Here is a 112,370-nt window from a genome sequence, read left to right on the forward strand (position 1 = left end):
AAGAAATCAAGAAGAAGCGCTGGAAGTGAATAAGATATACATTGAAGAAATCACCCAACTGCATCACAAAGCAATCTCTCACTTCGAATCCTCAAGACCAAAAGAGAAAAGGAAGACCAAAGAACACATTACGCCGAGAAATGGAGACAGACATGAGAAGAAAGAACAACAATTGGATAGAACTAGAAAAGAAGTCCCAGGAAAGAGTGTGTTGGAGAATGCTGGTCGGCGGCCTATGCTCCAATGGGAGTAACTGGCTTAAGTAAGTAATTAAGTAATCACATAAGTAAACAAGTAAAAATTCCTTACCGAATATACTTTAATTAAAATGTTTATTGTCAATAAATTACACTTACTGTTTGTCTTTTGAAGAAACAAAGAAAAAAACAACAAAATTATACAAAACTTATAACGTTTAAACAATCAATCTGATTATCAACGGTTCCAAAGTAATAAACAAATAAAACTAATCGTTATTTAATTAATAGTAACAACTGTCTATATTAGAGTTTATCTAAGGTCATTTCATCAATATGTTAACAATTATCAAATAGAAACAAAAAAAAACGTAATTCACTACAGTGATTATGCAACAAATGACCTAGACATCTATGTATCGTTATCACAATTCAAATTTGATCATTGTATCAGTTGTCAATAAATAAGTCTCTGTCAACTTGTTCATTTTTAGAAGAAATCATTGGATAGGTTAACTTACAATCTAATTAAGTAGTATATATATGTATATGTCTGTTTTTATTTGTTTAAAACTACGTTATGTGAAAACTAGTTCATCTAGTCAAAAACAAATCAGTTTCAAAAGGCTAAGGGTATCTATAGGTGGTCTTCAATGTTCTACAATTTATTTATTTTTTATTCAGTGAAGTGGTTATCAGAGAGTTTATTAATTTGTATATAATTCTCATCACAGCTTAATATAAAAGTTGTATTTCTGTAAGAAGGATTTCTGATTAGTGTCAAGTTAGAATGAAAGACTTATCTAATGTTTGTTGAGTTAGTATAATATCTTATCTGATGATAAACTTTGTTTAAAATCTCTTTTCACATGAATCGAAATGTGTGATAACACAAATTCTTGGTGAGACTCTAATTTATTGATGAACCAAGAACGTTATTGATTTCTGCAGCTTTAAACTACAGTTCTGAATTACTGACTGTTCACAGTGACAATATCTGATTTCAGTTCAATTCATTTACTTAACTGGTAGCTACGATCAAAATGTAAGGATAAAAGGAATTAATGCGAGACTCCAATTTACGGACGAGCCAATCAGAGGCGTCTTAAAGATTTCAAGGTTACGGCGCCAACTTCAGTGCTTAAAGCTAACGTACGATCGGTTCACAGGAAATTTTGTAAAAAACGTCATAACTGGCTATAATTTGTAGACGAAACGATCAGGTATAAGATAATAGATCTCGAATTTTAACGTGAAAGCCTTTCATCCATTTGGCTAAATAAATTTCTGGCATTATAGCTGATGCTAGTTCTTGATGGAAACCCCATTTATAATTCCTAATTAAGGCAAACTACGACAATTATTGCGAAATGCATAATAAAAGCACCAGTAACACTGACTGCAGCCAGGTACTACAATATATACGGGTGTTTGGAGGGCGAACAGACTCCTACAAAGACTTGGTTATGTGCATCTTGTCGTTATCCACAAGAAGCATTTTGTGCACTCAACAACCGGAGTGTACATAAACAATATTGAAGCTATGTGGTCGAGGCTGAAAGGGTTTTTGAGACTTTATCATGGCTCTATAGGCCGACTATTCTGTAGCCGTATGGATGATTTCCTCTACTACATGCATTACGATTTTAGAACATCTGAACCTTTTTCTAACCTTGATAAGTTTTTGAACCACGCATATGAAGTGTATCCACTTTATTTCCTTGGTTTTGTATAACATATTTTTACTCTATACTGACTTTGCTGATTGGCTAATATTTCTCAAAGTCGCTTAAGATTCGTTCAAAGGTCGTCCATAAACTAGAGTCTCGCCAAATTCTTTTGCTACAAAATAACACCCGCTAAAAAAACATTAACTCCTCTCTGTAGATTAATAGATAATGCGTTGTTGTTTTGAGATGGAAAATTTGAATATTGTTTTATTTTCGTATGTATAGTTTGCTGAAGGTGATGTGTATATAATTGGATGTAATGAATTTTACAGTCATGTAATTTGTTTTATGGATGGATTTTCGTTTTATTTTCTTTGCTGTTATGCTTTTCACTGTGGCTTATAGATAAGGCTGATATTGAAGATTTTTAAGATCTTTTCGTTTGTTTCTGAAATAATTTAAAAATATGGTAGCATGATCTGTTTTCAGATTTTCAGTTAAACGTGAATTAAAAGAGCGATGTTAATTTGCAATAACTTATAGTGTGGCGTTGAGTCGCGGTTGACTATAATCACTACTACAGCAAGACCACGTGTCAATTAACCGATAAGACCCACCTCAGGCCAAATATCAGAAGGCAGTTGATGGCTGTAGTCGAGATGTATTTGTTGACGATCTCGTGGTATCGAAAGAATACCGAGATCGTGCCAAAAGAGTACAAGTGTGGTTACTGAGCGTAACCGAATCCGTGCAGGGTCACAAGTAACCGAAGGAAGAATGTATGTGTTTTCGTACAGTTAAAAAAACAAGTACAGTAAAACAATCCCTGGTACAATTGGTTATAATAATAATTGTTCCCATTATACCAATTGCGTTCTCTTGATAAAAGTAGGTCACTACAAACTACAGTGATTAAGTTGTACATTTCAGTTTAAAATATTGATATCCTCTGAAAACCTAAGGTCAGTAATTTAATGGATTTCTAGAGAAAATGTAAATAAGGTCTTGAATTGCATGAGAATGTTTTTTGAGTAACTTTCTGTTAATTGTCTTGACTAGCTATTGTAATGAATATCAAATGAAAAATTAATAATTCTAGGAGAAATTATTGTCAGTAAAGGGTTGTGGATATCGCTGAGCTTAGATTTATATCATGAATGGATCAATTTTAGACTACCATAGAAAACCTGGATGCACTGGACGGCCGTTTCGTCCTAGTATCGGACTTCAGTGGTTGTCTAACATTGATCCACTCATAATATAAATCTAAGAGGACTTATTGTTTAAAAATGCAATGTACTCGAAGTAAACTTCTCATCCATGAGTTATTTGGTAAGGTGGCACGTGAATAAATTCATCAGCTTTTCACTACTTTTTAGTACAAACTCGTATAAAACTATGAAACCAAAATCTCTAATGAACTGCCATTATGAGGCGATTACTGGATTTCAGTAATAATTATCCAAAAGTCTAGTGGTTGCTATTATATTTGAAATTTATGGATTTGTCATCTTTTATGGTGATGATTGCTAACTATTCAAGAGTCCTTTCTTCAAATAAAGCAGCTATTCCGTACTTACTGATTGTCAATTGTTTCAGATATAAGTTGACACTGAACATCATTTTGTTACCAAAAATGAATAACTCTATAAACACAATTTTATTACTAGCAAGTAGTGTAAATTCAAAACTTAAATGTTGTGTGTCATATTGTATCCTCATTATTTGTAATGAAGTGGGTTGTAGGTTAAATACAGATTTTTCCACTCTATATTCTGGACAGTATGAGAGAAGATCTGGGAACTTTGTCTTCGAATTCATGCCGATATAAATTCGACTGGAATTTTTAGACAAAACAATTCAGCAAAAAAAAGCAGAATATGTTGTTTTAATCAGTTTAATTAGTTTTTTCACAAAAATTAATAGAAAAATGACATTTTAAATCTCCCTTTATGATTGTTTGTTTAACTGCAATAATATATGTCTATCTGTGCACTTTCAACAGCTTGCTTCTTGTTATAAACGAAAATATTGACTTTTTAGACGTTTTAAGAATGATAGGAAAAATAAGCAAAGATGGGTAGTGACTAGTAGTGGAATCCAGGACGCACGTTTCGTCCCATCTGAGACTCGTCAGCTTGACGTACTTGCATCGCATAGTAGATGTTCACTGAGGAACTCAAAGATACAAACCAACAACACCAAGTGGATAGAAAAAATAGTTTGGTACTTTTCATGCATACTTGTCCAGCACTTTACATACACTTATCATTAATAGTAATAACCAAGTAAATCAAAAGAAAATCTTTTGTAAGTGTACAGTGTTGTCACACTAGAAGCCAATGGGTTATGAATAATAATAAATAAAAAACAACACATGGTAGTAATAAACAGGTTTGATAATAAGACCAGTATATTAGTATGCTGAGGCCATATAATCGTTTGCTAATGAAAAATTATTGTTATACGTATAACTTTGCTAGATCATACTATATTAAACTCAACTTTATTTCTGAACGAAATTTTGATATTTTTAAAGCTGGGCTGTTATTACAATAGAGTTCGAAATTCGTGTTACACTCTATTCTTCTGGATATACCTGCATTCCCGTATTGATACTCACAATGAGATTCAAACTCTATGGCTACACTTGAAAACATCAAGGTGTTATCCACTAGCTACTAAGTATGGATGGCCACTAACATATTTGTTATATCACTTCACAGGACTTCTATTCAGTGAATTTCATGTAATATTATTTAGAAAATGTTGAAGCTTTATTCAGTTTGACAGAAGAAATCCGAAGTTCTTTTCGTTCGAAAGCTTTTATCATTCTATGAATAAAATCATATTTAGACAATTTCTTCCTTAATTATATTAAATTATTTAATTAATTTCAATTTAGAAAATTCAGAACATCTTACTAACCTAATTACTGACTCTTGAACCCTGGGAAGGAAAATGGTGAGAAGTATAATAGTAAGTATACTTCGAAGATTAGTTTTTGCATAGGATACAAAGGTAGTGATAGATGATTTTGAGGTTCCAGAATCTTCTGAAAATATTTTCATATCGGTAATTATCCCACCAAAGCACGACTTAATCTTTTGTTTTCAGAATTTACTTGGAAGTTCGCAAAACATTGATTAGTTCCTGAATACCTTTTATAAAAATAATCAAGGGTTTCAACCATTCTTTCATCCTGTTACAATGAGTCAAGTAGTGATAGATTCATGTTAAAAACACTAAAAGATGTTGGGTAGACAATACAAAGCCTAAGATAAATCACACTGATGTTATTTTTCACCTGAATAATCGAAGAATCATGTATATGTGAATACTTTATATACATTTAGAATTATTGTACAAAGTACATTTAAAACGATAACTTATATTCACGGATTAAGTAATGGTGAGGTATTTGCCGTCTCCATTGCTTGCTGCAGTTAGGATTGTTGTTTTTATCTATTATCTACCACTACAATTCCGATGTTGAGGAGATTACGGAATTTGAAATTCACATCACGGACTTGCATAGGTTAGAAAACCGATGAAAATTAGGAACCAATAGACAAGCGTCATGTCCTAATCTCATTCTACTAAAAGCCAAATTTTCGCCGCGAGATCTACTAATCTTGGTTTGATCCCGGGTGTGGTCGTGAGTGCAGTTTTCTACACGAGGATAAAACATCTGTCCGGTGATTTTTGGAGGTCCACTTTCATCTAGCCGAAGTTGGTCAGTGATGTGAAACTTCAATCAGTAAAAACATTTTGGAAAAAGAAGACAGTGTAATGAATCTTAACAGTTTCTGTCGTGTTTTTAAAACACTCGAAACGAAATTGACTTTGATGGATTTGAATTGTGTAAGTTACTTTATGTAATCATACGATTGACGTTGTGTTTATCAGTCTGACTAGGCTGATTCCCAGCATAAGTGGAATGATTGACACGTATCGTTACATAAAATTACTTAAATAGCTATACACGGAATAAACTGTGTTCATATATGCATTAGACTCCACCGATCTCCGTAAGAACGTAGTTCATAAGGGAATACTTGACTAGATCATCAAAACGTTCAAATAGGAACATATATTCCAAATATGCGAATCAGTAAATCGAATATTGTTTTCTTAACCAACATAATTTTTCACTGAATGAAAAGGTTTGAACTATTTAATTAAAGGTACCGATGAGTTTCAGTTTGAAATAAAAACAAACATTTAATGGGCTAAAGGTAATATCAAATCAAAGCAAAAACGATTATCTTGTATTCTAGTAGCAAGCATCTTGAAATATTCACAAGAATCGCTAAATAATTAATGTTTTTAAACTTAATATTTATACAAGGTGTTTGTAGAGGTATATGTGACCGTTACTGTAGTAACGTTCGCGTATCTGGGCAACATCATCAATCGACAATGAGGATCTGATACAAATGTGAAGGCAATAATTTTCAAAGTAAGGGTGGTATTTCCACAGTTGAAGAACATAAGGAACTCAAAACAACGGTTAATCAATATCAAAGTCACGATCTTGAATACAAACGTCAAGATATTTCGACTGTATGGAGCTTAAACTTCAAAAAATATTACGACAACCATCAGTAAAGTACAAGTATTTATAAACAATTGTCTACGCAATATACTATATGTTCGTAAACCGGATTCAGTCAGCAATGGCCTAATGTGGGAGGGACTAGACCAACTTCCAGTTGAAGAAGAAATTAGGAAAAGAAGTTGGAGGTGGATAGAAGATACATTATGGAAATCATCAGACTATATTACGAGGCAGTCCCAAACTTACAAACCTGAAGGGAAGAGGAGAAGTGAAAGGCTAAGTTACACATTACTTCGAGAATTGGAATTCACAATTCTTGTAAGTTCAGTTCTCAGTGTGTTAAGTGTAAAATATTGAAAGTCTTTTTATATAATTTATAGTTTGATAAGGTTGATTCCTAGAAGTATAACTGACATTTAAATTATTTATTCGTTTCAAATATACAACTTTACAGGACATTTAAAACCTTTTGTAGTATAAATTCACTTGGTATTTTTTGGCTTAAATCTTCCCATTGAGGTTTAAGATTGCAATTGATCAGTTTGTTATTGACATATGTGCATACTGTGCGTATGCCTGAATATTACCTTAATTCACAAGCTTTTTTTGTAAGCAATGATGGATAGTGGCTAGCAGTGGAATCCAGGGAGTGAACATCAACTCTGAGATGCAGGTACATCCAGCTGAAGAGTCCCAAATAGGACGAAACGCGCGTCCTGGATTCCACTGCTAGCCACTATCCATCATTACTTTTGTAGTGTAGTTTTATAGCACCAACTTTTTCAAAAACTTTCCGTTAGAGAAACTAACCACTGGCTAGAAATAGAATAGTGTACTCACTTATTCATCAATTATTTGGATAGAATGTAAGAATATCTCATAATTTGCTATGTTTGAAGCGGCTACGAGTTCACCTAGTCTGCGAACGGAACAAAGACTCTATGACCAAAGACTAATAAGCTAGTTATTTTGATGCACCCCAGTCCCGCTAACTAGAGCGAGAAGTCCAAGTTCAAAACGAGGAAATATATTCCGCAAGCAGCCAGAAGCACGAGCAATGACAACAGGCACAAATCAAACGTATATGTACAGCACACAATTGTCCTTGGGAAGCGTTACAAAACAGCACACTAAATGATACAACGAACCAAAAGCGTTTAAGATTCTCCCAAGTAGGAAATACGACATGAAAGTGAAAAAAGCGCTTTTTGCGCGAAAACAAAGAAATTCAAATTTTCGAAATAAAATTACAAAAATAAGGTGTCGATCTAAGTGAGTTCTGGGGATTTAACATCATCATGGGGTGCACTTGTATTTTGACCTTCTGTCACCATTGTCGGAGTGATCACCTTCTGGATCGTAGATCGACCTGTCGATGTGCTTCTTCCTGTGTTAGGACTACGGGTAGACTAAAGGTATCTAACTCTACAACCATGCAAATGAGAAATATATCAAGTCCACTCATTACAAATATAAAACGAAGATGATATAGAAGTGAGGTAATCAATATCATAGATACCGCAATAATAGTTACAGTATAATTACTCGATTTACTGTGTCAGATGATAATTATAGTATATTATATCAGTTAGCTGACATACTATTCCATAACAATTAGCCATAATTGTAACGTTTGTACGATGAGCCCTGGGTTGAGTATTGAATACGTGACGACAGTTGTAAAATCAAGTTATCCTATCTATACAATACCGGAAAAAGATGTAGCGTCGTTTACCCATTTTAAATTTTTATTTCCATCTTATTTGTTTAATCTTACTTGAAAAAATCTCATACACATAATATTTTGAATCATTTTCCTTAACTAATCAATGGTTCAGGGATGATTCGGCTGATTGCATTGGAAATAGCATGCAAATTTTCATGATCCACACAATCTGTACTGTAATCTCAGTTCAATGATTACTACATTAACCTTCATTTCAATATTTTGGTCTTTTACTCTGAAGCTAAGTGGGACAAGATTAGATTTTCCAGGATTCAAAAGTTTCCACAAGATGACATGTAAACCCTGCTAACAGGTGTTAAATAACATAAATAAAAACGATGTCAAGAGCTACCTATCGATCACCTACCATCAACCAACATCTTAACCTAGCAGTGTGAGATGTCTTGTTACTTACCCTAGTGAGCCACATTACTATCTACATCAACTTTCTCTACCAAACCACCTTCATCGTCATTGCCATCATTTCTACAACCAAGATCATGAGTAGCATTCAAACAGTGTCTATTATTCGTAATGTATGGTTATTTTTTTCTAAATACCGGCGAGACTATAATTTATAGACGTAACAATCAGGTATAAGATATCAGGTTTTAGATTTTGGTGCCAAATTCACTCATCCATTTAGCTAAATAGAGTTTTGGCATTATAACTGATATCAGTTCGTGATTAAAACGTGAAATTTAATTCCGAAGTTTAGTCATCAACTGTAAATTATAATTCGAATTCCTCACACAGGTTCATATTCGTCATTTGGACATTCTTAAGGTCAGTCTAGCGTTGTTCAAAGGTCGCCCATAAATTATAGTCTCAGTTAAATACCATCACTTGATTATGTCTAATATCAGTCCCATTAACCTAGAAAAAAGAAATCAATTTCACATTTAACAACGAGTTTAATCTTACCCTATGTCATTTTCTTAAACTCGTTTTGTCCTGATTAAATATGTTTGCAATAACAGTTAGACCAGGAGAAGAAACTTGTTCATTGTCATTCTTATTCACGCCATAATAGTAATCATACATTTTGAATCAATTGCATAATGTATATTACATAACATATTGTCTATCATTATTGTCAAAGTTTCGCCTTTTAAAAGAATATTCTTACCCTATTGAGTAGAATATTTCAAATGATACCGTTTATTGATTTTTTTTGCTGTTCTAGTTGTTTTAACTTCGTCTATACACTTTTCTCAAATGTATTTTAACATTACCTTGTTTTATACTAAAGTTTGCATAGTTAAATTGATTCTCAGTTTTCTTGTTTTTTTTTGTAATGGTTAACTTGATATTTAGCTGAGAATTACTTGAAACTGTCGGAATGGTTAGAAAAATTTCGATTCTTCTAGTTACAAATAATAATAATAGTAGTAACAGATGTATTCACTGTATGAAATGGAATAAAAAAACACAGTTAAACCCCTTCTGGTATGAATTAACATATACTCACTAGTGACTGGCTTCACGAGGTATTTCTTGGAGTTCTAATGAGAACCAGTGACCAGCGGAGTTCAACCGGGTCTGTTATGAGATAGTAACTCACTGATGACAAGGGTGGATCGATTTCGATCAATTTCGTGTATTAGTTGAATTTAGACATTAACACCGTTGAATGCCGGTCAGCTCAGTGGTCTAGTGGTTAAGCGTTCGCATGCGAGACTGATAGGTTCTGGGTTTGAATCTCGCTAGAGGGGATCGTGGATACGCACTGTCACGGAAGAGTCCCACAATAGGACGAAACGGCCATCCACTGCTTTGAGGATTTCCATGGTGATCTAGCTTCAATTGATTCATGATCTCAACCATTGAAATCACTATAATATCCACAAAACAGCTTCTGATAAAAGTTATCTGAGTAGAAATAACTTGGTGTATATTTATCCTGAAATTTGCACATTAGCCTTTTATCATCAATTCATTATGCCCACTAACTGAATGATTAAAACAGAAAATCGTGATTAAACTGAAATTGAAATATGACGTAGCTGGACGCAACCAATAAGACATACACTGCTTGTAGATTTAAAATCAACTGGCCTCTTGATAACATTGCTTCACTTTCAATTGAATATACCTGAATAACTTATTTCAATACGGATCAATTTGATCATCCTTTGTCCTCATTTGTTACAACCTGGTTATTTTAATTTTTTAAACTAAATTCTCAGAATGGGGGTTGTGGAGATTGTAGTAATTTTTAATAATTGAATTCATGAGTCCGTTGAAGCTAATATGGCATTCCTGACCAGTAAGCGTTCACGATCTCTCACGTCGGACTCGGACTCAAGGCCTTCAGTTTAACACGCGAGCATTTAACCACCAGACCACTGATCCGGCATCCAATGGTGTTAATCTCTAACTTCAATCGATCCATGATCTTTTGCAACCATTCATCCATTGTCTGAGGTAGATACCCGTCTCTACCGGACACTGATTTGACTCCGCTGGTCACGGCTTGTTTTTACAGTTCTTTATAGTATTTAACCGTCGTAAACAAACCATCGATATACTATATTACTACTACTAATACCAATACTAGCACTAACACTTAATAATAAGAATAATGATGCATTGAAAACAACACACATAAGTGTTTGGTTTTTATTTAGTAATAATAATATCACTAGTCATAAAGTGGATTCATGAGTAATAAAACATTTCAGTCGAAAACAAAAATGACAGATTCTTACTGTCATCATTTTCAGTTCATTAATCATCATTACAATTCACTGATTGATGATGATTTATTTGAAAAACAAAATAGAATTCCTTGTAAAATATAGTTGGTCAAGGTGTAACAATTAGTACAAGACTACTTACAACTAGATCTTTATCAAATTTTACTCTAATTTACGATAATATTTGTATGGTATATGAAAACTCCTCCTAGAGCCCCTTTGGGCCGTTTGCCGGCCCCAAGCCCGGATAAAGTAGGAGGGTTGAGTATAGGGTTAGCGACCACATCCCGTAGAAAACTAACCCTCTAAAAAACTCTAATCAGAAAAAATAATTCAAACCATTCAAACTTTGCCCTGGGAGTCAGAAAATCTTCACATAGAAAACTTATGATGCCTCATGGTGAAGGCCGCGTTCCTTCGGAAGTCACGAGACTGATTCCCCTTCTGAGAACCAGAGCAACAGTTAATTTAGATACATGGAATGCTCGTGCAATGTGGGAGACCGGTAAAGTCTTCCATATTGTTGCAGTTACTGCATATGAAAAAAAATTTATTGAAACAATCAAGACAATTAATGGGTTAGTGATACTGAGTGGTTTATACATTAAGTCAAGGTTCCATGGAGAGAGAATCGTGTTGGAAAAAAAATGAAACAATTAAAGTTGTTATAGAAAAACACATGTACATAGGCATATATATATGTACACAGAAGCCTAATCATAAACACCAAAAACTGGAACAAAATAAGACAAAATACAAGAGAATTCTATCAAATTTCATTTATTTGCGAATCAGTTCAGTAAATTGTGTTTCGTATCGGCTACTGATTTCGATGCAGGATGTACTGATGGCTTTACATGGATTAGAGTTCAAAAGACACAGCTATTATAGTAAACACTGTGTGATAAAACCACTGTATCAACTTTAATAAACACTCTATTCAATCAGTAACCCTAAGATTCTTATTCATTATAGATAAACGCCAATAGTTAAGTATCCTCACAAAAAATTCAAGATTTTGTTTAAACACCTATGACTATTGTTTAGTTGGATAGTTTATTGAGAGATTAATCCAGTTTAGAGATAATAGCTGGTTTTCACTAATACTTACCAACTCAAAAATATGAATATATGACATCAAGAGAGACTGAACATAAGACCATTATAATGCATCGGTACCTTAAAAACTATAACAAACTGTTCGAGAAATCATCAATAATCAATACTTACTTACTTACTTATGCCTATTACTCCTCGTGGAGAAGCATAGGCCACCCACCACCACTCTCCACCCAACCCTATCGTGGGCAATCCTTTCCAGCTCCTTCCAATTGTTACTCATCCTTTTCATATCTGCTTCTGATTCCCGACGTAGTGTGTTCTTCTACCTTCCTCTTTTCTGTTTCGCTTCAGGATTCCAAGTTAGGGCTTGCCTCGTGATGCAGTTTGGTGATTTGCATAGTGCATGTCCTATCCATTTTCATCTTCTTTTCCTAATTTCCTCTTCAGCTGAAAGCTGTGGTATCCGGCCAATGGATGTAAATAAATACTTGTACTTTTTTGATGATGGTTGAGGCAGTTCTCCAAGTTTCAGCTCCATATAGTAGAACTATCTTGATGTTCGTATTGAAGATTTTGACTTTGATATTGGTTGAAAGTTGTTTTGAGTTCCATATGTTCTTCAACTGTGAGAATGCCGCCCTTACTTTGACAATTCTTGCCTTTACATCTGTATCAGATCCTCCTTGTTCATCGATGATACTTCCCAGGTTTGTGAAAGATTCTACATCTTCTAGAGTTTCTCCATAAAGTGTGATAGTATTGGTGTTCCCTGTGTTGTATTTAGGGATCTTGGTTTTCCACCTTGTGTATATTGAGGCCTGCTGCTGCAGAGGCTGGTGCTACACAAGTTGTCTTCATCTACATTTGTTCATGTGTATGGGATAAGAAATGATTAATACTATTATTAAAATATTAATAAGTAATATAATCTTACAAACAGAATAATAATGGTACAATGATGCAATTTATTCTATTCTATAAAAAACAATTTAGTTCTCTTACAAGATTTCATTGTTTTTCATACTAAAATTAACCGATAAATAATTAACTATGAATTCACTTTTATTCGAATGAAATACTGATTATTCAGTTTATATTCATTCATTATGCCATGGTTTCTTTACTTTTTATAGAATCTTTTGACAGTGGTCTTTCTCTCTCTCTCTCTCTCTCTCTATCTCTCTATCTCTTTCTCTGTTTTAATTTTGGTTTGTGTGTGAAAATGTAAAACTGGACTAATAGTTTCTTCTCTTCTCAATTCACAATTCAAGTCAATGCCAAAGAATGTAAGGTTAGTTAATGTATAATAATAATAGTAATAATAATAATAATAATAATAATAATAAATCATTGTTGAGAAGTAATGTAAATGTATTTTTTTCTTCATTCATATATGATGTAATCCATTCAATCTATTTACTTGTAAAGAATGCTGATTACTGAAGATTGTGTAGGTGTAGAATGAAATGAGTAATTGAGTAGGTGAATTATGGACTAATAGAATTTCATTGATTTATTTATTTTTTTTATTTTTTTAAATTATTTTTCATTTATTTATTTATTTTTTATTAATAACATAAACATGAAAGGAATTTAAGAAATTTTGTTAAAAAAATATTTATCAACAACAAAACCGTATACATTGAATTGAATGTTATGATGTTTGTTTGTTTGTTTGTTTTATATGTGTGTGTAACGAAAATTATTATTGCCAAACTTGTTGAATGATGAAAGAGATAGATGAATTTGCATTAATCTGGTCACTATAATCATTAATCTGGAAAATAATAAAGTTTAGAAATAAGTTTATTATGTCTGTTGTTTAATATTGAAGTGAATTGAAGTCACAGTGTGTTTTAAGTTAATAGGAATTTTACAATAGAATTTTCTATGAACTGTAATAGAAATCCTTGATGATAGGTTCAAAACTCATTTCAAATAGAAATTTTGATGTCAAGTATTTAGAGATTCTTTGCAGGAGGTGTTGAAGTTGGATTTTGTAACAGTTGGTACTTGTCAGTAAGCCTTATCCATAACGTTATGAGAAATGACAGTCTTTGTAGGATCAAAACCTACGTCACATAGCTTCGATATGATGTCAGCACGGAATTATTGAGGTATCGACTGGCATCATGTTGAATTAAGATACTTTTTATTAAGAATATTTATTTAACTACTAAGAAGTTTGGTTTCTAATATTTTTGTGTTGTATCTAAACGTTCTGTTCTTACTTCCATTATCGCTTCTCTCTTCCCACTTCTATTCATTTCGTACTTTCCCATTTCAATAATCAAAAATGAGGAAAGATATAGAGTATTGATGAGTTTTTAACTTTTACAGCTTATTTTTATACTTTGATGTCATGCTAAGGCTATCATTTAGGACTTTTGAAACTTATGAATCCATTTGAATTCTAAAGTGTCTCTATAAGTGTAACAATGAGAATGAATGATGGTGAATAATAAAATTAACAACGACAGCATATTAATACATTTTCATTAGCCACCGATTGTGTTATAATGCAACCTATTGATGTGTTTGTTGGGATATTCAGAAGAATATCCCAAAAATTATTCTGTTAAGTTTAATGCTGTCCTTGGACTTGAAATGATATCATCTTCCTATTGGTCAATATTTATTTCACGCGTCATTTTCCTGTTTGCCAAATATAGTACAAATGTTATTTTCTATTTTATGGTACGTTGTAATCTGCTTGATTGGTATATAAACAGAGTATGTTTGAAATATAATGATTCATATCGCAGAGGCTGAGACTTGTGTTCTGGACTTATCTGGCTGGGCTAGGAGGAAAGCAGGGCCAACCAGAACTCTAAGCTGCTCATACGGGTTTACGCGTCATTGTTCCAATCGTTAAGTCACTGCTCTCTAATCGGCGGTCACAAGTTACAACAGTGTTAAGTAACGATTTCGCGTAAATGAACTTTTGAATAATCAGATTATACAAGACAGGAACGATGAGGTGGATACTGAGTGAATATCCTCTGAACTTGAATTTTATCAATGTCACATATATTTTGATGTTATTATATTCAATATCAATCTAGTTCGACAAAACTCTTCATTTTGTTTAGTTACAATTGTGAATATCATTTGAAATCTGTTTATACTATCTGCTGTAATCATTTGAGTTAATGAAGAATGAAAACAAAAATTTAGATGATTGTGATAAAGAAATGCCAAATTTGATCATGTTACCTGAGTGATATACTTTAGCTTTTCTAGTTAACCAATCACAATGATAATAATAAAGGTCATTTATGTACATGACTATGATCAAGTGTAATTATCCAATCACAAATTAACATGTTTATATACATACGCACACACATATTTGGAATGATTTTTAGCACTTGTTTCAAATAATGAGAGATCAATGGTGAAAATAAAACTCATAAAATAGATATTAATCACGTTTACATTATTACTTTCAGTTTACTTTTATAATAGTAAACACTTATAAATGTGGAATATAGACTTCGCCAATAAATTTTCCATTAAATATATAGTTGAATAGGGTACAAATGATCTTTTATATCGTATAATGAATGGTAAATTGATGTTTGACAGTGAATCAGCCCCAGGTGGACCATCTGGAAGACAAGTATCACAATCATCACAATACATATCTAAATTAACTGGTCACAATTTCGATGTACACTTTGCACAAAAATTAAGAATGCAAAAACATAACAATCAATTGGCTTCGTTACAAAAAATAAATTATCCTCAACAACAGCATTCATTCGATTCACATCAGTACGATAAACGTTATCCTTTACAATTTATCCCTGGACAGTTAGAATTAAAACATAATTATTCGGATTCTGATGAACCGTCTAGTTTTTATCAACCAATACCATCAAAACAACATTATTATTCATCATATCGTCGATTTAAAACATGTGATCGTTTGCCAAAACATAAACACTTTGAAAATTCATTTCATCCAAAGCCGTTGGATTCTAATATATTCATGTCAAATACTGATCATCACCTATCTAGTACGCCAACAGTAGCTGGACTTAGTGATATACAAACAGACAATAAAACAATGTCTTTAACAACACCATCGGCACAAATGCCTACTACTTTGTCTCTCCCACTTCGAATTTCGCGTGAAACAGCATTTAAGCCGATAAATCATAAAACTTTTGATAGAAATGCATCCTCCTCCTCTTCTCAGTCTATTCATGAATGTAACAGTGAAAGTTACGTCATCGCTAATGTCAACAATGAAGTAGGTCATAGTAGTAATAACGTAAAAATAAATTCCACACCGAATTTATTAGATTATATCAACACAATTAATTCTTCTGTTAGCAGTTACAAGTATGATAATCCATTGATCTATGCACAACAACAGTTCCACTTACAACAACTTAAACAGTTTCAACAACGTGACATACCAAATCATGGTGATAATAGATTACCGACAACTGGAAAAAACTGTACCACAAGAAGTATGGAAGAACTTTTGAAGCGACAAAAAAAGGTAAATAAATAAATATTCAATGAGTGATTTATGTCAGAATCTGTATTCTGTGTTCAACTAGTTATATCGTGTTGGTGTCATATTTGATAAAGTAAGGGGAAATATTTTGTTTATTGTGAATTAATAAAGTCAATGTTTAATAGAAAATTGTATGGATAAATGAGTTTCTCAGTATCTAATACAAACACAGCTTTTCTATTGACAAAACGCACCAAAATATATGGCTTAGGAGGAAAGAATGAATAGGTACGAGTCATCTGTTTAATTGATCTTAACTAATATTTAGATTTTAAATGATCCTGCAAGCGGGATCGGAGATGAGCACTTCTGACGAGTCCCATACCGGGACAAAACGACCGTCTAGTGCTTCTAGGTTTTCCTTGGTGGTCCAGCGTTAATCGACTCATGAATTCAACTATTGATTTTAAACAGCTGATTAATCAATAATCTATCGTATACAACTAATTAATTAAAATTTCAATATTAGAAATATCACAAGCTATAACAATAAAAACTGATTTATAGCATCATATGCTCGATATACTCTTAAAAAGAATAATTATTTCATGAAAACCTGGATCCTAATTGAAATTCTAAAAGGAACATTTTGTTACATTTTGATTATTGATATTAAGAGATGTTTGTCACGAACAATATCAACGCAAAAGACACTTTCAATATAAGATATATTTATCGAGTAACGAAACTGAAAAAGAAACAATAAATCAGTATAGGGTTGTGGAAATTCATGAGTTTTATTGAGGTCTTGATCTAATCAATGTTAGAGAATAACTGAAAAGCTGAAGGCCTTGGAAGACCGTTTTGTCCTAGTGTGAGGCTCGTCAGCATCGACTGTAAACTCAGGGATCGAATCCAAGTCTCTTGATCTTTCGTGCACAAACTCTTAATCTTTAGATCAGTGAGTTTATACCCAACAGTATTAATGTTTAATTTCATTCAATCCACAATATTAGGGAACAAACAAGTACAAAACGGCCGTCCAACATTGATGAATATTTTTTATTCCTTCATTTATAAATTATTACCTCATTCTTTGGAGTAGTTAAATTTATATTATTCACTGCCAAGTTCCTTTTACTTTTACAATGAAGATCAAAATTTCATTTTGTTCTGTTCTAGACTAAATCTCTTTACTTATGAAGCTTTATCAGGATTCAACATAAGATTTCCATGTTATAGAATTGGTTAATTAACTATTCTGTAAACACTGTTTACACGTGAATAAGGCTAATAGATAAAATTCCTAATTCTTAGAATTCTTAGCAAAATAATATCTTCTTTTCCAGTGTGTATGTAGATTATTAATTCAAATACATTTATAGCATTTTAAAGAATTTAAATGAAATATCTGTTTACGATAGTAACTCACTGATGACAATGGTGGATATGTAGAGCAATTTCGTGGATTAGTTGAAGTTAGACATTAGCACCGTTGAATGCCAACCAGCTCAGTGGTCTAGAGTTCAAGCATTCGCGCGCGAGATCGATAGGTCCTGAGTTCGAATCCCGCGAGGGGGAATCGTGGATACGCACTGTCACAGAGGAGTCCCACAATAGGACGAAAAGGCCGCCCAGTTGTTTGAGGATTTCCATGGTGATCTAGCTTCAATTGATTTATGGTCTCAACCATTGAAATCACTACAATCTTCACAAAACTCCTTCGGATACTAAATGACATTTTTCAACTTTACATTCAATTCATCACGAATCATTGAATTCTGTAATTCTAGATGTTTTATTTTTGTTTCAGTGAGTCGTTCACAATTTGAAAAAAAAACAGTTTTTAACTAAAATAACAATGATTTTTTTTATTAGAATACACTTTAGTTGTCATGACGTCTTGCAAAGTATATATAAATATAAATTATCGATTGTAACTAATATAATGGTTGTTTAAACTACTTCATCTCAATCTCTCGTATGTTACAGCAATACGTTAAAATGATCATATGACTAGTCACATGATGACAGAACCAGGATTGATGACCCAAAATAGAGAACCAAATTAACACTAAATAATATTTTACTCAATACAGTTACATGCAGTCACACTTAGTGAGTCCGAAGTATAAACCAATGACAAGGAGGGAAATCACATATTTAATAGTCCGTTGCCTGTAGCTGTTTGTCTAGACTCAATGACCCATCATACTTTACTTTCACCAGCATATCAATAACTTTTATCATTGAAGTGATATTAATTAACAAACAGTTTTGATCATTGTGGTTTTCATTTGAAAAATAACTAGTTACGTCGAAATTACTTTCTCTTATTTTCTAGTGTGATTTTGTTACCATGTGAAACATAATACAAATTATTTTCAATGTTGTTAATTGAAACACATACCGCTTCTGATGATCTTCAAAATTTAAGTTATAAATATATTTCAATAATTGAGATTATGAGTCAATAGAAGCTAGACCACCATGGAAAACCTGGAAGCACATGAGGGCTGTTTCGTCCTATTGTGAGACACCTCAGCAGTGCACATCTACGACAAAACGGCCTTTCAGTGCTTCCAGGTTTTCCATGGTGGTCTAGCTTTAATTAACTCATGACTTCAACAATTGAAATTGCTACAATCTCCACAAAACCCCTTCTGTTATAAATATATATCATGATTATTTTTCGGTGTACTGTAATTGTTATCACTTAAATGAATACGTGTCTGAAGAGGACCTTCAGAAAACCATTAGTCTGGGTTTCTGGTAAGTTGACACTAATCTGTAAATCACGTCCGCGATCATAAAGGGACTGATGCTCCTTGTGATATTTGAAAACGCGTAAACCGTCTCCAAGTCATGAATGTTTACCATGGAGTTGTTTAGCTTGCTAATTTTCTTCTGCAGGACTGAGTTATTTACAAATGATTTATATCTGAGTTGAGGACCAATGTCTTGTTTGTCAATCATTTCTTCATATGTATCTATTTGATTAATTGGGTTTTGATGTTATGTTGGTTCTTTCCTTCATAGATTAACATCTAATTACTTATTTGGCTACTCTGTAAAGTTATTTTCAATTATCGCTTGTTTGAATACAGTTAGAATGATGCTCTACCCATTGTATACCTGGTGATAGGCAATTAATTTATTCCATACTAAAATCTTCATAAAAAACCAGAATTCACGATATTACGGTCGTAATTAGTGGTGGTCGTCGGTTTCCGAATAGATTTTTCGACGTTTATTTAAAAATTCTTGACCAATCCAGCGAAAAATGCTCAAGCTGAAGCGAAAACACATTCAGAACATTAGATTAGGGAAACTATGATTTATAAGCTACCGTTTAAGCTATGAAAACTTCATCGTTGTTGTTGAACATTCTAGATCTTCTAAAAAAGATGGGTTATGGCTAGTAGTGGAATTCAGATAACTCTAACGCGTTATGCACCGAGTTACTCAGTCTACATAACTACTAACATGTTCAACAGTTATGATCCTCAGATCATCAGTAGTACACGTTTGAGTTATCCGGTTATTTACGTTGGATCTTCTTTAATGTTTTTATGCGTGCATAGAAACTGATGAATACTAAATTTTTGTTGTTCCCCACATGATGTTTGTTCTTAAGGTAATATCCGTTTAATGAGTTAAATATTTTCTTGTTTTGAGATTATCGACAAATTTTCACTTCATAGGTTAATCAAGGTGTTATTGAATTAAACATTTTGTTTACATTCCTAAACTTCCTAAAACAATTCTTAAGCAATGTATGAAAGCCAAAAACTTTTAAATGAACATTTATAGAATGCACAATTCCACTTTGTTTAAACGAGGCCTGATAAGTAAAAAAGAAGAACCAACTCTTCGATTTATATATTGACCATTGAGTATTGAATATTAACATTATCCTATTTACAGTGAAGTAAATTTGTATGTTATGAAAAGACTGAATCATGATCGTTAAGATATGGTTACACAGTTTACTCGGTGTCGCGTCTCGATGAGTTTATTGGCTTATGGAATCCCAGACGAAGGCTAAACATATATGTTATCCCATATTGTCATCATTTGTTCCCTAGTCAGTGTCCGTTCATGATTTTTTTCAGAAAAACTACTTTTAAAAATTTTACAACTATGGTTTGATTTTGTATGAAAAAATATTGTAGACTTATTTACATTTAAATTGTTTGTTGGCATACTGATAATTTTTTTGGTTGAAAGATTAGTCACAACTTAATGAAACAGAGGTTTAAGGACATAAAATCAAGAAAATGGGGGAACTAGGACTTCCTACTGTGATTTTGTTTTTTAAACATATTTGAAGTAGATAAACACGATGATTTGTTATCTCTTCTACCAATTCTACTACTACTACCACTACAACTACTACTACTACTACTATCAATTATGACTTTCACCTATTCAAATACACTTGAAAGAAGAAGAACATAAAACATCATTCATCATATGTTTCTGATTGTTTCACTGTCAGTCGTTTTATTTTATCGATCTATTATCATTATTTGTTTCCCTAGGCCATTAGCACGAACTGACTTCAATCATGACTAGTTGTTACGTCTTGTCTTCATGACTTTAAATCTGTCTACTGGACTAATCATATACATAAAAAGTGATATGATTGGTTGTCAGAATGAGCAATTGGTTTTACAAACATACAGCCACTAATTTGTCAACAATTAATTACAGTTCGTAAATTTTCTGACGATTAAATCAGATGCTTCAAAAAATTCTTGGGCCTCAGCCTAACAACTATTGAAAAGATCAAATAACTGAATAGTTATTTTGCCTAAGTATGAGATTACTCAGATCTTCATATTATGGTTTGTACCCAAAACATGAAGACCATTGTTTGAGCTCACTATCCTTAAACTACTAACTAGTGAAGCAGTGAAATATTGATCACTTTTGACGAATCAATGATTCCATTATTTCACAAGTTGAAATCATGAGAAAATTGAAGCTAGATCACCATGGAAAACCTGGAAGCACTGGACTTCAGGAGACACTCCTGGAGTTCTAGTGAGAAGTCGTTACCAGTGGAGTTCAACCAGGTCTGTTGTGAGATAAGAACTCACTGAAGACAATGGTGTACGGTGGCGCAACTTCGTGGATTGGTTGAAGTTAGACATTAACACCGTTGGGTGCCGGCTCAGTGGTCTAATGGTTGAATGTTCGCGCGCGAAGCCAGTAGGTCCTGGGTTCGAGTCCCGCGGGGTGCGGGGTCGTGGGTGCGCATTGCTGAGGAGTCCCGTACTAGGACGAAACGGCCGTCCAGTGCTTCCAGGTTTTCCATGGTGGTCTAGCTTCAATTGGCTCATGATTTCAACTTGTGAAATTTCTAAAAATCTCCACAAAACCCATTCTGATTCCATTATTAATCGATTGTATAGTACAAAATAGTCTATTATAAAGGTTTGGATGTTGACTGGATGTAAAACTGTAAATAATTACACGCTAATATTGAGGTTTTTCCTTCTTACTTCCTCTATTCAGAACTAAGAATAATCTATCCATAATTTAAACAGACATAATAGATACAGTTGACTATTATAACAATCTGAAAAAAACTTGTAATTTAGTTGATATAAACAAAATATAACTAGGAAGAGGATTTGGTTATTGTGTTTTCCAGTTAAATAGAGAATATAAAACAATCGCATAACAGGAAGTAAGTAATTATGAAAATCAAACTGAAAATAATATTGATAATCGCGTTCAATCAAACGCATCTTTAATAAAGGTCACAGTAACAGTAGAATAGAGTTGAACATAGATTTTTTCAGTACAGAATGACAAAATAAATCACTTATTAATAAAATAAGATAAGAATCTTTATATAGTTATATTCGGGGTTTAAAATACTACCTACCAATTCCATTTAATCAAAAACATCAGTAAACTAGTGTTATGAATGAAAAGTACACTAATCACTCAAGCTTCCAAATGTAATTTATACCACAAATTGACATCAGCTGGAGAACTACCATCATCCAAAGGCTAAGACACCTGTTTCATTTCGTGCTTGCATTTTTTAAGAAATGCTATTGCATAAACAATCGATAGAAAATTAATCGTTTATGAACAGGATATCTTTCAGCCGATTTGTTGAGATTCTATAAGGTTCTACATTTGTCAACTTCAGCTAATTTATAATATGATAGTGTCATAGACATCCAACATCATTTATGAGTTACTGTTGGACTATCGTTATGATTAACTTCATACATTTTATGTGAATGAAATTCAATATGAGTTAAATAAATCTCTTTAAAATGTACACAACTAGTTGATAATAAAACTTATTCTTTATTCGTTTATTTCTTTTTCAAATATCTTGATCATTTGGTTTACAGAACAATAGTCATCTGGTATTGATTTGTTAGATACTGTTTTTCAATACTTAACAATGTTCACATTTCTATATATGCATGTATGTATGTAGGTATGTAAGTATTTATATCACTCAAGTCAATCATTGTGAATACATTTCTGTTGTCATTGTAACACATAACAAGTATTACTTAATATATATCCATTTGTGTGTTTGTGTGTATGTGGTAGTTGAAGAGTAAAGAGCCAGAACGAGAAAAAATTCCATTCAATTTATCAAGAACAACAAAAAATGGGATAGATAACGAAATTCCCTTTTTTTTTCCTACCACAGTCAAGTTTAATGAATAGTTTTTGGATCGGTTTAGGTCAAGATTAAGAAAGATTTTATAAAAACGCAGATAAGTTTTATAGGTATTCTTATTTAAGAGTTTTTATTTAAGAAATGTAAATTTACCGTGAAAATTGCCTTAAAACTAATGACTTTCATTGAGATATAAATATATTGTACAAAATCTTATGGGAGAAAAGGGATCAGATACCAGTGACTGGTTGAAACATATGATTCAGTCCTTTAATGGTAGCAAAAAACAGTTGATCAATATGGAGTAGATTTAAGCTTGTCTCGGAAAAATCGATAAAATTGTAGTTGTAAGTATCACAGATTCCTCGTATGTACAGACATTTAATATAAAAAGTCACCTCGTCTGGATGAATGGATTTACAAAGGTTAACAGCTGTAAAGTCTGAAACATGAGTTTTCAAGATTAAGTTTCTAAAAAAATTGTTCATAACCTTGTCTTCTACATTAACTGTCAAAAAAGCCCACCAATTATCTGCCTACTAATTATTGGTTTCAAGATACATCTAAGATCATCTAGTCAATTTTTAACATAAATATCTGTTTCTGATGGGGCCGAACTATGATTTCGTAAATTTCTTCCACAAATATACGTATATATGGTAAAGTCTTTATAGTGCCATTAGAGATTCTATTCTTTAGTCAATTAAAAAGAGATAACATAAATAAATCGATCCATTCTGACCTGATGACTACAATAACTTTATTTTAGTGGTAGTGTTTACTTTGATCCAAATCTGTGTTGTTCAGTCCGTTGGTTGATTTGTTTTCTAAACTGCTTTAAATGATTTTTGAGTGTTTATTTTTTCCCTTCATTAACGTTAGAAAAAAATAATTTATCAGTCTCTTTTGAGATGCGTACATCTTGTCGTCGGTTATCACCGTTTAATCGCAAGTTTTTAATCAAAACCGCATAATGAATAATAGTAGAAGCTAGGACTCTTTAGCTAGATATACACTTACCCGTGTTCATAGTCACACTAGGACTGGAACATCAGATTATTGCTGTCTATTCAGGTAATATTTTCAACAGAAAGATAGTCACAGTCGAAATACAGTGTGTTCCTTTTGGCTGTTACAGTACACGTGTAAGATACTCTCTAAACATTTCACTTAGAATAAGGCTATCAGTTTATATCACTTAAATATAGAATAATATTTTGTGATAATTGACTACGTAATGTGTAGAAGTGTCATTTTAGTAATCAGTACTCGAACTTGATTTTGTTCTTATACTAAACAGTTAAAAGTTTCATTAACACAAACTGTATACATGGCAGTCCTATTTCACTTCAATACACATATATATTTACTGTAAAATAGAACTATCAGAATCTTTTCTTATTCAATTATCGAAAATAAGCTTTCAATTAACTATAATTTAGATAAAATAAAAGAATATAAGTGATGCTCAACACACGCGTAAACCATTCAGAAAAATGAAAATAAAACAGCATCATTATATCACCCAGACAAAATGTATCAATTAAATAAAGGGCAAAAAAAACAAACAAACAAGCCAAGAAATAAACTATTGATACCTTCATTTCAGTCGACTTAAAACACTGAATTAAGATCATCTTATTTATTTGAGCTAAGACTGCGAAAAACAAATACATTGTCATCCATAAAATGATAAACAGAAATACGGAGAGAAAGAGTTAGATTAGATGTACATGCCAATCGATATGTGTGTCTCTGAGTGTTCAGATGGATCAAGTTTCATGTTGCTCATTTATAATAACTATTTCAGCAATAGTATATAGATCTTTCTTGTATTAAATGTTGACATTGTACGATGCCGGCTCAGTGGACTAAAGGCTAAGCGTTCGTGTGCAAGACCGAAGGTATTGAGTTCGAGTCCCACATGCGGGATTGTGGATGCGCACTGCTGAGAAGTCACATACTAGGACGGAACGGCCATCCAGTGTTTCCAAGTTTTCAATGGTGGTCTGCCTTAGATCGACTCATGAACTTAACTATTAAAAATATACTTCATTGTTTTTTTGGTTATATTGAACTTTCGAAAACTAACAAGCAAGATTTCATACTCTAAACGAAAGAATTTTTAAAATGTGTTATTTACTTTCTTCATGTGAAAAGAAATATCCATGTGTGGCATGAGTAAAGTACGACATTTAGAAGTAACTTTTTGTCATGAGTTGAACATAATTCCTGGATCATTAAAAACCACCAACTGACAGATGAGGTGAGACTATAATTTATGGATGACATTCGAGCGACGCTAGAGTAACCTTGAGAGTGTCCACCTGATAACTAGAACCACATGAGGATTATAAACCAGTGTGAGGAAATCGAATAATGATTTACAGTTGATGATTAAACTTCGGAATTAAATTTCACGTTTTAATCACGAACTGACATAAGCTATAATGCCAAAACTCTATTTAGCCAATGGATGAGTAAATTTGTTGCCAAAATCCGAGACCTGATATCTTATACCTGATTGGTTCATCCATAAATTATAACCACGCGACAAATGATTGTGTTCTCATTTGTAACTGCTAAACAGTGTACAAAAAAGATATGACATTAAACCGAAAGTCATTTGAGATAAAAATTTACTGCTGAATTATACAAAATTCCTGAATAAACAACAATCTTAATAATTTGTGACTGATTCTGAGATTCAGTTATGAAAATTCCGTTTGAAAGCCACCAATCTATTCAGTTAATTTCCAATTCATTGAATTATGTAGTACAAATGTTATCAAAATTATGTGGCGACTAGTATACGTGGAAACATTTGAACATACACAAAGATTATCTGAAGAGTGAGTAGCAATAAGACAGATAACTATTTAATTACTGATTGAATTCATGAGTCAACTGAAGCTAGACCACCACGGAAAACTTGGAAGCAACGGACGACCGTATCATCCTAGTATGGAACTCCTCAGCAGTGCTTCCAGGTTTTCTATGGCGGTGTAGCTTCGAATGACACATGAATTCAATTGTTAAATTACTACAATCTACACAAAACCCCTCTCCGATTATGACTATTTGTCATGAATTTCATACTCTCACATTATTGGAATTTCTTTCGTGAATCGATTGATTTGAATAGATATGAATCAGTGGATTATACATTACTTATCTGAAAGTATTGATTAAACTCAGGGCCAAACTTAAACGTTATGGTTACAGATTGTTAACGAGTATAAAATAGATGCAAAATATTTTTTCAGCGATCCACAATTTTTCATTCCAAATTAATATGTATTATTGAATCTTATACCTTTTAGATACTTATAATGTCATTCTTACATTAACTATACTTCTAAAGCTGATGTGAAAACTGTGTCTTAGATATCTTTTAGGCGAATGAAGTATATCGTATTTAAATAAATAAAAACCAGTACACACATGTAGGGTTCTTTCAAGTTTAACTTCAGAAATCTGATTTTTTAATTTTCAAATATCTTTCATCAAGTCCCAGATATGTTACTAAAATGTTTTGTTACAAACGCTTGTCCGATCTGTTATTTTCTATAGTGTAAAGTTGAAAAGTATTTTAATTCGACCCAATGAATAAAGTTGACTAGGCACCACACTCTCATTTGCCGTAACTATGGAATATTTATCAATAATGTGTGAGTCTACACAATGTCAAGGTTTTTAGCACTTCTTATCTATATATTTTAGAAATGCACTTTTCTCGACTTCTTGATAAACTAGATTATTTAGATATTAATAAGAAGATAACTGTTTAAATGTGTTCAATTATGCTATAATGTAGGCGAAATTGTATTCAATCGAGAGCTTTTTATCGGAAAACATGAAAAATTATAAACCGTAATCATTGGAGTCAATCCGTGTCAAGTAGAGACAGGTATCTACCTCAGAAATTGGAAGATGGTCACTCAGTTTCGCGGATTGGTCGACGTTAGACATTAACGTCGTTCGATACCCCCTCTAGTGGTCTAGAGGGTAAGCGTTCGCATGCAAGACCGAAGGTCCTGAGTTCCGATCTCACGTGCGCGATCGTGGGTACACATTATTGAGGAGTCCCATAGCAGGATAAAACGGCCTTCTAATGCTTCCAGGTTTTCAAAGGCGGTCTAACATTGAGCGATTCATGATTTCAATTAAAACTCGACAATTCCCACAACCTCATACTGATAATCATCGTTTTCTTTTATTTAAATTGGAATTCAACTTAACTAAACCAAAGCACAGTTAGAAAAAGTTTATACTTGGGATATTTATATTCTGCATCAGTAATGTATTGAATTAAGAGAAGAAGCTTAGTGATAAGGATGCCCGGCTTTTATCATCAGGTTTTAGGTTCTAACCTAACCTGACCTAATACAGTTTTGAAGAGAGAATAAAACAAAGATTGATGTAGAGTAATATGAATTTATTTTATTTCGTTAGGTTTTCATCATGTTGCTTATCCAGTTAGCATCATATATTGTCATACTTGAAAAGTGTTCTTCCAAACTGAAAACATGAATTTGTAACTGGCTAATGAGTTACATGAAAGTTTCTAGATTGATTGGTTTTAAACATCAGATGAACTCTTCCTTAATGTGATAATAATTCATAGTTTCCAATTGTTCATATTTATGACACTAGTACTTTATGCCTATAATTTAGTGAGTTAGACTAAGTCTCAAAACATTAAGCTTAAACACTAAGGCATGAAACAAAATGAATGAAAACCACATATTACGTAATGAATCAGGACAATGTATTCACTTGATAAGTTAATAGTGATAACTATCGATAATGGACTATTCAATAACGATTGCAAATCTGTTTAACGGAATCCATTGTTCAGTTCAATGTAATTGTTACATTCTTCTGATAAGTAAGGACAGTAAATATGAAAACAGTGTTTTCCAGTGCTTTTCCAAAACATTTTTATTTAACTACCCAGTATCAATAGAAAGTTATTTAATGATTCTATAGTTTTATGAATTTCATAATGATTAAAAAAATATATAATTTACTCTCTAAATGAAACGTCAATTCTTGTTTTTCTAATAATATACTCGGTATGGTTAAAATTTAAGAGCTAACTAGTCAAGAACAATGAATTCACTTCAAAGTCAAGAAGTATATATCAAACTAGAATGTTGTCAGTCGAATGTAGATGATTTAATCTACTGACAAAATGTCATTCCATGTCTAAATTTAAATTAAGGTATTGGATATTAAGTTTAGAAATAAGGATTAGTGTTAAACTGTAAATGTTAGGGTTAAGATTTAGGTTTAGGACACAGATAAACTAACAGTACAATGTAAGCCTGTTCGTAAATTTGAAGTCCTAATCCCAAATCTTGCTTCAAAATTGTAAGACTTAACCGCAATTATTACCTTAAATTTTAAACTCTAGATTTTAATCCTAAACTTGAAATCCAATTCCTAGGTGTTTATAAATCAGTCATTGATATTTACTATTTACTGATTGTATTGATGTGCGGTACACATCAAGGTCATTTAACAAAATCGTTCTAAGCCAGCATATATTGTTACGTTTTATCGTAACTGTTACTGAGTGATCTGATTTAAGTGTTTAAGAGATGATTAACTTACACTATAATCATCTATGAATTGCTCTCATATCTCATTTATTTTTTTCTTCTATTCAGCTTGTTTGTTCACCTCAAGTCATTCAACTTACTTTGCATATTTTAGAAAAAACAATATTATTTTGAATGACACTTTTTTTGTTTAAAGATGAAATTTACTTTCATTGTCCAATGTCATTTAATTCTGTTATTCACATCATAACAATGAATAACAATGAATAAAAAAATTTTAACAGATTGTAATATTTTAATAAAGGTTTCACAGAAATACAATATATGACGTTGTATAGCATGATAGATCAGTTGGTTTGTTGCCAAGTTTTATCAACAACAACAACAATAATAATAATAACAAAATGTTTACTTTTGCAGTATGGATTATTCACTAATTGTATTTGTATAATCAGATTATTCAAATTGAAGTGATGTATTTACACTCATGGAGAGAATAACTTAAACATTAATTGACAGTTATTGTATTGTTCGTTCATTCAGTCATTGTCAATTAGATGCCTGAAGTAAATAGTTCTCAAGTCATTGTGGAAGACAATTGTTTATGATCAGAAGGGGTTCTTGTGAAGATTTTAGAAAACCCCTTCTAATAATAATCATTTGATCACTAGTGACTGACTTCAAGAGATACTCCTGGAGTTCTAGTGAGAAGTCGTTACCAGTGGAGTTCAACCAGGTCTGTTGTGAGATATCAGCTCACTGACGACAATGGTGTACGGTGGAGCAACTTCGTGGATTGGCTGAAGTTAGACATTACCACCGTTGGATACCGGCTCAGTGGTCTAGTTGGTTAAGCGCCTGGCGCGAGACTTATAGGTCCTGGGTTCGAATCTCGTGGGGTGCAGGATCGTGTGTGTGCACTGCTGAGGAGTCTCATACTACGACGAAACGGCCGTTCAGTGCTTGCAGGTTTTCCGTGGTGGTCTAGCTTCAATTGACTCATGATTTCAATCAGTGAAATTGTTTATAAGTCAAACAATTGAAAACTGTAGTTTATGCTTGTTATATTTGGATTCCGCCAAGTTATAATTCAAATTGTTTTAATGGCATAACTCAGTAACAGTTTTCATGCGTTTTGTAATCACATTTGTATCTCACTGTATGCCAGATGGCGCTAAGTTGTGTAACCTACTAATCAATTTCTGTGAATTGAATGGATTATCTATTCTAAACAGGTTACCATTACAATTGTTTAAGTTATCCCACAACACTAACACTAATTTTTACTTCGCTGTTTTAAATCCTTAGCTGTAGGTAAGTAACCTAACAGGTGAGACTATAATTTATGGATGACATTCGAGCGACGCTAGACTGACCTTGAGAGTGTCCATCTAAAATAATTAGAACCATATGAGGATTATAAACCAGTATGAGGAATGAGAATTATGATATACAGTTGTTGGTTAAAGTTATGAATTAGATTTAGGATTTTTATCACAAACTGACACCAGCTAAAATGCAAAAAGGCTATTTAGACAAATGAATGAGTGAATTTGGCGCCAAAATACAAGACATGCTATTTTATGCCTAATTAGTTCATCCATAAATCACATAGTCTCGCCGCATCAACTTTACCATTATTTCTTCATATAAAATAGCTAACTTCATTACTATCCACTTAATCAGTAATTTCAATCTACAATGTTAATTATATAGTATTGAATAGTTTAATTAGGTAGTAATGGGAAATTCACTGTATAAAATATCATTTTCCAAAAAAAATCCTTTACTATTATGTAAATGAAGTAGAAATGATTTGCATCATCTTAATTTAAATAAATCAAGTCAAAGGTCAAAAATAAGCTGGTAACATTTATTATTATCATTATTTTGTTGTAATGCCGCAACAAAATGAAATGCCTGTGTTCAACATATCTAGTCTATATACTAATTATAAGATGTGTAAGAATGTACCAATACATTGAACTATTATAGATTAGAAACTATACTTCAATAAATAAGTTTATATAATGCCGCCTTTAATTTTAATCAAATCTTAACCATTATTTATTACTTAAGGTAGACAATTCAATGATTCATCAGGATAGTTACTTTTGTTCTTAATATAAAAAAAAGCCAAAGATCAAATATCACTATATGGAAATTAAATTTACAATGATTAGTTGCCTTTGTTTAAATGTTAAAATTGTTTGAGTACTTGGTAACATAGAATATTGATCCAAGTCAATAAAGTCTATAACCAACTTACTATATGCATTACATATATATATATATATATATATATATATATATATATATATATACTTTAATGGTTCTGTTTAGTACGGATTATGATTGTTATATTTTTGGTAAATTAGAAGCAAATGACACAATATTCTATTTGAGTAAATAAATGTATAAAATAGTTAAGAGAAAATGTTGTATTCATCCTGATGTTTGTTAGATCATTGTGTGTGTGTGTGCGTGTGCATGCGTGTGCAAGTGCATGCATGTTTGCATTTGCTAACATGTGAATCTAGTTTCAATATAAAAATTAAAATTCGTTGATTAAGGAAAGAAATGTTAAAGTTGATCGATTATTTTTGGCCTCATATCGATTTTTTCTATAGTTTATTTAAATTTGAATTTAAATAAATAATCATGTTTACACATGTGTGAAGGTACATACACACCTGTTTGGTTTAAACTATATAAGTTCAGTAATGTAGAAATATGACGTAAGATTATATATATATATATATATATATATATTATATAACCTAGTGTCAATACTGGAATCGCTATTTGTATAGCAACAGTAATGAGCTTTCTATATTGAATGGTAACCAATATAATGTTTAAATTCACATGGTATTGTTTGTTTGAATCTTCTCATTGATGTTTACCACTGCGATTGATCAATCTCTTATTGGAATTTGTGCATACTGTACGGATTGAATTGATATAGCCTTAAGTCACAAGTATTATGTGCAAAGATGGATAGTGGCTAGCAGTGGAATCCAGGATGCGCGTTTTGTTCTATTTGGGACTCGTTAGCTGGATGTACCTAAACCTCAGAGTTGATGTTTGTCTAGTTCTTATCATAAATTCAATTTCACTGATTACGTTGTAATATGGCCACTAGCTAGTATAATATGACTTATATTCAAGGGAAGATAGCACCCATTAAATGGAAAGAATAAAATTGATACTAGAAACTGACTTAAGTGTGAATAGTATAAGAGATAGACGTCTCCTTAGGTTTCCGGATATGCGTGGATGATTAGTGTTGGTTGTCCCAAAGATTAGGTGTATGGGCTGAAGTCAACTACCTGTAATCTTTTTACTTTAAAGTATGGTGTGTGTGATATTGGGTCATTTAGACAAATAATTACATTTGAATTTTATCGGCAGAATTCATTGTGTTTCAATGGTTTGAAAGACAGGAGTTTTCAGTGATCAATAAGTGTAGGTAAACTAGAGTGATTAAGATTACGTTGTAACAAGTTAAACGAATTTGACAACCATCCAAAAACGTCTGAAGACCTGTTTTACATTACTTTGAATATCTTAAGTAGCATACTTCTAGAACTTTTTGAGTGTAAAGCAAGAACGACTAAACCTGGGTCTGCGTATTATCCTAACGAACTGTTCAGTTTGAATCTTAAAATACACACTCAACAATTTTATTAGTATTTTGCAGTGTATTCTGTATCATTAGTTATTTATGTCTCTTCTATCCACTTACCAAACCAACTACCGACAGAACATAAATTGCCATTAAAAATTCACGAAAATCTTATTTCTAAGAAAACGACTAACGACAACATTGCAGTCTGCACTTTTGAATCCTGTTGCCTAAAATTATTTTTAATTCCTTGAGTTTGTCAGTATGTCGAAGGAAGGCCGTATTGAACCTATGCAATGCTTTTTGTCCAGTTTTCCAATGATTCTTTATCTTCAGTTTCATCTAGGCAACCACCAGGTGGTGATCTGAAGCTATATTAGCTTCTTTCTTTATTCTCGCGTCTTCAGTTGACCTTCTGAATGCAGATATGATCGACCTGGTTCTCCGTAAGGTGGTCTGGTGAGACCCATATATTTTTGTTTGTGCCTTTGTGTGGGAATATTGTTCCGCTTATAACCATTTTGTTGAATACACAAGAGTTTGCAAATGTCTCGCCTTTCTCGTTCCTTTCTCCTAGTTCATGTTGTTCCATGATATCTTCATACTTGGTGTTGTCCACTCAGACCTTGACGTTTAGGTCTGACATCAGTATGGTCAGTTCCTTTCCTTGGAACTACTCTACAACTGATTACAGCCTCTCATAAAACTGGTCTTCATCGTCTTTACTGTTATCACTGCTGGGTGCACAGCACTGAATAACGTTCATTTTAATCCCTTCTTTGTTTTGAAGCATGCTTTGACGATTCTGAGTCCATGAGATTCCCATCCTATAAGTGCCTTTTGTGTTTCTTTAGACATAATCAGTGCAGCTTCCTGTGTGTACAAAGTATTTTCTTTTTCATGATCTAAGTCCGACAGTATCTTTCTTGAATTTAATCTTTTATGTCAAGCTTGGTTCCAACGGGTTTCACCGATTCTGGGAACCACCAATTTGTATTTTCCCATTTCCGTAACTATTTGATTAGTCCTCACGGTCTTCCAAATTGTCCGGACATTCCATTGGCCTTGCAACTTGCGAAGAATATCGACTTTCACCTTGAGGCATCCTAACTCTTCTAAATGAATATCCACCAAATCCAGGGGTAGAGTTTAAGTGGTTCAAATGATTTGTTCTGGTTAGAATTTTTTGGAAAGGTTTCTTTCTACGGGATGAAATTGCTTACCTCATACCTAGTCCTTCTCTTTAAGCCATGCTTGAGACCGGTAGTAACAGTAGGAAGAGCTTCAGGATACACTAAGAAAATGGAAAATATTAGATTAGAATTAAATAACCAGATAGTAATCGAATCATTCCCGAGTAATAGATAAAAATATAGAAATTCATGATTTATAAAATACAAATATATATGCATACACATACAAATATTGAAGCAATTCAGGCAAAATGCCAAGTAATAAGACTGAAAAAAATTCGAGTGCTTTAACTATAAAACAATGAGTTGGGTAATAAAGTTTCAGTAAAATTAAAAACTATATTATAAATAACTGTCAAGATATGAGATATTCAGCAAAAGAATAATTTATTCCTCGATGTTACTCTTTCTGTATAATTATATATATCAGCTTGAATTAATGAAGGACAATATAAATCAAGCAAACTCTGTACTTCTATTGAGGAACCTAGATTCTCAGAAATCACTTGACAAACTTTTTATGTTTGTAATTTAATTATGGAAATGTGAATTTCTCATTTCCGCGGCAAAAGCACCCATTTTTACTTTCAGTTTGTGTTTCACACCTGAAAGGCTTTTAGAAGTCATTGGTTCGTTTGCCCTTTTAGTGCTCTATTTTGTGGCGCTTTCAAGGACATTTTTGTATTGTAGATACTACGCGTGTGTTGAGTGCTTGTCATTTGTTCTTTTGGCCTGCATGTAGAATTACATGTTTTCCGTGCTGACTCTCTTCTTCTTCTTCTTCTTCTTCTTCTTCTTCTAGTTGCCAGGGCTGGCACACAGAGGGATAGCTTAGCTTCGTCGTATTATTGTGTTTCCAGTAAACATTTGTTTGCCGCTACTAAAGTGATACCATAATATCTCGAACATAGCAACTTCGCAAAATATACTGGCATTTTTTGTATAAATCAGTCATATTTTGAAAGCGGTATATGTTTAAACCCGATTTACACTTTAGAGACTTTAACCATTGACAATTGAAATCCAAGAACCAAATTCGCTTATTACTGTTTACTTGGATCTTCCTATCGTTATTTGGCACTTCAATTGTCCAGTCTCTTATAGGCATATATGAATACTGTGCATATTGCCTCGATATTGCCTTAATTCACAAGCATTATAATCAAGGATGGATAGTACATAAGTATCTGAACAGCTAAGTGGACAAGGCGATGGCTTTTGAAATGAACGGTACTGGATTCGAGTTTTATATTGAACACCAACTCTGAGGTTCAGGTACATCCATCTGACGAGTATCAAATAGGATGAAACGTGCGTCAAACTGGATTCCATTACTAGCCACTATCCATCTTCGCTTTTAATCCAAGAGTTGTTTAAACAGAAAACAGTTGATTATAAACTTGTCTTAATCATGACTTAATATGTTTCTCATATACAAAAATATTCCGATTTATTCTACGTTCTTGATTATTTATTTGATTTGTTACTCATTCTAAATTTTCGATTAATTACATTAACCCCCAGTGTTTCTTCTATCTCATAAACTATTCAATTTATAAGTGTTTACTGCAAATTAAGTAGTCGATTTTCTGATCAAAACTATAAGGAAAATCACATTCTTATAATAAACAATTTGTTTATAAGCTAATAGTGTAATACACGTTTATTAGATTGTTTAACTATAAAAATGAATAAATTGAACAAGATGTTGTTTTTCTTTTCGTTGAATTCATCTTTTGTAACTTTATATGTAAATTAAACTAAGCAAGTATTTCAGTTATAGGCTAAGACTATTCATCAGTGTTTAGTGAAAACTCTTAGATATACTATAAAGTATAACATCTTGAACTGGAGTTCACATAGAAGTATTTTGACTTTCCTGTTGTTGATATTATGAAAATTAAATGCACTATTTTCATTGGTATATGGGCATATTGAGCGTACTTCGCCAATATTGACATCAGTGTCTAATGAGTTGGTATTTTTGAAGTGAAAGGTATTGAGTTAGCGTTCTAATGTAAAGAATATCACCAAAATAATACAATGATGTCCAGTAAAAAAGTCCCAAGTAAAACAAAATATGAATATCATGAATTTCACTACCAAAAATACATATTTTGACGAAAAGATGAAATTAATTTGTCAATCTGCTATTCAATAACACAACAAAAAGACAGGATTCTTTTATCACTTCATCTTTGCTTCTTCTTTTTTTCTGTTTTACATTCTTCTGTAACATAAAATATCAACATTCAATGATAGCTAGATCATCTTCAATATTGTCTTCAAAGATATGAAATAGAACGTGAAGAAGCTGGACAAGCAATACGTAGAATAGAAGAACGTATGCAAGAATTAGAAGCTAGAGCATCGGATCTATTAGAATATGTAAGTTTATAATGATTCTTTATTTAAACTATTCATCTATATTCATTCTGTTTTAAATTATTGATATCAATTGGTTTGATTACAATGGCGAAAGACTTGTGTATTTGATCAAATCCGTAGAATAGATGCGGAATGGAGATAGAAATAATGCGAAATCACTTCTGTTTTAATAATTTTGATTAAGATATTAATGAATACTGGATTAAGTCTATGTGATACACACATTTCTTCAGAGGTGATTAATTCACTCAAGCAAACCGGCAAATCTTTTTATTGTTTATTTTCAACTATGTAGCATATGATTCTTATAAACATTTAACGTTATTTAATTTTTAAGTTAATACGGCAAGTTATCTATTTCTAGCGGTTTTCCTTTGATGATACATTGAATAAGATATATTCTGAACATGATCATAGAACACACATCAATTTTCAGGATTAATCAGGACTACTACATGAAGGTAATGAAAATAACAAGAGTATATATATATATAAATCTATCACTTTGATTAAGCTTTTAGTGACTAGCTACATCGTCTTCATTAGTTTAGTTTTACGTATCTTCTACAATCCATTCTTGAAAAAACCGTTCAGTGAACATTAGAGACTTCGAATTTTTCAAAGAAGTCTCAGTGATACAAATTTATCATGATAGATTAGTCCATTTCTCTGAAAAAGTATCGTTAATCAAATTATTATTTATGCATTGATTTTTAATATTTTTCATTTAAAAATACTTTTTCCATGGCGGTCTAGCTTTAATTGACTCATGAACTTAACTATTAAATCTCAACAAAACCCCCTTCTAAAAATAAATGTTTGCTTGTAAACAATTCTCATCTTGAACTGAGAGAGACGAAATAAACAGTGGTAATTAGGTAACATCAGTCGGTCATTTCATCTTACTTTTGAAATCGCTTAGCATTATATACCAAACACCTACAAGTTCTGCAGATACCGAGTTTCATTCCATATGAAGTTACTGGAGCCCACTGATAAAAGTTTTATGTTATTACACAATGACTGCTTGGTAATATTTGATCTTCAATCGCTGACTAGCTAATGTTATCGATTCATAATGAAAAATCTCTTCATAATAGTTTGATTTTAAATTAACTAGTATTCTTAATTGATATCAGTTAAACAACCGTTGAAAACAATTGAGCAAGGAACAACTGTTTCTCTGTAGCTTGATACTTATCTCTCCAAACATTTGAAGCAAGTTGAAGAAATGAGTGGGTAATTTATGAACAAATACAATTAATGGATAGTGTTAGTGATTATTTCTAATTTTTGAATGATCTGCTATCAGAGTTATTTGAATGTCTATCAAAGCTTTCCACTAAGACAAACTGAAAATTTCCACTTTATGGTGGTAATAAGGGAAACGTATAGACAAAGTAGTGAAGATTTAGAAAAAAGACGTTAAATGCCAATAACTCAAATAATTAAAAAATAAACAAAAAAATTAGAGAAAAATGAAGATACTATTTAGAAATAATGATTTTATTTGAGTTTTCTATTAGTCAGTAATGTGTATCTATATTACCAATATTGACAATACAGAAGATAACTGATAGTAGTGAGAGAATAGCGAATAACGACACAATTTTCGTTTACTCATTTCCTTCAATCTCGATCATTTATTTAAGTACAATCATGTTTTTATTGTTCATTATGACGAACGATTTATTTTCAATATAGATTCAATGTCTTATCAATTAAACCATTCAAATATTTACAGTTTCTCAGAATATTTACACTATCTTGAATAACTGTGATTATCTTATCGTTAAAAGAGATTCTACAGGTATGAGATTCATCTGTAAGTGGTATTCACCATGTTTTAAAATGATTGGAAATGTGAATTAGATGGTCTGTAGATTTAATGCTCGTCACAAAAACTGAAAATCTTTTGTTCTTTCCTTAGTTGAGATGAATCGATAGACCCGGATAAAATAGATCCGTAATACACCATGGTTCTTAATCGAGTAATGGCTGCCCTTAAAGACTACCACCTGTTTTGAGATTCTGGATTTTACTTTCATATTTTTATTTTATTTTATTCAAACACATAAACATTGGTACAAGGAAGCATTAAATACATATGTGCCACACCATCAAATTTGTGTGACAGCTATGATACTGCCCGGGTGCCCAAACCGATCTCCTTTGAAGGCCACACCCGGAGCCTTTGACCCAAAAGTCTGATCCACAAGACAGTGGAGAATCGTAAGGAGATGCAGTCCCATGGTAGCCGGTGACCAACGATTGGTTCATACGTCATTTGTTCCCTCAGGATACTGCAGCCCATGTGAACCATTGGTTTGAAATAAGGGTTTTCCAATTCTCCTAGGTGAACTCTCTGTGTCCATAACTGGGTTAAAGCGCCGGACATTCGCTTTTCATCCTCTCAATTTCGTAGACAACACCCCGCCTCGAGGAAGTGAATAGGACTTCCCTGGCAGTGGTTGTTTGCACGTGGCCATATGAGAACATTTGGAGAAGGAGAGCTGACACTCTCTACTCTCGGCCGTACCAAGGCATTTAGAGGCAAGGTTGTGATGGAAGTGGGATTTCTTTCATGAGTTATTATTTATTCAATAACCTTAATTAAGTGTTCAGTGATCATATGTCATTACATTATCTCGTTAGTCAATTTTAAGTCCATCAGTTAGACTTACCTGTAGTGAATTCTTTTCTGAGTGAACCAAATGATGTATTAATGTAATGACTGAAAAATATCTAATACTAAGCTGACTTAGTGATTAGATCTTCGTCTATCGAGTTTTTTTGGCTACATTAAAGCATTAACTAGTAATATATACAGTTAAAAACCGAAGAATGATATTAGATTTATAATAAAACAACTGTTCCTATTAGCTTCATTGATTTAAGCAAAAGAATATTTGATGAATAAAGTGAATTTATTTATGAAATAACGTTAAAGCTCATATATCCAACGTTCTTTTTTTAAAATATTTACTAGGTAAACAAAAATCAGAGTCACTCAGGCAAACTAATATCTCTTTTCTGTAAAATCCTTGTTGATCAAGGAAAACGAATCAATTTTCAGTTGACTATCATTCAGCATCAATTCCTTTTGTTCTACCTATCATAAAGTCAATATTATCAATTTGTAATAATGTGAAACTTTGATAGAGATTCAAGTAACACTAGTAACAGATCATCTGCAAATAAACTTTTCACACATTGATTTGTCCAACTAAAAATGGTGTATTGAGATTAATCTTAAACTATAACGAAACACATGTCCTTTGGTGGAGTTTTGTTCTCTCAGCTCAAACAATAAAACATCACTAAAATCATTCACCTGAGCTACAAATCGTTTCCACCATTTCAAAACAAATATCCTTTGTCTAGCTGACATTAGTTAATAATAACAGTCATATTAGGAATGGTTATTTTTAGAATTGGTTTTAAAGAAATGATGTTCTATGTAAGTTGCATCTAATTACATGATAAATGTGTACTCAGTTTTATGAAATAACTTCTCTTACAATAGTGAAAGCACCCACATGTATATAAGCAAGTATATACATATGTATATATGAAGAAATATCTTCACACACACACACAAAATGTGTAATCAATCACAGTCCAAACTAAGTTCAATATCTCATCAAGAATGCCTGCATCTACATATGTATATGTTGTATAAATTCAGTTAAATGATCAGCATAATATTTCTATAGTAAACATTTGTTTAATATAATAAGCAGAAATGATTTAAATGAGTAACCGCTAATTTTCTCTGTTTCTCTACGTCTGTCACGAAAAACCAAATAACAAAATATTTTTATTGTTTTTTTGTTGAGTAGGTCATTTCATTAATGGATTGTAATACAATAGTTACTGTGAGAAAAAAAACTAGTTCGCATAATTAGTTCCAATTATAATTAGACAATGTAAATCTTAGCATAGATCACCGCATATAAGCATTCAATTGGTCAGTTGTCAATAAATAAAACTCTAACACCATGATACTACTGATAATTCTTATTAATAAAAATATTGTCAAGCTATCATGTCATAATTGAGTAAATGAGAACTTAGGTATGGTAAACCGATTTGTTCTTCAAAAGCAGCATAACATAATGTCTTTGTAACATATGAAAATCTAACGTTAAAGACATTATTTGCACATTCTCCTCGGACTATCCTTTACACACTCCGTCATTCTTTCAATTCTATTGTTATTCCGATCAATCTCTGTTTTCCTTTCTTTTCTCTTAATTACAGTTTTTTGCTGATAAACATTTCATTTCCATATATTTGTTATAGCTTGTAGCATGTGTGCCCTGTTAATGATAACGTATTAATACCGCCAATTAGAGGACAGTGAAGTATCGATCGGACCAATGACGCGTAAAACTCATACGAGCAGTCTAGAGTCCTTATCGGCGCTGCTTCCTGCCTAGCCTAGCCAGTTAAGTCCAGAACACCAATGTCAGCCGCTGCGATATGAATCATTTATTTCAAACATATGGGATTTATATACCAACCAGACAGACCACATCGTACCATAAAATAAGAAACAACATTTATACAAGATTTGGCCAAATGTGGCTGTCAATGTGGGAGGTAGTAATTAATAGACAGCATAATTCAAGAATGATACATCGTAGAATAATAGGTCATAGGTCAAAAGATTTAGTAATAAGAGGGACATTTATACGATAAAAATATACGCATAGTATTGGTCCATAAATGGATCCCAAAAGTTACCATTCATTACGCATATCGGGACATAACAATATTCAACAAAACATAACAGTAATATTCTAATACAAATTAAGGATGACATCTCTAAATACAATATTTCTTTCTACGCTTAAACTAATCTGTGCTTACTAGACTCTGGTGATATTGATTAGAAAGTTTAATATTCACAGTGGTATGATCTATATTCTTCCTTCCTATATTTAATTGTTCTTTTCAGTTCCCTGTCAACAATTTTCATATTTTAAAATTCTCAAATGAACTAAACTATATGACTGTTGATCTTTTTAAACGTCTAGTTTTAAGTATAAATACTTGGAATGACAGTTAGATTATGAAACTTGGAAAAATTCACTAGCAGTCAAATTGGAATATTGTTGAAAGACTAAAATTTCTCTAAATTCTTGATATTCTATAGATTAATGTTAGATTGTCTAAATTTCAATAAAATGATAATTCAAAAAAAAATTTCTTTAAACAAATACCCGTATATGTTTTATGAATATAACCAATAAATTACATCTCTGCTAAACCAGTTCACTTCATCTATAATATTTAACGTAATAGTGATTCATTTAAAAATGTTCCTGTGGTCATAGTGAGAAACTGTGATTGATGGAATTTAACCATGTTTGAAATGATACAATATTCATTGGATGTTCATCACTCTATAAGAATTTTGCTATCAGACATTGATCCACTGGTTCAAATGTCTAAGCTGAATGTTTCGGATTGTATCCCTGGCAGGGTTCATAGTGTGTACTACTAAGGAATCCAAGGCTAGGAAATATAATTTTTAATAATTTTGATAGTGCAAAACTAAAAATAGGAAGTTCAATTTTTAAAAAAAAGTGAACGAAATAGAAGAATGAAAAGCAGAAAAGAAATTGAAACGAAAATTAACACTCAGAGCTTAAATGGCGAAAGAAAACAAAGAATTAGAACAACTTTATTATTACTGGAAAAGATTTTAAATAATGTAATACATATTAAATCTGCATTAATTATAGTTATCAATTATTCCTGACCTGTAATTTCCAGTAAGACTCAGTAAGACAATTATCTACTCTAATCAACTGATTCTTAAACCTAGTCTGTAAAACACACATAAAATAGTCTAATCAATGAAAGTTCCTTGCCTTATTAATTGATTTATCATTTTCCATATGAATAATGCACCTGATCTCAATGTTACTTATTTATCTGTTAGTCATACATACAGACAAAGTTTCTTTTGCTCAAGCTTTGGAAAACTGTGTTTCATAGTTAGAAATTAACATAGAACAAATTCAGATATTTTAACAAGTTAACTACATTTAGAGTTGTCAGTTTAATTTTATCAGTATAGGGTTGTGGAGATTATTAATTTATTGATTCAGACATTGAACCGATTGATGTTAGACCACCATTGAAAACGTGGAAGCGCTGGACGGCCGTTTCGTCCTATTGTAGGACTCCTTAGCAGTGCGCATCATGGACTGGTTGAGTTTAGATATTAACACCATTAGATGCTGGCTAGCTAAGTGGTCTAGTAGGTTAAGCGTTTGCACGAGAGACTGAAGGCCCTGGGTTCGAAGCCCTTGAGGAGGATCATGGATGCACACTGCTAAAGAGTCCCATAATAGGACGAAACAGCCGTCCATTTCTTCCAGGTTCTCAATGCTGGTCTAACATCAATCGATTCAAGATCTCATTCAAGTTTAATTTTAGTCGATTTATTGATTCAACCATAGAAATACCACAAATTAGACACTAAAACTTATGGATCATATACCTTAGGATTTGTAGGGGATAACACACAATTTAATTAAAATTGATTTCATATTGTTTAAAATTTCATTTTAATCATAAATTAATTATTCAATCAAAAGAATCTTTCCAACAATTCCATTGATTTTTTGCTCACTTCCGCTAATTCCCACCCCCCGCTTCGTCTCTCTTATACACAGTCGATCTTAATTTGATTGATGCACTAGTAAAGTAAAGAATACCGTAATGTCAATATAACGACTGCTGGTAATAATAATAATAATAATAACAATAATGCTTGTACAAGTGTAATGAACGAAGTCTTGGGTAGTAAACCAATTCATTGGATTATGAGAAATCACACACTGTATTTGTAAAATATGAAAATAATATATTAAATACATCATATGCCAATCTTCCACCGTTTTATTATCCCTATTTTTATTTTTATTGTTTTCTGTTTTACTTCCTTTTCTCTTCATTTTCCTCATCTGCATTCGATTCTAGATATATACTACTTATATCTGTCCATACAAGTAGAACGCACGACATCAAGATTGTTTTTGTATTCGTTGATGTTAAAACCATCTGTAACATGCAAATTCAATAATCCGGACAAAAATATATTTTTTCTAAAATGAATTTCGACTTTAATTATACAAAATAACAATATGAAAAGGTAATTTCAATGGTTAAGATCATGAGCCAGTTGAAGCTAGACCACTATGGAAAGCATGGAAGCACTGGACGGCCGTTTCGTCCCATTGTGGGACTCCTCCGTGACAATGCGCATCTACGACCTCGCCCCTTGCGAAATTCGAACCCAGGACCTACTGGTTTCGCGCGCGAGCACTTAACCACTAGACAACTGAGCCGGTATCCAACAGCGTTAATGACTAACTTCAACTAATCCACGAAATTGAGCGACATATCCACCATTGTCTTCAGTGAGTTAATATCTCACAACAGACCTGGTTGAACTCCATTAATTAATCATGTGGGATTGTTAGGAGTGATGGTGACTTTAAACATTTTCATTTGGTTTATTGTTACCTATGACAAAATTCTGTGTTGTGTGGGTATGTTTAATTTCTAAGCTTGAAAAAATGAGTACCTACCTGAAGATTAGAGATTCAAATTCAGTCTAGTTATATAATTTACAATAGGTTTTGTTTTGCTTTAAAGATTGGTTTTGTTAAGGGACTTCGATGCAGTAAAATGAGGCACTGAAATATAATATGTGTATAATTGACTAAGAAGCATTCCTAATTTTATATGAGTTAGAACTCAATACCCATTGATTAGCCATTGCAATAGTATTCAGTCCATGTGTTTAAATTCAACAGTTCGTAGTTTTATGCGTAAATATATCGTGATTTCTGTTCATGGGAATCATACTAATCGAGTGTTTACTTCGAGTGTTTCAATTGGTTATAGCCTCCTGTTATAACTCTGCGAAATCTATCCTAAATCCGGTCATTAATAAGCACTATTTAATATTTCTTGATGCTTATCATTTCTGACATAGAATGTACGTACAATTGATGAAATGTATTTTAGATTAGTTTAAAACTGAATAAGTTGATGGCATAAACAAATGACTATTGAGCGAGACTATAATTTATGGAAGAACCAATCATGTTTACGACAAAAGTTCTTAGATTTTGGCGCAAAATTCGTTCCCACATTTGGCTAAATAGAGTCTTGGCATTATAGCTGATGACAGTTCGTGATGAAAACCCTGAATCTAATTCTTAACCCTAACTATCAACTGTAAATCATAATCCTTTATATTTAAACTGCTATATAACCCTCATTTAACCCTAGTAAGTAGGTAGACACTCTCAAGGTCACTTTAGCGTCGCTCAAATGTCGTTCATAAATTATAGTCTCACGGACTACTGAATAATGATTTCTCAAAATATCACTCAAGTTATAATGTTTAATGTTTTAAAGATATTTTCTTTACAGTTTGAACAGATGCTCAACCGATACCAGTAATATATTTTTACAGGTTACTTAAATTTGCAAACGTAGCATAAACCACATTTAAGTAGCTTGTGTCAATAACATTTCATATAACAGTAAAGAATGTTGATGTTTGTATGAAGAAAAATCATAGAATGTATTGAATAACTCAGTCATTATGTTTTAGACATGTTGTTATAAAATATTCCTCAAATGTGCTTATCTACCTACAACTTTATATACTACTACATTCAATAAAACACTAAATTATTTAAAGTACTTATTTTTATTTTGGAAAATTATTATAAGCGAATGAATTGATACGTCGATAAACAGTACAGTAGAGTGAACAATAAAAATCGACAATAAATACAACTACACTTCCTAGTATCTTATGGCTTATTGCGTTCGCGGGAATATTAGAAGATAATACCATGTATATAACTTTAGAGAATTATTATTTAGTAGATGTATAACCCCTTTCAAAATCATATCTAACCAATACAAAGTACAAAACGAGATGAAACACAATGTAATAAATAATGATGTTTAGTATAAAATGATAAAAACAAACTATCCAATAAGATTATTCATATGAAGCAGCAATATATAACAGAAGATGAGATGAATAAACTTTCATCTCACTAATTTTTATTTATTTATTTAAACACAAAAATATTGGTACAATGAGACATCAAATACATATGCACCACACAAATCACTCGATTTCTGTGAGGGCTACAATACTGTCCGGGTGCTCAAACCGAGACAGGTGGTTTTCTTAGGAGGTCACTATCCGAGCCCTTGACCTGGAGGTCTAATCCACAAGGCAGTGGAGCAACATTAGGAGATGCAGTCCCATGGTAGCCAGTGACCAACAATAGGTTTATACTCCATTTGTTCCTTAAAGATCCTGGAGCCCATGTGGACCATTAGTTTAGAATCAGAGTTTTTTCACTCCCCTAAGTTGATTCTCCATATCCACCGACCCGGTTAAAGCGCCAGACATTCGTTTTCCGTCATTCCGACTTCGTAAACAATAGTAATACCACGAGAAGGCAGTGAGTAGGAATTCCCTGGCAGTGGTTGTATACACGTGGCCATGTGAGAGCATTTGGAAGGGGAGAGCTGATTCTCCCCACTCTTTGCCGTACCAGAGCATTTAGGAGCATCTCACTAATTGAAAAACTCAAGGTGTTGAAATTGAATTAAGCCATTTTTCTTTTCATAAATGAACTTGAATTAATTAGATTTTCTTCTCGAAATATTGAAAATCTACCTGAAATCTTTTGATTATTTCAACTTTACAGAACTATATTTCAGTTAACGGAATAAAAATCAGTTAGATTCAGTTACCTAATATTCCATAAAGGTACTTATTAAATTGAGAGCATTTGATAGACAACTTATGAAGTGTTCAATTAATTTGAAGATGATTATAAATATAACTAGGAATATATCATGCCACGATTGGAATTTTAAGGTTAATAATTGGTTCAATGTTAAATGGGCTTTGATCGAAAATTGAAATCAGGTGAGGAGAAATTAATAAGAACAAATAGTTTGGCTGTTATTTTGCTTAAGTACATGAATTTTAACCGGCAACGCAATTTGTATGTTTAAATCCATTCTTCCACTTGTTTATTGTGGATTTACTAAGTGAACACCAATCAGAATCGCTTAGATAATTTCATATATCTTCTCTATAACTTCTTTATTGATATAGGAAAACGAAATATTGTTCAGTTAAATGGAGTTCAACACCATTAAACTTCTGGGTTCCTCATGTTCTTATTTCTTTATCATAATGTGAACATTTCCAATTTGTGCTAGTGGAAAACTTTGATTAAATTTAAATAACTTAACTAAGAAACTATTTGCAAATTAGAATAATCATCAACACTATACGTCAACCATCCATATTGATCAACTTTTCATACATTGGTTCATCCTACGTCAAATATTTACAGAGATTAGTACCAAACTACAGTGAAACATTCGTCTCTTGTCCCATAGTTTTTAGTGGTTGTCTAGCCAACATCAGTTTGTAATGACAGTCGCCTTGAAAGCATATTACTTTATTATATATGGTGCAAGAAGGTTTTTCATCACGAACCAATATCAGGTGTGGAATCATTGAAAATTATGGAGACCTCAATAGGTATTTCGAATTAGCAGGAAAGTATATCTGAAATCTACTAGTCACGATTTCTTATTAGAGCCTCACTAACATTGATTAATTTCAGTCATTATTGATGAAACCATAGTTTATTTGAGTGGAGTAGTTCCAAGATGTAACAAAACGAATGTCTAACATCATCTGGTTTTCAGTGGGATCATTTTACTTCGAAATACATCTCATAGTAAACTACTCTTTATAATAGATATAAATCTCAGTGTTGCTTTAATGAATGGGTCACATATACAATTTCTGACTTTAAGAATATATGATCACGATACCAAACTTACTTCAGAAAATATTAAAAGATTTTATTTCCAGCCAATTTCGAGAAATCATTACTATAAAACGTGTCTAAGGTGAAGGGTGCATAATTTGACCTTATGACATAATCCTCATTGATCAAGTTAATACTATTCTCTCACGCTTAAAAAAGGTAACAATATTAACTTATGTCATAGTTTCTTTCCAAGCCTTATTGTCTTAACCTAATATTCAGAATATTTCACTGAAGAAACTAAGTAATCTTTCATATTTTTGTGAATTCGATGCATTATTTTCCTAGCATTTCGATTTTTGAATGGTTAGGGGACTTAATCGTCAGTCAATATGGTGATTTATTGAGTTCCACTTCAACAACTCGAGTTAATTTAGTCACATTATAACACTTCAGTCATTACGTAATCTTTTCTAGTCAAAGTTAAATATACAAGCTTATATACACGTCAGATAATTTACATTAATTAAGTTTCAAACAAATTTTTTTTATTGAGATCATGAACCGATTGGTGTTAGATCACCATTGAAAACCTGAAAGCACTGGACGAACGTTTCGTTCTATTGTGGGACTCCTCAGCAGTGCGCATCCACGATCCCACTCGCGGAGTTCGAACCTAAGGTCCTCAGTCTCCACAACCCTTATATTGATAATTACCATGTGCTCATTAGTGGCTAGCTCCATGATGGTATTCTCAGAGTTTTACTTAAGAGCCGTGACCAGTGGAGCTTATCCATGTAGAGTAGAGACAGGTATCTACCTTAGTACAATGTAAGATGATCGCGCAATTTCGTAGATTTGTTGAAGTTAGACATTGACACCATCGGATGCCGGCCAGCCCAGTGATCCAGTATGTTAAGCATTCGCGCGCGAGACTGAAGACCTTGAGTTCGGATCCCGCGGACGGGATCATGGATGCGCACTGCTGAGGAGTCCCACAATAGGGCGAAACAGTCATCCAGTGCTTCCAGGTTTTCACTGGTGATTTAACATCAATCAGTTCAAGATCACAATCAATAACTTAATAATCTCCACAATCGCTATACTGATAAGCTTTTTTTTATTCTATTGTCTGCATTCAGCTTTTACGAATTATATTACAACTTCCAAATAATTTTCATTACGAACTGTCAATAATTAATTAAAAAAATTAAAAAACTAGACACACATTATTGAATAGGTAATCTGTATATAACTGCAGTTGATAACTTGACGTGATGAGGATCAATTTTAAGAGTATTATTATTAGCCATTAGAATTGGGGAAAAATTTATTATACTTATCACATAAATGTTAGTTTTTGTAACTCACCTACCGCTATGGTAGTTAAAATCATGAGTCCCAAAAACAAAGTTTATGGAGTTTACATTTTGTTCACACACACACAAAAAAAGAAATCAGCATTCAGTAGCCGAATTATCAATTAACGAATAAATGTATAGTAACCCTTGTTATTTTTTTCGAAAAGTTTCATTGCCATTCATCTAACTTCAAACTGTGTAGAATAGTGTAAATGTAAATATATATATAGAGAGAGTGAATGATATAACCTTCTTAACCGACCACATTCCATCAAATAATACACATAGACGTGTTTTAAGGGACGAAAAACAAAACAAAAAAGGGAACCATCATTTTAAAATCATTCAGACAGAAAAACTGTAAACAAAAAATACAAACATAAATCTAGGTCACTTCAATAAGTAACTTATCACAGTAACAATTATTAATTCAGGTTTCTGTCCTCTTCCTTATCATCATGTAACTATAAATATGTCTGTTAAATATGATTCATTGACGTATTGAATAAATTCGAATAACTACATAATTGTTAATGTCGTTTATTTCTATACTCTTTAACATAGGATATTTCTAAAAACTTAACTAATAATACACTAAATCCTTTACAACAACCATGGGGAAATCTTACAACTAATATTAATAAAGCTTGTAATCAAAGTGAACAATTTACAACGGATAATCTTGAATATCAATACATACGTTGGTTAAAAAGTATTGAAGATTCAGCAAACACTGTAAGTTCTAATTTATTATTATTTTTATTTCTAATTTTATGAATGTCTTATTATTCATAGTGATTTTGTTACTGACAGTGATGGTAACACTTCGAATACATTAAAATGTTTGTCCAATGAAATTATGCAATATAATGTAAGCTCACTTCAAGTCAAATGCTGTTTTAATATCATTAACAAAGTCCAGGATGCGCGTTTCGCCCTATTTGGGACTCGTCAGCTGGATGTACCTACATCTCAGAGAGTTGATGTTCACTCTGGGACTCGAACCTAGTATCATTCGTTTCAAATGCCATTGCGTTATCCACTCAGCTACTGAGTCCTGATAGCCACTTGCTTGTGCAACGGGATGAATTTGAATTCACTTGCTATTGTTTGGCAGGTACGTCCAGCTGACGAGTCCCAAATAGGGCGAAACGCGCGTCCTGGATTCCACTGCTAGCCACTATCCATCACTGCTTACAAATAGCTTTTAAATTAAGGTAATATCGAGGCATACGCACAGTATGCACGTATGCCAATAACAGACTGATCAATTACAATCTTAAACCTCAATGGGAAGATACAAGCCAAACAATACCAAGTGAATTCATTAACAAAGTATTGTGTGTTTTCACAAAACTGAAACTCAATGTGAGCTATTACGGGTAAATATAGATTCAATATTCAAAATATTAAAATCAAATTTCATATATTAGTAGCATAAAAATGAAAATATGTTGTGTAGTAAATAAATAGAATCACGTGATCACTAGTGGTAAGCTGTTACCATTGCAATTCAACAGTATTACAAAAGATGAGGCAATTACCCACTAACAGCAATGAATGATGGTCACGTAAAATCTTGAACTGACTGGATTTAAAAATGTGAATCGCCAGATTCTAACTCAGTGATTGACGTTTAAACGCTTACCACGAGATATGAAGATCTTGGATTCGATCCTAAGTGGAGTTGTGGATGCATTTTGCTGATAAGTTCAGACTAGAACAAAATACCTAACTAATGTTTCTTAGTTTTCATCATGGACTTGATGATAAAAAAGCAAGAGTTTTTAAGTGTTTTAGCCGAATTTATGATAAACGGTTTCATTTTTAATAATAAATATATTTTCGTTATATCTCGATAAGTAGGAAAATTGTATTTCTGACGTTTCGTGAGTTAATGTAAGCCACTTCTCCACAGTAAATAAATAACCGAAATTACAGAGCATTTCACTAACATCTGAGCACCATATAGTAAATAGTCAATTTGCAAAATATCAATCCATAGTCACAAATTTGACTATTCCTTTGCAAATATCAGTCCATTGTCTCAGATTTCATTCTCCATGCATTTTCATACCAATTGCGTTCTGTTTCCGTTCTTTCCTTATCGATCTTCTACTGAAATACATTCTATGCCTGACCACCGTTATATACTACTAATATGGATATAAGTAACCCACACCACAATATTTCAAACTTTGCAACAATTTTTATAGTACAAATGATGATACCGATCATCTGTCTTACGAACAATATTGTATTTGACTAAAATGTTGCATAATATTTTGATTATGCTTGAATATTGTTCATTTGTTTTGATGTTTCACATTGTAAACAACTATTCAGAGAGGATAATAAAATGAATTATAACTGAAGAAAAATTTAGGTTTGATGCTTGTAATTCTGGTACTTACAGTGTTGATATTTCGGACAATGTCGCAAAACTATGCGTCTAAATCTTAAGGTTGATAATCACAATAGTAATTACCACATAAAAATACAAACTTTCAGCATATTACCCTTAAATTCCGATAGCCAACGAGTTGATCGTTAAACGGATATTTTATATTTATGCTAACGAGATATAGTCAAATTCTCATGTAAATATCATGTACAACAAATTGAATCCCCTTACAATTGTTAGTGTTATTTATAAAGGTTAGACTTATTAATTCTAAATAAACTGAACACTAGATAGATTGTTAATAACAAGAAAGTATATTTTGGAAGTCCTAATGAGTAGAAAGTAGATTTCTGATGCTTTATGTAAGATAATTCTACGGTGAATAAAAATTTATTAAATTAACAGAAGTTCTAGTTGTATCAAAGAAAGAAAGTAGATTATTTTCAGTACGATCAACATCAAACTATTTCTGATCATGTCAATATTTTAGTCAGGGTTACTTTGATTATGTGATATAAAGCTGAATATAATTGTGTTTGTGTCAGTGAATTGAGAAAAATGAGATATATATATATATTGTGAAAAAGTAAGATTGAGAATATATTTGAATGTTTGTTAGTGGTGTGAGATGTGAAGAGAATCCATTGGGTGGATAATTGAATAAATGATCCATACTGGAAGGGTCGTAAGGCCTTGTTTTCTGTTAAGTACGTAGGATTCAGAAATGTATAAAAAGATTTCGTCACTTGTCATTCTTTGTAGTTTGAAAATCCTTTTCGAGTTATTTTAATGTTAATTATATCGATTTGATGGTTGTTAAAAATGTCATGTACTGTTGTTATTGATTTGAGTTCTACAGGATTGTTTGGAGGTCATAAAGTGTAGCCTTACAATCGTTATTTTTGACAGAACAAGTTTTATAACAAGAAAAATGAAATGCATTTTAGTATAATCTTACATAAAGTATATTTCACATTGTGAGTCTATATGTGTTTGGTTTTGGGTTCTGTGAGCTTCACTAACAGCTGATGATGTTACCTGGAAAAACACTGAAAGCTCCGATAATATTACATCCATCTTTTACAACACAACATCACCAAAAGTATCCTCTTGAGCTGTAGAGCAACTACAACCATGGTTGGAATCAAACCCTGTGACTAACTCATTTTATTTTCTCTAAACTTCAAAATAATACATACCGATGAATCCCATTGGTAAAAAGTTATCTGCATTTATATTGATGACATCATTTATTTTTTTTTTGGTACTTTAGTTAAAGCCTACTGAATTAGATGAAAATCCTACTAATATATTTACTCAAAATAATTACATGTACATAGAATCATCAACAAATGATGAAAATGACATTTCTAAACATCAGACCAAATCACAATGTTCAACAGAACACAGTTTTAATCCTATCTCCTTACCTAATGTAAACAATACATCATCATTAAAAACATCTACACAAGTAGATAATAATAATAACAGTTCATCGGTAAGTTACTTTATTCTATCAAGCTTTTAATTTTTTTTACGTTTAATTTTACACTACTAATAAATGATTTATAAGTAACTTACGATCTTATATACTTAATATGAATCACAATATCCTTTAGAATGATGGATAAAATTAAGAACTTGCTATGCTGAAGTACGGTTTAACTCTTATAACTCACTGATCATTTACCTTACTGTAAGGAAATACTAATAATTTAACACTCATTTAATAAAAGTTCAATTAACTATTCAGCTATGAAATTAAATGTCTGAAAGCTACAAAACTAGTTTTATTTTTTTCTATTTTTCACTAATCAATGAAGCCCTATATACCATTCTAAATGAACTTATGCTCATCCATAAATTTAAAGTCATATCATCTACTACTATTGTCACATAATCCATAATTAGATGCTGTAGATTGAAGATCCTTAGTGTATTTATCCATTTGAAGTGTCGTAGCCTTTTGTAATAACCCACTGTAATCTTTATATTTTAATCTAAATTATTATCATCTAAACAACTTTAAGGTTTAAAGTCTCTTACATTGTCTTAATATAACTGAAATTATTAGACACCATGTTTTTCATTGATGTTTTATTGCATTTTAGTCTTTGCATAGAATCAATCAGCTAAAATGTAAATCTGCTATATAATAATCTAGTTGAATAATGGGATAAACGAAATATCGGGAAAGTAAGACAGAGAGAACAAAAGTGAACTAAATTACAGGATATTTTGTTCATTATTCTTCATTGATCATTTCATGATTCCATCAACGTTTTGATTTTTATTTACTACACTTAATGCCTAATTTTGACTAACTTAGTGCATGTTCTTTTAAAATCATATTCAATGGTTTGAATTGTTTATTCAGTCTGAAAAAGAGTATTCTAATTTCACTGATTTGTCATTTGGTTTTTCTTTAGACAAATTTTGTTAATCAATATTGTACATATATGCATTTCAATTTAACTTTATGTTATAAATATGTATGATTGCCAACTTATACTAGACAAGAGTTGATCAATAACTACGACTGTTGTCTATATATATATATATATATATATATATATATATATATATATATATATATATATATATATATATGCATTGGTCACAATTACACTTGATTGGCACTTGCAATAATGAAAAATGGCTTAGATCCACTCTTGGAGGGAAATTTCATTTTCTATAAAGTGACTATTTAGTAGGTGTTTTTAATTGTGGTGTCAGTTACGATGTTAAGCCCATATTACTTATTCTAGATTCTGAACAGACAAATCTATTCATTCCTCTTGAGTCAGGTTTTGACCTTATTAATTAGTCACTTATCTATCCTGACTGTTTTTATATGAGCATTTGTGTGTGCACTTCTTATTCTAATCAATCACCTATCTGTAACCTATTTTTATCTGGCTATAAATATGGATTAACGCTTGATTAAATCAAGTTGGTTCACATACCTTCTCCACTGTGTGTCATTTTGCTTCGCTTTCTTCTCTTCGTCCCTCTGATTGTCTGTTCAAATCAATGTATGCAAAATATACGCATTCAAAAATTGGCTTATTTAATTCCATTATTCACTAACGCGGATTAATTCGATAATTATATACGAGGATTGGCGACATGTATATTTCAACAGCAATCACCATACGATCTAAATGGAGTCCGATTTAGGGCTACTAAACAATGCAATCCGGTTGTAAATAAGGGTAATTTTGAGGCATCCTTATTTAGGTGTTAAGATGCTAACAGAGATCAGTCAGATTCCGTCTTAAACATCAAGGAACATGAAATGTAAACAATTACAGTGAATACAAAATTAGCCACGTTACATTGAATTTTGACTCAATAGTACTCGATATCATGTTTTTCTCTAGGACTTAGTTCTGATAGAATTAAATTGATCATCATGGAATATAATCACTATTAAATAACTCAGTGGTAAAGTCACAGACTGTGACATTTGGTAAGATAATTCAAATTCTTCATGAAGTTTCACTTCTCGAATTTCAGGTACGTCCTGTTGATCAGTAACAAATAATACGATATTTGAATTTAAAATTTCTTCACATAAGTTCCCTTCAACCATCTAATAACACACTGTATTAACTTTCAACTTACAAAACAAGCATACATTTGCCTATTCTCCGATTGTCTCAATTAGTCCACGTTACATTCTATGTAGTATTGTCGTACATTTTAGGTTTAAACTTATACGACTTTAATCTGAGTATAATAATTGTTCACCGCACTGAAATGAAGTAGATTTCAGTTAAAATAAAACCGAAATCTATTGAAAACTCCAATAAGTCTCTTCCATAAAGAAGTTAGAACCTTCCAATATCCGATATTAGATTAATATGCAGAAATGAGTGTGAAAAGAAACCCAGGAGATTAGAAGAGAAATGGCAGCATCGTCATTAGCAAAAAATGATCCTATATTGGTGAGTTACTAAAATCACGAACAACAAAGGCATTTTGTTCATATGTGTTTTTACAATTACCCGTTTGAGGAGACTGAATAACTGGCTATTTGTATTAATCTTATAGTTCTTTTATTTTAAATCCATAAATCTATCTGAATGGTGCAAATATTAATGTTTAACACTGTCTTTATGCTCTATATTTATTTTAACAAAGGAGAGTAAACGAAATTTATTATTGGAACATTTAATGATTCAGAGACAGAGACTGGCTACCGCGGACGCTTCAGTTGCATTGCTTGCGAAGAGATTAATGCTGGTAAATTCCCCTAGTTTCTAAATTCTCACTGGTATTATTTACAAATACTGTTTTAGAGGTAAAATAGGTCTTTTTAATTAAATAGCCTGATTAAGTCACTTCTTGTATGTGTTGTCCTCTATGAAAAGTCAAGATGAGCAGTTTGATAGTCGGTGTGTAATAGCGATTATATTTAAAATCGATCGTTAACCAATTTTTGTTTGGCTAAACGAATTAAGTTGCAACATAACTTTCTTAATTAGTTGCATGAACCTGATAAACAGCGCTTGGTTGAAAAGTATGCTGCAAGCATATTTGAAATTGCTGAAGTAAAAGTATCTAAATTGTAGTTCAAACAAAATCCTTTGCAATTCAGTTACTAGACATCATACTCGGAGAGCGTAACTTATTATTGCTTAAAGAAAGTATGATACTAACAACGAAATTCAGTAGTTTAATACAAATCTCTTATCAGTATCGAGTTGTGGTGATTGTTGAATTATAAGTGAGATCATGAAATGATCAATGTTAGAAAACGATTGGAAACATGGAAGCACTGAACGGCCACTTCGTCCCATTGCAGGACTACTCCGCAGTGCGCACCCACAGACCCGCACGTGAGATTCCAACCCAGGACCTTCAGTCGCACACGTAAGCGTCTAACCCCTAGGTCGCTGAGCCGATATCCAACCGTGCTGTTGTCTAACTTCAACCAATCCACGATATTGAGCGATCATCTTCCATTGTCTTCGGTGGTCAACTGCTTCACACCCGATACGATTGAACTCCACTGGTCTTGGTTTATCGCTGAAACTCCGAGTATCCCCTCTCGAAGCTAGTCACTAGTGAGCACATGGTAATTATCTCTTAATTATGTTTGAATTATCTTTGTAATTCATTTAGCTCAATACAAGTCCTAAAGTTCAACAGAACAACACAGAAGAGAAAGCAATATATGAGCGAAAAGTTTCCTACCCTGGTAATCCTTTAGAGCAGAATATATCAACATTTGACCAACTGATAGACAATCAACAAGCTCTAACCTACTCAATGACTCCAAATGTTCTTCGGAACTCTAAAATGATCGGTGGCACTGTCAATTCAACAATTCATAGTGAATATTCCACTGATAGTATATTTCAGTCTCAATTACCCAATAGGTCCGTAGATGATATCCTAACCCATGGACATTCACCAAAACCCAAATTTACAGGTAAGACACACATTACAAAAATGTTTTTGAACAGAATGTTATATTTAATGATTATGAATCTATAAAGTTTTGGTAGCCAGGATTTTTATGGTTGTTTGCACACTCAGTCGATTATCATTTATCGATAATCTACTATCTTGGATACAATTCTCTTATTGTACTACTGTCTTCTTTATCCAAAGTTGTATATGATTATTATTTGAAATCATGGTGAAAACTGACCAGTGTCAATTAATACTGCCTCAGTAGAATGAAACGTATTACTGTACTTGATATTAGAACATAAAAAAAGGGAACCTAACACTAAGAGTCGAAGTCCAGCATTGCAACATACCTTTTCTTAAGTCCAATCATATAGAGGTTAATCAAGTATATTTGGAATGAAGCACACTTCTTTCGATTTGGAATCCACCAACTGGATGTACCTGTAACCCAATGTTCATAATCCTACTATAAGCGTAATAAGTTTAAATGACGACTATTAAAAGAATGATAAGTGTGTCCAGAATCCCACCGTTAGCCACAACCTGAATGTACTAAGGCATATGACAAGCGTCATAGCGAGACAATCAATTCAAGATGTATATATGGCAACAGAGACTGATCATTTGCAGTTCTGGATAAAAATATAACATTATCAGTACGTTTATGTTTTGTAAAAACATATATAATCAGGGAATAATTGTACTTCAAGAACGGTTTACACACAATGGAAATAATCATTGTTAAGTGAAGAATTCTAAATACGTTTGTGGATTTTTGACACAAATGATAATCTTATTTGACAGATTGAAATCATGATTCAGTTGAAGCTAGACCACCATTGAAAACCTGGAAGCACTGGACGGCCGTTTCATCCTGTCGTGGGACTTCTCAGCAGTGCGCATCCACGATCCCGCCGGCGAACGCTTAACATACTAGACCATTGAACTGGCCAGCATCCAACGGTGTGCTCACTAGTGACTAGCTTCGAGAGGGAATTGTCGGAGTTCTAGTGAGAAACCGTGACCAGTGGAGGTGATCCGTGTCGAGTAGAGACAGGTATCTACCTCAGTACAATGGAAGATGATAGCTCAATTTTGTGGATTGGTTGAGGTAAAACATTAACACCGTTAGATGCCAGCCAGCTCAGTAGTCTAGTAAGTTAAGCGTTCGCGCGCGAGACTGAAGACCCTCAGTTCGAATCTCGCGAGCGGGATCGTGGTTGCGCACTGTTGAGTCCCACAATAGGGCGAAACGGTCATCCAGTGCTTTCAGGTTTTCACTGGTGGTCTAGCATCAATCGGTTCAAAATCTTAATCGATAAATTAATTGCTTAATTTATAACACTATGAATGTGGCAACCAGAGAGAAGGGTTGAACTAGGATAATACAGACTTTCAGTGTTTTTTTATTATTTTGAATAGTGTCAGAACGGATTTCATTAGAGGTGAAAGGAGAGTGATAAAAAACCAATGACCATCGAATTGTTTAGTTATGAACACGGATAAACTCACACAGGGTAAAATGCAAAACCTCCAAGCCTGTCTAAGTACGATAGAACTGTGACTGATTTGAGATCCAATAATTTGTATTTCCAGTTTCAATCAATGAGGATTTTCTACAGTGTCAAATATGATATCAGCGTCAATCTCGATATGATTGGACTTACTTAGCCACAACTTTCCATCGGAACTTACAAAACGTTTTTTTTTTTAGAAACTAGTGACTTTTGAACACATAACTACGATATCAAGGTAGAGAGATTTGTAGACTATTGGTCAGTTTCATCACAGATGATAAACCTAATTTCATTGATGTTCAAAGTATCGTTTAAAAAAGATGTATTAATTCAGTTACCTTCAAACAATTTATTTGAATAAAATATTTTCTTTCACTCTTAATACATTACACTGATCTACATGATTTGTTTGATTGATTTTTATTCTTTGAAGGTTGGCAAAAATCTAGTACAATCGAACGAATAAATAGTTCAAGTGCTCAATATCTTTTAGATTCTCCACGACTTAACAATAGCAATAATAATACTACTACCAATAAATCAACTAACATTACACAAAAATTTAAGGAAATATCAACGAATAATATGAATAATAATATTAGCAAAAATGAATTGAATAATTTACATCAAGATGGTGATTTATCAGTTCCTAATGTTGAACGAAGGAGATTGCCAACACCTATTCGCGGCGATTTATCGGTATGGAATGTGAAAAAGTATTTACATAAAAATCCTCGTAAGTGATATATATATATATATATATATATATATATGAGCACAAAAAATTTGTGATACAATAACGATGTACGGAAACCATATGGTAGCAATCCAATTTCAATATTACCATTTAAACGACTAAATACAAATCATCCATTAACATTTAATCTGATCTGATATGATTACGTAACAAAGCGTGATTACATTAAATGTCTAGACTTGAGTGGTTCTTTAAATTGCCTTGAAATTTTTGTACATTAAGAATTCATCACTAAAAATGAAACAAAAAGTAAAATACATGACCTACTAATTTCCCAACGTTTATAATTAGTTTCCCAATAAAAAAACCCAGTCATTTTCGGTATAGAAACTCAACTGTACGTGTAAAGATGAACCTTTCTATAAATCATCTGTATTGTTGTAGTGAACAAAAACACCAGTCAGAGCAATCGGATATATTGGACACGAAAATACAGAGCATCTCAATAAAATCTGAGAACCATATAGTAAATAGTCAATTTGCAAAATATCAATCCATCGTCACAAATTTGACTGTTCCTTTGCAAATATCAGTCCATTGTCTCAGATTTCATTCTCCATGCATTTTCATACCAATTGCGTTCTGTTTCCGTTCTTTCCTTATCGATCTTCTACTGAAATACATTCTATGCCTGACCACCGTTATATACTACTTATATAGATATAAGTAACCCACACCGCACCAATAAATAATTTCATAAACAGTTCCACTTTATACTCACTTTCCCTGTGATAAATGCATCTGTGCATACACTCATACATCTCACTTTAAATCAAACATTCTGAAGTCCAAATTAGCTACGAAAAACCAGACTCTAAAATACATTGTACACAATTACATCACTGAGCACAGGGATACGTTGAATAATGAAACTGCTATCAAAAAATCAGTGGAATAGAAACACGTACAAAGTTCTACATGCTCTTTGAATTTTCCAATGTTTTTATTTAACTTTTTAACCTTAAAATCAAATTATTTTAAGTGTAGATAGCTTCCACTGTTTGACTCACAGGACTATGACTTTATTCGTTGTTCATTTGTGCACTCTTCATTGACTCAATAAGTCATTGGTTTAGTGAAATTGTATTCATATACAGTGATTTTGTGGTCATATTTATTTACTTGGATAATTCAGTGAAGAGACGAAGGTTATCAAAACTATGTGATATATTTGCGCAATACATTTTGAACTATCTGACCACACATGTGCTTGTTAAGAAATTATATATAGAAAAACAAAAGGTCAATTAGACAAGTGGAAGGTAAGAGGAAACATAGACAATAATCAAAAACAGAAAACCAAACAGGATAATAAGTATCACCGGGATAGGTTAAGGGTAAGAAAAGGTTGGTTTTAAACATATAAAGGAAGTTTCAGTCTTCGTATACATAAGGCTTCAATAATCTTTGGCACAAACTCTTCATCATTTCTACTCAGCACTACAAAGACTATCTTGATATCAACCCTATAATCCGTCTCAGCTAAAGGTTCCGCAATGGAGGAAGATATTTATTTGTCTTGTGATCTTATTCAACGATTGAGCTTCATTTGTTCTGGTGTCCACTTAAGTATGAGTTCAACTATCCTTAGATGCAGATCACCAATGCTCCTACCTAAGTTCATGTTTCAACATATACGTGTAAAGTGACAGACGCAAATGCGATGAGATACAATCGTTTACGTGATGTTTAGGTTTTTTGTTAAAACATAGATATTGAATTTTTGATAATAATGAGTTGGGATGTGTAAAATGTCTTACTGATAGTTCATTTAAGTCTTCGTTTTAACATAAAAATATTTGAGTCACATTTGTATATATAGGTACACTATTTGGATTTCAAACGCGTAGGTCTCATTATATTACTGTCTTTGCATCGGTTGATAAACTTCAATGAATAACCATTATTCACCAATGTTTCATTTAAGTTTTATGTCTCTTAGTGCAGATACGACTGATCTTATTGAATAACGCCTTTATTAACCTAGATTGAACAGTGACTATAAAAATTAAGATATTGCCCTATGTTTACTATCTATATGTGGGTATATGCATTGTCTGTGGAGAAACCTATAGATTTACTTTCTCTGACCCCATTGGTTTGATAGCAAGGCATAGTATTATTATTACTTCCTGTACACTTCAGTTAGAGAAACTCAACTCAATGGACTAAATGGAACACATTCTCCGGAAGACGTATAGATTTATTGAATGGAGCTCTGGTAGATTAAAGGGTATAGAATCCTGAAGAGTCACATACTTAAACAAAATAGATGTGAAGTTTATTCTGGTTGTCTAACCGAATTCACACAGTGATGGAAACTGTACTCACATATCCAAATAACTTATCAATACATTTTTAGAAATGCTAAAATGTCCCAGGGTGAACATTAACTCTGAGATGCAGGCACATCCAGCTGACGAGTCCCGAATAGGACGGAACGTGCGTCCTGAATTTCACTGCTAGCCACTATCTATCTTTGCATGTAATGTTAAAATATTGTATCAGAGTTTTCAGACAAATTAATGTTCCATAAACATCTCGATCTGGTCAGCTTATTGAACAGACGAAAATAAGTTAAACATAGATAAATAATGTAAAGCAAATTTAGTGCACAATAAGACCTTCTATTCAAGTCGACAGACAAAAATAACCTTTTAAGAATTAAAATATTAAAGATCTGAAAAGGGCAAGTTGTCTAACAAACTGACAAGTTAATGAGAAGAGAACATATCAGACAGCGCAATATACCCATTAAGAACATTCTACTTGATATGAATTTTTCAGTAAATTAATGACACAGTTGCTTTCGAGCATAGATTATCTAAGTAACAAGTCGGTTAGTCATAATTAAATTAGAACTTGGCACATATATACATTGTCCCAAGTTGTCATGCCATTTCAACACAGCAAGATGAAATCAACGAGATGTAAATCAAGTCAAAATAATACTGGGACCTTTAATAAAATTAGACTGAAATTTCGGTATTTTCAACTTTAGCGAATGTCGAATGCCAAGTATTCACAACGTTCATTATGTTTACCAAATATGTAATAAAACACAAAGAATCAAAGGCTTGATACGTAAAGTATTTAATAGTATAAAAAGTATTTATTTTCCTGGAAAACCATTAATTTTAAAATACTACATTTTTGAATAAAATAACATTTTAGAGTTTACAAAACTTGCTTCAGAAAATGGTTATATCGAATTAGCTAACGCCAGTTCTTCTCCAACCAATGATGAAGATTATACAAATCGATTGTTGTATGGAATATCAAAAACTCAGCTACCTAGCCGACGATATTTTAATACTAATTCATCGAATAATTCTATGACAGGATTTTTAACTCCTATTAACTGTTCATTTTTATCGACAACAACACAACAATCATCACCCACGACAATAACAACACAACCATTATTATATAATGAGAAACATTTGACCGAAAAGCCACTATTGAATCACAGACCAGCACCACCAACACAACAAAACCAACTAAAACCAGTACCTCCTCTTCCACCAAAACCAAATCAAATCAATATGCAAACATCTATTGAAGCAACACAAGAACATCTCAGCGCTGAAGATGAAGAAGTCTACAAATTTATGTCACGTTCGCTTGATGCTAATGAAGAAATGAATTTAGATTTTCAAGTGAGTCTCCATCTAATATGAACTAATCAGTTTGTATTCTGTAAAATATTTTGAAAAAGAGGGAACTAGACATGGTTACTATTATTAAATGTTTTAGTTTAACTACATATTTCTCAAAAATTCACATCATTATTAGTGATGAATCTTGATAAAAAATGAGATTTGTATCACTTAGCTTAAAAATTACCTTTTGTTCAAACATTGTAATTTAAAAATAAGAGATTTCGGAATCATAATTTTCTTGCAAAATTTCGATTTTAGATCATATTAGCAAGATATTATAGTCAAAGGAGTCAGACTAATAATAACACTGAAATAAAAGACTGTTGATATCTCAAGATTGAGTAGGTAGATGGACAAGGAGTTTGTTAATTTCAAAGTTACTCACGTATCAGTGTTCACTAGGAGAATACGTCGATCATGCTTCTAGTGGATTAAAGCATAAATATGATCAGACAAGTTGATCTTCATCCAACAACTAGTCTTATGCTTTTTCAGAAAATCAATAGGTATAGATTAATTGAACAAAGATAAATAAAGATAAATATAACATATTTTCCGTTCAATTGAAATAACTCATGAATAACCTCATTACAGCAGGTGAATACCCATCGAAACAGCTTACTCTTATACCTTTTAACTATGTAGAAAATTAATGTTCAGTTTTCTATAGTATTAAACCTCAAGTACATTGTTAGATTTTTATTTAATCCGGATGATATTTTTAATCCCTTGCTAATGGTTTAGTGTTTTAAAGTTTTCTAATACTTACAACTATGAATGAGATCCTAACTTCGTTCTACCTACCATGCATCATGTAACCGGATACTATTAATATCTGTTATACTAAAATTATGTCTCATTGTTAGATATACCGACCTAAACTTGGTTAGAGAGTCACAAGGGATAATCAGTAAAACATTCCCACTGAAGTAGTTAATCCATTACATCTAAAGGTTCAGATGATAATTATTTTTCGTTAATGACAAAGCTAATTCAAAATTTAGCACATTTTCGAACAAACAATACGTGAAATATGTGATTAGTTTAGAGATATTTTCACTATTCATTGATATTATCTGGAAATCTACCACAGTTTAGATGTATTTCACTCTGATATATTAATTCTTAGTTGTGCAAATTTGAAATCAAAGTCTATAGGTCTTGTAAGAAGAATATCATATGTTAATCGGTTTCTAGGATCGTGTAATTGTCTTCTCATTTGAGAACTTATGATGCTATCATCTTTAAGTGGACAGACATTTTCTCTCCATTTATGATACCACTGCATCATGAAAACAAGCTCTAAATTAAGTAATCTTTATGTACAAACCATTTTAGTGATAGTAACCAGCAGACTTTTATTTGAAATTATATTTCCTCAAAATCTAAAGAAGACCCATGATCTGTAGAGTCTAGCAAATTGGGATTGGTCACCAATACTAAACAACCAAACTTTATCATGAATTAGCCTGTACCGAATAATGTACATTGTTAGATTGATTTCATTCCCGGTAGGAAGATTGGTGTGCTAGAGACTTCATACACGATATGCATTGATGAGAGGAGTTCAAAACTAGGACAGAACAAATGTTTAATACTTTCTTTTTTCTAATATACATAGATTTTCATTGAATATCAGCTTGTTATTAAGAATTATCTCTCCTCCTCTTGACAGTCTCTTCAATTTGCTTCAATTTTGACCAGTCATTAGCTATGAATTAAAACAGATACCTAATTAGAAATATATATATATTATTTTATACACCTAAACAGCCTTTAAATCGAAATCTGACCGATTCCAAACAAAGACCTTTACCACCGCCATATTATGTGAATATAAATGACACAAATAATGAAAAATTATTAAATCAAAGAAAATTATTTCCACATAAAATATCAAGAACAATGAATAATAAAACTAGTCAATTATTAAAACAAACTATAACATTGAATCATGAATCGCATATACTAACTGGATCATTAACATCTTTAAATGATACAACTAAAGAAGTGGAAGAAGAAAGAGAAGAGGAAAGTAACAATCGATTATTGAATCCATCAACAAAAAGTAGAAAATCATTAAATTCAATTGAGAAAATGAAAAATCAACTAGAAGTAAATCAAGTAAGAAGTCTGTTTGTTTATTATAGAAAGGCGCATATATATATATATATAATGGTGTTTTTCAGGGGATACCAATTATAAACTAATTTGAAACCTTCTATACATTATATTATTATTATTAATTCAGTGAACTAACTTTAAGAATTAAATCCAGTGAGTTCTAATTGACCTCAAGGAATTGATATATGTTTGAAGTTGACGACCTGTACGTGTTTCAGAGCTTAGGTGTACATCAATACTACGTGGTTGAATTTAATCTCGTTAATTGGAATAATCAAAATGTGTAGTAGATTACTTCTAATGTGCATAAATTCTTATTTTGTGTTTAACAAATAGGTTTACTAATAAATAAGCAGAGTAGTTACAGATTCAATGACAATGAGTTTTTTGAAAACAGCTTAATTCATGAAGGTAGAGAATGGGAATGCGTATTAACTAATTACGAAAAACTCAATTTTTATTGACACTATGTGAATGTTAGTCAAACGATATGCTAATGAAACAGGTGATAACATGCTACATATAGTTAATATGTGAAAAAATAACTGATGCTTTCATACCTTCTATAAATGTACGATCTATTAGAGACGCATGAGACTAAAAAACGCTCAGTTTGTCAGAAATCGAAATGAATCAAATACCGTGGTACGAAGTGTCGGGGAGCTGGTACTGAAAAGCGCTAACTGAATTCAGAAACAGATAAACGCTCGTTTATCTATGTTATCTATATATATTTATTTCCATTTTTTAAACTTGACAATTAATCTGTGATAAGAGTTTCCCGTGTTTACGAACTCCTTCTTTGTGACCTATGGCTCCATATTTCGCACATTTGTGATAGTTAGATAGACAGAAACAAGAGAAACTTCATGCTCCACAATCCCTAAAACTGATGAGAGGCTTTAGAGAACGACCTATATTAGAATTTTGAACATAAGACATACAATTTGAGCAAGGAAATCTTTGCAAAACATGATTTGAAACATTAAGATCAATGATACGATCCGAGAACAAAATCTAGCGAGAACCAAATGAAACATGATCTGTTGTGACAGTAGACATACTACTAGGATTTGGACATTCTATAATACTATTTGAGCAAGAAATTCTCAGTGAGTCAAATGAACCATCATTTATAGAGCTAAAAAAATATGACCTGAGAGATCAAGAGTTGGACATTTTTTAGATTAATAATACATCTATATTCGTTATTAAAATCTATCAGTGTTAGATTGAGATCTTGTTTTATTGTGCTTACGATTCTAGTACGCATTGCATAATGACCAAGGTAGAGTATGAAACAAAATCATCGCCTAGCTTATTAGCAGTCTTAAAACAGCTATAACGCAAAATAACATTTGAATAGTAAAACTGTTGGTTATTTTTCGGAAAATAACATAGAAGACAAATAAAATACAAACTTTAATAGCTTCATATCCTCTATATTAGGAGCATAATTTAACCAAGACTGTAATACATTTAACTAGCTGAATATGCTGAGAGTATTTTCCATATAGATCCAGATAAAACAGAACGAACTTTGAAATAGAATGGTTGAATTAATACTCCTAGAACAAATTCAATAAAAATCATTGGTATAAGATAGCAATTGTTACAACGAGAGTAATTGGACTTAAACAATATGCAAGTTCACCTGATAAAATGTCCGAGGAAAGTCAAATTCAAATTTTTTTATAATATCTACTCGATATTTCTTCTGAGTGTACAGTAAATTGTTTCATTTTTCTTAACCAATGCACATGCATAAAATTGACCACTCGATTAAATAGAAAGCTTTACAGAAGTTATGGAGACAAGCATAGTGACAGTGTAAACGTCTGTTAAAATTGCAAACAATAAACCTTTCAACGTGAGTAATACTAAATTGTTGACATTATGGTATATCGTGTACCCAGTAATATACCCTAAATCTTTTAAATATCTTGTTGGCTTTTGAAATACATCAACTGAATCTGAAATTACTTACAAGAAAGGAATATGTACAGCTTTGAGATCCATTCTGGATCAGTCTACCTATTTTCTTTAACATTTCACATTTACAATATTTCATTGTCATTCGTTTAATTATTTTTCCTTTGGTATTTCATCACGCTCATTTGACTATGCTTCGCAATTGGTTTCATGTTAATACAATCAGCCACCCTTAATGATTTAAATATTTGAAATAAAATTTAACTCAGACATAGAGATTATTGAGAATTTGATCAAAAAAACCTAACTTATCCGCTAAAATATATTAAGTTTGCTGGTGAGACTATAATTTATGGGCGACATTTGAGCAACGCTAGACTGACCTTGAGTGTTTACCAAATGAAGGTTATAAACCTGTGTAAAGAATTAGAATTGTGATTTACAGTTGATGGTTAAGATTAGGAATTAAGCTTAGGGTTTTTATCACTAACCGACATTAGCTACAATACCAAGACGCTATTTAGCCAAATGGATGAGTGAATTTGGCGTCAAAACTACGAGACCTATTATCTTAAACCTGATTGGTTAGTCCATAAAGTATAGTCTCTCCAGTTTGCTTTTCAAATGAATCTTCTTAGTGAACTGGTCAAACTACGATGCGAAGAATTCAGAAAGATTATATTCCTACAAAATAATTTTTCAATTCTATTCTTACTATCAAAATAATAAGAACTATCGGTAATTAGCTAATGGTCATCAAGTGATATTTTGTCTCACCTTAAAAATAAACACCAGCGTTATTTCGTAAACGTTTAAAACGGATTACATATAAATGCAAACACTGAAGATATTCAAAACAGAACTGAAAAGTGTTTCTTTTTTATTTTAAAAACTAGGCGCACAAAATTAAACGATATATCAAACAAAAGTCAGACTACTCATTTAATTTAAGAGAGTACTTACAAAATCTTCATCATCCAATTAATGAGTTAGCCATAGAAACATCTGATGCAACTGTATTGCCTGAACAACACGGAGGAATATGCCTTACAAGTTTACTTGGTAATTGGCTTACATCAAGAACTACTCGAGCACAAAAAACACCAACAGTTGATGAATCATTGGATTATTTCCAGTGTAAGATTATTCTAACCAGTAGAATATGTGGTGGTTATCTATGGATTATGAAAAAGCCAAATCGTCAACGAAATAATAACAATAATAATATATGGGATTCAATAATGCGTCGAGTACATGATACATCATCTAATCAACTAACTAATACAGATAATGAAAAGCATAATAAACGAATCATAATACGTAGTTCAAACAATGCAAGATGGTGTCGTAAATGGTTGTCATGTGATATGTTAGAACAAAAGATATTCATATGTGAAAGAAAAGGATGTGGACGAATTGAATGTAAGATTTTAATGTTCTATCATTATTTAATTTAGAAATAATTTGGTTTGAAATTGATCTTACTTGTTAGTAGTAGAGTTTTAGTTTTGAAATAACTTCAGTATAATTGATTCAAACCTGTGTTATCAAGAAAAAACAACACCAAACAAATGAGCTTTCAATTTGTTAATGTAAATATTTTACATGAAAATGTAGAGATAAATCAAAGCTTTTATATATGGTGTGATCATTTAAGGTAATATGTTAAAATCATATGCTAACTAAGATCACTCAAAAGATAAGCACAAAATAGAAAGATATATGATAGAAAGCGTTTGAAGTAGAAATCAACATTTTAAATCATTTACCAATGAAATGGGAATTTTGTTTACTCCCAAATTTGATATGTATAGCTATGTAATGAGAACGACTTAATTGAACAATTTACGCTGTTAGAGGGCCAATCAGCACAGACCATTTGATCACTTTCTACTGAAACTTTAGATTGCTTAGAAATGTAAATAAATAGTGGTATTTATCCTATATACAAAATTTTCACAGTCATATTCTAAGCTTCACATTTTGATATTTCATGGCTCAATGAGATTGAAGTTCTGGAGGTTTCGACCATATTTGTTGTTGGTTCACGTATTATCAGGAGAAATCTATTTTGGTCATCACATTTAAGATTTGCTTAGCCAGATAAACTAACGACAATATCGGTGTTATTAGTTGACAATATCAGTCACAATAACAATACTGTGATGACATTAAATTTATTTTTAATAAGAGGGATAGGTTCACATGTGGTAGATTTACTTATAAATCTTTTACTTCAGATTCAAGATTGCTCAACTTTCACCAAAGTGATTGTTTTTATACGTTTACATTTCATCACAGTTTGCTAATAACATAGTGCATTACTTTCAAACTGATATAAAACGATAAGCCCGAAGTTCGAAATCATCCTCTCATCTGGTCGGTATCACTACTTGTTAAATAACAAAATTGATTATTTCAATTAGTTATTTGTATTTCCAAGATTTTATTCGATTATTTATACTATACTATTTCATTTATTATGGTATGGAAATTTTGCAAGATTTAAGATAGTTGTCACCACGAATAAATATGACCCAAACAGAAACAATAGAGCACTGGACTAATGCATCACCTTGTTTTAGACTACTGCGTGTGCACTTCTAAAGAATCTGAAACTAGAATGAAAACAACTGTCCAGTGATCCATAGATTTCTACTGGTTCTTAGTGTCAATTACTCTGACACTGTTTCTTAATGTTTTAAAACATTATTTTATGTATTTAACAATTTTTTTCACATATTTCCTCATCGATTTAGGTACGATAAACTTTACAACAATTAAAGATATACATCAAAGTAGTACAGATCAATTATTAGATTGTCAAAAGTCTTGTTCCTTATCGCCTAGAATATCTCAGAAAATTTCTTCAACATTAGTAAATACAAATACTAGTAATAATAATACTACTACCAATAATAATAATCGTCAGGTTAAAAGTTCTACTCAACAAGATAAACATACTACTATTTTGGATACTGATGAAGAACAAAAACAAAATTCATTGATAATAAGAAAATCAACTATAAATAATACTATGACAAAAAAAACAAACTGTACAGAGAAAACAGAAACATTATTTTGTTTAGAGACAACACTACATACATATTTTTTAATGGCTCCATCCTCTGAATTGACCAGATTATGGATTGATGTTTTAAAACAAGGTAAGTTCATGTGTCAACTATAACAGTTAAACTTTCAATCAGTAAATTCAATAAATCATATATTTTCTTTCTACAATAAAATAGTTATTATATCATGACTTAAATTAAAACTAAGATTTACTTAATAAGTTCACCTTCATAACATAGTTCCTAAGTTATATTATATAAAAGACTTATGAAACTTAAAATATAATAATCATTAGAAAGAAATGTGATGAAGTAATTATATGGACAAGGTGGTATATTTTATGCAAACCTACAAATAAAATAATCTATATAGAAATCTGCCGATAACATCTCCAAAATATTTGATTTCTATGTGTGTGGAAAATATCTAACAAACTTGTAATTTCAGAAGGGATTTTGTGGATATTATAGTAATTTTTAATAGTTGAGATCATGAATCGATTGATATTAATCAACATATGCTTACTAGTGGTCTCCAAGAGGGATCGCATGGAGGTCTAGCGAGAAGCAGTAACCAGTAGAGTTCAACCGGGTCTGTTGTGAGATAGTAACTCACTGAAGACAATGGTGGATGTGTCGTTCAACTTCGTGGATTAGTTGAAGTTAGACATTACCACCATTGGATGCCGGTTCAATGGTCTAATGGTTAAGCGCTCGCGCGCGAGATCGATAGGTTCTGGGTCAGAATGTCGCGAGGGGGGACCGTGGATGTGCACTGTTGAGGGGTCCCACAATAGGACGAACCGGCCGTCCAGTGCTTCGAGGTTTTCCATGGTAGTCTAGCTTCAATGGGCTCATGATCTCAACTATTAAAAAACTTGTAATTGATGAATTAACTTTAAATAAGCTTTCGTTTTTTAGAAGTAAGATTGAACTTGTTAACTGGAAAATATCAGTACTCAATGTAATAAAGCTATAAACCAATGATAAGATTGTAGGGGATATTGTTATATTTTTAGCTTGTATGATTATCGCAAAATACGATTGCCAATATAGATACGCTGACTTATACGACCAAGCTAATGACACATACACAGTACAAGCAACCTAGAGTTCCGATTGATCCTTTATCCACCTAGTCTTGCCTGTTAATTCTAAAGCGCCAGTCTCAGCCTCCGCGATACGAGTCATATATTTCAAATATACTTGGTTTATATACAAGCCAAATCATACCACATCGTACCAGATATAGAAAATAACAAGCCAAAAGTGGTTATGATAATGAGAAACTGTTACTAACAAATTGGAATAGAAGAATAGTAGATCGTATGATAATAATCAATAGGTCAAATAAAAGTCTATGATGAAAGGAATATATAATATAGTCACTTCATAGTTACGCAATAAGAATATATGCATAATATTAGTTTATAAGTAATTACTAGAGGATACCATTCATTTATTCTCGTCCGGATATAACAGATATATTGATGTTAAGAGAATTAACAGTAGGACTTTTCTTGCCTGACCTGTTTTACTTGAGTGAAAATAGATTTGGATCTAACACCCATTATCCAGGTTTTCAACGGTGGTCTAAGATTGATCAATTTATGATTTCAACGACATTATTTTGTAGTTAGCCGTATGAATCACTCATCTATAGTCTTAAAATTAAAGCAATAAATTACTGAATAATCCACTTGGTCTATCTAACATTCGGATCCCACTTTGATTTGAGTAGTCAACTACCATCATTTGAAGTGTAGCACAAAATCAAGTGAAGGAACTTGTATTCTAATTAGCGAGTGATATCAACTTACTTGAATGTTCACTTTGAGAAATACATTAAAAGCCGAAATATCAGTCATTAGCATGTGCTTTTTTTATAGTAGTACACATCAAATCAGCTCCATAGAGAATTTGAAGATGCATTCATCAAAGACTAGGATGAGTTGAAGAACCATTGTAAGCCGAAATCCTCATTTAAATTTGGAATTTATTACTACTATGAACCCACAATGAGGTGAGCATATGTTCATATGTACAAATATAGTTTATGGCCAAAATAGAGAGATGAACATCTAATGCCTTAGAAACTTCAACTTTACAATATATACTTTGAAAAAAACTGATACTGAAACAATAAATATATGGATAGAAATAAAAGCAAAAAACATTTCTAAAGATTATCCTAATTTTTAAATTTTTTTATTCTTTAAAACAAATGGAACAATCTTATTAAGAATATTCGATAATCATCAATCGATTAAATGATCAATTTTGAAGTTTCTAAACACTACGGGACTAAATAGTTGCTGTATTAGATCGATTAACAATCAATGGAATCTGATCTTTTTTTCAGATCTATAATCAGAGTAAAGAATAAAACAAATTTAAAAGTACCAAATCTTTAGTCAAACATTTCCTACTGATCACACTAATTGAGATAAATGGATAATACTGCACATAATATTGTAAATAAGTTATTCATTAGTGAATTAGCTTTACTATGCTATCTAGCTAGATCATATGTGCCGAGTGGATATTGAGCCAAGTAAACTGGTTACGGAATAAGTTATAAATGATATTAAATGTCACGACCTAACCTATAAGTATTTTTTGCTATGAGGCTTGGAATTATTGTTATACATTAATTAGGACTCTATCACCTCGAAGATGTAAATAAGAATTAAAACCTTCGTTCCAAAGAAATACTACAAATAATATCTTTTCTAACTGGAATATTACTACTGACTAATATCCAAGGTCATAATGCCCATTATCCTATTTGTCACTGGTAATCCACTTATTACGATGCTTTTTGCTGTCAATAAAATAAATTCAAAACCATATCACTCAGCATCTTCAAATACTGGTTGCAGATACAGTGCAAGCCATAACCGGGTCGTCCGCAGCTACCTAAATGTCTCACTCAAATTATCGATAATCTCATGGATTATTACAAAATCGAGGTCTACCCGACCCTAGCATCCTTCCAACCTTATCTATTCACCAAGATTTCTAATTCTGTGCTGAGATTACGCCAGACACCAATCCACCATGACTTGAGATTTCTAAGACTGATTTATTTAAACAAATAAACATTCGTACAAGGAGGCACCAAATATATATGCGCCACACTTCGTCATCCGATTTGTGTGAGAGCTGAAATACTGTCCGCGAGCCCAAACTTCCAAAATAGGTGAATCGGTCGATTTGCTCAGCTACTTCACTTCCTATGATCAATTCAGATCATTCTTGAAGCAAAACTCTGCATTCGGAGGGGAGAGTTGCCCATCAATTATGTTTAGAATATTGTTCAAGGTAATCAGACCACTTTGAATTTTGTCAGTCTTCAACAAGCAGGACAATCTGTGTATTTTAAGTTAACACGTAAATCTTTCGGTAGGACATCAATCTCCGAAAAGTCAAAGGCCAAAATAATTACCATTAAAAGAACGTCATTGAAAAAGTTTAACAAAATTGGGGAAGTTGGTGACCCCGAAGAACAGCACTTTGTTACCCGTCCTGATGACGTGTCCGCCATACGCTCTAGATTGCCCGGCAGTAGGGAACCTTCATAAGGTTCATGAACTTTTTTGATACCCCTTTTGATGGGAGATGCTCCCAAAAAAACATAAAGTCAAAAAATATAAATACAGTCAGGATTAGGTAGAAATGTGTGTCCTTCAGTACCAGAAGAACAGTGAATAATCGATTAGCACATCTACATCTGAAACTAGACTATTCGTCCCTAGTTTGCTAGTTACGAGCAATAGTTGAGTGTTGAATGATTATTGAGGCTAATAGTCTAGACACTATTATTCAAATTGATGCCTATGTGGTTATATGAAGCTCTCTACACTTTCTTATAAACTAGAACGATTAGCTACAAAGACCGGTCAGGTGAGATCTTATCTAGTATCTTATCAATCTAACTGCTAAAACTGAACCACCATCCTTAAAGATCTCCAGGTTCAATTTATCAGGGCCTGCCGCCCTACCGATCTTAAATAAGCTATAGCCTTTTTAATTTCATGAAGAGCCAGAAGACTTATGTTGATATCCCACTTATGTTGTGCTGTAACAGACAGTGACTAGAAGGTAGATATAGACTCGTTAGACTGTTCGTCAGTCTTTCGCCTATCGCATTAACTGTCTGAGCTGAGATCAGATCATGGTCTCAACTTTTACAGACATGATCTCACTAACAGTTACCCGTTATAATTACCTTTGAGCATTTTAGCTTTTTTAAGGAGATTGGAAAGCTTTCTATAACACCTTTTTCATCCAAACTAGAGTCAGTAGAAGCATATGCAGCGACTACGACACAAGCATTGTTTCTAAACCATTGCCCTCCAATGTTTAATATTCCTCATTATCGTTAATAATAATATTTCAACTCATTTGCTATTCATCTCATTAATTTCATCTAGTTGTCCCGAAATGATATGTCAACTCTGGCTGACGCACACTTACGCCGAACTCTACCTCAATGATGACTGAAAAACCTTCCTAATAACCACTAGGTTGAAAGTTTTCGTTCCGCTAAAATTGTTTCGGTTGAGGTAGACGAATAGTATCAGTATTTCCTAAACAACTAAAATTTGTCACAAACTCGAGCACATAAATACGTGTATTTGATAAATGAATCACATTAATAAAAGGTGAGTAATTGAAAAAAATCCAGAAAGAATGATACTATGGTAAGAGAAAAAACAAGTGATTTCCTCAGCTATACTTTTTTCCTTGTTTATTTATTTTTGATTTGACTACTACAGCAATGAGAATGGTTTCCAATTCTACTTTCATAAATAATGGTTGACATTATCATCATCCCCATCATCATTATAATTAGTTCAGAAGAGGAATGAGAAGTAGGATAATCGTCGAATAAGAAAAAGTTGAACTTAATCTCAAAGGATACTCAAACAATACTGTATAAACTTACGATATATTTTATAACTTTATTATTACTAAACTAGACAAAACTACCTTCACACTACAATGAATTAATCATATTTATTTGTAAAAAGTAAAACATTATTCGTATACTCCATAATATTGTTATTAGTTTATATTAAGTTTATTTTATAAATTACGTTTATGATAGAAAAAGTCTTTTCTTTGTATACAATACCAAATTGATTCTTCCGTTGTTGTTCCGTACGACAAGTGATTGTGTGTAAAATAAATTTTTTTTTCATGAAATAACATATTTTATGGAAAAATCCTTAACAAACAGACAAAAAAATGAACTGAGAGGTGACATTTGTTGAGTATGTTTTAGTTCTCAACAATTCTTTAATTCATGATAAAAATTCTAGTTATATGAATCAAAATAATGCAGATACAGATGAACAGCGTGATTACTCAATCATTTACATAATTTATTATTTATTTTAACACATAGATATTGGTACAAGGAGGCACCAAATACATATGCGCCACACAGATCTCATTTGATATGTGTGAGGGCTGTGGTACTGCCCGTGTGCCCAAACCGAAGCAGGTGACCTTCTTAGGGGGCCACACCCGGAGCCTTTGACCCAAAATTCTGATCCACAAGACAGTGGAGCATCGTAAGGAGATGCAGTCCCATGGTAACCGGTGACCAGCGATTGGTTCATATGCCATTTGTTCGTTCACGATACTCGAACCCATGTGCACCATCGGTTTGAAATCATGGTTTTGCAACTCTCCTAGGTGGACTCTCCATGTCCATAAACGGGTTAAAGCACCGGACATTCGCTTTTCGTCCTCTCAATTTCATAGACAACACCCCTGCCACGAGAAGGCAGTGAGTAGGACTTCCTTGGCAGAGACTATATATGCGTGGTCATGTGAGGGCATTTCGAGAGGGAGAGCGAACTCTCCCCACTCTCGGCTGTACCAGGGCATTTACATGAGTTTACTATAATAATATTGTTTATAATTAGAGAGGGACAACAAGATACAGTTTGGATTATTGTTGAAACATACCTCACAATCAAATCTGTATAGTGTTATTCACAGTAAAACATAATATAATAATAAATAAATGGTATGAGTTATTAATGATTTACTAATTTCAATAAAATATATACTACTAATCTGAGTTTACTTTATACAAAACAGTGAGATTATCATAATACGGCAGAGAATAATCAATTTATCAGTATAGGACTTTGTTGAGATTGTAGAATTTTTACAATTAAATTCGCAAGTTCAGGGCTTCCGTGTTTTCAATGATGGTCTATCCTAGATCGACCCATGAATTCAACTGTGAAAATAATTATTTTCGTTGAACTAAGCCTAGAGAAAAGATAGATGATGTTAATAAGTTAATGTAATTGATAGCTGTTTCTAATCAGAATGCAACAATTAATTAAAGAAAATTTAATTGTATGTTTTGTACAGCAACAATCATTATTTCTTAAATAATTAAGAGGTAAAACTGTCATTTTATAAATCTATTTACTGTTTTCTTGGACTGTCTTATTAATAAAGCAACATTATAAAGTTAATATATAAATAGCTATATGAAACCTCGGGAAATCGAACTTTAAAATTAATTAGTGCTACAACATACTGATTACATTTTGAACAGTGATTAGCACATTCCAACTTGTCAGATAGATGTACCTGCATTCCAATGTTAATGTCCACAGAGACATTGGGTTCAGAGGAAATGAAAATGATACTACGTGCATAAATCACACCAAAATACTTCAACATTAGCCAGAATAGTATACTGAGATAGATGACGACTGAGTAACATATAATTAAACTAAATCAGTCAATGAAAATTCATAGCCATCAACCGAAATTAAACACTCGATAGTTCAATTTACACTTAAACAATATTTCAAATAAATACAAATTAAGCATGATACTTTACAAACTATGCTTCATATTTATAAAGTAATGGATGTTTAATCAGATAAATTAAGTAATCAACTATAATAGTATATTTTCAAGGACCTTAGTTTAATGAAGACATTCAAAAGCAAATACAACCACTGAAACCGAAAAGTAAATATATACCAGTATATTAGCAAAGGATCCAAATATGTATATAATTCAGTTGATGACGGATGAACGTTAGGAAGATAAATCAATACGGACAAAATTAACGTTAAAAGTTTGATTTTCTACAGTTTGACTGAATTCTGTCTATGGACAAGTGTGAAATATTTCCATCTTGGTAGGTTTGAAAAGCAAAAAAACATGTCAATGTTGGAATTTAACTTAAATCTTGTGTACTGAATGATTAACAAATTACGGTCTGAGGTTGGTTGACATTTCAACTACAATACCACATAAAACGGACATTTGGAAAATACAACCATTTGTATCTAACCGTATGACATTCTACAGACATACATTGTCTATTTTTGATGCATACGAACAATGGGAAAGTATGTCTTTGTTTTAAGCATTATGCACCGTAAGGAGTCATCATAATAGATTTATAAAGCAAGACTTGTAGATTCGTATGGCGACTCAGGAAAATTATATTCTACCTTGTAAAAGTATTATACGCAGACACAACTTTTTTTTCAATCCTATCAGTAACCCGACTTTATTGATTAGTATCCTAAAATTACCAGAAAAAATGATAAGTGTGCTGGAGTCTCCTATTATGTTGTCGAAAATCAAATAATAGGTTAAGTAGGCGATTACAAAACCACTGACCATGTGGACATTTAATACTTTATCAGAGCATCTAAATGACCCCATTTAGTAAAACTTAAATGCTGGGTTTGAAACCTATTATTTCACAGTCATAAAATCATTATTCATAAGCTCCATACAAAACCTTGAACTACGTCCAACGCAACATCAATCGTATGAAGACTGATGACTCGAACACATGACCCAATGGATTTCAAGAGTACTAGTGTTGCTATGTATCTCCAAGTAGACCGATAGGATGCTGAAAATATAACTAGGTTCCTCCTTGTACATGCTGAGAAACTTCCCAGTTAGTATATGTAACATATGCTTTATAATCTCATGCAAAACTTCGTAAAAGCATACAGGTTTTGAGCATTTACATAGACTGAGCTAATGTGCAATTTGAAAACTAGGAAGTAAAATAACTTATATACGGGTACGTACGTTAGAAACTGAATAACAATAACTATGCAGGCGTGTATAACCAGTTATAAGGCATTTACCACGTGAATGATAGAGCCGTTACTTGAACGTACGAGTTAATAAATCTCGGTCGGATTTTACAAACTGGCCGCGGTGAAATATCCATTTCTCAGCTAAAGGACGAATATACAACGCAGCAGTTTGTTTTAATTATTGTCATGAAACTCGGACCTTAAACAGATATTTTTAGGTCACTAGTATTCAGTTAAAGATGCCTTCGGACCGTTACTCGTATATGTTGGCATCATCGAGTTAGAACTTCTGACGCTCGACAGAGGGCGCCAAGTAAAAATGACAAATCGGTTGGTGGGGTAAGGTTTATCGACTGAGATGGTATTACGAATGTTTATTCCCGAGCTAACTCGGTGCGTGACGACAGAAGCAGTCACACCAAGATATGGCATCAACCCACGAAGAAACTGACTGTACAAGAACCATGTAGGTAGTTGCAGACGTGGTTGTGGTCTGTTTAATCATTGTAACCAATGCTTAAACGTTGGGTAACGGCTGAAAACCATTCTCAAAAGCGCAGATCCAACGTTTGTAAATTACCTGATAATCGTTTTATTTCACCAACCCATACTTTCTTAACGAATAGTATCTTCTATGACTAATCTTTCCTATTACCACTCATACCGTTACTATGTCTGCTACCCTGGGATTTGCCTTGACAATTTCATTTCACTGTGCCTATTGGGTATCACAAATAAAACCGATAAACACATGAGCCAAATTTTACGTTGCATGTGACTGGCTGCTTGACATGAGTGTTTACACTGACACAAATGAAGAGTTGTTAACTCGAGATCATAAATAGTTTAAACACCGAATAAAAGTTGACGAAACAGTATTGTCCTTAACATAACTTTAAAGTGATGTCCTCTAAAATCGTCCAACTATAGGTTTCGAGAATAAGTAGAAATGTTCATGCAGTCGTAAGAATAGTTCGCAGCTTTATAAACTGTAGGTGTTATGCCTAAACCAAACTTACATTTATCTTGAAAATATTTATGCTAATGAATTCACACAGAAAAACAATCCTATTCGCATAAACGTAATAAAGGAAAATCATCATTATAGCTATATATATAAAAAAACAAAATAAAATTGAACAAAAAGAACAAGAACAGAGAACTCGATTAAAATGCAACAGTAGTATTATTAATAGTTGTATACTTCAATTGGAGATGATTTTCTCTTTACATAATAACACATACTCTCCAATAAACAAACAAAACAAATGGGCACATCCATTTAACAACATATAACACACATACATAAGAATACAGGGACAGACACATACAGAATATGTAAACGTTCATCTGAAGAAAACAGAACGAACAATTTCATAGAGATGAAATTAAAAAATAACTTCGTCTACATAGTTTTGATCATATTTCAATGGAGAATAAGAAATAATATAAAGTAGGAATAAAAATCAACACAAAATGATAATATTTACATGAAGTTTTGATTCACATACTTTGTTGTAACACTGCATGCATTTATGTATCTGGATATTAAAGATATATTGTAACCTGGTATATATAAGGTATCATAAGTAAAGTGAGAACAGTAAGCAGTTTATTAGCTGTTTTTCATAAAATAAATTAAACTTAATGATCAGTGATAGCAACTATAATAAGAAAATGCATTGAGCCACAGGTATACGTATATATATATATATATATATATATATATATATATATATATATATATATGCATATGTATATACTTTATTAGTTAGAATTAATTAATTACCAGAATGATCTAGAGAAAACTGATTTGACGGGACTAAGACAGAAAAACAATATTGTAACAATTAAAATCAAGAATGATGAAACCAATCAGTGTATTTGTCTTTTACAAACTGGTGAAAATCGGGAAAAATGCCTACCGGAAAAATTGGATAAGTAAACTGTTACGCATATACAGGCGGAAAAATTGTGCTATTTTGAAGGACATATACATAGAAGACAAAATATGCTACTTTTCCTAGAGGTAGGTTAGTAAACGGAATATGAAGTCAGAAAAATCAAGGCGAAAAAAAGAACAATTTTTATCGGTTGCACTTGTGTGTACATAGTGTGTGTGTAGCATACATAATGAATACTAACAATTGACATAGATTGCACTGAAACAAAATAATAGCCCAGTTTAAGAGAAGGCGAAAACAAGTCAAACTAAAAGCAAAAAGGTATCTACACAGAAAGGATAGAACTTTAATTAAAGTAAAGATGCAATATAGGACAAGGTAAATAGATTTCAGCGTATACAAGATAACAGATAAATATATATATATATATATATATATATATATATATATATATATGAATGAAATTAAGAGAATAGAATTGATGAAATTATTAACAACAAGCTGTAACTTATCATAATGATAACAACAAAGATAATAATCTGACAGAGATGGACAACAACAATAATAACAAATAATGAAATATTAGTTTAAATTCAACCTGACATAAAAAATTAAAAACCAAAGAGTTAGAAGAGGAGGAAACAATGAATTAATTGTCTAAGGTTGTTGACACATATTACATAAATATATTATATTAATAGACTATGACGAAATGGAAAGATGAAAAACCACTAAATGGAATCTCTTTCTCCGAAAAAAATAAGATTCAAATGCATAGTGAGAAGTATTGTGTTAGAAGTTACAGTATTCTAAAGTAGGTGACTGTCGATTAGTGAACAAACAAACAAATATAGGTACGTGTCAATAAATGTCTGTACAAAAATGAACAGAGTAGTTCACAAAATCGATATGACTGCACTATATTGTATCTAAGATGAAAAAAGACCCAATATAACATTATATAACATAATGAGAAAAAGTCAAATGCAAATTCATTTCACAAAAAACCGGTCGGTAATACGTAATGAAAAAAAGATTGATTCTGGTACGTTTTTCATAAAATTATTTGCTTCATCATTATCATTAATATAGACTGAAGAAAATTACTTTCAAATGGATATACACATAACATAACATAGGGAAGTCGGATTTAAATATAAAAAAGCTAAGCGACAATGGAACTAGTTGTCGGTGTAATTGTTGTTGTGTTATTTAATTGATGCGATGTTGTAAGTGTCAATGAATGAATTGGTGCAGAAGACGAAGAAGAAGAAGAAACAACTGCGGCGGCGGCAGCGGCTGCAGCCAAATACTGTTGCTGTTGTGCTTGCATATACTGTTGATGCGTTGAATGAGCTGCTGCTGCTGCTGCCGCTGCCGCATACTGAGCTGGTACTACACCAGGTATAAATTGTGCAGCTGCTTGAGGGAATAAACTGAACGCAGCAACCGATGTACCAGAATGAGCAGGTGAAATAAGACCCTGTTGTTGAAGCATGGCGGAATGTTGTTGCATAAGCTGTTGTTGTTGTTGATGAGTCTGAGTTTGTTGTTGAGTTTGTTGCTGTTGTTGTTGAAGTTGTTGATGCAACTGAATAACTTGCTGTTGGTGTTGCAGCATTTGATGTTGATGATCTTGCTGTAACTGGCCACTTGAGTGTTGAAACTGATGAGCAAACTGAGGTTGGTAGAATTGGAATTGAGATCTAGGTTGTTGCTGTTGTGTCTGTTGAGGTGGATGCTGTTGTGACTGGATTTGTTTAGATTGTGTTTGGTGATGAACAAAATGTGCCTGCTGTTGACTTTGTTGTTGTCCAGTTTCTTGTGATTGTTGGTTTTCCTGGAGTTGTTGGCGCTGTTGTTGATGAATAAAAGCTGAAACATTAGGGATTTGTTGAGAAGCTGAATAAGCTACTATCTGCGGATATTGTTGTTGAGTTTGATGAAATTGACGACCTAATGCTGCCGCAGCCATTACAGCTGCAATATTTGTATTCGCTACTGTAGTCGATGTTGGATTCACAGAGGCAGGATCAGAAATCGGAGATATTCCAGCTCGCTGTGTTAACCCAGACGTACTAACCGGAAATGAAGTTACATCTGCTCCCATTTTCTGAGAAGAGCTTTGATAGGCACCAGAAGTGTTAGCAACTGAACAGTTATTGTTGCCACTGTCCGAAACCGCATTAGATCCCAAAAATGAGATTGAAGATGATGCACTTGTGTTATTAGAATTGACTAGAAAGGGCATTACTTGCGCATGAGGATAAGATCCTGAATTAGCTGTTGTAAACCCCATAGAAGTAGTTTGGCTTGTGGGATAAAAAGAAACAGGATTAGCTGCTGTTGCAGTATGAGAAAATTGACGCGGATGAGCGGAAAATAAAGCTGGATGATACTGAGCAATTCCTGCAAGTGAAGCTAAAGTAGAATGATGTTGTGATGGTAAATGCAACTGTTGACAAGTTGGCAAAGGGAAAGAAATTGTAGACAAAGAAGAAGGGATCTGTTGAGCATCAGAAGTCTTTTCATTCATATTAGATGGAGCTGAGCTAACATTATGGTATGATGAAAAACATACATTACTCTGACTAGTTGTACAAACATTTGTGATTGAAGAGAAATCAAACACACTACATGAAGAATTATTGACACTGATAGAAGGATTGGCAACAGTTAGTGGGAGACCTAGAGTTTTTCCAATAGAGTTAACACTTAGAAATGACGCCGCTGATGCAGCAGCAACAACAGCTGCTGCCGCGGCTGCAGCCGCAGATGCTGTACTTGTAGTCTTGGATTTTTTTCCACCGGTAGCACGAGGTTTAGGTCCATACATATGAGTTTTCTCATGTAGTCTTCTTTTGTCTGAACGAGCAAAACATTTTCCGCAATGGGAGCATTCATATGGCTTAACTTTAGTATGTATACGTTCATGGATTTTAAGTTTATCGGATCTTGTAAAGCGCTTAGGACAAAAAGTACATGCATATGGGCGAACACCTGTATGAGTACGATGATGAATTTTTAATTTATCAGAACGAGTAAAACGTTGTTTACAAGTAGTACATTCAAACGGTTTAACATTTAAGTGAGAAATCTCATGAAGACGCATTTTATCAGCCCTAAGAAATGCTTTACCACATATAGAACATTTATGAGGTCGGATATCAGAATGAGTTAGTTTATGATTCTTTAATGATTTCATACCCGAATATCGTTTGAAGCATATATCACATTGATAAGGTTTTGTAATAGTTATATCTGCATGTGGTGGTGGTGGAGGATCACCCAGAGAAGGATCAATCTTTAATAAAATCTCTTCAGGAAGTGTTGGTAATGGTGAAAGTACAGTTGGTAATGGTGAAACACACGTCTCACTACTTGATGTAATTGCATTAGATGGTATAGAATTAGTTTGGCCAGTCGATGATATTGATGATAAACTACCATTCATTGGAATCACATTAAATGATGATACTGCAGAAGTGGGACATAATGTACCTACTACATCACAAGTTGGAATACTTGTGCTAAGAACAGTAGTGCTGGATATAACCTCTGTTTGAGGCTTTTTACTAGTGGTTTTAGACTTTCGTTTCTGTTTCACTGAAGTGGTAACAGTGGTAAATGATGGGAAATTTGTTATATTAAGTATAGATGTCCGAGGAGATAGTTGATTATGAACTGCCGGAGTTGTCTGCAGTGTTGGTGAACTTTGCATACCAAAACCAGTAGTATCCAAAATAGTTGGTAATGATTGTGATGTATTGGTACTGGTAGTCTGGAGACTAACACCAGAAATCGGATTCATTTGTTGTGACTGAGGAACAACAGGTTGGCGCTGTAAATGCTGATGCAACTGTTGTTGTTGCTGCTGAGATGGGTTTGAAAGTCTGGCTTGTTGTTGTAGCGAATGTTGTTGTAACTGTTGTTGTCTAAACTGTTGTTGCTGTAACTGAATTTGTTGTTGAAGTTGTAACTGATGTTGATGTTGTTGTTGCTGTTGTAATTGTATTTGGTGTTGATGTAACTGTTGATGTTGTTGTGACTGTGCATGAGTTTGTGATGGGATTGAATGTTGTAAAGTTAAAGGTGTTGTTGATTGTAAACCAAGTGAAAAATTATTACTTGTTCCACTGACCGAAGCAGAATTATCTAAATTGACACTACGAGAGGTGGCAGTTGATGAATCAGGTGACTGAAGATGTTGAAACGAATTGGCGTTTGGAAACTGGAATGGTGCCCCTGTTCCTGGTTGTACTGCTGCAGCTGCAGCGGCTGCCGCAGCAGCTGCGTTCCCAGCTGTCTGTGCAGAAAGTTGTGTCCAAGAAGCGAAATGTGGGTTTTGAACCATAACTGAAACCGAAAATAGGAAACAATAGGTTCTAGATAACGAAAAATCATAAGTAGCAAGCTCCACAAGAACACTCGGTTTGCTACCTTTCGATTATTATTCTTAAACCTTAGCCGAGAAGTATGAATAATGCACGATAACTACTGAGTTGCATCTTTCGGGTTTTTGATATCTTATTGAACGGTCTTGATAAGTATATAAATTTTAGGCATTAAAAAACAGTTTGATGATATTCAGACTGCATTTATGACAGTGAAGCAGGTTAACTATATTTTAATGAGTAATGAATGTATCAAAGAAATCTGTTTTTCTTATATAATTGCATACCTCATGAGATTTCTTTTTTGAACCATATCCATTGTTTAGTTTTTTTGTCAGCAATACCACAACTATTTCAACTGGACTAGATAATACATGGTTTATGACTGACTGACTGATATACCTCCTTTGCCCACACAATTCGAGCGCTGTTTGCAAGGGAGTCAGGATCAATATATCATAACGTTACTTACTGTAAGAATGAAATCTACATTTGTCTACTAAATTAACGCTAACCTGATAAAACTCATTCAACCATTTGGGTATCGGATATTATTTCGGAAACGCTTTCTGTTGTGTTTCCGGATGCGAATACTCACGATCTTTGTTTTAAAAAACGCATAAGGAACCATAAGCTGAATTCAGTCATCGTTTGTAACACATTTACGGTACCTTTTAATCACTAGGATACGAGCGTTTTGTTTTACGACTCTCACGTCAGTCAGAAATAAACAAGCATATTGAAACCGACCTAATTCATCAGTCAGTTAGAAAAGTAATAGGTAATTATAAGGTCAAGAATCAAAAAAAGAAGACAATCAAATTGAATGTGTAGACAATGATAGGACAACTGTCCATAACACCTAATTAAATTAAATATCAACGGGACAAGGTGTTATTCAGTCAGTCACAATATCAAACATGTATATAGGTTTAGGTTGCCATATGTCATTAGCATAGAAACCAAATTTTCAGGTCGAATCCCAGAATAGTAGAGGCAGCAGCAGTATTACTGGTAACAGAAAAGATTAGGCACTAAAAATATAAGTATACATAAATTAGTGAGACAAAACGAAAAATCTAGGAATTCAGAAACTTAGGATTTGGAGGAAAACAGAATGGATGCACCTGAGCAACTGAAAACAATTTTGAGCCATGTCATCCAAAATCTCTAACCACTGGTTATGATAATCGCAGACATTTTAACCACGTGCCCTACACCCATTAACATGACTCAGTCCAAATGTCAATGACTTTATGAACTGATGGTATGTTTTGGTTAATGATTATTATTATTTTATTTGGACACAAACATTAGTACAAGGAGCCAACAAAGAGAACTTTATTTATTTGAACACAAAAATATTGGTACAAGGGAAGCACCAGATACATATGCGCCACACAGATCTCATTTGATATGTGTGAGGGCTGTGATACTGCCCGGGTGCCCAAACCGAAGCATATGATCTTTTTAGAGGGCCACACCCGGAGCCTTTGACCCAAAATTCTGATCCACAAGACAGTGGAGCATCGTAAGGAGATGCAGTCCCATGGTAGGCGGTGTCCAACGATTGGTTCCTACGCCATTTGTTCGTTCACGATACTCGAGCCCATGTGCACCATTGGTTTGAAATCATGGTTTTGCAACTCTCCTAGGTGGACTCTCCATGTCCATAAACGGGTTAAAGCACCGGACATTCGCTTTTCGTCCTCTCAATTTCATAGACAACACCCCTGCCACGAGAAGGCAGTGAGTAGGACTTCCCTGGCAGAGGCTATATATGCGTGACTATGTGAGAGCATTTCGAGAGAAAGAGCGAACTCTCCCCACTCGGCTATACCAGGGCGTTTGGGAGTTGAGGTGTTAGAGATGATACAACTCAGTGGCTAGAGATGTTATCAGACATGGTTCAGAATAGAAGCCAGTGGAGACTTTACGGTAAATTTCTTTTACTTCATAAAAATAAACTTAATTTCTTTAACCGAAGGAATTCTTTCTGGTTGCATTTTTCCTAACTGAACTGTATGACGGCTTTCTAACATTTAGCGACGGGTGAAAATATGATCAATACATCCTCGTTAGGTGGATCAGTCGTCACAGGCCATGGAGGACAGGACAGTCTGATCGATGTTGCCGGGGCAACAGACCAGTCGAACCGCTTCTCGAAAAATTGCCCATCATCTAAAACGTCGGTAGATGTTAGTGACTGACCTCCCATCATCTTCACAGATTGTTTCGCTCACACCAGACTTCTTGCTGATAGTGATTCGGATAAGCTGAAGGAGCTTGCAGGAGGTTGATCGAAACCGAAAGCGAATTTACTCGCCATTTCCATGGTGTCATGCAATTGCAACCAATGCTCATCTACACTTTTTGGTGGAATGGTAGCTAGCCTTGGACTCAGCTCGGTTCGATATTTAGTTGCAACAGAAGTTGCAACCAATTTACTGACATCGATCTGTTTATGACGATGAACTCGTTGGCCACCTAAAAGGTAAGGCTAGCACAAGCAAGGGCATGATCAGAGTCCAAATAGGTATTTCAAAAGGAGCGGCATTCTTGTACATAGCCACGCCAGTGGTAGCTGATCGTGATGTGATCAATCTGAGTCTAGGCTTGAGATGCAGAGGGAGCACACCAGATGGCACATCGGTGATGATTGTGCCGGCCACCCAAACGACTCACATCTGTGCCTAGACACTCGATCTGAGCATTCAGGTCTTCGGCTAGTACTACAGTATCTGTCGAACGCACTTTCTGTAGAAGAACTGTTAACTGGTGGTAAAATTCATCCTTGATTGAATCCGGGCTGCAATCTGTTGGAGCATAGACGGAGATGACGAAAAGACATCGTTTCTCACACCGATTTTTTCGCACTTTGATGGAACCTTCTAATCTAACACACACACACACACACACCGATTCAATCGATCAATGCTACCTCAGCTCTAGAGCGTAGTGAGACACCAACGCCAGCAAAACCAGCCAATGCCACAGAAACCCAGGACAGATGCACGTGAAAAAAGCTTTTAGAAGCGACAGATGGAGAGCGAATTTGTAGTACTTCACTAGAGTCTTGAATACGGGTCTCGGATAGACAGCAGACGTCGATATTAAAACTTCCTAAAGACATAGCCAGCCCTATCTGTTGTCCGATCTGCATTAGTGTGCGAACGTTGAAGAAAGCCAGATTTAGTGGTGTACGTGGTTTTAGAAAGACTATTCGGTGGAAGCACTAAACTATTGACCAGTCAGTGACTTGAGATCGTTTGGATAGGACAGGGTTTCCACCATAGGCGAGCTGTTGTATAATAAAATACCCAAAACGATAATAAAGAGTACATAAGTGACGTAGTATAAAAGAAATAAAGACGAATGTTATCAAATGATTGTGACAATGACTTGTCTGGATGAGCGTTGAAGCACGAGTAATTTTTCCAGAAATATTATTGATGTGTGTGGGTTGGAATACTGTCCGGGTGCTCAAACCGAAGCAGGTGGATTTTTTAGGAGGCTACTCCCCGAGACCTTGACCCAGAGGTCTAATTCATAAGACAGTGCAGCAACGTTCGATGTAATCCCATGGTAGCTGGTGACCAAGAATACGTTCGTATGCCATTCGTTCCCTCAGGATTCTGCAGCCCATGTGCACCACTGGTTCGGAATCATGGTTCTTCAACTCTCTTAGGTGGATCATCCGTACCCGCCAAACCGATTAGAGCGCCAGACATTCGCTTTTTGTCTAAATTTCGCAAACAGCATCGCCGCGAGAAGGCAGTGAGGAGGACTTCTCTGGCAGTGGCTGTTTGGTTTGGCCGCCCCTTAGCATTCTTCCAGCCCACTCCTACACCGGACATTTGCCGTTGAATAAAAAGTAAACATCAAAAAGTGTCATAGGTGATTGGAGGAAATTCGCTTGTATGTCATTCTCCTGATTGTTCGGTCAAATCTTTGGGTATCGTACCAACCACCTAGCTCAGAGAATGCAGCTTCGCTGAATCAAAAACAACATGGGTTGGTAATATACATTAGTTCGGTCACAGTTCCTACAGCTTCTGCTAACTGAATCTGATACTACCCAGCCTTGTAAGCCGAGGTATGCGGTAGTTGAGTATGCGTAACTAATGTCCAAACTATATCGGTCGATGGTGCACAAACTCATTTACCGATTCACCGTTTTATTTAATATCCTACGCACAACATAATAAGTATTCATTTGGTGGTTCCATGATACACACGCAATATTTTGAAGAGATTTATGGTCAGATACTTGAAAGTCACGCATGACTCGATGCAGAGAGGACTAAAACGTGGCATACCGGTTCTAGTTAAAAAGAACTAAGCAGGCAATTAGCACCGTTAGTCTTTATTGAGCATATGGCTCACAAACAAGTGCATATGGCTCACAAACAAGTGCATATGGCTATGATCAATCGCTGAGCTCTTGGATTCTACAAGCACTGTGTCATTTGTTCAGAAACAGGATCATTTTAACAAACTTTAATCATTACACTTCGTTGATCAAAAGGCGCATTTAACCGTAGAACACTAGCCTGGTAAATAAGCAGTAAAAAAAGTAATGGAAATTCTCGAAATTCACGTTTTCTGAAAATAGCTCAATATGAAATCATATCGAGATTAAGTGTATGAGGACCCGCAAGTCAGATTAAGATTCTAGTATAAGTATTAAGGTGCATTGTTAGTATTAGTGTCCGAAAGATCTGGAAACAAGAATTTATGATGTACAGGTATTATGAGCAAGGAATACAACAGGGTTTTTAATCACAGCCGCAGATCAGAATTTCAGCATATCTACTTCGATCGAAACGTAAAGGCAGTATCACTAACCCCACACAAAAATTAACTCGAATTCCAGGACGTGAAAATTCACTTCAATACTACGTTTGGTGTTAAAAACCTAGATCTTACATAAAGAGGTGATGCTAAAACATTCAATACGACCTTAAAGAAAAAGTAATCGCAATGCACTTTGGCTGATAACATTCCAAATCACTCAGTAGCACTGCACACTAACTAAACTCAAACTTTAATATTACAATAAAAGTTCATTCCATTGAAAAAACTATTTGAGCAAGCGTTTGTCAGAGTCCGGATGAGTGGGACTGTATCACCATAAATCCTTTTACAGATTGGTTAGCCAGTTGAACCTCGTTACACGTAATCTTTGCGCGAACATTGAAAGATTTCTTCCCTACCTCCTTTGAAGATAAGTAAGAAACATGTTGGAAACAATTCAATTCCCTGCATACAAATATCGGTTAACACGATTAGCGGCTTATTTGACCTTAATATCTCTTATACTACGTTCTCAACTACCACGAGCGATCTTAAAATACGTGCCGTAAAAGGCAAGTAGGAATACATTAATACATTTTGATGATATTCCCTCACAATTCAAATCGACTAATGGCCTCACAAATAATTAGTCATCCCTTCAAAACTTTTTATGAACGTTGGTGAACAATCGTTTACACTTTAAACCAAGAACCTGAATCTACAATGGAGTTTGTGATCTGCAAAAGTCACCACTAAGTAATCAGTTCTTTAGACCTACTACTAGAAGTGAACACGTTTAATCGACCTATTCAGGAGAAGATCGAATACGCACAGTAACTCAGAAGAAAAGAAATAACGTAGGCCTTCGACCTTCAGTTTCCGAAATGTAAACCAGTAAAAAAAATTTGAATGCCAACAACGACTACGCAGTTAAGGCACTAACTAAGCAGTGAGTTTCATGAATTTGTTAAATCAGTGCGTTGGAAACTTTCCGAACGATCTTAATAGTGTCTTTCAATAAAATTCGGTGGCTTTAAAATGAATTTACACTGTCTCAAATAACCGAAAGAACCGAATGGCCAAAGCCAATTTTTCATAACACTAAGTTGATAAACACATACCTGGGAACCTTCCATTTTCCATTAGTGGGTGATTTCCAGCCAACGACAAGAAAACATTGTCCATAGCAAAAGAAAAAACACCATAAAGCCCAGATTGGTAGTAGCCGCTTTCGTTAGCACTACCATTTGAAACAAAGTTTACGACACATGTTTCAATTTCAGTTTTGTTGAGTCAGAAGTCATCCTATTAGTATAAATTTGAGCTATTTCACGCTTCATCACTCTTCTTCGAGATCAAAATGATCCTTTTTCCGTTTATTAACGAAGAAAGCCATATTCATGAGAAACCTGAAGGAAGATAAGTTTTCTCATGGTCCCAAGAAAGGACTGAAAAAAATTTCAAACGCTCACAGGCAAGATCGCCCAACGATTATTTGATATTTACTTTGATATAGTGCCTCTACTACAAGCAACCTGGTTATCACAGAGAGTAACTCTTAGATAGACTTTTACTGTGAAATGTGTACAAATGGAATCAGCATAAAGTTATTACGTAGGTAAACCAATGCTGTTCACAACCATCACTTTTAACTTATAAGTTCTATGAAGAAATGAGTTCCTAGTGGACCAACTGCTGATTCTATTCAACTCTCCAATACCGATATCTCAACTACATGTTAGCAAAACTTACAAGTGGTCACTTAATGAAGGTCGGAGACTGTTGCATGTCCTAGGATGAACAGAAATCAACGTTTTTCCAAAGTGCTGCTTGCGAGATCTTTGGTCTAAGACTTCTCAGTAAGTTGTAAGATGTTCAAAATGAGTCCACTCATCATCGCTGTCAAAATAAAGCTTAATTTAGGTCATTAATGTACAAAGATAGAAATGTCTGGCTTATCTACAGTAATAATTTTTCTATTTACCAAAATAACTGGATGTACTAGTGGCTTACCTTAATTTCTAGAAAATCCACTTCCAAGACGTATGTGATTAACGCAATCGTAAAAAGATATATACATTTTGAAACTGCGAATGATTTCTTCAAATAAACAGTCTTATATGTATGCAGCATTCGCTTGTGAAGTTAGTTTCTCCAGTGTACATAATGCTACTAAGTGGTTTTATATTCACCACTTCCCTGCAGCAGACTGCCATGCCTTGGGAAGGTCATATAGACTATTTGCACTGAAGTACGATGGTTGTTTTGGGCACTGTATTTTGGAAAGTTTTGATTTTTCCACTTCTGTTATTTTCCTGAAGCTTGGATAAAAATCTGGATTCTTGACTTCACCTCATGTTTATAACATGGATTAGGTCTACCGTTCAGATTTTGATTTTGAGTTCATGTACTCAGGATAAAAGGCTGATGATCTCTAATATTTCATTTCTAGGAAACTGCTGTAAGTATTTAGTTGTCCCTCGAATGAGTTAATTCAAGTTACTGACACCAACTTTCCATGTAGTAAGTTCCAAAGGTTGATGGCTTGGTGAAAACACTTGTATGCTATACGTACCTTGATCGTTCTTGGATTTTGAACTCATCTGCCATGTCCTCTGAGTTATCGTGATCTGGTAAGAAGAAAGACGATATATTAAAATCATTTATTATTATTCTATACATTAAATACATATCACCTTCCTACCTTCGGCATGAGAGACTATAGAGATATAATTTCTATAGCCCTACTGAGTATGGTAAACCTCGGAACTCTAGAATTAAACTAGTGACCATCCTCTGTACATTTTCCAGGAAATTTGATTCACCTTTTAAAAGAGCAATGCGGCCTAAACTCAGTTTTGAAGTTTAGACCCCATAAACGTATAAACTGTGCTAAATATACTCGTATCCAACCTGGTGAGAGTCTATCTTAAAGCCCATATGGTTCAGAACACCTTAAATGTAATCGCAAGTCAGTGAGACATGGTCTTAATGTCGTTGTTCATTATTAACACTGTATCATTGTAAGACAGAACCAAGGGTTTTAACACTAACAATCTAGTAGCTGTTTACATTTGTGTCAGCGACGTTAATGCAGGCACACATTTTTGCGTTTGAACTAGTCAACAAGAGCGTACAAGTCTACTCAGAGTGGGTATGAATCTGCGTTCCCCGTTACTTATTGTCAGATTTTGACGTCCTACACAAAGAGTAGCATTGGTGGCTTAGCCATACTCACAAATTACTTTACACATTGTTTAAAAAATAAAAAATCTAGGACAGATAATTGCTGTACCTCACCACACACTGGTTTCTAAAAAAGACACTTGGAATCCACTACTACATTCTTTCTACGACTTCCCCGAAAGTCTTTGATCCACTTTAGAAGAGATCCATCAGCTGGTAGAGTCGTCTTCTTCAAAATGAGTTTGTTACACGGTACATTACCACATTGTCTGTTGAATTCGATAATGACAATATTCACCTATTTTCCTCCATCAAATAACTCTGTTCGTCCCTACCTTGCTATAGAGAGGTTGATTGTGCTAGGTGATCTTTTCCTGAAACCATTCTGTTCGATGTTTATTATGTTTTTGGATTCCGCATTGGTCGTAATGGTCTTTCTGACTATATTTACTAATATTTTAAACACAATAATAATGAGGCGAAGCAGTCCATAGTTGGAATATAAGTTGTCTTGATCCTATTTTGTGAATTGGAGTGACAATTGCACCCTTGCAGTTCATAGGTTACTGACCCTAGATAAGTGGCATCTTGGATAGCACAGTCAACAGGAAAACAGTGTAACATGTAAATTATCATAGAATTTTATGGTGTAGTTTATCCATTCCTGTTAATGTTTCCACATCGAAGTTGACCAATGTCCTTAGTTCGTTGTCTTGGTTGAAGTCCATATGGAGTAGCCAATTTGGTGATTTTTGCCCTGCTCTACCACTTCTTTAAAAGGAGGGTCATGAGTGAAGAACAGTGAGAATTAATTAGCTAGAGCTACTATCATTTCAGTCACACTCCCTTCTTTAACTATACTGGATATCCATGGGTGTTTTTTTCTGTGGTTCATTTATGAAAACAGCCGTTTAAACTGGTTCAGCCCAGACTGAACTAATTGATTTTTGTAATTCTGCTGAACTGCACTGACTGCGGTTATGAACTTGTTGTGTGGCGTCGAGTCGCGGTTGACTATGATCACCACTACAGGAAGACTACGTGCCAGTTAACCGATAAGATCCCCCGTAGGTCAAATATCAGAAGGCAGTTGATGACTGTAGTCGAGATGTATTTTTTTGGCGATCTCGTGGTATCGAAACAATACCGAGATCGTGCCAAAGGAGTACAAGTGTGGTTACTGAATACCAAATACGTCCAGGGTCACAAGCAACCGAAGGAAGAATGTGTATATTTTGGTACAGTCAAACAAACAAGCACAGTAAAACAATTCCCGGTACAATTGGTTATAATAATAATTGTTTCCATTAAACTAATCGCGTTCTCTTGATAAAATGAGGTCACTACAAATTTATTCCGGATAAGCTTGCATCGTTCTACTGTATCATTTCAAATGTCCTTCGATAGTGTGACATGGTCTTGAAATCTCATTTTGTTAAAGTTCTTTTAAAGTATGGGATGACGATACCTACCCCCCTCCTCCTTTTCAAGCTAGAATCATGCGAGTATTCAAAAAACACATTGGGAGGAGAGCATATGTGAATAGTTCCATTCACATAGACGGACTAATTAATCAAATGCAGCTGTTCGCGCCTAGCTTGAATTTGGATTCAGTACTGGGAGGGGAAGCAGAGTAGCGAGTGTGAGGAAAACTGTAAAAGCAAACAACAAGAGAAAACGTGAGCTCAGAAACGCATAAAATGCACTTACACTTAAGAGTGAACGGATTCGATAACGGTTGGTAATAACACAGGCGTAATGTTAAAACGATCCGATAATCGCATTCGAAAGTTGGTGAAGTAATGTCTTAAACTCATCTGAGACGAATTCAGAACCATTAAATGTTACCAAGGTTCCTACCACTCTTAAACAGTTAAACAAACTAAGAGACTTATCGATTGTCTCATAATATGTTTGGTTCGAAATAAAATATATATTCGACGCATTCTGTAAATTTTCCCTCGAAAAATCAAATTACTTTTCCATACTCCAGATAAACCATGAATACTTTCCCACAATTTGACAGGCTTAGGCCACTGTTGTGGTTCGCTTTTCACAGGATGGACACTCGTACCATTTTTGTTCGATATCATAGACCATTGAAGGACAGCATACATAACTTTAAACCAGGGATTCGATTTTATCGATGCCAGGGTAACCACCATAAAATTCTCCGAAATACTTTTGCGTTATGTTTTCCTTTCTATAATTCTATCCCTAAACATGAAGCGTTGAGAAAATCAAAAGTGGTTCAGCCCTAGAAATGGCCTTAGTGACGTTCTCTGAGTATAGCTGTTTCTGTGAAAAAGTCACATTATTCTGCCGGAAGATGAAATCTTTAGTCATCCACCCATACAAGGACAAAATTCCTTTTTTTTATGTCATTATGACTCTCATATCATTCAAGCAGACTGCACGGGATTCTTCTAACATAGTTTTCATTATTTTCATGTCACCGTCTTATTTTCAAAAGCCGTCGGTTGCTGTGAAGTTCGAAGTCCATAGTACAGCCAATAGACTCAAAGCTGAAGATGATTCAGTGACGCACGAGAGTCCAGAAAGATTAAAGACAATAGCCAAAAATAGTTTTTGCATGGAGACGCAGAACTCCGTTCAGAAAGGCGCAAATAAGTGGTACTTAAAAAATAAATATAGGAACAGAACACCTCAATAATCCTTCTTCAGAATGGTGTAGGTATCAACTATAACAATACTTTTGGAAAAAACATCACGAAATCAAAACTGTCATTGACCAGTTACTTTTGACGATAAAGAGAATGCTCCTATCAATCGATAACTACTGATAAACCATGAGAAAACGGACAGGATTATTGTGTGTACTTGAAACGTGAAAAGTCAGCCATAAGATAAGAATTACACAAGATATACCAGAATTATACAACTGATTATCGGTCACCTAAAGCAAATGTTTTTAAGAAACGGGAACCCACTTGAACCTCATTTGTTTATGAAAAAATTTATTAATTAACATAGGAGTGACCTAAGGACATTAATTTGACGTGGCAGTAATAAGTGAGACAAACTTAAAATAAAATCTCGAACGAGAATGAATTCTGAATAAGTATATTCCGTGAACTCGCTGATCCGAACAGACAACCAGCGTAACATAGCGGAAAGAGAAGCGAAGGTTGGTGAGTCAACTCGATTTGATCGAGTGTGTTTCAATATTTGTATGCAAAAACAGACAAAAATAAGCTATAGACATGTGATGAACAGGGTAAGCGATGCACACATATACGCTCATATAAAAACAGTCCAAGCTAGCAAGCGAATAATTGACAAGGTCAAAATGTGACAAATGAAGGAGTAAAATGACATGTCCGGAAGCTAGAATAACCCATGTAGGTTTGACATAGCCTCAGACACTATAGGTTAAGATTGGCCCGGCCGTCATGCAGAGAGCATGAGTCTTTTCGTCTCGTATATATTGGTTGCTTGAGGCTGTCTACGTGTAATGGTTGGTGTTAAAACAAAACAGTACGGATGAGGAGTTTTCACACATATAAACGAATAAATACCGAAAAAGTATTACAGTTATATCAGAGTGATCTCTTGTGTATATCAGTACTGAGAACGTCTCTACATTCATAGGCCGCCAGGTAATGTGAATTTGTTTCCTGACTGATCACACTTGGCAAAATACTCCCATTAAGCTCGAAGACATCTTTATTAAATGGTAATGGATAATGGTAAATTTCTAGGAACGGTTGAGTAAGTGCCATACAAGCTAATACTGTCTTTGGACTTCTTGACTCTCACTATCAGTCCAGCACATTCAAGAAAATCCCCAAGCTAAATAACATCAATTTTCCAAATCTCGTTTAACTGTTGGGAGGGAAGCTAATGGTACTTGTATTTACGGTCAAAATGCTGATCTCTCATTACATGGATGGGTAAGAATGATTAAAAACTTCGTACAATCTCCAAAACTGTCATGAAATACCGTTGAATGTCCGTTTGGTAATGTAACCAAAAGTTTTATTTTTTCCATAGTTTTTGCAAGTCGAGTGATAGCAACCCTCGATATATATAATATTTTGTTCTCCGTCATTTCCTCGACAGTGGTTTTATAGTGTGTTTCACCATTATTGTTGGACTTTCCGCTCAAACCGCTGTAGACTGACCTCTGTGTTGGTTAGACTGTAGGCTCACAACGGTCTCACAAAATTTTCTGCTATAGATTTTAGGAACGAAGTCGTTTGAACTGCTCACCACTACATTTCCAACATGAAGATGAGGCTTTGCAGATGTCACTAGAGCAACCTGGCTTCTTGATACTTTATTGATCTCTTCTCCTAACTGTATCAATTTGCTGCAAAAAGCCGCTGATTTCAACCTTTGACGTCTTGTGGTGACATTGGTTCCTAAGTACGCGATCCGTTAAACTAAACACAAAATAAATGAAAAACGCACATTTGCCGTTGAACACCTGGATGATGTCAATAGAGGCAAATGCTGGAGCACTTAATCGAAACGGCATGGTTAATCCTTCCAGCTATAGTCATTTTATGTAACCTCTTATTTGTAACATTAGATATATTATTCCCTTAGTACATTAAAAGTACTCTGTAAGGCTTTTGAAGGGAACATTACGAACTGTCACGACAGGACGAGCCAGTATACAAATCGATGTAATTTCCAACCAATATCTTATAGGTTAGGTGGCCATGTGGTGGCAAGCCCGCGGTGGTATCGCTCCCTAACCATATTATCTTTTAAGGTGAACGTAAAATGACTGACAAAATTAACATGCAACATCTAACACAGAGAGAAGAGCAGGGATGGTGAACGCGAGACAGTTGTGCGGCATGGCTCGGCTTTGCAGCTGTGATGATTCTGTGTAACTTATCCCTACTCACAATAAATGTATTATACCATTCACACACTGAATGTGTTCATCAGAAGTGCTAAACATCATATTGAATACTGTCATGATATGACGAGTTAGAATAGATAGCGATGTGGCTTCCACATAAGATCTTATAGATTAGGTAGTTACATCAAAACAAATCTACCACTTTTAGATTAGGTCTATAACTATAATAGCGATAACAACTATACTAACACCGAACTAGATCATAATTCTACAAGTCCGCAATAATGGAACAATTCTGTTATTCTAGTAGCACTATTCTACTGAACTTATAACAACTCTACTGTATAACGTTCCGGATTTATTAACCTAAGGCATTTGTTGGTCAGTTCATGCAAGTGAATGAAAGTGTGGTATTTAATATGACCAAGAATTCTTGAGTCTATATCAACACTCTTGGTCGAACGCATACTACGGACAAACACAGGGCACTTGAACTGGTTTCCAGTTTGAGACAATAGCTTGAAGGTCTTGTATCCTGAGTTCACAATTCTTTCATATTACTCCTAACCACCCTTTGATTCTCTATCAATCTTCAAACACTGGTAGGATGTAAATAAAAGAAGTGACTGTTTTACGAGGATTCGAGACTATTTCAGTAGTTTGGTTGAAACTTAACTCACAACGATTCTCTGTAGGCGTAAAATCACTTCCGCATTCACACTGTCAGGCCAAATTTCGTAGCACTGTCCGGTCTATATAAATGGATACGTAGATCTTCGCACTTTATGAACCACGAATCAAAAGTAACACAAACTCTTGAATGGTACTGATGACTGAATCAGTGTGTGTTACTGGTAGCTTACTAGATGAGGGGATCTTGTGGGACAGATGTATCTGCATTAGGGCTCCCATGATCCGAGTTACTTCTTTTAACGCTTCATGCTGGATTAGCTATTTTACTAAGACAACCTATAACATGCTAACTTGGAATTTAACACTTTAACTGTGTGGCAGGAGTCGGATGGAAAAAAAGAAAAAACTCAGACAACAAAAGATATAATTATTAGTTTTCTCAACATTTCACTCTCAATATGCACTTTCCATTCTAATAAACAACCTTCCGTATTCCAACCTTGACTCTCTTCCTTCACTTGAACTTACTCCACATTGGTGAGTATCCCAATTCATTGTTCTTTGATACTGCATTCTCTCATCTGGAGCATCTGTTTACATTTCACTCTGGCAACAAGAGCTAGCATCAATTTAGTCCAATAATTTATCATATTTCCGTCTGTTCCACTACAAAATGTTAAGTATTGTTTTACGTTCACATCCAGGTGTCTTGCTGCCCTTCTGTCCCTCTTTTTTTCAGAATCTTGCTCTAAGGGCACAGCTATGGAAATTCTGATATCTGGAACAAACTCAACGAACGCGTTTTCCCAAGGCCAGAGTTCACACCAAGCACTCTACAAGTCTACATAATAACAAATATAAACTAAGAAAGTTATATTGTATAAATAATCAGCACGACCGAAATTCTAACACAGTTGTGCCGAGATTGGATCTAATGTGTAACGTGGACGCAATGCCCCTTTGGAAAATATTTTGAATACTACTTAGTGTAGTACTAAAGCATAAAACTAATCAATAACGCTCCAAGACATCTGAACGAATGGACTGATATTCACTTTTATAGATTACATTTATTTAACAACCCTACTTGAGATGCATACTGTGAACCAATAAATGTTGTAATTTGTAGATCATGCCTTTAGAAATGGTGTACCTGCCCTTTCAGAAATATTATATTGTATATAGACTCATCGTTGTTCAGAATAAATATTTATCAATTTTCCATGGCTGGTTAATAAACCTGTTGCCAGATTACGCGTTATTGATTTCTTGACATCATCTTGGAGCCCGAGACTGAGTACATCCTTCAAACAGATCAGTGAAGGCAATACGAGATATGGAAATAAGGACTTTACCTAAGCTTAGTCATGTACAGAAAATTAGGTTCAGAAACATACTTTTTATGTTCTATGGCCCTGACAACAATCACATAACAAAATTATCAACCAGAATACCAGAATGCGACCATGTCCCTGAGCCAAACTAGCGGCGCGTCAACCAGCACGACCGGCTTTTAATAAACTCCGACACCTTATTGATCTTTTGTATAATAGCTTCTCACCTAACCCAGCCTGGTTCAGTCCAGAACACAAATATCAGCCTCCGTTGTATGAACTGTATATTTCAGACACAATTGGTTTATATACAAGCTGACTAGACCTTGTAGCGTGGCGTCGAGTTGAGATTAACTATGAACACCGCTACAAAGAAACACGTGCCAGGTAAATCAGAAGGCAGAGATTGAACGTAACCAGATTTATTTCGTTGGCGATCTCGTGGTATTGAACGAATACCAAGATCGTGCCAAGGAATGGTACAAGTGGAAGCAGAAGACAGGAGTACGTGCGAACAGTACCAAAAACCGCAGAACAATGATGGAAGGTAATGGAAGCACAAAATAGCTATAATTAGCACAGTTAAACAAAAGCACATTAAAACAAACACTGGTACAGTTGGTTATAATAATAATTGTTTTTATTAAACCAGTCGTGTTCTCGCGGTAAACGTGAGTCACTACAGGAGCCCCCCGCTAGAAAGGGTTTACACTTTCGATAAATAGCGGTTTGAATCGTGGGACTGATCGGCTGACGAGCGATTGTAGGACGGAAGAATTGGCGAACAGGAAAGCGATCGTTGATCGAGTTGCCAGCGAAGGTCGTTTTCGGAGAACGGTACCAGGAGCGATGTGTTGTATTTGTTGCTTGAGTTGGCATGCTACACCAGAGTGGTTTGTATCCAGAATCTGAAGATTGCGTTCGTAGGGAATGCGGACCAGAAACGCTGCAGACGTAGGACGAAACCACGTTGAGCCGATGAACCAGAAGCGACCATAACGACAAAGTTCGAGACCAAGCGTAAGCCAAGCATTCGAAACCAATATATCGACTGAGTACGTTGACAAGAGCGTGGGTGGCCAATCCAGCTTTCGCCAAAGTTGACTGAAGTCGACGGAACCAAACGGAGATGGTCGAAGGCGTGGGCTCAGGAAACAAAAAGAAAATCAAAAAAGAGAAGAGTGTAGCATGCGTGTAGTATAGGAATAATCCCACACCGTATCAGTTGTTGACTGTGCGACTAATCGCGGAAACGTACGGGCAACCGTACTCGGCGACCGGAACGTGAGACGGTAGTCTCGTTCGCGTCGCGTGAGCCTGCAATCTCATCCGAAGTCAAGGGCGGCGTGGTCTGCTGATCTGGACGTGAGACTGTCGTCTCGTCCGTAGACGGTGCAGATGACGCGTGCTGTTGACTGGGACGTGAGAATGAGGTCTCAGATGTATCTAGCGTGGGACCTGAAGATGGTTTGAGGATCCCGCTAGTAGGTTTGCTAGGTCTAGCATTGAATCTCAGGTTACCAGATAGGGCACTGTCATCGAGGTGTGCTGGTTTGAGACGATCAACGCTGACGATCTCGACGCGTCCATATCGATCAACCTTGAAGGTCTTTTCGTGGCGAGCGATCACGTGAAAAGGGCCTTCATAAGGTTGTTGCCAAGGTTTGCGTACCGAATCAACTCGTATGAAAACATGTGAACAGGTAAATAACTCTCGAGGGAGAGCGACCTGTCGATGTTGTATTCGAGTTGACACCGGAGACAGCGTTCGCATAAATGCAGACAGTCGACGGACGTAGTCTGATTTAGCGAAATCATGTCTGCTCCGTGGTGTGAAGAATTCCCCGGGCAGACGTAATGTCGTGCCGTATACAAGTTCAGCGGCGGAACATTGGATATCTGCCTTTAAACTCGTTCTGATACCTAAAAGAACGAGCGGTAAGGTTTCGTACCAGTCGTTATTTTCGTGTGCTCGAAGAGCACTTTTAAGTTGACGATGAAACCTTTCCACTAAACCGTTTGAAGCTGGATGGTAGGCGGTAGTGCGTATGCGTTCCGTACCAAGCAGCCGAGTAAGTGAGGAGAATAGTGCGGACTCAAATTGTTGTCCTCGGTCAGTCGTGACAGTCGAGGGACAACCGTATAGAGCTATCCATCGTTCTACGAAGCGGTGAGCAACTGTCTCCGCCGTGATAGACGTGATGGGTATAGCTTCGAGCCATCTGGTGAAGCGGTCGATGCACATGAGTATGTGATCATACCCCTGCGGTGGTGGCAGTGGTCCTACAATGTCTAAGTGAACGTGATCGAAGCGAGCATCAGGCGTAGCGAATGTGCCGAGGGGGGCGGCTACGTGCCTGTGCACTTTTGATCGTTGACATTGTAAGCATTGCTTCGCCCACATACGAACATCTTTATTCATGGACGGCCAGACGTATCGTGCAGCGATGAGGCGTAATGTAGCTGCGATACCTGGGTGAGATAATCCATGCAGGGCATCGAATACGAGACGGCGATAAGCAGAGGGTACGATGGGTCGAGGAAGACCGGTAGACGTATCACATAGAATGGTGCCAGAAGTCGTAGCTAGAGGTACTTCCTGATACTGAAGGGACGTAGAGTGTGGTGCTTTTGTACAGCTGGGATCGTTTGCTTGGGCAGCGGCCATAGCAGGAAGATCGAGCACCGGCAGGGTAACTGCATTCATTTGGATTCGTGATAGAGCATCGGCAACACAGTTCGACTTGCCTTGGATGTGACGAAGGTCTGTCGTGAACTGGGAGATATAGTCCAAATGTCTGCACTCTCGTGGTGAGTAGCGGTCAGACTTGGTATGCAAAGCATACGTTAAGGGCTTATGGTCGGTGAATAAGATGAATCGACGTCCTTCTACTGCGTGCCGAAAATGTTTGATGGCGCAGTAGGCTGCTAGCAGCTCGCGACCAAAAGCGCTATATCTCGTCTCCGTGGTAGTAAGGATCGTGAGAAAAACTCGAGAGGTTGCCAACTACCGGAGATGTTTTGTTGCATGACTGCTCCTATAGCAACATCGGATGCATCAACCGCTATACTAAGCGTGGCTGATGGATCGGGATGGGCGAGAAGAGTGGCTTGCGCAAGAGCCATTTTGATTTCAGTGAATGCAGTACGTGCAGAATCGTTCATTCCCAATCTGCGTGGGTTGCCGCGTAGTAAGTCGGTTAGTGGTCGTAACCGTTCTGCCGCGTGTGGGATGAAACGACGGTAGAAGTTAACCAAACCGAGAAAAGCCTTCAGTTCCTTGAGTGAGGACGGCACGTTGTACTCCTTTATTGCTTGCACTTTGTCCTCACAAGGTAGAATACCCTCTTGCTTGATAACATGACCCAGAAATATTATTTCTCGTTTACCTAACTCGCATTTGTCTGGGTTAACTACTATTCCATTATCCGAAAGGCGTTTGAATAATAGCGTAAGATGTTGATAATGTTCATCTACGTTTGATGATGCGATTAGCAGGTCATCAATATAGACGTGAACAAAATCGAGGTCTCGTACAATGCTATCGATAAACCTTTGAAAAGTTTGAGCAGCATTCCGTAATCCAAATGGCATTCGTAGGAACTCAAACAAACCGAAAGTAGTCGTGATAGCAGTTTTTTCGATATCTTCAAGAGCGACTGGGATCTGATGATATACTCGTACCAGATCGATCCTAGAAAAGATAGTCGTGCCCTTGAGCGATGCCGTGATGTCGTGTATGTGGGGGATGGGGTAGCTATCAAAGCGCGTAACTACGTTTAGAGCTCGGTAGTCGCCGCATGGTCTCCAACTAACCCCATTTTTTTGCGCACTATGTGAAGAGGAGAGGCCCATGGACTGTGAGAAGGACGAATAATACCAGTAGCTAGTAAATTGTCAAACTCACGCTTAGCAAAAGCTAATCTGTCCGGTGCCAGTCGGCGAGGTCGTGCCGTGACTGGCGGTCCGCAGGTGACTGTGTGGTGTACCACACGATTGGTCACCGATGGAAGCTCCTCGAGTGGTTTAGTGAGTACGGGGAATTTCTCGAATAAAGCGTGGAATTTATCGTCACGCGAGTAAAAAGTGCCGAGGATTCGGTACGCGTTCATGTGGGCTTTACAGCCCATGAATTTGCTGTTCGACGAAGTATCGATTAGCTGCAGCCTATGTGAATCGACAAGCAATTCATAGTGCTGTAGAAAATCAATACCTAGTATGGCTGTGGGAACATCAGCAATGATGAACGTCCACAGATACCTTCGTCGGTTGCCCAGGTTGGCCGCGAGTTGTCGTGTACCGTAGGTAGGAATGACTGAGCCATTCGCAGCGCGTAGTCGAAGCACTGTGGCTTGTGACTTGCTGCTACCTCGTGGTACGACAGAAACTTGGGCCCCAGTGTCTACTAGGAACCTAGCGTTTGTGCGATAATCGTGCACGTAGAATAGGCGACCAACCTGGGGAGAAGGGCCAGCGAGTACGGCCGCTTTTACTCGCCGGCGCTGGCGTTTCCCGCCTTGTATGAGCATGGTGCTCGACAACAGCGGGCGCCAGACCCGAAGGACCTATGGAACCAGCACCAACTGTCACTCGCTTCCGTAGCCGCCTTTCGGCGTGGCTTGGAAGATGCCCTTTTTGGGCGAGTGGTGACGGGTTTGCGAGAACTTGAGCGAGCTCGGGGGACGTAGGGTTGGGGTACGTTACAACGGTCTCGAAAACTAAGACGTGTGTGAATACACCTGTCCCTGTCACCATGAGCTGAGGAATGACCGGCGTCCATGTCTACTTTAGGACGTGCCGTCGAAGCAACTACATAGGTGTCTCTATTACTAGTCCTCGCCAAAATTTTGTCTGCTATGAGGGCTACCTGGTTAAGCGGTGAGTCCTCGAGCAGTGTCGTCACAGTAGGTTGGATATGAGCTGGTAGTGACTCGAGCCATAATTCCTTAACTATCTCCGAGTCAGATGCTGTTGGTCCTGCAAGAGATTGCAGGCGCGTGAGGTGATGGCTTGGTTTAGCATCACCCAGGGGGTGACGTGCTAATAATGTCCTCAATCGTTCCTCCCTCGATGGGAGGAAATGTCGGACAATTGCCTCTTTGAGGCGATCATAAACATTAGGCACGTTAGAATTGAGGACAACCTCACGAACAGCTACTAAATGGTCCCCGGGTAATGATTCGAGAGCGTAGGCGTACTTTTGCCTTTGGCTCGTGATGCGACGAGTCTCAAACTGAGACTCTAATGCAGCAAACCAGACCTCTAGGTCGTGGGGGATGAATGATACAGGTCGAAAGTGAATGGCCTGTACGTCTGAGTCTATAACATTAATAGTATTCTTGTCGCTATCCGTCATGTCGTGTATATTATATATTAAAAATTAATATGAAAATATACGACAGACGTGGATAGATAAATAATAGACTCACCGAATTGGCTTCTTTGGAAGATTCGACCAGAGGTTGAGGCGTGTTCCAAACTTTGGGATCACCAATTGTAGCGTGGCGTCGAGTTGAGATTAACTATGAACACCGCTACAAAGAAACACGTGCCAGGTAAATCAGAAGGCAGAGATTGAACGTAACCAGATTTATTTCGTTGGCGATCTCGTGGTATTGAACGAATACCAAGATCGTGCCAAGGAATGGTACAAGTGGAAGCAGAAGACAGGAGTACGTGCGAACAGTACCAAAAACCGCAGAACAATGATGGAAGGTAATGGAAGCACAAAATAGCTATAGTTAGCACAGTTAAACAAAAGCACATTAAAACAAACACTGGTACAGTTGGTTATAATAATAATTGTTTTTATTAAACCAGTCGTGTTCTCGTGATAAACGTGAGTCACTACAACCTCGTCACTCCGTAAAATAAAAATCAACAAATATACAAGATCAAGCCTAAAGTGGCCGTGAGTATTGGATACTGCAACTCATATGCTGTGAATAAGTCAAGAATGGCAAATCGTATGATAGTAGCCAATAGAATAATGAAAGCTTATGACAAAAAGAATACGAATATATATATATATATATATATGTATATATATATATTTATATATATATATATATATATATAATCTGGTTACTTATCAATTATCCAATAAGAATATATGTAACAATAGTTCATAAATAATTCCTAGCAGTTACCATCCATTTATTCTTCGTTCAGATCTAACAATGCGAAATACAAAACAACTTAAATGATTATTTAGTAACGAGCGTGACATATATTCCTTTGATTTTACTGGTGGTTCTGAAAATCTTCTATTTGGTGCCTCTGAGATAAAACGTTTTTATTTTATTGATAGGCCTCTGAAGACTTTACCAAGGGATGACTTTGGACTCCCAGCACGACGTTTTCAATATCTATCTTCTATGAACACGTTCGAGTGATGAATCCTAACATATCGGATGAAACAACAAACGACGTGGAGTAATGGGCTAGAATCGAAAACCCCCAGTTGAATACGCTCTCTTAATCAGAGCTTACCACTAAGTGATCTGAAAATTGGATGTCAGTACTTGAAAATGTGCGCATATTGACCACTGAACAACGCCAGTATTTTCATTCGGTGAGTTTTGTCCCTGTTTTTCACATTAAATTTCATCCGAAACACGTGTTTTTAATGAATAATATTAAGTTGCGTTGACTAATTTTTCCAAGCTCTAGTTAGTGTTCAGCATGTGTTCTATGTTGTCTTTTTTTCCACTTCAACAAGCTGTAACCATTTCTGTTTTGCAAACTAACGGTGTTTATTTACATTTCTGTTGAGATATTCAGAAAAATATACCAATAATTATCCTGTTAAGTCTAATGGTGTCCTTAGACTTTAAATGGACATTTCCTATTGGTCAATGTTTATTTCACTTGTCAAATATTGTACAAATGTTGTTTTCTATTTTATGGTACGATGTGGTCTGCTTGATTGGTATATAAACAGAGTATGTTTGTAATATAACGATTCATATCTCAGATGCTGAGACTTGCGTTCTGGACTCAACTGGCTGGGCTAGACAGGGAAGCCGGGCCAATCATAGCTCTTGGCCGTTCTTACGTGTTTGAGCGTCTTTGGTCCGATCGATAAATACGCTTCGCTCAGATCTGCAGTCACAAGTCATAACAAAGTGGCGATGGAGATTTTTTTTCCACATTGATTGATCCAGAACAAAATGTCTGTATCTTTAGATGACCTTGAAACGATTCTGCGAATGCAGCAAGCACAAAATGATGCAAATCAAATGAAGCTTTTGGATGCACTGGCGCAGATGCTCTCATTACATTCATCCTCAACTTATCAATCAGATAAGTATGAATGAATCGCAAATTCTATTTCTGAAGTTCATTGTGATCCTGAACCTGGTATCATTTTCAATTCCTGGTTTCATCGTTGTGAAGACATATGCCGCGTCGAATGCTCAAATCTTGACGATGCAGCTAAAGTTCGCCTACTCTTGAGAAGACTTGGAACACGTGAATACAACAAATATGTGAATTTCATCTTACCACGAAATCCGCGAGATTTATCTTTCAAAGAGACAGTCCAAATTTTATCTGACATTTTCGGCGAACAATCCTCATTATTTAATACTCGCTATCAATGTTTACAGATGTCGAAATCTCCAGACGACGATTATCTCACATTTGCTGGGAAAGTAAATCGAGAATGCAGACGTTTCAAAATAAACGAAGTGACAGCAGACCAATTCAAATGTTTGATTTTTATCTGTGGTTTAAATAATTCAGAAGATGCAGATATCCGTACCAGAATGTTAGCACGTATTGGACGAGAACCGAACATGACACTACAAATGGTCACAACCGAGTGTCAACGGTTGCTAAATCTCAAGCATGATACCACGATGGTGCAACAGAAGATTAAGTCTTCCGATTTTGGTTTAATTAATGCTCTCAGATCCTCAAAATCGTCGAAACAAGGCACTACAAGCACAAAACAACCTTCTGCCAAACCCCCATCACCATGTTGGTTCTGCGGAGCATGGCATTTTGCGAAACTTTGTCCGTTTAAGAACCACAAATGCCGCCAATGTCATCGCATTGGTCATAAAAAAGATCATTGTTCATCAACTAAACGCAATTCTAAATATCGTAGCGGAAATTCGTAGCAACGACTACAGAGTCAAATTAAAAGCACGTTCGCAACCTTCAAAGTTGGTTTTAAAAGTAAGCGGACATACGTAAACTTATTGTGAATGAAAGACCTATACGCCTACAATTGGACACTGCTTCCGATGTTACATTGATCTCCAAAAACACATAGCGTAAGTTAGGATGCTCACGCATCCGACCCACAGAACATGTTGCTCATAATGCTTCAGAAGATATAGTGAAGCTTACAGGAGAAGTCATATGCAATGTTCAATTCATGGGAAATAAATTCACGGATGTTTGTTATCTTACAAATCGGCACGATTTAGATTTATTAGGATTAGACTGGATTGAGCATGTCGATACCTTGAATAAACTATTAAATGAGGTATGTTCTCAAAATGTTTCCCCTGAGTCTATCCAAATTCCTAATGATATTTCTAAATCAAATGCCTCCGATGTATCATGCTCCCTTGATATTCATGAATTAAATGCTTCAGATGTGACATGTTCTCCTAATCTTTCTGAATGAAATATTTCCAATGTTATTTGTTCTCATGGTGATTTCAAATCGAATACCTCCGACTTAGTATGTTCTCATAACATTCCCAAATCATATTCCTCCGATGTAACAAATTTTCACAACGATTCCAAATCGAATGCCTCAGACAAAGTATGCTCCGGTAAGACTTCAGAATCTCATGTGTTTCGTTTTAATGTTATATCCACACCAAAGTCTTCTGTTTCCTCTCAAATGTCGTCGGCATCTTGCATAAATCATCTTCGACAAGAGCATGAAGGTGCATTTCAAAACAAACCATGCTGCTTTTATCAAACTGATCACGCTTCACAAGGATCACAACGTCAAGCAGTTTCACCTACCTATTCACTCAGTTGAGTGGCAGTTATAAAAATTTTTTTCTCAAGGGCGAAGATTATGTGAACAGGGAAACAAGAAGCCTTGACAAACTACGAAAGCTATTATTCGGGACTTTATTTCATTTTATTCAAAGCTTGTAAAACACTGACATTTGTTTTTGTCCCTATTTTATTCTACAGAACATGAGCTTTCATTCGATGTATCATTCATTGCCATACCCCTTTTTGTCCCGAAGCTATTGTAATTTAAACAGAATATTTTGCACTTTATTTTCTACCCTGATTCCCAGTTTTGGACATAATTGTATTTTTCCAAATTATTGTGCGTTGTCTTCTCTCATTACCGTGCTTGCCATTCAATCAGGTGACAGAATAGTTTTCTTCTCTCTACCCACCTCGAACTCACGCGTACTAGCCTCAAGGTTAAACCGATCAGCCTATTGCGTCAAGGTCTTAATCTAGAGTAGACAGATCAAGGTCATAACAACTTCAGAGGTAGATTAAATTCGTTAAACCGAAAGGCCTTCTTCTCCTGACTTTCGTCAAGCGAAAACTGTTTTTGACAGCTCAAGGATTGGCTTACAATAACACCTGTGGGAGACTGATTCCCACCGTGTAATCATGACAGTATGTGATGTCGGACGGTTAGTAATAATCTCGTTCGGCTAAATTCAAGGTCAAGGCGTGAGGCAGTTGATCATTGTCACTCTCTGAATGTCTACTGGAAACGGTTATTATTCTATTAGATTGTTACGGACGGAAATTTGATCCTGTCTTATTGATAATGAACCACAGTGCTTTATTTTATATCAGAGAAGCGTTTGAATGCAAAGTATTGAACACACCCCTCTTAACAAAGGTTGTGAAGATAAGTTTATCCAATTCACATCTATCCTTACTCCGAAATTACTTAGAGAACTCGACGTCCTGAACTCAGGTACTATTTAAGGTTTACTCTTGTTTTAGGTTGTTATCAATGACACCCTAGACTCTCATATACCTCAAACATGCCTAGAAATGAAGGTTCATAACAAACGTAATCGACCTAAGAAAAATAGATAAATAAACGGTGGGCAATAGACTAAAACGTAAGCTGCCAAAATGACGTATGATGCACAATAAACCTTATGGGTTACAATCAACTTAATTTCTCCACAGAAACTCGCTACTGATTGTCTTCTCATAGTTATATCTAAGACTGGTAGCCAAAGACTACTTGGACACCAGCTCACATTGTGGATAAACCCAAAAATGTGTAGTTCACTATCTACGAGTACAACTCGATCTAATCACCCTTAAATTAATTTTTAAATCCTAGAACGCACTCATGACTTCACTCAAAAGTTCACAACATTTTCCTACTGTTGACTTTAAGCTCAGCTAATTATCACGTGATTTATTCGTCAATCGAAATATTATTTATTTAATCTTAGTACTATAACAAATCAATGACGTTCGACCGGTATGAACAACCTAGTGTCCTTATTAGTCCTTCTTCCTCCTAGCCCTGTTAGTTGAATCCAGAACAGCTTTCACTATGCGAATCATTTATTTCAAAATACTTGGTTTATATACCAGCCAAACAAAACGCATCACACCATAAAATAGGAAATAACATCTATACAAGATCAGGTTAAAAAGTGTCTGTGAACGTAAGTTTATCTGCTCTCACTGTCTATATGATTATTTAATTGACTTTCTTATTTATTTACTTCATGAAACAGTTGTCTTCTCGTAGCATTCAAAATTTCTATTTATTATTTTCCATATTGGAACCAATCAACCTCGTATATAGTAATGTGACAGCTATTGATTCCAGAAACCTTACTGCCTTGAGACTCACTCATTCAAACTACAAGATACGCAAACCAACAAACAACTGTCAGACTGATTTGAACTAATGAAGTCAAGTGGCTTAACCACCATTCGCTAAGCATCACTGAAGATCTGAAACCTCACCGAACTAATGGGAAGTTAGCACAGGGAAGTCAATCAGTTTGTTAAAGCTCGTAATGAAATTAGCATGCATTTAATTATATTAGAAATACATGATACTGGGACAGCCGTTTGTTTTATGATAATTCCTTTAATAGTCAAGAAATTGGCTTACTGAATTATACTCAAATACCTAGTAAATAAGTAGTTGACAATCACTTCTAGGATTGTTAAGGTGGTAAGACAAGAAAAACTGATACAGGCTATTAAGAGATATGAACAATTTATCTCAGTAGAATAAATTTCCAAACGGCTTGTGGTATTGTTCTATGAACAAGTCGACTAAGTTGGACGTCGTATTAGCTATCAATCGTCTGCTCAAGAGAAATCCATCTATTCTAAAACCATTAGTCAGAATCCGAGAAAAGCTAGCCAAGTCCCTTTTTATATTTTTGATATTCAAATTCAAAAATACATAAATTTTAGGTCTTAAGTAAATAAGTGGGATCTGCATGATATCATACTGATTAATTAACCACTTAGTTTTACAAAATAAATAACTATCAAAGGTAGAAAAATAACTAAAATGATTTTTACCGAGATGTTTATTACTAAATAAACGAAAATATTATTCCACTGGTTGGAATCATGAGTCAATTGAAGCTAGACCACCATGGAAAACCTGGAAGCACTGGACGGCCGTTTCGTCCTAGTATGGGACTCCTGAGCAATGCGCATCCACGATCCCGCCCCCCCGTGGGTGGTCTAGCTTCAATTGATTCATGATTCCAATCAGTGAAATTTCTAAAATCTCCACAAAACCCATTCTGAAAATATTATTATGCGCTTTGGTATTTTTTGAGATTTGAATCTTGTCACAACATAATCAACTTCCTAACCATTATCAGGTGTCACTTTTATAAGAAATCTACAATTAAACATCCACATGAATTTTCGACAGGATCCTAATCGAGTTGGGAACAATTATTAAAGACCGTATACATGCTGACAACACTAATTATCTTTATAAATTTTGTTACGTCTTGTTCAATCTAAATTAAGACCTTGACGTGATAGGCTGACTGGCTTAAACTTGAGGCTAGTATGTGTGAGTTTGAAGTGAGACTAACTGCTTGGGGTAGAGAGATGAAAACTATTCTACCATCTGACTAGCTGATAGGCACGCGAGTGAGAGAAGACACATCAACTGGAGCATTACACGATTTATTTCCAAACTTAGCATATACCAAGTAACCTGATTCACAACGCATTAGAAATGGAGAAATGAAGTTCTCAAATGTCTGTAATCTATCAAGTTCAGTTGGCAAACAATAATCTTAAACAAATTATGATTGGTTTTCTGAATAATCATTCTACGTAAGTGTACTGATCACTGGGGTGTACCAGTGCCAATTTGTTTAGTCCTTAGTGTTAGTCGAGTCCTACTGACCAAACTTCAATTCGGTTATTAGTTGAAGTAACTCGACCTTATGTATTGATGTTAGGTTTGCGCTAAAGACTAAACAAACATGACAATGACTAATAATCGGAAAATAGTTAGTGTAAATGACTCAGTCCTACAGGATATCTGCCACTAATCAAATAAACGTAGATGAGTATGCTTTTTAATACAATATATTCTTCAGAACAACACTAATAGCATAAAATAAAGCTTTGCAAGCAACAGTTGGGTTGCAAAACATAAATGGGATTTCAAAAATAAAAAAATTTCAATAACATTTAGAAGGAACTATAACTTAGTAAAGTGTATAAAGTGTAAAGTAACTAAATTAACAACTTATTACTTAATCACTTCAGGATCATTTGGCCAGTGCCCAAAGCTAGTCGGTTGGTGACAAGGTAGTGAAATGTTGAAAAGTATCATTATAAAACAAAATGTACACTGCCTGTATAAAGATTGTCTTTATCATCTTTAAAGATTAACTTTGGCTAAAAAGTGTGTCAAAATCATTTGAATATGATCACAATTCGGTAGACAATGGTTACTTATATAATAGTGATAGTAACAGTTTCGCTATTAAAGTCTGAGGATGAGAATAAACGTTGATTGTCTAGAAAGGCATAAACTGAATTGCCACAGTTACTATGATTATTTATTAATTATGTTTTTGTAATATGTCAATTTTACAAAAATAACTGTTTATCTTTAATGACTACTGAAAACAATTAATAGTGACATTTTCGTGTATATTTAGTCATATAGGTCAAGTTTGTGCTAGCAGATGCTCATTATAAACTAAAACTAAATAATCATACACTACAAGCAAAGAGAGATAGTGGCTAGCAGTGTAATCCAGGACTCCCGTTCCGTCCCATTTGAGACTCGTCAGCTGGATGTACCTACACCTCTGAGTTGATGTTAACTCTGCGACTCATACCCAATACCGTTTGCTTCAAACGCCATCGCATTGCCCACTTAATTTCTGAGTCCTGATAGCTACTAGCTTATGTAATCGTGTAAAGTTTAAATTCACTTGGTATTATTTTACTTGAATCCTCTCATTGATGTTTAGAACTGCAATCAATCAGTCTCTTATTGACATATGTGCATCATGTGCATACTACCTTGATATTGCCTTCATTCACAAGCATTATAGGCATTATATACACTACTCTCTGATATCAATTAAATTTTTCAGATAATATCAGTTTATGGTTAAAATCATTTCACCATTAATAAAAATTAAACAAATCCCTTCCCCCCAGATAGATAAATATCCGAGGAGTCCCATAATAGGACGAAACAACCGTTCACTACTTTCAAATTTTCAACGGTGATCTATCTATATATTGATAAATCTTGTAAATTTAAACGCTTTATTCGGTTCCTAAGCTATTCTGGTAACCCGCAATCTAGAAGTACGCAGCGACCTGGACTCGAGAGAAAGGTGCAAAGTAAGCGAAAAAACACTTTATTCCAAAGATCCATTTTTGTACAGAAAAACACGGATATTTATAGATATTCATATCTGTTAAATCAACATCATATTTTGGCCAATCCGCTAAAAGACATATTATGCTACTGACCAACGGTAGCATGCCACATTGATATTCTAGAAACCTCCATCATGTTCTGATTGGCTAGAACTCTTCGGCTCTTTTAGGGCCTTTGGAGGCTCCATTGCAGTTCTCGGAAAGCCGACTCAAGATATATCAGATGAACTTATTGCATAATTCAAATTAAAAAAGAAACCAAAACAAAAGACACCATGATAAATATGTGTATATGTGTGCCAATTATTTATTTAATATTAAGAAAAGAAAGAAAAGTTCTTAGTTAATACTGTGCA

At 34.3% G+C, this 112,370-nt stretch overlaps 2 protein-coding genes across 2 annotated transcripts; one reads left to right on the plus strand and one right to left on the minus strand.

Moving 5' to 3' along the window:
- The first annotated feature begins 15,306 nt into the window (after positions 1–15,306).
- On the plus strand, positions 15,307–74,050 carry MS3_00009542 (uncharacterized protein). The gene is made up of 12 exons (XM_051217918.1): positions 15,307–16,428; positions 35,701–35,826; positions 48,608–48,778; positions 51,721–51,945; positions 54,594–54,695; positions 55,578–55,887; positions 57,822–58,124; positions 61,320–61,804; positions 63,581–63,931; positions 66,760–67,285; positions 68,623–69,030; positions 73,719–74,050. Exons 1-12 carry the CDS (start codon positions 15,478–15,480, stop codon positions 73,760–73,762), a joined length of 4,002 nt encoding a protein of 1,333 aa, XP_051064354.1. The 5' UTR covers positions 15,307–15,477; the 3' UTR covers positions 73,763–74,050.
- Positions 74,051–80,120: 6,070 nt separating this feature from the next.
- MS3_00009543 (uncharacterized protein) lies at positions 80,121–89,383 on the minus strand (the record flags this gene model as incomplete). Its single annotated transcript, XM_012937322.2, has 2 exons — positions 89,268–89,383; positions 80,121–83,311 (listed from the first exon to the last, which is right to left on the minus strand). The coding sequence occupies exons 1-2, from the start codon at positions 89,329–89,331 to the stop codon at positions 80,121–80,123; spliced, it is 3,255 nt and encodes a 1,084-aa protein (XP_012792776.1). The 5' UTR covers positions 89,332–89,383.
- Positions 89,384–112,370: the final 22,987 nt, after the last annotated feature.

The sequence above is a fragment of the Schistosoma haematobium genome, chromosome 7 (genome assembly GCF_000699445.3).
Source record: "Schistosoma haematobium chromosome 7, whole genome shotgun sequence".
Taxonomy (NCBI): Eukaryota; Metazoa; Platyhelminthes; class Trematoda; order Strigeidida; family Schistosomatidae; genus Schistosoma; species Schistosoma haematobium.

Excerpts from the sequence above, each read along its gene's own strand:
- MS3_00009542 (XM_051217918.1), top strand. The coding sequence starts at position 15,478 with ATGAATGGTAAATTGATGTTTGACAGTGAATCAGCCCCAGGTGGACCA. Across the intron at positions 35,827-48,607 it reads CATCGGATCTATTAGAATAT|GATATTTCTAAAAACTTAAC; the intron begins GTAAGTTTATAA and ends TCTTTAACATAG. Across the intron at positions 67,286-68,622 it reads AGGATGTGGACGAATTGAAT|GTACGATAAACTTTACAACA; the intron begins GTAAGATTTTAA and ends TCATCGATTTAG.